This window comes from Trematomus bernacchii, unplaced genomic scaffold (genome assembly GCF_902827165.1).
Source record: "Trematomus bernacchii unplaced genomic scaffold, fTreBer1.1, whole genome shotgun sequence".
NCBI lineage: Eukaryota > Metazoa > Chordata > Actinopteri > Perciformes > Nototheniidae > Trematomus > Trematomus bernacchii.
The window spans coordinates 1,338,690-1,479,885 of NW_022987582.1; the positions used below are offsets into that span (position 1 = coordinate 1,338,690).

Sequence of the window (141,196 nt, forward strand, 5' to 3'; positions counted from 1 at the left end):
CTGTTCTGTTGACCTGTAAGGTAACCATACTGCCTCCAGTGGTTTACAGTTGGCAAGTTATTCTGATGTGTAATATAATTAAGCAATAGCTCACGACAGGCCGTGGTATATGCTCATTATATCACAGCTAAGGGGCGTGGTTCGGCCCGACGCGAAGCGGAGGGTCGACAACCCCCTTAGCTGCAGGCAGTTTGCTTTTCGGCCCAACTGTATACTGTTTATCTCAGACGCGGAGGGTTACTGAGTTGTTGTGAAAAGTAACTTACAATTCTACCCGTGGTATACGCTCAGTATACCACGGCTAAGAACCAATCAGATTGCTTGATTTTACTTGTCCGTTTTATAATTAAGCAATAGCTCACGACAGGCCGTGGTATATGCTCATTATATCACAGCTAAGGGGCGTGGTTCGGCCCGACGCGAAGCGGAGGGTCGACAACCCCCTTAGCTGTGATATAATGAGCATATATCACGGCCTGAAGTGAGCTATTGCTTTTATAAAACGGTTACCAAGTGTGGCAATATGAAAGAAAAATACACACTCTAATTTAAATAGTTTTTATTAGTAAATAATGATGTTCAAAATAAAATAGTCCCTCTGTTGCCTTCTGTTTTATAACATGTAATATAATATAAAACAAATTCCAATCTTTACCTGTGTTTACAGATTTAGACATTTCCATTGGCTATACACATTTAATTTTTGGCTTTTTGAATTACTCTTCTACCAAAACAATTCAATATTTAAGTTAATATTTTACATCATCAATTTAATGTAGTAACTTGCAAAATCTCATAAATCTAAATCTTCCAATCAAATACCTTACTATTACATTAAAAACAATGCATTACAACACACAGCACTTTTTGTGATCATTATTTAGGTTAATGGACAGTTTCTCAGTTGGCCTGTATGGTTGCTATGCATTAAATATAATATGACCTACCCAAAAGCACGTATTCCTTGCTGCTAAACTATGATTAAAATAAATGGCATATTTTAAGAAAGCAATGTACCTAATACAATCACAACCATTTGGCAGTTGTTTGTATTTTGTGCCACTGTGGACATGTGCAGTAACTGTAGAAGCCTCAGAGTGGCGCCCAAGAGCTATACAATAATATTTAGGAGAGAAGTGTCCACGGATAGTGCAAATAACCACCACAACGTTGTCCAGGTCAACATCACTTCTTTATTATATTTTCACTTAAACTCCATAGGTCCAGGTCAAGTTTCCAAAAAAAAGGTGAAATGCCAGTTGTATTGTGCTGTCGTCATGCTCTCTAAATATAAATTCTACAACTGTACCATGGTTAACATAACTTGAAATCTCAAATAAAATGTAATTAATCACTCAACACATTTTAAACAAAGAGAGCCTCCTGAATTGAAGTGTAAACAGTGAATAAACTCAGGACACTCAATGTGTCAGCCTCTTAGCACACATGTGCTCCTGTAATCCACAATCCAGCAGTCACGTGACATCAATTTGTATCAATGTATTCATGGTTATCCGTGAAGTCAGAGAAACATGGGCAAACCTGATTTTCCTTGATTTTCACCAACCTGGCAACCGAAAAGTCGATTATTAATGATGACCTGTGAATAATTAATAGGCCTACCTGGTATTCATGATGTATTAACTTCTGGCCACCTACTATAGAGTATACACGTCTTATGAATGGTGTCCTATAAGAAAGTGGTACTTTCCCCCTTAGTTTTAGAGCGTATGTGATAGGGCAGCCCAAAGAAAAAAAATGTAAGTCAGAGGTGAACGAACTGAAATACTTTGACAGAGAAAAATCGTCCGAGTGGCAATGTTTGAAAGAGAGAGAGAGAGAAGGAGAGAGATGTGGGTTTGAGGTTTGTCAATGTGAACCAGTTGCTCAGAGAGGACTCCGCTGGATAGAGGAGGACGGATGAAGGGAAGGGAGCTCTGGGGATAAATGCGCTCTTTCATTTCAAAGTAGGCTAAATTAAATCCGTTACTGGAGGCACATAATTACACCGAGAAAACTCCCGGAAAAACAACCGGTTTTTTCTTTATGATAGAAAATCAGCGGAGAGGGTCATGCATAGCAAATCCACAGAGGAACGTCACCTGAAACCTTTTGCTTGATGAGAAGAGTTTCTGTCCACAGGAGAGCTTGAGCTTCAAAGGCGCGCTCCGGAGCCAGGGGGGATACGCGCGGTGCTGAGAGACTGTTTGGGAAGGTGTTACACATTAGTAATGGTTTAATGATTCTGTATGCGGCCTCTTGTTGGATGGGACAGGTGCACGATTTTCACGCCCTAAACATGGGTCACGGAGGTGTCAATTAAGTATTTTCTCTTTATGCTAAAGAGCTTTTGGTGCACTTAAATATAACTTTCAGCCTAATTTAAGACAGGCAAACACGCCAAAATCACTGACAGGATTTCTCGTGAAATAGGTTTATTTTATTTTGTCATGTCTACTCAACAACTCAAGACTGTTTTTGAACACGCACAGCCGGCATGCCACTGCAGCCGCCCCATTTGACCGGATTTTACGCATCTCTTGGGGAAAGAGAGAGCTGAAAAAAGAGAGAGCTGAAAAAGTGGGCGTTTATGTGTGCGTGTGGTGGACGCCGATGCTTTACATTTTCAACAGCTCACTTTACCACTTTGTAAACAGAAGAAAGGAAGAAAAATAGTGAAGAGACTCTGCTTTCATTTAGTTTCATAAATGGAGCTGCGTAAATACCTGTTGTGCCTGGAGTTCATCCTTCTCCTTAAAGGTAAGATTTATATTCTAAACGTATATTTTGTTTCAAAAGTCAAATTTGTATCAATATGATGCTTTTTAAAGGTAAAACTGCTTAATGAGAGTCTGAACAGACTCCCCCCCCTGCTCTTAACTTTTGAACTTTGGAGAACTAAAGTCAACCTCTTGCCTTTGATTGATGCCTCTTTACTTCCCAGTTGCTCTCCTGCCCTCCAGCACTGTCTCTCTGGGTGACATGGTCATTAACTTCCACATCTTTTGCACTTAAACAGACAACATATGTGAATGATTGTGTCACACGTGCCTCCCTGAGTCTCAAGGAGCTTTATTCTGTGACAGTAAGCGCCTGACCATGAAGACATTCTTAACATGATAGTGTGCAGGAGAGCAGAGAATCAGTCATAATAACATATGGCCACACTCCATTGCCAACGGATCAAAGGTATAGGAAGTTGCGCATGAGTCCAACAAAGTAATGGTTTCTTGCTCAGAGCCAGATCCTTCAGTAAATCTATCAGTTTTGTCAGTACTCAGTAGTCTACCTAGGAAGTATTTCATTCTTTTTAGATGCCTCCTGCAACCAGAAGATGTTTGGAGCAATCAGATATATTGGCATGTTTCCTCTGCCAAAGGTTACTGGTTCATCTCCGCTTACTGCTGATACTGGCAGCTGTGAAACTCAACTCCACAGGTCATATTAGCCATATCCATCGCTTTGACTGGATGTCTAAAGTTCCCCTAATAAGGCAGCTATGCAGTGGCGTAACTATCGACGGTGCAGCCGGTGCAATATTTTTTTTTTGGGGCCCCAATGGCATTGACCGGTTCACGCAGTCTTCAAAGTAACCAAGCATCCTAAATTAATTTGTAATTTGTTTGTCCAATGACCTTGCTCCCTTTCATGTCATGTGATACCTTGCGTGACGAGCGAACCGTTTAATCAACCTGTACTGTACTGTAGCTAGCAGCAGCAAGTTCGGTAGCATTATAACAAATTGAATAGCTTGCATTTATAATGTACAGCAAACCAAAGCACAAGAGCAGCGCTCAAAAGAGAAAGGACAAGAGAAAACAAGGAGATGTAACAGCTAAACTGACAAAATTAGACAGTTTTTTTTTTGTCATACATCGTCCTCGAAATCGAGCGCTAACGTTAGCAATGTTGACGTGCAGCGGCAGCCGGAGCCGGAGGCTAACGATAGCTCACCTGCCTCACCACCATAATTGCCATCTAGCTCCACAAGTGAAGCTGTATCCGTGGCTGTGGCTGTGCAACCTTCTTCTCCATCCAGCCAGGAGGAGAGGCTTGATTTGGCTGTGCCCGGCGGGGGTCCAACAGTTCCCCCAAGGGCCCCAACCGATAGGGGACTCTATGGCGCTATTGAGACCCCCGACGCCAAGATCAAAAGCTATATTATAGCAACCGGCCCATTCCCCAGAGACAAACATCAAGGAAACAGATTCAATCCTCTTCTTAGTTCGCTGTGCCGTTGTCTGGCTGTGGTGGTCTGAGGCCAGGGCAGGCTGTTGTTGATAGCCTATATATGTGGCGCTTCTGAGTGGTTGTGTATGTCCGTGCGTGTGTGAGCGCGCACGGACATACACAATATCATCGCCCCAAACAATATTTGCACCGGGGCCAATCACAACCTTGTTACGCCACTGAAGCTATGCCATGTGCGTTTTCTCAAGCTTGAACATCAGCTCCCCTCCTGTACTCATGTCGGTGTGGCAGAGCAGCCTCACACACCTCATTGAGCCATTCCTGTTCACCGGCGAGAAACCTAAGAAAAAGACCATTGTTGTCTACCAAAGCTGTATGTAGGCAACTGATAAGCAGTAGTTTAACTGCTGCATTATAGCATGCAGCCGTGAAGCAAAATTAGATCAATAGGCAATGATATTATGTCGTGCAAGGCGTGTTAAGTTTACCAGCTGACACACACACACACACACACACACACACACACACACACACACAGTCTCACTGGAGTTAATGTATAGATTGAGGCATTAGCATTTGAGCCACATTTTTAAATGTAGACTAAGAAATGCTTATCCACACAGCCAGTTGTCATGGTATGCAACATGTTTCCCATCCAGAAGCTGAGGAATGAATGAGGACCACATACTTACACACCCAGATGCACACAGACACACACACACACACACACACACACACACACACACACACACACACACACACACACACACACACACACACACACACACACACACACACACACACACACACACACACACACACACACCACACACACACACACACACACACACACACACACACACAAAACTATTTACACATGCCAGCAGCCAAATGTTTCTGTGGTTGGTTTACGCGTTGCCCTCTATTATCAGTTTAAATCAAGCATGTACAAGGTATTTGTTCCCCTTTTTACTGTGCAACCTTTGATTTAATTTGTACTGTAGCTTATTTGATCTAAGTGTAAGTGTTCTTGCATCTGTTTGAGTTTGCTAGGTTGTGCATGTGTCATACAGGAGCATGTAGGTGAGTATCTAAGTGTGTAATGTTAATGGTTTCAGCAGAGCTCCCCTGATGTGGACAGCAGGCATCTCAGGCCTGTTACACTCTGTTATGCTTTACTGAGATGTTGAACACAGGTGTGTGTGTGTGTGTGTGTGTGTGTGTGTGTGTGTGTGTGTGTGTGTGTGTGTGTGTGTGTGTGTGTGTGTGTGTGTGTGTGTGTGTGTGTGTGTGTGTGTGTGTGTTTGACTCAAGTCATTCATACATTTGAGCTATTATTCTCCCAGCTATCTCCATTGTTGGCTGACTTTCATTCCTACTCCCCCTCTTCTTCCACCCCCATTCCCCACGAGAGGGTGACAGAGATGAGAACAGAACATGATTAAGATAATGGAGAGAAAATCTGTGAAAGGGGGTGAGAAGAGGTGAGGGCAGGGGATGTATTGGAAACAGGAGTTGGTCAAATAAAGATGATAGAAACAGACAGTCGAGCAGAAATCTCCACTGAAGGACATTTCACTATAGGTGCTATAAGTCAGGGATGTAATTTTAAGAGGCAGAGAAACAGATTACGAGAAAGGGAAACTTAAAGTTGACATTTTCAGTGCTTGTGATATTGATATGTGGATATCTGGAGTGCCTACTGAACTAGAAGCTGTGAAACAAGACAACCCAGGCAGATTTTATGATGGCTGCAACTTGGGACTCAACAAGCCATATAGATATAGCTCCCCTTTCTCTGTCACAATATAGGTTTTAGGAATATACTGCTCTCAAGCTGAGTATCTCCGAAAACAACTTGAGAACTACCTTTGCAAAGGTACGACATGTTTTTCTCGCAAGCCAATCAGAGCAGAAGGGGATTTTCTCCAGTAGTAAGCCTTGTCTTTTGCTGTTAGTAAACACACACCATTGAAGTTTGGCACCTTCTCCCCAGTTCAATAAGCAAGAGAGAGAGAAAGCAGCGGTAGAGGATCAGTACAAATGGGGATGGGTAACACGTATTACATTACATTACATTACATTACATTACATGTCATTTGTTAGACGCTTTTATCCAAAGCGACTTACATACATTCAGTACTGTGGACAATCCCCTCAGGAGCAATCTGGGGTGAAGTGTCTTGCTCAGGGACACAACGACATGCTGACTGCAGTGGGACTCAAACTTGCTATCCCCTGATTCAAAGTTCAGCGCACTAAGTTCGGCGCACTATTCCACTGAGCCACAGCCTCCCACACGTATCTTCCCTCAAAGTTAAAAGAATACATTTGGAACAGTCCGGCAGTATTTTGCTCTGTTATGTCCGTGGCTGCAATGGCCAGAGTGACCCATACCACGGCAGAGGAACATATAGTAACAACTGACATCATGTATCAAAAATAAAACTTGTTTTGGCCTAAAATTAGTGGGCAGTTTCAGGGTTTTCCCTTTTGCCAGTCTGTTGTTTCGGGGAAGTAGCTACCTTAAAAAGACATAGAAAGAGGTTGAATACAGATATAATCAGACAGACAGTGTGAGAAAGCAATTTGTTTTTGAACATTTTAGCATGTAAGAAGAAACGAAGAAATGTTCAAGAAGAAACCAAAAACTACTATAAACTATAAACTCACATTAGCCCAATTAAAACAACATACATCAATGTCTCTGCATACTCCTATAAGTGCTGGCATGTCTCCATAGTATCCAAAACGTTTCAGTGTCAAGTTCAGTTTCTGTGCACACACACATACATATACTGCACAATCACAGCATACGCATCCAGCAGGAGCAGCGCCCAGAGCCGAACGTGTGGTTGAGAGAATCTGGACCCAGTTCGCCTTGATAAATGTTTGCCGCCAGTTGTCATGGCGATAGGTGGTCAGACAGGCTTGTGGTAAAGTGTCATATATAAACCCCAATGAAAAAGGAACCAGAGAAGGGAGGACAGGACAGGGAAAACAGGGAATGATGGTACAGTCTCGGGTTGGGAGCTATAGTGTGTGTGTGTGTGTGTGTGTGTGTGTGTGTGTGTGTGTGTGTGTGTGTGTGTGTGTGTGTGTGTGTGTGTGTGTGTGTGTGTGTGTGTGTGTGTGTGTGTGTGTGTGTGTGTGTGTGTGTGTGTGTGTGTGTGTGTGTGTACTTGTTTGTGTACTTGTTTGTGTGTATGTGTGTGTGTTTTATAAGAGAGGGTAAAAGAAAGGAGCAATTTATGGTTTATGAGAGAGTGAGTGAAATAGGAGTATGACAGAAAGGCCCAGTTTGTTGTTGAAAGGAATTTGGAATCACAGATGGTGGGTGATCTTGCCACAAGAAAAAAAGCCAGAAACATTTTACAACACTGTATAAGAAGGGTGGTGGGATAGTAAAGGAGTACGCGAAATGTTGCTACAAGGCTGGATAGAAAGATTTGTATTCCTTCTGGTTATGAAAACGAAAGATTTAGTATTAAGGAATAACTCTCTCCTTGGCTAAGCATATTCCCATAGGTGAAGTGATTTAAACATCTGCGCAGAATCTCAACAAATTCACTGGAAGTTTGGACGTTGAAATATTACAGGCTCACAAAGATTTGCAGGATGAGCAGAAACAAGACTTATGTAACGGCTGTACATTAGCACCGAGGTTAAATGCTAATGTTGGGATTCTAACATTCTCACAACGGAGGCCAGTAATGTTGACCTTATTCACCACTTATATCTTCAAATTAGCATTCAGGTGAATCTGAGGAGGATTGTCGTTTACATTGCAGGTGTTTTGCCATAAGCTAAAGTATTTAACTAATTCAAGTTTTGACCTACTAATGACAAATTAAATGTTATCACTAAAGTTAACATGAATGTGTTTCCCACTTTTCATATAAATGATTCCCATATTTGTTGACATTGAACTCAAAACCCCAAATCCGAAACCTTATTGTGACAAAAGTGAAGGGAACCCCAAAGTCAACACAACTCATCCTTTGGGAAACATGGTAATGTGTACGCAGTTTTATGGCAATCTATCAAATATTGGTTGAGATATTTCAGACTGAACCAAAATGGTAGAGAGCGTTGGAGAACTGATGCTGATAGCATGAATATAAAAACTCCAATATTTGTAGCAGTAGACAGCAGTATGTGAGAAAGGCAGAAGCAGAGATTGAAGAGAAACATTGAACATATCTAGTTTCCCTCTCAAAACCAAGTGGAATCCCCCTTTGATTGGACTGGCCGAGGTAACTGTCTGTGTGGGTGTCAGTGTGTATTTGTGGGGAAGTATCTATACAAGTATGTGAGTAGCTTGTGTATAATCACTGTGCAGGGTTCTGGTCTTGCTCCCCATCTGGATTACTTTTCTACAGTGGAATCACCAGAGCTACGTACAGTAGGATGCTGCTAAATTACATGTCAACTCCAATTTATTTAGAAATCCCCATCACATCCAACACACCCTGCTTTCCCGGGCTTCAAATAACATACAGTAAATGCACAAGTGGGACAATACTATCTGTCACGAGTAGCTTAGTGTTTCTGATACTTAACTGGAAATACTACACAAAGATGCTCTTAATTTAGGTGAAATTGTGTATCTAAAGGAAATAGCAAGGTGGGTTTGTTTCCTGTCCCCTACTGACATCAGCAAACACTTCTCCTGAAACAGGAATGTTGTGTGGATCCATTTGTCATCAGTATGTACTCTGCAGTTTACACATTTTAATACAGAAAATTATCCAAGTGTAAAACAAACACGTCACGGCCTTGGTGTCAGCCTGAAGTTTACTCAGACCATACATTTTTCATTTGTGGTTTATATTTTTAGGATGAAATTAAGTAACTTTGGTTATAACTTAATTATAGTGGCATCAACAGATCACTTTTTCTATTTATAAAATCTTTATGTCTTTCTATTTCCTGTCCGCCTTAGCAGAACTAAATGTAAAACTATACTTCACATGTTGGCATGCTAACACGCTAAACTAAAATGGTATATCATAAACATCATAGTCGTAGTTTCACTCAGATAAGCATAGGCAACATTTAATCTATGTAGTTGTGAATGAAGCTACCAATATGTTGTTTTTTTCTGAACATTTAGATTTTCCCATTCCGACATGTTTCTAAGTTGTTTAATTTTACCAGTTGGAACATGTTTTCTTGCCTCACTTTACACCCAAACACAACTCTGTGAACTGTCTGACTACCATCTTGTTTCTCTGTCTTCTCTGTGTCTCCCTCACCTCTCTCTCGTTGAATGAAGGGCAGGCTTGTGTGTCACAACAGGGGGCTTACTATACTCCATAGTTTTTCTAACCCACACCCTTCCCTGCCTCTTCTCTCCCCTCTCCTCTCCCCCCTCAGACTGAATTCCCATTTTCCAGAGGTTGCCTTTGGTCACTCTGTTTATCCATCTTTTTCAGCCCCCCTTCTCCCAACCTGAATCCCCACTCCCAAGGCAAAAAGGAAAAATAATAATCTGACTCTGCAGTGTATGTACGCTTGTGTACACACAGTGCCCAGCTTCATGTTTTACTCATTTTAAAGGCTGATTCATATTGTTAGTTCAACCCGTACTCTTAGCGCCTTTAAGTAAAAATGCAACATATCAGGAAACACGTTTATTCACTTTCTTACCGAGAGATCGATGAAAAGATTGATTCTACTCTCATATTTGTACAACAAATTGTTACTAAAAGGTAGCCCGGCACAGAACCGCAAGTGATTTGTCATTTTTAAACAAGATATAACTTGTTATTATGTTAGCTTCACATGCTGTTAGGACCATTTTGTTACTTTTGGCCAGAGCAAGGCTAGCTGGTTTCCCCTATTTTCTGTCCTTATGCTAAGCTAAGTAAACTCTAGGCTGTAGCTTTATATTTTATTCTTCTTTTGGTAATCTGTGTAGTAATCGTTTCTGTTATGTCTTTCAGGGTTGTGCCAGTGTTTCAACATTGATGTAAAGAATCCTCGCATCTTTACCGGTCCAGAAGATGCTCTGTTTGGCTTCTCTGTTTTACAACATGAAGACGGCGGAGAGAAATCGTAAGTTTCTCTTAGAGTGAATGAAGAAAGAACAACAAATAAGTACTATATAACTATCATAATTGTTACACAAAGAGGATGATAATAAATGACTCACTGTGTCTTTGAAGGATGCTGGTCGGTGCTCCGTGGGACGGGCCGCCCAACAACAGGAAAGGAGATGTTTACAAATGCATCGTGGGAGAGGAGAGGAACTCAAACTGCAGCAAAATAAATCTAGGTGAGAAAAGCAAATATCCTTAACATGTACATTCTCACTGATAAGTTACCCAGATGCTACAATAAACTGTTTATCTATCTATCTCAGGTGAGATTGCTCTCCAGAACGTTTCTAAAAACCTGAGGAATTCTCACCTGGGAATGACGCTCACTCCAGACTCGCCTGATGGATTCCTGGTATGTGGTTTCAACACTGAAAAACAATACATTTTATTTTTATTTTGTAGGCATTCCATTCTTATGATTTAGCTTGTATGAAGGGCTGTGGTGAGACCAGGTTATTTTTGTATGTCTGAATTGTAATGAATCATCTCTGCTGGTGTGTTTTTATTTGACCTTAGTTATGAGCTCACATGTGCGTCACACCAATCCCTCACTTAATTTGCACATTTACAAAGTCAAAAACATATACCTAATTGGTTGACTGAACTGCTTGCTTTAACTGCTTTAAATGCATATAGCCTACTGTAGGCACAATACTGTAATGCCTTTATTTGTGTTGGCTGTGTAAAGCCTGCCCATCTCTGGAAAAATGTTGTTCCATTTTATGGACCAAAGTAAACAGTTTGTTCTCAATTTAAAGTTAAATCTCAGAGCAGGTCAAGTGCATGTCCTTAGTTTTGAAACTTTAGTTAACCCTCCTATTGTCTTTGTTTCCCCTCCCTTACTTTGGTGTTCGCGGTCAAATTTGACCGGTCCTGTTTTAACTGCTATTACATTAACACAAAAACCATTAATCATCACCAAATTTCATTTAACACCCTTTCAAACTGTAAATATTGTATCAGACTACTGGTATACATGAAAAACTGCAGTAAATATACAAAGAATAGACACTGAACATGTATTGCGTGTGCCAGGTTTGATCCATGTGGGGGGATGGTCACAAAAGAGCGGGAAAAGTATCAAATTGTTCTGTGTGTGTTTGTGTGTTTGTGTGTGATTCACATGGGGGGGGGGGGAACACATCTAGAGTATGTGTCTGGGTGTGTGTGTGTGTGTGTGTGTGTGTGTGTGTGTGTGTGTGTGTGTGTGTGTGTTTGTGTGTGTGTGTGTTTTATCTGATCCGGATGGTTACTAATTCCTTTTCTTTATGGCCGGGAACACCATGGGTGTTACAAAGTTGACTAAATCATCCAAAATTCAATGAAAGTGGTGATCAGCAATTGTATATGTTCAAATGTCTACTGTGAAGGATATCATAAAGCCTTAATGCAATCAAATGTAAAACAAAAAGGTTATGATTGATGAAAGTAGTAAATCGGTCAGATTTGACCCGAAGACAACAGGAGGGTTAACATGAGTCTGAGTCATGAGTGTGTGTGTGTGTGTAAAGCAATTGTGCTGATGTTTTGGTGTCTGATTTTACTGCTGCTCTGGGTGTGGAGTCGTGTACAGTTCACGAACGCCATCCAGTTTAGCCTACTTCAATGTGTGTGTGTGTGTGTGTGTGTGTGTGTGTGTGTGTGTGTGTGTGTGTGTGTGTGTGTGTGTGTGTGTGTGTGTGTGTGTGTGTGTGTGTGTGTGTGTGTGTGTTTATCTTAACCCTAGTGGTCAGGTCTATAACAGGATCGGAATGCGTCTCCGGACCTTTGTTAATGACAGACCTACCAAAAGCCATAGCACCTCTCTCGCTTTCCTCTGTGCTCTCCCTCCTTCTTTTCCCTCATCCCTCGCTCCATCCCTTCTTCCCTGCCTGTCTGTGTGCCTGAGGAGAAACCCGTCTATAATGACAGGGCGAGCAAAACCAGGATGTTTCTCTTTCTCTCATTCTTCCCTCATTTCACCCATTTTTGGTCTCTCCCTTTTGTCTCTCTGCCGTTTGCATGAGTTTCTCTTTTATCTTTTCATTCCGCACTTCCCCCCTTTTTGCTCCCTCTTGGTATGAAAGCCAAATAAACGGCGTGCTTTGAAGACAGAAATATTTTTTATACGACCCCCCCACCCACCCCACTTTCAGCCCCTTTTATTTAGCACATTCAGATTTAAATTGCTCTTCTGGTTTGGTGTTGGCGCTCTGTTTAACCACTCTCGACAAAAGTGACTGCCAGCGCGTCAACAATAGCCTCCAACTCTCTGCCTCTCCCTCGTTTCTCTGTCCCCCAAACCACACCATTGTAGTTTTCCATTACTCATGACTTGTTCGCTTTTTGTTCCCCATTTGCCCTCACTTGGTATTTTTTCTGTGTTTATTCAGTCACCTAACCACATTTGTCTACGTGTTAAAACCCTTTTATAACCAACAAAAAAAACACCTACACTTCTTGTGAGCATAACACAAACATTTGAAACTCAGAATGACTCCTGAAAATTGTTTCACCTGTCAGAAAGATGTTGATGTCTTTGCCTGTGTGTGTTTGTCAGGCATGTGCCCCTCTGTGGTCTCAGGAGTGTGGTACGTCTATGTTCAGCACTGGCATCTGTGCCTCTGTCAGCGATGACCTAAAGCCACGAGAGGCCATCGCTCCCACAGCGCAAAGTAACCACACATTTGCACACACACACATTGAGGCAGAGAATCAAGCTGCATGGGCCTGTTTTTGCCAACCAAATGTTTTTTTTTAACCCCCTCATGTGGCAGGGTGCTCCACATACATGGACATTGTGATTGTGCTGGATGGCTCTAACAGTATCTACCCCTGGTACGAAGTCCAGAACTTTCTCAGCAACATCCTCAGCAAGTTCCACATCAGCTTGGACCAGATGCAGGTAAAATTGCATGTCCATGTGTATTTGCACTGCCTATAAATATCATTTACATTAGTAATAGAAACTTGTGGGTTAGATTTTGAGTGAGTCCCCCACATAAATCTCTGGAACCCCATAGCTGTTGCCCAGAAGAGTAAGACAATATAGTCCCTTGAGTGAAAACATGCACACAGTGACACGTATAGAGAACTAGTATGGCAAAAATGACCAAAATGGATTGCTTTCGTAATGTAAAGAGACGTGAGCAGCACTAGCTTGAGGTTAGGGAGGAATGGAAGTCGGAGGGGGGAACTGGGGACGTTTTTTTAAGCTGAACAACAAGAGGAGCGAGAGGGTTTTGAAAAGGGAGGGTAAGGGGTAGCAGGCAATGTGAGGTGAAAAGGAAATACCTTTGGTTTTTGAATGAATTCAAAAATTCCCCAAGTGCACTGTTTGCTTTAACAACAGGATTTGTACTTAAAGAGATAGCTCACCAGAAACAAGAGTCTCAGATGATGCTTTCCACGATTACATGCCAGCACAACCATGAACATGTGGCATTGTTGAAATACTTATGTGTTTGTGTATGTGTGCGCACATTCAGGTTGGTATACTGCAGTATGGTGAGGTAGCAGTCCACGAGTGGTCTCTGAAGGACTACCAGACCACACAGGCGGTTGTGGAGGCCGCAAAGAACATCAGCAGACAGGAGGGAAGAGAGACGCGCACGGCATTCGCTATCCAGACTGCCTGGTAGGCCTGTCAATCACTATTACTGCAGTCTGACTGGCTGATGCTCCTTGTGCTATACATACTGTAGATTTGGCGGGCTCACTGGAAACTGTCTGGCTGTTTTGATTTTGCTATAACATTCTTGTTATTTTCTTCTAAATATGTCACTGTGTAATTTGTAGTTATAATGACAATGAGGTCTAATTTCTTATAGTCTGTAAAATGCTCCAGTAGGATCTCATCAGGCTGCTTTTGATTTACAGCTGACCAGGAAATTACACAAGGATTAGTTGTGTTACATTGGGTACTTAAAGGGGATGTATAAAGTAAAATCCCTGTTTCAATTGTTGTGTACATATACATATTGGTATCTAGAGTGCCTGCCCCAAACTATGAAAACAGAAAACCCAGTCAGCTTTTTGTAAGATGGTTGGTCACTGATTCAACAAGTCATTCAAGTTTTTGCTCCCCTTCCTATGTCACATGAACGCGCATTAGAATATACCACCCCCTATCCTTCTTGAAAAACAATGAGAACAGACCAGACTTGGCGACAGTATGATTACAATTAAGTACTTTGGTACATTAAAAAATGTAAACATGTTGTATTATACTCCCAAAATATGAATTTGAACTTGAAATGTGCTTATTATGTCTTCTCTAATGTTGCTCTAATCAATATATTGCTTTTACCAAATGACTTTTCGTAATTTAAAAGTAGTGAAAAACCCACACATATATAATAAATCCTCAACTCGATCTCTGACAACTCACTATACACTACTTTCCCAGCATCAGCAGGCAGAGAAGGTCAGGGACTAGCTAGTGAACGTAGTGGAGCGTTTAGGAGCTAAAGAGACATGTATAGCCCTCAGGAGTTGGTGGAGACCAAATTAAAGCTTAAAAGTCAAACATGTATGAATGCCACCTAGAATGCCACTGTATACCATCTTTAAAATACTCTTCTTTAACATGAATTGTTGCCTAGGTTTTCATCTTCGTAGAAGTCTGCTGAGGGTATTTGAGCTGGAAACCTGAGTCTAAAGAAACAGCTCCATAGGTTGAGGGTCAGTGGCTAAGTGAAAACGTCTATGTCTTAAAATATCTCTTTCTTTTCAAAATAAAATTCCTGCTTTATTAAAGTCATACCCACATGGAGCACCACACCCAGACCCGATGTGTGGCCACTGATTCCTTTTTAGGATGTGTGTGTCTTGGAGAGGTGTTACTTACACAAAGGCAGGCAGACACACAAACACACACACTCACACACACTCACACACTCACACACACAGGTAATTGCTGAGTTCCTGTTTTCTGGTTCATTTAAAAGGTAAAAGTTGGAGTGGTTAAGGGGAATTATTTATAGCTAGTTGAAAAGCAGTGACTGGAAATTGGAGCCAGTCAAATTGTGGCATTAAAACACCAGTGACAGGAAATCCAGACGCTCCTACTCGTAACTTCTCGTTGCTTTTTATCTTTCAATGTCAAATAGTAAGAACACATCAGTAGACTAATAAAAAAGAAAAAACTTCGAAATTGTTAGTCAGAAGTCAAATCTTTAGCAATGTTTCTCAAGTGTGTGTGGGTCAGGTTTAGGAAATCAAGCCCAGGTTTCCAGTGTTGAAATAATTTAAGATCACTTTGAGAGGAGGTCATAGCAGCACTCCTGCTCATACACGCACACATACAGATGGACAGATAGCAGCGCTGGCACCAGGCAGGAAGGTGACGGGGTAGAACAACACTGAGATTAGCTGAGCTAGACCCGGCGGCTGCCGATTCAGCACTGCTGCAGGTGTGGCACAGCCTGACCCCGCATGGCCAGCCAAGCCGGACTCCTACAGCTGTACAAATACACACACAGACACCCAGGTCTACTGTACAATACACACAGACACAGATTAACAACACAGACAATTTATAAAGACTCAAAACAGACACTCAAGTTCACATTGTATGACTATTCTTACGTTCTTAAGGGCTGACATTCACCATGGTCCCCTTTACCTCAACTGTAGCCCTCTTTACTGCATGTTTGACCTTTAACCTTTACCCTAACCTTGTCCTTATTATAAACTTAACCTTAAACCTAAGAACGTAGCTACCATACCTCCTAAATATATCTCCCTGGAAGCTCTTTATCATTTAATTGTTTGCGTGGACTATCAGTACACTGAAGAACTGTAGACTTAAACCTTGAGACTTGGCCTGAAGTCAGACTTTAAGTTACAAATTGGAGGATTTTATTTGACTAAGACTATACATACTTGCACTTCAACTTCCACAGCATCCATTAATGCTCTATCTCCTAACCCCTGTACCACATTGTTTTAACACTTTGTACAGATTACAAAAAACACATAACGTGTTATTTAGTGAGGAAGGTGGATTTTATTACTGTTGGAAAGCCATGCTATCTGTTTGCCCTGCTTATAGTCTAAAAAATGGCAAACAAATCTAATGTAGCCTTATATTTACTCATGCAGACTTGAGGGTGGTATTGATCTTCTCAGCTAAATAATGCCAACAAATTATAATTAGGTAACCCTTAAGCGAATGAGCTCGAAATACAAAAATGTCTGAAGGGAAAAAAGCATAGACTGTAAAAGTAGGTTTCTCACAGTGTGATGTTGACATGTAAATGTCATTAATCGAGTGCACAGAGGACAATTTGAATTCAAAGTAAATGACAGACCAATGCATGAACATCAAACAGCCGTCTACAATTGGATAAGCCACTAATTCTTATATTGCTCCACCCGTAATAAGACTCCGGCTCACTCACTCACACACACTCACTCACACACACTCACATACACACCAACGGTACACACACAGACCACTGTGCTGTGTCATTACCACACTGCTTTGACTTCATCAAATGGCTTGTAAATACAACCAGGCCTCCCAATTAGCTCCACTCACTTTCTCTCCCCTTTCATCTCCCCTTGCTTCTTCACATCTCTTATTACTCTCACCTTTTTTTTCGTGCTTCCTACTTTTCCTTCTTATTGTTTGTTTTCTCCTTACAGTTTTCTCCTCTACTTTTCTCCCATCTTTTGTATCCTTCTGATCTTTTTTATTTCACTGTACGTCAATCAATCTTACATTTCTTAACACCACACACCCTAATACCACATCAGAGCAGGACTTGCACTTTACAGATGTCATATTTAGTCTGAAATTACTGTCTTTTGTTTTCTTTTAATTTGGATGACCAATTTCTTTCTTTCCCTATAAATGACCTTCTTTAGTTTGTCCTCTCTAGTCTGATACTTTTTGTAGTCTTAAGGTTTATCTGCATTTCATCCAGCCTTTCTCATTAATTTGTTATACTCCAATATTTCTCTTTCACCTCTCTCTCCTATTTTCTTCTCCTTTCTCCTTCTCGGCACCCTATGTAATTTGGAGACTGCATAGGGGAAACGGTTGTTTTTAACTCTGAGTTTCTTGCGGCTGACCACAATGTTATATTTAGACAAGGGCTGGAGTTAGGACTGAAAATGACTGAGTTCACTTGCTGTGACTACTGTGTGTGTGTGTGTGTGTGTGTGTGTGTGTGTGTGTGTGTGTGTGTGTGTGTGTGTGTGTGTGTGTGTGTGTGTGTGTGTGTGTGTGTGTGTGTGTGTGTGTGTGTGTGTGTGTGTGTGTGTGTGTGTGTGTTGGTCTGAGGTCCCACTGAGAACAGGTTTCTCGCAGACAAACAGGGTGCGGCTTGGTCTGTCCGTGTGTTTGTCATTTAGATTTCCTCTCTGTATCATGGCACAACCGAATGGGTATGCACAGATGCGGTCGCTGTGTGCAATGACACACGCACGCTGCATGCGATGACCAAATCGAGTCAACCGGCAGCTAATGTATGTGTGCCAATTATGACTAATATCGTTGTGGGAAAGACCAGTTGTGATTTGGACCACTTGTTTATCTTACTTGATGGGAAGGAACTTAAATCCAACTTTCATTGTTTTGCTGGCTATTAATTTTCTCAGAGAAGAATTTGAAATTGTATATTATCTTATGTTTATTTGAGATTTTATGAATGTGTCTGACACTCCCTCGTATCCCCACTCTCCCTCTGGCTCTTTCACTCCTTGCTCTTTCATTTCTTCCCATTTTTCTTCTCACTCTTTCTTGTGTTCTCTGTTTTTGGTTCAAGATCATTTAGATGGATATTTTAGCAAAGTAGCATGATATTCTTTAACCTCAGTCTGTTGCTTTCTTTGTTTGTAGCACAGAGGCGTTCAGTGCTGAGCGTGGAGCGAGGGATGGGGCCGACAAGGTCATGATCGTAGTGACGGACGGAGAGTCACACGACGGGGAGGAGCTGGAAGGCGCTCTGAGTGAGTGCATCAGCAGAAACATCACCAGATATGCCATCGCTGTGAGTACATCTCATCAGCTCTATAGGGTCATTCTGCTTCCCTAGATAATCCTTATATCTGGAGTTTTAGGTCCTTTGTACAATGACATGAGTGAAGCTATGTGGAAAACACACAAACAACTAACTATCAGTGGGGTGTGTAGAGCATCCCTGACATTCCTCACACATTGTGTGAAAGTGGTATGGTGAGCGTATACTCCCTCAAGAAACCACAATACCACTCCCCCAAAGATAACACCCCTAAATGACTAAATGACCCCCTTTGGTCTACTAAAATAGCAGAGTGGGAACTAAAGCTCTTCCTTTCCAACCCCACCCGACCCCCTCAACACACAGAAGCACACTGAGTGGTGGCATGGTTTAGTGTCAGAGGGGCAGACAGACTCTGGTGGCCGGGCGGGATGCAGACCTCTCCCTTCCCCACAAGAGAAGCTGGGGACCCCAATGGGACCACAGAAAAGGAGAAATGAGCAGGGGGAGTGCCACTTTAGAAATATCTGTAGATGATGAAGATCAGATATACCTAGTAATTTATGGATGGAGAACAGTTACAAACCCTAGGAGGTCCCATTGTGTTTGGATAACACTGATGTTTGGGTTATATACAGCTTGGTTGGTTTGTTCTGTGCTAGTTATCCATGGTGCCTAATTTCATGGCAATTCATCCACCACACAGTGAAAGGGAAGGGTCAACTTACTAAAATGTACTTAAGGAAAAGTATTGTTCATTAATAATAATCTAGTGAAATAACTACTTGAATAGTAAAAATGTGTCTCTTGAAAAAATACTCACATACGGAATGAATGTATTTTGTTTCAAAAGGTAATTATTAATGTGAAATGCACCTTAATTTTCCTTAAAGTACCAAATCCAGAACCATGTTAAGGACAAAATACATACTGTTAGGTACAGTTTAATCTCTTAAAACAAAGTGACCAGAAAAAGCTTGTCAATAACTGAATCCTCAAAGGAGAGGCTTGTGTGTGTTCAGGCTATCTCTCGATGTTCTCCCGAGACCATCTATTGACTTTCAAGTGTTGTTGTTTGTGCATAGCTTAATGTAGTGGAGTAGAAGTGCACACTTTCTATTGCAAATGCTCTTGAGTAAGAGTTAAAAAAGTATACCGCAAAACAACTGCTCTTTCAGTTTCAGTTAAATTCACTTAAAATGACTCGAGTACATATAGGTAAATGTGATTTGCTACTAACTTTTGCATGTGAACAACCTAATGTTAGGGTTAATGTAACCTTAATTTGAGAGAAGGAAACAGACAGTCAGAGAAACAGTCAACGGGATAGGTATAGAACCTGTAATACAAAAGGAAACAAACAAAGCTGTATGAAGAAAACAAGATAAAATGAGGCGGGTTTTGTGGTCAATGTTTTCTCAAAAAGTCAAAGTGATGACAGGTAAGCATTTCTTGTAAGAGAGCCCATGTTTTGACGCTGCTCTCTGTGCAGTGCCTGTGTGTAGGTTGTGTGCGTGTGGAGTGAAAATGGCTCACATGGGAGGACAGATCTTCCAAAACAAGATCGCAGTCTGTGTTTTATACATCAGTGCCTGTCAGGGAAGTGTGTGTTTGTGGGAGAGCAGTTTAAGCAGGGCCATGTATGTACAATTGTATTCATATATTCAAATTACATTGCGTTTCCAAGTCCTATTAAATCTAGAAATGTGTTTTATATGCTAAGGCTTTCTCTTTCCTGTCTTTATTCTTCTATTTCTCTGTTTATGATTATGTGAAAGTCAGCAGCAGTTGGCAGCCTGAGAGGAATTGACCAGATCTGAATGTAAATCTTTATATGAAAGCTCTCTTCACGTTACACACTAAACCCCTCCACATCCCTTACCCTTTGAAAACAGAGGATTTCCTTAGTTAGCGTGGCAGCTGGAGTCACAGGGGGAGATTCCTGGTTTTGGTTTCTCTAATGGAATTTTCTCATTTGTACTTCAGGCGTTAAGCCATAAGCCACTGCTGCTACAATATGTCCTATGCATCAGTCATCTCTTCACCTCTCAGCTAGGGCTGCGCTCCTGATTTACAAATCTCTGGTGGATACCGTTTCCTTCGTTCTTATGTTTTCCAGTTGCCTTCAGGTATTGCTTAATTACTATTAGGTTACACAGGCAGTAATGCACCTATGGAGTTTGTTTATTTTCATTTACAGTACTTCATTGAATCCTTCAGTTCCAGGAAACTCTTATGTTACTGTAGAATACATCTCTTGTCCTCCTTCAGACTTATATGATACCTCTCTACATTATCCCACAGAAACATGGAGAAGTGATTTCTCTGATACATGCCAAAGTGTCTGTGCAAGTGCTCTGTTTCTGTTGCTTTCACCTCCTTACTCTGCTTCCAGCTTAATGTTGTCAATGTTGTAAAGTGCTTGTGTTATCTGCTTATTCATTTACCGTATTCTCTTCTCTAAAATCGTTTTCCTCTCACTTGTTCTCTCACGCTGGCCTCCAGGTTTTGGGTCATTACATCCGCCGACAGCAGGATCCTGAGACGTTTATTAAGGAGATCAAGTCTATCGCCAGCGACCCAGAGGAGAAATACTTTTTCAATGTGACCGATGAAGCCGCGCTCAATGACATTGTGGACGCCCTGGGAGATCGCATCTTCACTCTGGAAGGTTAGTGATACAGAGAAGGAGGCTGTGGATAAATGTAAAGAAAAACAAGAAAGACAGCGGCACAATGTAGCACCAGTGACCTCTGTAGTTTCAAACCCCATCATTTATCAGCCGGTTGAATTTTTTTTAAACCCATTCATTTGTATTTATAGTTGTGTCACAAGATAGCATACTAACTGTTGGTCAGTAGTTCTTATTTAAGTTTTATGAAAGCATTTAATCAACACAATTTTAATTCAAAATCACCTTCTTTTATTTTAAGTTATAAATACAGTATTTTATCTGCTGTCACTTTACAGGATCATCTGATGTCCTTTTTTAAAGTTTAAAATGTACTCGCTACTCACAAAGTAATTCAGATTATTATTTACAGTAACACTTTCAGATGAATTGACTAACTTTGATTTATAAATTATATTGATTTGTCAACACAAACATGAGAGTACAGACTGAAAGTAGAATCTGAGAAAGAAGAGGGGAAATGAAACACAAGAATATGAAATAATATTTTTAGATAATATTTTAAGAGTGTGGGAAAAAGTATCGAAGGATTAGATCCATGTGAGAAAATACACAGTAGCTCTGCAAAGAAAGCAATGGGTGGAAAAGACAGTATGAAGTGTTTAGCTATCACAATAACCCCGGGAACATGAGAGGAAGACTGACGAAAAGCGGTGCCACCCTTAAATGTTTAGGGAAATCAGAGAGTAATGGAGGAGAGGAAAAGGTGAGGCATGTCTGTCACCTGCAGTCCTCAGGGGGAGTGAGGGTGCCAATGATGCCATCTACATCAGATCCTGAGAGGGAGAGGAAGGAAGGGAGGAGATGTGTAGAGAAACGTGACTATAAGAATACTGAGCTGCTGTCTCTGTCCTCCTGCAGGCACTCTGGGCTATAACCAGAGCTCGTTCCACATGGAGATGTCTCAGATCGGCTTCTCCACACACACTTTGGATGTAAGTCCAGGAGCTGTTCATATCCATGTGTGAAGTGCAGGTTTTCCTTTTGTCTCATCCATGCCCTCCTCCATTCTTCAGGATGGCATCCTGTTTGGGATGGTGGGCGCCTACGACTGGGATGGTGGAGTGCTGAAAGAAGGAATCAATGGACGCATCATACCGTCCAGAGAGGCTTTTGAAAGCGAGTTTCCACTGGAGCTCAAAAATCATGCTGCTTATTTAGGTACCCATATATCACACCACTAAACATGATACCAAAAGAATTATGCTTGTGGTTCTTTTGCATGTTAGTCTATTACTTTACAGGTTATTGTGTTGTTTGAGCTTGGGCTGATCCTACCGTGGCGATGCATTCATGTGTTGGTGGAAAGCCTGGACATTAGTGCTGTCTGCAGGGCTGACTTTAACTGCAATTGGTACCCCCGAATCACCACCCCCCACCTACAAGTTTGTTTGGTTAGAACTGCAACAATGATACACACAATCAATTAATCTGCAGAATATGTTCTACATTAAAGGTGAAGTCAGTGAAGAAAATGTGATATTTGAACTCAAAACCCAAAAAACAGATATCCCCCTCCAGATTTTCCTTCCCTCTTCTACCACTGCTTTTCTTTGTACACACCCATGGCCTTCCCTCTGTCCTCTGCAAGAGCACAAACCCACTTGGCTGGGATAATGTTGTGTAGCATGATCCGAGCCACTGTGTTTGTTTCCAATTTACAGAGCCAGCACTATATATTTTTCCAGCACCAACACAAAACAGACAGCGTGTGTACTGTGAAGAAATACTCGCTGAATTTTCCAAAAAGTGTTTTGGTTATGAAATGCTGAATGCACCTTTAATAAAGTCAACAAAGTCAATAAAGTAAAGGAGTGGAGTCCATAAAATATCAGACCATAATGACAGCAGCTTGTTACAATTTCTCAAAATGTAAAAGGTAACATCTTCCATTTGCCTGTTTTTGCCTACTAACCAAACATATTCAATTAAAAATCACATTAAAAGACCGTTGCCAAACAGTGAACCTCAGGCCTGTTTGGATTTAGAGCGGCACTGGGACAGTTACCTTATTCACCCCGTTTAAAATCCAGCTACCTAACTTAAACCTTTCAATGGAATACCCTCCCAAATTCATATGATCCTTTCCAACACATCCTTGTTTGATTATTGTTTATCTTAACATAACTTGTGAATGAACTCCTGTTCTGGAGCAAGCTCTCAAATCACACGTCAGAGCTCTTTCCAGCAGCACACAAAAACACACACCGCCTCAGAGCAGGCTGAAGTCAGACCACACTTTCAACTGTATGAATGTGTTACAGTTACACGATTTAAACATTGACAGAAATATAAGGTGAACCACATGTGACGCATTACTTTACTTAAGCACATTTCTTTGTATATTTCATTGTCAACAACACCAGTTTGAGTCTTTAACTCTTTACTGAAGACCATTGATTATGTTGCAGTGTTAAATTATATGTTTTTATCTGTCCCCAGGTTACACAGTATCTTCAGTGATAGTTGGTGACTGGAAGAGGCTGTATGTGGCTGGTGCTCCTCGATTCAAACACAAAGGCAAAGTCATCTTGTTTGAACTCAGCGATGATGGCGATGTCAACATTGTACAGGCCCTGAATGGAGAACAGGTAAACCTCTCTGTTCCTCTCTTTTCCCTACAATACCTTTTTCTGTTTATTTGTTAAAGCATACAAAATTAGGAATCTCATTTGTCAAAGATTAGAGCAAGGGCTCCATCTAGTGGCAGTAAACTGGATAAGAATGTTTCTGTCTGCAGATTGGATCTTACTATGGCAGCGAGGTGTGTGGGCTGGATATCGACCAGGATGGCATCACTGATGTCCTTCTGGTAGCTGCGCCAATGTTCCTTGGCTCAGGAAACAAGGAAACTGGTAGAGTGTACATCTACACCCTCAGTGGGGTAAGACTGCAGTGATCCTACTTCTTCTTATTGATTATATGCAGTCCGTATGAGAATACACAACATTAGCAAACTCTTGATATACTTTTATTATTATTATTATTTTCTCAAAAGATTTATTTTTGTTTCTTCCCATCTTCTTTCTTTGCTCCCAGGAGGAAGTGTTTGTTTCCAATGGCACTCTGAAGTCAGAAGAAAAGTCCCAGGATGCCAGGTTTGGTTACGCCCTGGCGGCCGCTCCAGACCTCAACCACGACGGCTTCACTGACCTGCTGGTGGGGGCCCCGCTGGAGGATGATCACAGAGGAGCCATTTATCTCTACCACGGAGACGGTATTTACGTCGTGCACAATTACAAGCAGGTACCCGTCTTTTGCTTACATTTACATTTTCGTAGGTGTACATTTTCAAGATGCAATCAAACTGACTTTTGTTTTCTGCCTCTTGGCTTCCTTCAGCGTATTTCAGGGGCATCGATTTCGCCCTCCATTCAGTATTTTGGCCGCAGTGTGAGTGCTCGGTTGGATTTGGATGGAGATGAGTTGATAGACTTGGCAGTGGGAGCACAGGGCAGCGCTGTGATGCTCAGGTGGGTAGAGGCCCAAATAGGGAGGGAGAGAGTGACGGAGATTGAGAGAACAGATTTTCCTTTTCTAGCTGTAGATTTACGATGTAGTCAAATTACAGGTGTGGCACTGGTATAGAAGATTGCCAGTATGTATTAAGAAATATTCATATTTAGTTTATAAAACACATATCAATATAGTGTGTAAATTATCCAGCGTCTCTCAATCATTTCTGTTTATTTTTGTTCTTGTCTTTGTTCCCCACTCCCAACACACAAATTAGTGTAATTAATCTGCCAAAAAAGAGACAAAACACAATGAACAAAGATTCAGATGAATTTCAAATGTTCTATATATTGCAATCTGTGTAGGTAAATCGTGTAGCTAAATTCAGATTTTGTGATGGTCCTAATCCAAGTAATACACCCCCTTTATATCTGTTGGGTCACATGGCTAAAAATTCAATTTTGTTCTATTATCCCATGTTCCTCCTATCCCCAGCTCTCGAAGCATAGTGCAGATCAACGTGAGTCTGTCCTTCCAGCCGCACTCCATCAACGTCATTCAGAAGACCTGCCAGAGGGGGGGCAGAGAGTCGGCCTGTCTCAACGCCACCGCCTGCTTCACTACCGTCTCCCGCTCCCCCGGCCCACACACAAACAGCTTCAGTATGACACATTGTATTTCTTACCCTCTCTGATCCTAATAATGAGGACTGGAACAGTTGTGAACTGGCCAGACGTGCATAATAATTACAAAACACTTACCATCTGTCCTAATTACCTGCCCTCTCCTCAGATCTGTGGGTGTCGGCCATGTTGGATGACAGGAAGTTGTCTGCGAGGGCCCTGTTTGACGACAGCTCCCACCGTCAGACCCAGCTGGCGGTTCGAGTTCACACAGGACAAACGCTCTGCTACAGAATGCCTTTCCATGTCTATGTGAGCAATGCTACACACATCCACCACACGTTTCACATTGAAATGCCTAGGCTACTTTAATGCATCACTAAACATGTATGCCTGTCTTTGTTGTAGGACACAGCAGATTACATCCGTCCAATAAGCTTCTCGCTGCGGTTTAAGATCAACGATACAGAGAGTGGTCCGGTGCTGGATGAAGGCTGGCCAACAACCGTCAAGAAATCTGTGAGTGGTTATCGTTTCTAGCTTTCCAACAGCACCACATGACCTCCCACTGTTCTCAAACTAACCGGACACACATGCATTAACTGAAGCCTGGAATATGGATTCAACCTCCATGCAAGGTAATAATCAAACTTGTCTTCCTACACTTTGCAGATCCAGTTCTTTAAAGACTGTGGTGAGGACGATGTGTGTACAACAGACCTGGTGCTGCAGGCTCATATGGACATCTCCGGGACGAGGTACATATTTGAGATCTTCCTCTCATTCTCTTTTCTTTCTGCATCAGTTTGACAGGATCAGACATCTATTCTGTCGTTTCCGTTTTCATTGTGTTTCCTCCACAGACAGAAGCCTTATGTGATTCGCAGCCCTCGTAGGCGTCTGGCGGTGGAGGTGCAGCTTCAGAACAGACTGGAAAACGCCTACAACACCAGCCTGACGCTGAACTATTCCCGCAACCTGCACTTCTCCAGCCTCAGCATCAGGGTAAACCACACACCTATATACTGCAAACACACCATAGACATTTACACACATAAACACCAACAAACTTACATGGTTGTTTCTTTTCTTTTGATGTAGGAGGATGCCAACTTTAAGATTGAGTGTACAGCACTTGGAGCCAACAGCCACTCGTGTAATGTCAGCTATCCAGTATTTCGCTCGCAGTCAAAAGTATGTCCATGCCGAGAAAAATAGCTCCATCCCTCTCTCGAATCAGCCCACTCATACTTCACTTCCTCCAGGTGATATGTGTCACTTCAGCAGGCTGTTCTCTTTTGTTTGTTTGCAGGTTAACTTCATGTTGGAGTTTGAGTTCAGCTGCACCTCTCTGCACAACCGAGTGCAGATGAAGCTTCATGCTAAAAGGTATCTCACCAAAGCAAAACAGCAGTTCAAAACTACTGAAAACCTCAATAAAACATGGTTTTAAATATGGCTTCCAGAGCATATTCTTATGCAATAAGCTCCTTATGTAACCGTCTGCTTCTTTTACAGTGACAGTGTTGAGAGAGAGGACACTTTTGGGGACAACAGTGTTCAGCTGCAGAGTTTCGTTCAGTACGAACCAGAGTTGTTTGTTATCAGGTATGCGTGTACAACAATAAGATGTATTAGCTACTTCAAAGAGTATTGTATTGATGTGTTTTTTAACCCCGTTTTTTTGTACAGTGAATCTAATTTGAACCGATACGAGGTCCACCCCACTCGGACAGCGTCAGAGGCTATTGGACCAGAGTTTTATACACAACTCAAGGTATGGCTCACATGCATAAATAATATTGTTGATCTAAAAAAGACTAGATGAGGCAAAATTACAACTTTTTTTGTTTTTGTTTTTAGCTGCAGAACCTCGGATGTTACTCTGTGAGTAATGTGGAGCTGAGGCTGCTTCTGCCCTCAGTAGCTGCAGGAGACACAGTCTTCATGACCATCACTGATGTTTCATACAATGTGAGTAGTGCTGCAGAGTGAGGGTTTGCATCTCTCATTTAGATCATATCTGACTCATTTGAATGTACCCATAGGCCTCGTGGGTGAACTGCAGCGTGCTGAGTGATCTGCCCCAGCTGAAGGCCAGACAGAGAGACGTACGCTCCCTTCACCCAGAAGACATGATGCCCAACGACATACTGGTGAGGCCCCTGGTAGCAAGGAAGCTAATGAACACAGTGCAGCATCAGTATATGTGTTAACATTCATTTTTATATATTTGTGTTTAGAACTGCAGCAGGTCATGGTGCACTGAGGTTGTGTGTGAAGTAAAGCAGCTTTTACGAGGGCAGTTCGCTCTCATTCGTGTCAGCCGCAGAGTTCATGATGACTTTTTCAGAAAAGTGAGTTACACAACAGAATGCTGATGCTCATTTCAACATATATGTTTTTTGTCCTGTGACACATCATTGGTCAACACTTCTGTGTCTCCTTTTTTAGGCAAAATATAAGTCAGTGAAGATAATAGGGGCCTACAGCCTCGCAGCCCAGGAGACTAACCTCATTACTCTGGGCACAGGAACTGTCTGGAGGGAGGTAAGAAGACTGCAGTTGGATTTCTTTTGACAGAGAACGGGAATGGCATTTACTTTCTCTAATCTCTCCCTTCATCTGCTATTCTGTAGACGGTATTGGAGGTGCTTAAGGGCCGAGCTATTCCTATCTCGCTGTGGATTCTGATCGGTAGCATCATTGGAGGTTTGCTGCTACTGGCCCTAATCATTTTCATACTATGGAAGGTATTTCAATTTTATATTTACCTAAGAATTACTTCAATAAAATGAACGTGTTAAGATTGTATTCTAATCATCTATAATCTGATTTTTTCATCAGCTGGGATTCTTCACACGCAAACAGAGAGGAGAAGATGAGAACCATGAAGACTGAGCCCAAATATTGCTGCAATGACAACAATCGTTTGCCATGACGACCACCACATGCGCTGCCTCTCAGCAGCCACAGAGACAGTTTGGATTCGATCCACAGACCCAACAGGACCTCCAGGACCAAAGAGAGCATCACCAAGGGTCCAACACAAATGCACTACCCATTATTTCCAGGGTCGGGAGCACTTATGTAAATAATCTTTTTCTATTTTTAAGGAAACACCAAAGTGTATTAAATCACAATTCTTCTATTTAATATACAGACATCATCATGGTTTTACATTTCAAACAATCACTCTGTTTTATGTTTGTCTTATAGTTTTGTGTTTGTTCTTCGATGAAATTAAAACTGTTGAAAATAAGTATTCAGTTCATTTATTTGTTCAGGGATGAAACAAAAACAAGAAAGGTTATCTATTCAGATTTTACTGCACTTCAAACTGAAACAATCCGGTCATATTAACTATAAAACAGCCATACTTGACAACATTCATACACAAAAGGTAAAGAGGAAAATCTTCAAACGTACTATATGCGAGTTGAAATGCTCTCAACTTGTGGTTTTGGTGGAGTTGACGTAGGACTCTATAAGAAAGATGGTTTCATCTACCTGGTTCTCTGCTGAGTCTAACCTGGAGGGGAAAAGAACAATGATGAGACCAAATAAGAGACCGAAGAGGTGATTCAATAAGGATTCCCCTGTAGAAAAGAGAACTGATGTTTGGATTTGTTCTCCTACTTGTTGATATGAAGCCGTAAAGCATCCAGCTGTTGTTTTTCAGGAGCAGTGATCATCTCCTCCACCTCCGTCAGCTGCTCAGGCTCCGCCCCGCTGGCCTGCAGAGAGGCCAGGATGGCTTCGATTCGCTGGGATTTCTCCAGCAGACGCCTGCCGATCAAGAGAAAAAACAATCAAACACTGATCTGTGACACAGTGCGTGAGACAGACAACTCTTTAGGTAGATCATGAGAATGTATCTGGGTTGCGCAGGCAGTGGGACGCAGAAAACATTGCGACAAAATGGACTCACTTGCTCTCTTTGGACTCATACAGGCGTCGCTCTATGAGGTTGGCAACTGTCTGCACAGAGACAAATCATTACTGAAGGCAAATCCAATATGAAAGACATAAAAAGCATTGCATTAGTACGAGTAATGAAGGTTACAGTAGAACAATTTATTTACCTTGTAGCAGTTCTGAAGCAGCATTCTCGCAGTGGGGAGTTGGTTGACGGTGTAAAGATAGAAGGTACGAGAGGGAGCGTAGTCAGGAGTCTTTGGGACTTCCTGATGAAACAAAAGAGTCATGGCAGTTCAGCCAGAATGAGTAGGTACAATAACAAATAAGAAATATGGCTGCAGCACTTATGACTTAAATCATTCTAGTGTACTTATTCCAATATGTCAGAGAATTTGCCAAATTGTCACTTTGGTTAGATTATTATTGCGTCATTGTCCATAAACTCAGATAAAAGAAGTGCTTTCAAAGTATAGTTTTACCTAGCAGATGAATGCCTCCGCCACCCAGTCAAGGTCAAGTTAAATCCATGTCTGTCCTAAATGTCATCAATTAATCAATATTTACCAATCATCCTGTTTTGTTGTTTAAAATATTGTGTTCCCATGGGTCTGACAGAAGGATGGAAAACCAAAAAGTAACGTCTCCGTCCTCTGTTGGCATACACATATCTCAATCAGTGCATAAATGAGAGTGCATCATCAAAACGTGTGCCAAACCATTTCCAAAGTGGGTTTTTAGATCAGTTTCTTTTCTTTTTTTTTATTACTCCTACATTTCAGGCAGCCACTCTTGATAATACACTGATAAAGAAAATGAGCCTGAAACAGCTTGCTTTGTATATTTAAATATATCGAAGACTAATGTCGTCGTATTTCTTGTCAAAGTTAATCATATATGGCAGTTAAGAGCAAGGACTGTTTTGGAAGGTCGTTACTGCTGTGTTTATGGGTGTGACAACAAAAGTATTCATCAACTTAATATCTGTATCATGCCTTGGAATACAGCAAGTAAGAAGACATAAATACAAAGGGTAATCATTTAACTATTATTCCCCCTTAATGTGGTTTACCAGCTATAGCACACTTCTCATTTATCTCCTATGCAACATGTTCAATTTGTTTACACTGGCTATTTTTGTGTATTTTCAATAGTCATTTGTATTATATATTTGAGGACTAGGGACTTGATATGAACTTGAGGTAATACTTATAAGTGTTTTATTTGTGCAAATATTTCTTCCTAAAGATTTTTGGGAAAATATCACACACACAATCAATCTTTTTTGTTCTCCCGTGCATTTGTGTTCCTCTAAAACAAAAACAAACTATAAAAAAAGGTGGGGGGGGCATCATGAAAGCATGTTCACATGTGGAGTGTGTACCTGTAGTTGGACCAGGTTCTGTGAGAGCAGCGAGTAGAGCATGTCTTTAGCCTCTTTGGCTGGAATCATAGCAAAATCCTCCACCTGCTTCTGCTCCAGGTGACGTTTCCTTAGCAACAGGCGGAAGATGCGGGCTGATCGGGAGCCAAATCTGCACCAGAGTTAAAGTCATTAATAAGTATTACCTGATGATTGAACAACCAAATGTATACCAATTTAAAAAACACACACTTACCTCTCCTGAACGACAGACTCAAGCGTGGCTCGCGCCAGATTGGCCAGCGCTCTGTGCATATCTGAGAGGGGAGTTAGGGAAAGCACCTATACCTCGAGCTTCATTCATTAAAATCGAACAGTGTGGTCGTTCTTGACAGTTGGCTCAGGACCCTTTAAGTTTGAAAAAGGATACTGACAACATACATCCCTCCTCCACTTTCACCAGCCTTCCCAACAAACTCCATCTAGGAGGTAAAGGACAAGTGAATATAAAAAACATCTCCCCGATTAAAAATAAGATTATTAAATGTGGCAGGTGCCTTGCAGAGCTCATACCGGGTCATCAACCAGTAGAGTGAGGTACTGGTCTAAGATGGGCCTGGTGATGTTGTAGTTGCTTGGCAGCGACCTGAAGATCTCATTGGCTGAGAGGGGCTTTGTGCAGGTGGCTGAGGGCGAGGTCGTCACCTCACTCATCCTCAGCATAGTCCGCACTATCTCACTGCTAGTCTGAGAAATGAAGAGGAAATAATTATTACAAAGACATTTATTATCATCATTATCATAAACAACTGTAATATATAGGTGGACAGATCGGAACATTTAGATAAATCAGTGCTCACTGTAAAATGAGGATTACAGATGATCATAATACAGGGGTTATGACGTCATATATCACTATATATATTTAAGCAAAGAGAATTTGTTATTGTAGGAAACTATGAAGTTTATAAAGAATACATCAGAGAATAGTGGGATCTGCATATGCATTTATCAGTCTCTTTTACATCCAACATCAAAGTGCAACACAAAGTGAACCAATGTTCACCAGTCTTTGCATGTAAATACTGAGTTTTTGAGAACTGATACAGTATCACAAGTATTGTAATACAATACTATATCAATATTTTTCGTACACCCCTAGCTGGTAGGTAGTTATTTTTGCTGGCTACTGGCTGTAGCTTTGAAACACAGAGATGTTAAACTTAGTCAAATCCGTTTTATAATTGAAGTTTCTAAAAGAAAGCAAAGTTTCCTATAGTCTAACTATTCCTTGAACAAAACATTTTCGGCACTCATGTTCAAAACCCTGACCTGGTCCAGTTTGTTGGCTACAGCGCTGATGATGGCCTGGTCTCTGAAGTGGAGATGAAACCTCTCAAAATTCACCTGCCAGCAAATCCCCTCATCACCATGTGTCTAAGCATAAAAAGCACACATGGAGAGATCCAGAGTCAAACAAAAGATAAGTAATACATAACATGCAATCGACAGGGAAATTAAGACATCATTTAAGATTTAAAAGTGCAGAGAATGTTTTAGAAGTAACTAACATGTAGCAATCACCCACCTCTGAATCCATTTTAGCTTTCTTTGCATTTCTTTGGTCATCTACATCCTCACTGGAGAGTGGGCGTTTGCCTCTCCCTGTGAGTGTCACGTGAGGCACTTTGTAGCAGTCGGGGAAGCTCTCCGCTGTGGGCAGGGCGGTGCTGATGGGGGGAGTAGGAGTACCAGGGACTGGATGGGGGGCTGGAGTGACACTCTCTTTTGGCCCTGCTCTGGGCGGTGGAGGGCATCGCTGAAGAAAATGGGTCTCCACCAGATTGGAGAATGAATTAGAAACGTCATTGTAATCCATGCTGCGACCATCTGGAACCACAGGAAAAAGAAAAGCTGTTGTAAAACGGGACATTTATCTCTTGACAGATATTAGGATTTTCAACAAAGTTTTTATTTGTTGCACGTTGCTTGATTGAAATCATGTCCAGTTTTTTTATCAAAATAGAAGCTGAGATACTGACCCTCCATGTTCTGCGTTAGACGGTCAGCGACGGTCTTAACCGTGCTGCTCATGGTCATGTGACCTCTCTGTAGTAGCTCCTCTATGATTAGCTCTCCAGTGTCCCCATACAGGGTTTTCGCAGTGTAGATGTAGCGCGGGTATCGCAGAATTCTCAGAATCCGGTCACAGCTGGTCCGATACTCAGTAGGGCTCCCAGGCCCTTTACGGCCTGAGCTGAAAACACAGGCCCCGTGCTGCACCAGCACACACAGGGACTTCTTCAGCTACATGAGAACCAATAGGAAGGGAATAGGTGCTTTACCATCACGACTCCTTTCACAGTCACACAACACAAGATTACTTATAAAATAAAAGAAGAAATCAATGTTTATAAAACGTTTTTGCAAGCTTTTTGCTCCTTTATATTGAAAATAAGCCCAGCAAACAGACATTTTAACCATGTATAAAAACATGTAAAAGCTGTTCTCTTAGCTCTTATGTGTTTTTCACTTAAGTGGTAATATATTCAGTTTTTTGGAGCACAAATCCACCTGTCATGTAAAGGGATAGTAGGTTTTGCATTTAAACAGATGATGCAAAAGCTACTCCTGTACTACTACTTTAAGTGTGGAATAATCAGCTTATGTAAACAAAACTGAATATTATTTATTGAATGGCTTGACAGTATGCTTGACAGGACTGCTTAACTATATTTGAACAAGCTGAGAATGTAGTGCAGTGTGTATAACAGTAAATACAACATGTATACAAGTATTTCCATGGTGCAATGTAATTACAGTAACAGCCTAGAAACAATAACTTTAGGATTGTTACCAGGTCCAATGAGATGCCAGTCTCATGAAGGATCATTCTCAAATTCTGTGCTCCACTTTTAAGCAGATGTGTTCCCACTTTCTCCACCATTTCTCCAAAGTGCTCCTGCAGCAGGAGACCACACAGACGCACCTCCTGGGCAGTCATCTGCACAGAATAACACAAAAATTAGGCACCTGCGTCACCACAACAATATAACATACATTCATAATATATAACACTGTCTATGCGCTTAAAATATACATAATACATGACAGGCACGACTAGTAGACGTTCCTAGAACATATAATAAGCACTTATTAAAAGCATAAGGATAGTGAATGCCAAACATAAAACAAACAATTTAGCTAGTTGCAATGGAAATTAACAAGGTACACACATTACGTGTGGTGTGTATTTGTATAATACTGAAAGCAGTGGATGCCATGTACTGTGCGTATCAAAAGCCCAAAAAGGGACACACGTTGAAAAATAAGCAAAAGCAATAAACTCTCTGTGCAGCATATCAGTTGTATACGGTGTAACTGTTTGTTGCCTCAAATTGCATCATCCCCATCATATAAAATACCTTTAAATTCAACAAACAGAAGGGTAGGGCGTTTATACATTCAAAAACTTGACCACTTCGAGTCGACAATGAATAGTTTGAGAAGTTCAAAACAATGCAAAGCCTGTCAGCTATTTCCAACAGCCTCAGAGCTAAGGCTGCGCACTTTGCAGTCCAGCTAGTTGACAGCTAATGTTTACACTTGAACATTATGTCCTCCTAAAGGTCTGCTACTTCCGTTTTTTCCACAAACCTTTCCGACAGAAACGTTTCAGGACAGAGGTTACGTTTGTTTTAAAGCATCCCACAGATCTTCATCCAAACACATGCGGCTTCTCGTTGACAACACACAAACTTTTCCGGTTTTCTTCTTCTTCTTCTCTTTCGTTTTACGGTTTTTACGGCCGGTGGCAACCAGCGTTAAAGGTGCATTACCGCCACCTACTGTATTGGAGTATGGACCAGAATGATCTCTACACAGTACACCAAAATAAAAAAAATAAAAAACATAAATGAAATTATCTTTATTGCCTTTTTTTGTTCAGTTTATTTCATTTTGGGAAAATGTCATATTTAGATAAATGGACTGACTCCAAACTCAAACTTAAAAATGCTTTTTACCAAGAATGTAAAACAGAATTAAAAGGCAATCAACACTAAATGTGTATTTAACAAATATTTGTCAATATATTACTTTTTTTATTTTATGTAATTTAAAAAAAAAAGTATTATGTCTACCCATGATGTGAACTTGTTTGTATACAACATATATGATGTTCATACATCTTGTTGAATAAAGATAGGGGGGAAAAAAATATCTAATGAGTGCAATTTCCATTATTTACTCCTGTCTACTTCTGGTCTTCTTGTGTGCTCGAGGTTCGGATTTGCCCTGAAGAAAAACGGAAGAAAAACAGGGGAAAAAACTGAAAAGAATGAGGAAAAACTAAACAAAACACACAAGTGGTCAATCAGGAATTAAGGTGGGTAGCAATTGGAAAAATTGTTGGGCTTTTTTACTTGTGCAACTTTGAATGGATGTTTTCTATAGTTCCATGTCTTAGAAAACCATGAGAAATGTTGAGGAAGCGTTCATATAATGGATGTATTTGAAGAGGTTCACATGTTCCTGATTAAATGCCTTGTTCTTCCGGTCTTCTTCTGTGCTCGGATGTGCCCTGCTGCCGCGGTGCATGCCGGGCTGGAGGCGGACAGCTGTCTTCAGGCTGCTGGAGGACCGACGTCAGTGTTTGTGCGGCTCTGGGGAAGATGGCGGAGGCTGCGGCTGTTCCACCGCATCGGTTTTTCTGTCACTGTTGTAAGGGAGAAGTGAACCCCAAACTCCCGGTAAGGCAGATGTTTTCCTCTATTTATCTTTCATAATCTCCTGTATAAAATGTGCGCTTGACAAGTGAAGCTTTCTCCGAAATACCGTTTGTTTCGCTTGCTGGCTACAGCTAAACACTAGCTAGCATGTTAGCAGTTAGCGGCGTTTGTTGTTGTTAACTCTCTAAATAAACTCGTGACACTCGCAAATGTCTTGTTCTAAAAATCGGGCATTAAATAAAAAATCGACAGGTTTATTAAGGCATGTATGTTTTTGACACTTTTGTCAAAGTACTGTGCTTGACGCCTTTCTTTGACAGCTTGGGGGTTGTTGTGTTTTGCACAACACAGCTGAGGAAGATCTGTGCTATTACCTTGTTATTTAATGTTAAAGACCGTGTATATTGTTTGATATAAGGCTATTTTCATTTCCCCCTTCGTTTCCATTAAAACACACTCTTGGCTGGGCGAGTTGGGGACTTTTCTGGAACGTAAACATCTCGTTTTAGTTTCAGTTTTAAAGATAAGCGTAAGAGTAATTGGATGTTGAGAAGCTGACTTGGCCAACAGTTTGCCAGACCTTAACTCTCATATTAAAAAATGTGTTTTCTACATCCTAGATAATTGTGAGCGTCTACTATTTACACTCAGTCACCAGTTTATTGGGTTCACCTAGCTAAAACTAATCCAGTCTAGTACAGCATCAGGAAATCATAGGTTCAAAAAGGTTATAATGGTTTAATTAGTGTTTTAGAATAGGTGTTATTTTTAAATGTATTTTATCATTTTCAAAGCTGTGGTCTGTAGTTGACCTATAATGTGGTAAAAGATGATTAACCAAACTATATCAATTAAAAAAGATAAAATAAGTGTTTGTTCCTGCCCTAACACTAAGGTGTGCATCTTGATTGTTTCAAAGGAGGTGGACAACATGTAGCCAACTGAGTGTATATTGCATTGTTTATATCAGTAGATCAGTCCACCAGATCAGCTGCATCCTCAGTTTTATGTTATGGCTGAGGGTAATTCCAGCCTGTCACTGACTCTAAACTGGCCTGCTTGTCTCAGACACACTCAGTCCTGTGGCATCTCTTCACTGAGCCAAATGACACCTACTCACTACTACAGTGTATCCCAAAGGCTGTCTCTCAGTCATATCTAATTATGCAACACATGAGCAAATGACACACAACTAAAATAATCTATTTACTTCTTATTTCTGATTACCATAGTTTTACACCCCTAAATGTGTTGTGTTAACCAAGATAATAGAGCGTGTTAATTGTCCTGTGACAAAATAATCCATTGAGTATAAATATATTATATAATATTTTTTAGACCTAGCTTTTTCATCAATGTATTTAAGGATGAACAATATATTCCTTCACTTCTGTTCCCATGTTGAGTAATTCTGTTTTACACTGAGGGGATAATATCATCCACGCTGGCTGGTGTTTTCCTCATTCAATGCAGTGGTTTCTTTAACACACACTCAGTTAGGTGTGGTTGGCAGACCAGCTCTACCTCCTGGGCTACATTCATAAAACACACTGAAGATTGTCCTTGCAAAGACAAATGCAACACCATTTTGCTTTGTTGACCAAACCAGTCGGCAAATTGTCTGTTTTCAATTAGTTTATGTTTACCTTCAAAAGGTTGAGTGAATATTTTCAACATACTTTGACAATAGGGCAAATACAGTATATGGATTTTCTTAATTTCTTAAAAAAAAATCCAACTATGTTTATTTTTGATGCATCACGTTAGACAAAAAACACGTGCTGAACAAAAAATGCAATTATGAGTTGTGTTGTCTATTCAATTTATATTGTATTTTAGTATTATTTCAGATAACAATATCCAATATGATTAGATGATGTCATGACGTAGTCATTTAGCTAAAGTAGAGCTAAAAAACATTATGTAAAAAATGATAAACCTTTTTTGGTTCTTGCTTCCCCAGTGTGAGAATGTAAAAATGTTCTTGGTATTATATTGTTGCAGACTGAATATCTTTTAGACTGTTGTGCACTTTTGGTCGAACAAAACAACAAAACCAACATTTTAATAGTTATAGTAGTAATATTAGACTTTTAGCTTCACTGCAGAAACAAAAAAACTGAATCCAATAAAATTACAGTTAAATAAGAACAGAAAAGTAGGAATAAACTAAGAGAGACTATACAATAAGATAGTAAGATAATAAAACAATAACATTTACTATTAAACACACACCAGAAAGAATTAATTAAAGCTTATTAAAATAAAAAAACAGGAATGAAAGAGACTCTTAGATTTCCAGTAAATTAAATGCTGAATTGTTTTATTGCGGGTATGACTTCTGTGTGACCCAGTTCTGTCGTGATTCTCTCCAGGAGTATATCTGTCCGAGATGTGACTCAGGGTTCATAGAGGAAGTAACAGAAGACTCAAGGTGAGACATTCATTATTCTACGTATCTACCTCACTTCTCCAGACAACACTTAGTGTTCTCTTCTTATTCACATGAACCAACATATTTTCTGTAGAAGCTTGTAGGCTAGCCATACAGCTTTGTCCAAGACATCACTAAACCTGAACATGTGTTAGGGTTCAGTGGACATTTCTAATAATGTGTTTCTTTTGCGCATTTCCCCTCAGTCTCCTAGAGGGTGGCGCTAACGGGATAGATGACGCAGCCACACAATTTGCAGAGGTACAAGCTGACCTGAGGGATTTTGGGGGGGAATAGGGTGGGAGAAGATTGATTGCAATAATTGTTTACGTTTTAATTAACTTTGTCTTTCCCTACCCTCTCCTCCCTGTCCTTCTTTTTGCTACTGCATGTTTATGTCCTCTCTTTTCCTATTGTGCTGCCTGCTTTCCTATCCCTAACCCCCTTTCTGTCCTTCTCCGGACCCTTCCCTGTCCAATCCCACCCTCCCTGTAGCTATGGCACCTGTTGTTACTGGAGCGGCCATTTACAACAGACGCTGACACACCGGACTCGGAACCCCGGCTCCCTGGAGGGCGTTTGGGGGGTCTGAGTGACCTGGGGGGGTTGGGAGGGGGACCGATCGGGGGGTCAGTCCCAGCAGGCCTTGGGGGACCTATGGGGAGTCTACTAGGGGCCGGGGATCACTGGGGACCGGGACGCCCGCCTCGCCTACACAGCCAGAGGAGATACCGCTCCAGAGGCAGCAGCAGACCAGACCGCTCTCCTGCTGTGGAGGGGTGAGTAACCCACACCCCACCACGCATACTCCCACTTAGAATCATTCAATAATAACTGTGCTATTACAAACTTTTCTCCTCTGATTTTTGGTGATGTCATTTTTATATTTTCTGTCTGTTCATTAGGATTGTACAACAGTTTCTCGCCGGTCTCTTTGCCAACTCTGGAGTCCCCGGCTCACCTCCCCTCTCGTGGTAAGATGACATCACAGCAGCGTCACAGTGTCAGTGCTAGCATCACAGTGCTAGCATCACAGTGTTAGCATTACAGTGTTGGCACTATTTCTTATCAACTTGTCTGTCTCTCTCAGGACGGGGATGCTGCACTCCAACCCAGGGGATTACGCCTGGGGACAGGGAGGGTTAGACGCTGTGATAACACAGGTAAACCAAAATGAGCTCCAGCTTTATGTCCTGGCCACCTTGTGGATTTCTCTGATGTTTATACATGTGTGTTGTGTGCATAGTTACTAGGTCAGTTGGAGAACACGGGACCTCCTCCAGCAGAGAAAGAGAAGATCTCTTCTCTCCCAACAGTCAATATCTCTCAGGAACAAGCAGGTTAGTTAGTCTTTGTTTTCCGTTTTTCTCACTTGATCTCACCATGTTAGTTAAGTCCCTGAAGTGCAAATTGAAATATTGGACAAGGATATAGCTGGATGCTCTGTATGCAACAAATGTATTTAGACAATTATCCAAGTGCACATCTTTGGTTGGACTCACTTTTTGTGAATACATTATTAAGTATTGATTTAATGGCATCGCTGAATTCTTAAGTCACTACTGAATTGTACATGCATACAAAGGAATGTGTCCTCATATATAGTAAATAAAAAAACGAGAAATGCTAAGAGCACATCTGTCATTATGTTTATTCGTTTTTAGTTGTTTAGAAGTCTGTGCAGCACTTGGATACAGCTTGAAAAGTCACTTGTGTAGCCATCTGCCAAAAGAAGACAAAGAAAGCGTGTCTCTTTGGGACGAAATGCCCATTAACCTTGAGAGTATCAACAATGTTTTCCATATTTACTATTTTTGCTTGCTGGTCTTTCACATCCCATTTTATTCTTTCCAAGTCCTCCTCTCCATCTGAGCTATTTGACTTCTTATATGTGCGGTCCTATTTTACCAGTCACCTGTACCTGTGTGGTTTATTTAGGCAGCCATGCTTCAAGTCTGTTGATGGCTGTCTTGAGAAACCACGACATATCCTTCTTTTTTGTATTTATCTGCCAGGCTTTTAAAATCTTTTTGTATACATTTGTTCAGTAATTAGGATAGACCGTGCTTGGTAGTTTAAACGTTTTAGTGCTAATACACTTTTTGATACAGAACTAATGATCTGTTGTTTGTCCCCTAAACATATGTATCATTAAGCGATAATTAATGTATTTCACTCTTGCCTTCAACTCCTAACCCTTTAACCCCTCGCCCCTATTCCCCTTTTGTTGTTATTTTTCTTTACTTGCTTGCAAAGTGCTTTGAGCACCAGGAAAAGCGCTATATAAATTACATCTATTATTATTATTAGGAATCACAGGGGTATTTATAAATGCTTTTTCTCTCCTCTGCTGCAGACTGCTGTATGGAATGTCCGGTGTGCAAAGAGGACTTCGCAGTGGGAGAGCCAGTCAGACAGCTACCCTGTAACCACCTCTTTCATTCAGACTGTATAGTACCCTGGCTGGAAATGGTGAGTCATGACAAAGAGGGTGGAACTTTATATTATAAACTCATAAAATAGGTCCTTACAAGGATATAATATACAAGATAATATACAAGATAATATCAGCGCTCGTGCTGTAATTATCTCATTGATTGTTCTTAATCGTTTTTCAAAAACAGTGGAAGTTGGAATAAGGAACAAAGGAATAAGCTGTATCTGACCCTGGCTAAATAGGAGTAGGAGTTGTAGGAAAAAGTATTACGATAGTTATTCAGATCAATCCATTGTTTGTTTTTTTGTCTTTTCATGAGCTTTGTGGAAAAGGAAAATGTAGAATATTGCCATCCTTTTTACTTGTACTAACTAATATCAAAGTAAAGTATGCAGTACAATAAAAAAACAATGCTAAATGCAGGATTTGTTTTCCCAAGCTCACATTGCTAATATTAGCTGTGGGGAATTTTGCCAAGGGTTTTTTTGAGTGGGCAGAGCCACAACAAAAAAAGTTATTAGTCAACAGTCAGAAAAACATCGCCATTCAAGTAATTGTTCATACAAAAATCACAAAAGATTTCCTGCTTTTCTCTTTATATGACACTAAACTGACAATCTTGGGTTTTGTACCGGCAAAATCCTGCCATTTAAAGTCAAAGAACAGCCTGAGCATCTGTTAAAATAAAGAGTCCACTTGATAAACTGCCAAAAACTAATGCCATGTACTTTCTGTTCTGTGGCCACACAGCATGACACATGTCCAGTGTGTAGGAAGAGTTTGAACGGAGAAGACAGCAGCAGCCAGCCCCCATCAGAGTCCCCCACCCTGTCCATGGACCCCCGCACACAGGAGAGATGGTCCTTCTGATACCCTCCACCCGTCTGATCCCTTGGTTCCCCTCGCCCACATCCACCACACGAGAAGACACAGCGCTTCTCACTCGCCTCCTTTCATCTCCGTTGCGGTCATAATCATCTCAGTCGGATTTTTCTACTTTTATTTTCTATTTTAATGCCTTTTCTCCTCAACCATGTATACAGATTTCCATACAGACGTCTTAACGGTCGGTCGAGGTCAAGGAGACTCTTTTTTTTGCCGCATAAGAAACCAGCCTAGATTGATGATGATGATCAAGCCCATGTCTTCTCTACTTCCATCCCTCAAGCAACCTCCTTTGCCATCTTTCTTAAAATGCACTGCTGCGTTACACTATTGTGGGGAAATGCCATACTTTATATCATATACCACGCCCTCTTTACAGAAAATGAGCTAAGTCCTGCAACTGAGCCCTGGACGGCATAACTGTAGGGTTTACCTTCACTCTTTGTATTTACAGAGTCTGGACTTAATAACATGAACACCTGTAGCCCTGCAATAAACCCTATGTTTAAGATAAATGATGCATTCCTGTTGAGATTTTCTCAGGAAGAACTTGATTAACTCTGGTTATTTGTTCTAGTGTTTTGTTGGTTATTTGTTCTAGTGTTTTGTTGGATTGCATTCTAAAGAGGTTCATGTTATTGCGTCCATCCTCTGTAACGTACTTTAAGAACAGGACACAAAGTATTTTATAGACATCAGTTTGAGTCGCTGCTGTAAAATGGCCTCAAATAAAGCTGTGACTTTTAAATGAAAGTCACAGCTTTCTGGGAACACATCAAACACCATACCTGTAAGGGAATGAAAACCGCCCTTTATTGAATGATTTAAGATTTAAACATTCTCCTCCGAGTGTATATATTATAAACAAATGGCATCCCTCTGTTGTTTTATTCCTCTGTTTGTCTTTTGTTTCAATTTTTTTTATCACTTTTCTGATGTAAATAATTTTAGTCCAAGTTATGGTTTGCAAAAGGAAAAAAAAATGAGAATGGAGACACAAATGTGAAATACCTGGTTATCGAACTGTATATTATATATATGAAAAATGTCTATGATGTATTAATAAATTGACCAAAAAGATTCCTGGTTCAATTTTTCCTCCGCGCCCAAAGATACTTCAAACTTATATTTTAAGACAAATGCACTTTATTTAAAAATTAAATAGCAAAAGCATGAAGCATTTACAATTTCTGTACATCATTTATATTCTGTCTTTAGATATTGTAAGGACACTTAAACCATTTTAAAGCTGCCGATCAAGGCACCAGCTTCAACACAGGTCATCCTGGAGAACCAATACATACATTCAGTACTTTCTAAGATCATTCCTGATAGGAGTCAGTGCAGAAAAAAGCATTTTTGGCTTAGGAATAAAAGTCTAATTAGTTGAAAATACTCTTGTTTGCTGACGTTAAGAGAAATCGCCAAAACTGCACTGAAGTACAGCAGATAATAAATCAATCTTGCAACCAATTAATTAGAAAAGGTGTGTGAGAGAGAATCCAACGTTGTGGCATTTTGACATGAATAGAGATATTTGTGATTGAGTAGGAACAAATGTATGTCAACTTGTATTAATGATTATTGTGTATTCCAGGCAAGAGTGATCAATGAATGGTCCGGTACTGTGGAGGAGATGTAACCCACAGCGGGATCCCAGACTTCAAACTGGATCACGGTCGATGACCTACAAAACCCAAACACACAATTTCCTTTTTCATTCAATTTCCTTTCTTCCATATTTTACACTAACACACATTTGACTTACCTGTTGAGAATGATGAGCACCACTGAGCCATCTGGTCTGATGAAGGCAGTGTATTCCAGATCAGTGTGCTGATTGGCCAACACACCCACTCTCTGAGACCCCTCCAACAGGAACTTACTGTGTAATAATGTGATTTGGTTAGATTTCATTGGACCGTCTCCTTCAAATATTGGACGAGATGAAAATGCTGTTCCTGTAATATGAACAAAGATGACGTTGTTTACCTGAAGTGGGCGATGCTGTAGAAGTGTGGCTGCTTGTAGAACACATCCCGCTTTGCGTCCACTATAACAGGGCTGTCCACAAAGTTTTTAACCCAGTTTGGCCCACCAGTCTGATCCAACGCCAGGTTCCAGTCAGTCCAACCCACCACATAATGATTTAAGTCCTGCCGCAGAGAAAACACCCACAGTTTAGCATCTAGTCTGGGCTTTAACTTTGTATTAAGAGGCGGTGTTTTGTTTTAATTAATCACCTGGACTGGTGCCTGGTGTTTTGTTTGAATGTCACAAAGACAGCACATCTACATAAACAAATCCCTCCTGATTCTCAAGATGTCTAGATCTGAAAGCACTCATGCAAAATAGATAGAATGGAGGGAGTCCTATTTCATTAGAGGGAGAGTGAAGAAAGGAGAAACAAAACACCAGTCCCAGCTCGCAGGCGATTTCTGAAGAGTGTAAACCTGCACTGCAGCATCCAGGGAGGGGATTCACCTTTCAGGATCACCTCACATCTTTTTTTTTTAAATCCATCACACTGTCTCATGCAAAGATATAAGCAGACCTCACCTCTATAATGTCCCGTGCGTAGTGTTCAGCCCTGTCCCAGCCACCCAGCTTCACCCCTCTGTCTAGTGGGCTGAAACCAGAGCAGGCCTCGGTGCCAAACAGGTAATACTCTGGGAAGAGATGGTGTGTGACTCCCAGGCTGATCTCAGCTGGGACCAGGCTGTCCAGGTACCAGTGGACCGCAACGCCGTGAATGTACTTTCCTGCGTGAATGTCACTTAGGACCTGGAGGGACGAGGGGAGAAAAATAAGTGAGTTTCCACATAAAATGCAGAGGTAGTCATGAAGCATTACAAAGCTTGTTCAAAAGGGGAAGGGGTGAGATATATGGTATTCACTTACAATAGTGATATTTTCTCTTGCCTGCACATCTACGAACGAAAAGTAAGTCTGGTGCAAAATGATGGACAAAAGGCCCTTATTAGTGCTACAGTAGCTAAGAAGCTCATGGTCTCACAATAGGCAAGTGTCCATTTTACCAGAAACTTAAATGAACTTCAATTATGTTTTATTAAAATCGATGATCTTCAAATTGTTTTAAATTGGGTTAATTTATATTGCATCATATCTTAAGTTATCCAGTTAAAGTCGTAATGATTAAGACATTTTCTTGTCTTATACTGCTTTATGATACAATTCCTAATTTCCTTCCTGCAGCGCCAGAGTAGCCTCAGGTATAACAAAGTTTATTATAACTTTGCCAACTTCCTCTTCGTCCTTGGACTCACCACTTTAGCCCAGTGAGGCAGCAGCAGGCGGTTGTCATCCAGGATGAGGACGTGTGTGTGTGTGTGTGAGGACGTGTGCAGGGCAGGGCCGAGGTCCAGAGCCACCCAGTCCCTCTGCTCCTCAGGAGTGAAGCCAAGAGCCTGGAAACTGCAAGATAAGATACTTCTTAGTCCGTTGTGAAATCTAGGAGTGATGATAACAGTTAATTCTGTGTAATATAATGTGAGGAGAGACCTGTAGTTTGTTATGTGTCCTGCAGAGGGCTCATTCCCTGTGGTCAAAGCCCAGAAGGTCAAGTTATATTTAGCATATTCCTCCAGGAACCTGAGAGGAAAGAAAAAAGTGACCATCAGAATAAGTACCCCTTGGATGAAGCATTACAAACATGTGATGTTGCATTAAGGTAAAGCCCAACATGTCACCTGATATAGTACTGGGCCCAGGATTTGTGCTCCTTGCCCCCAGGCTGCCCCTTCAGAGAGCCTTTTCCTATGAGGGCCCCGTTAGTTTTCATCCAGGCGGGGGCGCTCCAGGCACTGGCCAGCAGAGACAGAGGGACAGGAGACAAGGCCTGAGCGCGCTGCAGGAGAGGGATCTGAGAGGAGGAAGGATTCCTACTCATTTTCAAATTCTAAATTCCAAACTTTTCCCGACTCACATTTCATGAATTCCTGACAGAACATATTTCACACATGAGAAAAAACTCGCTAGATGTTTAGCATGTTAATATCAATCTAATTGTCTATATGTACATTACATTATGACTATGTATGCTATTTCCAGGAGAAGGTAGTTAGGTACTGTAGCTCATACAAATCTATTAACAACAAACCCAGACATGTTTAAAGCATGGCATTTAATGGACATCAATTGATTTTTGCTTTATTGGTTTTTGGAGATGGAGTAAAACAGACTTAAACACTGTTAAACAAATACATTGGAGAAAGTTTCAATATAAATTAGAAATTCTATTTTAAAAGAGTGCCTTTCACACAAAATGTAGAAAGCAGGTCCAATAGCCATGAAAAACACTCTGCTTGTATGATCAATTTACTAATGTACATTTGATTTTTTTTTTTTTTTTAAACATAAATAATTAATAATATTAATAATAGTCTGAATGTATTTTTTCTCATTTTTTTTCCTATACTTATCAAGAGCTGGAAATCCCTCAATTATCATACTGTGTAGGCAGCATAGAGTTATGGATTGAAGGTTATATGTGAGTAGGAGATTATATTGACCTTCATTTTGATGTCCTCGGGGGCCAGCGTGAAGTTGTCTAGGTTGTAGTCTCCAGGTGTGTCGGCATACGTGTACAGACGGGTGGAGAAGTCACAGCTGGCCATGGGGACACGCACCACGCTGTAACCAATACCTGCCAGACACACAGCATCAAAAGGACTAAGGGCTGCATTATCATTCCACACCATCACTAGTGACCCTCAGATTGTTATGAGATTTATCTGGGGTTTTTTAACTACACTTATACTTTTCCTTTTTTGCTTTGTTGACATAATCAATAAAACCAGTTGATCATACAGAATACAATTGTATTGCTAACATGTGTTTGTTGTTTTTGGTTCTTTTACAATGTCTATTCACTGGATTATTTTTCTGGATAAGTACTAATCAATCAGTTCAAATTAAAAAATACTATAATAATAATATAATAAAAACAATTTGTCGTCTTATCGTTGTAGCTCTACTATTTTGCACTTATAAGCAGTATACTAATAATTGGTTTAGAATATCAATATCCCTACTTTTGCATAAAAAGTGGTCATTTCCAGGAGTCTTTTTACGCTGCTATGGACAATCTTGCACTAATGTACATTTCCCAAAGATATTGAAGTGACTGTTATTTTGTATATATTGATTGTTGTGCTTTTATTTATGTCTTAATGTGTGCATATGTATAAATGTGTCTGTTGATTGTGTATATATAGGATATACATATTTTTATATACATTTGTATTTTTGTATTCGGGATTGTGGGAAATTGTGGGTATTTCGATCTCTCTGTCTGTACACACAAACTGAAAGATTGACAATAAAGTGACTTTGACTTTGACTTGACTTTTACTGAGTGTACCTTCAGGGGAGAAGTACTGGCACAGCAGCTGGTCCTGTGCCCCGGCAGAGAGAGACAGGATGTTAATGGCTGCTGCGTCCGTCATGGCTCCTCCGAACCCCCTGATCTTCTGGTACTTCTGGTAGGGAACGATGGTCAACCTGAGACCTGAAAGAGAAGAAAGATGCTGTGGAATATTCTTTGAATTTTCTTCTAGATAAATCTTTAAATCCTGTTCGTCTATAAAATGTTACAAGTGGTCCAAGTGGTTGTTTGCTAAGTCAACTAATACTTCTTTAATCAATAAGTCATTTTTTAAGCTCTTTAGCTGCTGAATGACTTATGACAGAGACACTTTTGAGCAGCTATCAGGTAAACAACATTTTAATTTTGTGTGAGTCGAATACAAATCTGTTTTAGAGAGAACAGCCCTACCCAAGTGAATGTTTTGTTCACTAAACAACTATATTTAGTTTCCCGTCATAGTTTAGATAAGGAACCAGGAAGTCAAATATAATGTAAGAAGCTGGAATGGGAGAAATGTACAGATTAATCTATTCTCAAAATAGTTGGTGTTTGATTTAATAGATGACAACTAAACATTGAATTAATACATCTTTGCAGCTGTAGCTCCAACTCCACAGACTCCCCGTCTCTCACCTGCCCCGGTGCTGTTCCCCTGGACCGCCCCCCTGCCTGCCTCCAGTCTGCTGCCGGCCCTGCTGCTCAGGTAGGAGGAGAACTGTCCCAGAGGATGCAGGGTGACGGACCCCACACTGTCACAGTGGGTGGAATTACACTCACACACCACAGAGCCATGGCCAAAGTTTCTGGCAACACATTCATTGCTTCCTGGATGGGGAAATAAGTAATAGATACAGGATTGATTTGATGCACAAAAGACATATGTGTCCCTTAAAGCAACAAAAGAGGACACACACATTTGGGCAATTGCAACTTGTTCTATGTTACCTGTAGAGAGGGTCACTTCAGCTGTGAGGAAAACAAGAACCAAAAGTACTGATGAAGACAACGCCATTTTACCTGCAAATAAATAATGTTCCAGTGTTGCCAGGTAGAAATCATACAAAGTCAGCACCTGAATTGTTAAATACAGGTTAACAAAGACCCAACTGCTCTATTCATTTAGCTGACACACACATGTTATTGTCATGTCATTCAGAGAACATTATCTCACCTCAGAGGAAGCAGACAGAAACTCTGGCATGTCCCGCTGGTTAATTTAGAAAATATTCACCCTCGACTGTCACCTTAACTTTGTCCAATCTGCCATACCAGCGTTTCCTCAGACCCCTGTGTTTTGGCGTCAAATGGGACTTCTGGCCAGTCATGTGACTTTGTAAATATCACGTGACCAACCTCGCAGTAATGTGGATAGCCGCCAGGTGACGCTGTACCATAAACTAGGCTAAAGGAGTTCAGTTTGACTGCTGACTTTTTTTAAGTTAACAAAGACAGTACGAATGCTATTTCGTGTATATTTAAGTATATTATACAACCTATTTATTCGTATTGTAATAGCTTTGTCAAAGTAAAACATTGTACGTCTGAAAATATGGGTTTAAAAGTATTTCTGCACTAATTTCCCTCCTAGCTTCCCAACTCAATAACAAAAAGAAATTGTCTTAACTAGGTGGCAGATTAAACATTTTTCATTAATAAAAGGAGGCTTTTCAAATCCATAGTCCTAGACCTGATATTTTCCATGGCATCTATCTTATGTCTGAATACTAAAAACTGAGGTAATTGAAAATTAAGACCGCATTTTGAATTTACTGTTTTTTTTAAAACTGATGCCAAGTTATTATCCAACTTCCTTTAATTAAACAAGCAAAGTACTTTTTTATATTATTCAACATTTTATTATCAAAGAAACACACATGCATCATATTTTATAGATATTATGGACACGGACATTTGAGAGGGATTCAGGTCTTTATAGGGAGGCACAAACTCTGTCCATCAATGATGGATTTCTGTTGCACAAAAAGATGATTTCTTTCTTTCCTTCCTCTGTTCGACCTGAAGAGGGGGAAGAACATAATTTAGAGTTACTAAACATCATCACATAAACATATTTTCATATGAAGATAAACATCCACAGTCGGATCACTCACTCAGCGGATGCTGCAGCCACTGGCGGTCCAGCCAGTAGAGGTAACAGCTCTCAAACTCCTTCTCACTGTAGTTGGGCACCGACACCGGGAGGAACGGGTCCATGCTGTCAAACCCTCTCTGAAGAGCAAAACACACAGAGAGTCAACATCCAGAACATCAATCTCTAACATTATCAGAAAATATCACTCTTTAGATGCAATAAATCAACAACTTTGAACACATTTATCATTGTTCATAATGCACCACAGGCCCAGTTACTGTATTTAACATTCATCATTATATAATCAAAGACGAGTATTAGCAGATAATTGCATCTTGAAACTATTTTAATATCATTTTTGATCATTTGTCAAGAAATAAAGGCTAAATTAATTAATATTATGCAATTATAACATCACATTATGTTCTATTTGGGTGAAGTGGCAAGATTGTTATATGACCCTTCTATGATACACAGTTTAATTGGTGTCCAGTTGTCTGCTGTGTGCATCAATTTATTTAAATCCTAAATCTTAAACGACTTTAGCACACCAGTTCTGAGGAGTGAAGCAGTCAAAAGGCCAGGTTTGATATTTACCTGACAAATGACCAAAGTTAGAAAGAAAGTAAGACTTATCTGCTGTCAGAGCGTGAGGACAAGAGCTAAGCAAAGTACATTGAAATGTTCTCTGACCTCTCCCAGCAGCTCTTGAGGCAAGTAGTCAAATTTCGAAGTGTAGAGAGACCCCGTCTGAGACAGAGTGGTGATGATGGCGCCTCCAGTCTGAGACAAAGAGAGTGTATGTCAACTGGGAACAAAATACTAATACAAACACAATATTCTTATGCATCAGTAGTCATGGTCTTTAGTGCTTTCTGCTCACCCAGTCCTTTGTCAGCAGCTTCTTCAGGTTATAAACCAAAGTCAGCTCATCTGATTCCACCTGATGATGGTGAAAAGAGAACAGGCAACACCTCTAATCAGTCCAAACTGAAAGACAAGACAAATATGAGGTGTGACAGGATTGTTCTTGTGTTTCCTTACTGGACTCTTATCCTTCTTCTTGATGGTGGATCTTCCCCACAGGCCGTTGACACCGTCAACAGCCACGGCCATGCGGAAGTCTGACTCCGGCTGCCCGCTCTGCAGCCTCAGCTCCTTCAACACCGCCCCCACCACGTCGCTGCTGGTCTTCACACGAGATATGCCCTATAGCATAACAAATATATACCATCAGACCCCTGATGACATTTTCTTGAAAGCAACTAAAGGGCCCACTACACCAATGTGACAGATCAAAGCATGTTTACAGGTCTTGGATAGTACTACTGCATGGGTAAAAATAGTTGTATGATATACATAAAGCAGTTACTAACATAACACAACAGAACTTTTTGTTCTAATAATGTGCTGTCAGGAGGATGGCTATTAATATCAGATCTATTTACAGACTACAACAGAGACCAAAAATGTGTTTTTGTGACAAGACAGACAAATTAGGACAGCACTAATGTCTCATTGATTCCTTATTAGGGAGGAAAAGTACAGAGCAAGATGAGTGATTGGAAGAGGTGTTAAAATTCACAAGCTGAACATAAATCTACTGCTTTGTTCTGCCTTTGTCAGTGACTATGGTCCAAAAATATTGTGCTGATCCATCTCCATGCTCAGTTCATTGGCTATTGATCACCGCTAAGCACAGGCAACGTGAGAGATTCAATTTCAATGACCCCTTGTGGGGAAATCGGTAGGGCATAAGAAGGGAAGAATAGGTACCAGACAGAAAATACAACAAACTGATGAAAATGTCTCATAGATTAAGATAAATCACATTTCAAATGAACACAAATCAATATTTAGAGCCAAAGAAATGTGTGAGAAGACTCACCTGATCCACCAGCTGTCCTAGTAAACTCCCCTCCTCAGTAGACTCTCTCTTTGTCCACACATAGCGCTGCTTTGTCTTTATCTGGGACAAAAAAAACAGTTTCATTGAATATGCGTGCATGGGCTACCTCCTCACGTTACTTCATGAACCAGGTCTTTAATGTTTTTTTCACATAAAGCTACCAATCTTTTAGTTTGTTCCATGATGCCAAATACATTAATTTATATTACAACCCAACCATAATCAATGTAGGAAACTAGATAGAACTTCTTTATTTATATTCATTTTTACACGGTAAAGAACACTTAAGTACCTAACATCCTCCATCCCAATACATTCAAGTATAAAACGTTCTCCAACAATAATAAACCTCTAACATATCATGCTGTTATATTGCTCCTGCTCCACGCAAAGACACAGTGCTTTTACAGCAGTACATGTGGGTAAATGCAGGTGGTGTCATAAAGCTTAGGTTTAATGGCCTAATGTGTATCAGCATGTGACCTAAACTGCTGTGAGATGCAGTCACGGCTAATTTAAAGCTTATAAATGCCTACATGCTTGGTTTTGTGACACATTTTGTTATACTTACAAGCCTTCATTTTGACTATGTATACTCAGAGTCATCGAGTTCGTATTGTAAAATTGCAGCCTGTATAAATAGTGTCTAATGACTGATGTTCATTAAAGCACAGAAAATAATTACCTTTGAGAGGAAGGGCTCGTTTGTGATTCTGAAGTTGCGTAACCACTCAGAGGCCTGTAAAGGCTGATCAAAGCGAGTGTCGTTATAGGATGAAGGCATCAGCTCCTTACAGTTCTTCATCCAGATGTGAGCTGTATTAGAAAAAACACAGAAGACATAGAAGAGTCACTGTTGATACTTTCTGTACAGAGACAGCAGTTGATCCACTAGAATGTGTTTGTGTTAGTCTTACCATCAGGAACATGCAGCACCAGCCATCCCTGTGTGTAGCAGTAGTGGACTGTGTGACAGAGAGACATTGTCTTCCCAGTGCCATTCAACCCATCTGAACAACTTGATTAAGGTTAACAACAGGTCAATCAGAACATCAAGAGAAGAAGAGCATGATTATCTGAGTGAGTGGGAGTTTGTGTTGTAAAGGATACAGAATAAATATCGCAGCGAAGGTTTGCTGAAGTCTGTTTTCTTCAGGTAAGAGATGACCTCGAGAGAAGGCTTCCTCACCATCATACAGGCTTCATTGAACGTCTTTAGCTAAAAAAGAAAATGCATGGCAATTTCTCTTTAGAGTACATTCTAACAAAAAAAGTCACAAAAACACCGTAAGTTTAAAAATAATGTGCATGCATAGACACAAGCACATACCTGTTGTTGATAGCGCCCTGGGAGACCGTGAGGGAACAGGGTGCGGATGTGTGTGGAGGGCAGTGTGTAATACTGTCCCATATGCTGCTCTGAATGACATGCCTGGAAAGAGAAGGACAGTAAGCATGGCAACTGAAATCATTCAAATGTACAGACAACTGCTGCTACAAACAAATCTGATTCAACTAAGCAGGTTAGCTGCTATTCCACTGCAGGTAAGCATTTTGACGAGTAAAACCAGGTCTGCTTACCGGATCATTCTCTCGTGTTCTGAATACTGAGAGCGGCTCAGGTTTTGACTCTACAGCCTCAGCCGCCTGCTGCTGCCCACAGCCACTGGTGTGAAGGGACCGAACATGTGTTACCTGTAAACATTTAATATAGTCAATATTTGTATTCAAATGCTTTACATCGGGTGCCTTGCCCACATGGGCCATCAAGACACTGTTTAACTGAAAAATAATCCAAACAGAATACATGGTATTTAATAGATATGTGTCAAAACTCGTTATATCAGAAACCGCCCAATTAAAGTACAACACCTTAATAGAGCGACGGTGAACCTTTAGCAAAAGGTGAGCCAAGTCAAACGGCTTGTGTGTAAACATGTGCTATGATCTACATTCATGTAGATCAGATTTAGATATGTTGGGAGTATTTGCAGGAATATACAAGAATATCATGGAAAATAGAGCACACAGGTGATGCTTTCTTGACATAAAGTACTGCTCTGGATGGTACATGTGCCAAATGACAAAGTGTGTTCTAAATGTTGGTTAGCTAGATATTCGTTATCAATTTTTTAAGGACATGTTAACCTTACTATGTGAGCTATAATTCCCATTAATAGCTCTTTTAACAACATCGGTAAAACAATGGTTGTGCTAAGTTATATTCTTCTTGCTCTCATACATTTATGAGAGCAAGTAATGCACCCTACCAAAGACGAACACATCTATGTAATGGATCAGTTAATCGTCACAACCATCAATATATGAAACAGAGCAGCTGAACCAGGTCAAAACTATATATCAAAAAATGATTTTGAATCATATACTGTCCAGCTCCTGTCTGCATCTTCTCCTTTATCTTAAACCTCCTGCTAACAGTGAGCTTACCGTTTGCCGTAGTCTGAAGGACAGTCTTTGAAGAGCCATGATCTGAAACAAGAAAGACGATATGCATTTAAGTTAAGATAAAGGGGAGAGCCAAAGAAGAGAACAGTGTGCATAAGACAGCAGTGTCCTCTAACCTTGCGTAAACACTACGCTAACAGCTAACTTAGCTGTGGAACCTATCAGGAAACATTAGCAATGCTAGGAGTTATTTAAAGCGCAACTTTACCTGCTGTTGAGTTCAACAACATTCACTGACGAGGATTTCGGTTTAGCTCATCAACTGATAAATGTCGCTGGAGTGTTTTAAAGAGAGGGTAAACTGCACACCTCCAGTTAAAGTCAATGTGCCAGATCTGTCATGGGCACCGCCATCATGCAGCTCACAGCAGGAAGTGACGTCACGCCATCACAATTATTTTTAGCCAATAAGACGCTGCGAGCCAGGCGACAACAACTGAGGAAAATGGAGTTTGTCAGTTTGACACATTAAAATGTCATTATATATCTCTTGAATATGATACAAAATAACACATAAACGTATTATTTATATAAAGTAAAATTTACAAATATAAATCCAGAATACCATCAGTTATCCCCCCCCATTTTTACTGGATTGTTTTGTGAATTAAAATATTATAAAGACTCTTATTAGCACTAAATGATGCTGAGATTCTTTTCAAGTTTTTGTAAATTTAAAATTATGTTATTTTAAAATGTTATTTCAATTTACTTTTATTGTAGTTTTTCTGTACCATTATGTTTCGTACATGTATGTCTGCCATGTTGTACATGTCTATTTAAAATAAAAATGTCTTTTAGAGGGAGTAATACAAAACTTTAGTCTGAGGAGCAAGTATCTTTTGTGCACATTCTTACATAAGTGTGTTTTTCATTTCCATAACAATAACATATTGTGTTTACAGCAGCAAACCCTCAGAAAGGTTGTTTACTAGGTAGAGGCTTTATTCACGATTAAGCTAATCTGTAGTGTGCACTTAATATGTCTTTTAGAATTGTACACAGTAGTGTAAACGATGCATGTAAAACAGGAGAAAATGGGGCTAAGATCCTAAAAGTTCACATTGGTCACTGGGCCAAGCTGTTGTGTGTCTATCCTGAAAACAGTTTTCTACCATTATCACTAAATACATTTTTAAATAACACAAAAGCACAAGCTATACAAATAATGAAAGTGATATTATTATTAAAATCATCATGAATGATATAACTAGGTCGATTGTCATATAATAGTTGTAGGTCCACTTCATCAAATCAGGTTTTATTTATAGAGCACATTTAACAACGATTTTTGGTCGAGCCAAAGTGCTGTACATAATTATATATATATTATAATTATGTTTATGTCACATGATGTTGTGTCATTCCTGTGAATAAAACATTGTTTGTAGTTTTGAATTCATATTTCCTGTTTAACTGATGCATAATAAACAGCTCTCATGTATTAACTTTGGAATAAGTGCTTCCCTCCAGCCTGCCTTTCCTTCCTCCCCCACTAGAGCCATCCCATATTACGTACAGCGACACAACTTTTGAGCTGCTCCCCAAATTCCTACCAGCAGCCCACTTTAGACAAGTCGTCGCCATTTTATTAAGTCTAAATAGCCCTCCCCAATCGCCTGTTATGAACCGCAATGAGATCCTGTGCTGTATTTTATCTCCTCCTCTGGCCACACGAAAATGGCCACGCAATGCATTCCCGCACTTCTATATGTCACAGCCTGTAACCCCGCACACACGCTGCTGCAGCCCCGTCATCCGGACACGTTAACAGCTTGTGTGAGCACAATCTGAGCCATTATTACTGGAAGGGAGCGATGTAACTTTCCCGAAAGAAGTGGGCAAAAACAAGAGCCTCTAGTGTAACCATAGGAGTGTAACCAGTCCGCCACCTAGCTGCGGAGACGCGCCGATCGGTCGACTGTATGATTATGAAAACACCCGCGCCAATGTTGTTGCACAGTCGGCTCCGAGCTCCGATGAGCCTTAAACTCGGTTTTAGGAGGTGTTTTAACCTCTGCTTGTCTTAGTTATGTAATCAAAGCAACATCTAATGCGCCAAAAAGCTCCGGATTGCTGAAGGGGGGAGCAGGACAGCAACACCTTAACCTCATGCCAAAACGCAGTTGGCTCCGGGACGCGCTCTCGGGTGAGTAGCCTACGTAGCCTTATTACAGATTTCCATGGCAGTCTGTATTAATGTGTGCAGGCCTGTCATCAACAGCGAGCTCTTAGCATTGTAGGTTACTGGTAATTTTGTGCATCCGCGTTGCGCTAATTTTATCCCCTTGTTGCCGAGTATGTTTCTACCCCTGTTCTCCGTGTACGGTGATATTTCTTATTTCAATGTTGCTGACACCAGCAGAAGGGCTGGCAGAGGACAGATAGAAGAGAGAGGAAAAGGTGGCTCGAGGACTAATCCACATTAATAACACCACGAGCACACATTTTGACGCTACCCCACTTCCATGTTGACTTTCAATGTGTGCATATTTCAGGACGCTTAAACGTGTTTTATGTTTTATTTCTGGAGATAGGAGTGACGACAACAACAACACGTGCATGTGTGTATCATTTGTAAGTGCGACAGCATCAGGCGATAGTGATTTTCAGAGGTGCGCAAAGTCATTTTTGAGAAGGAAGCCCCTGTTGACGTCCTCAGTAAACCAGAGAGAGGTTGCTCAAGTGCGGTAACACCCCCACTGCCCATACTGTATCTACAGTAGCAACATCTGTCAACCTACGCAGCTGCGACCTGGGTACACAATGTACGATCAACACACTTAAAATACACTAACTAGTAAAAAGTGTGTGTGTGTGAGAAAGAGAGACTCACGTGAGAAACTTCCCTGTATCTGTGGAGTGGGGCTTTAGTATTTTAAGATGCCATCACAGCAGCCCTAATTTCCAGCAGGGCTTCTGTGCTCCTGCTGTTGTCAGGCAGAGGATAATGGTGTTGTAGTTATTGATGATAACACCGTCATGGGATGGTGATGATGGCTGGAAATATGGAGGGCCATTATCATGATTTAATCGTCGCCTTAGAGCCGCAGAGGAACTCACACTGACTGCAGTGTCAAGTCCACCCATCATCCTGTCACTGGAAATAGCTTCTAGTCTAATGTTGGAATAATTTTGAGTTATGTTTGAGAGGTATAACTCTGGAGAGTATAAAAAGCTATAAGTATGCACTTTGACTGTTATTGAATGGGATGGCCTTTTAAGTTTGAAAACCTGCCACTCTTATTCCTTACTTTGGCTCTTCTTCCCTTTGCACAACATGTGTATCACCCACAGGAGTGAAGCTTCTTCTCATGCCTGTATCCTCTTCTTCATGCAGGTCGGGCCTTGGGAGTAGAGGTCATGAAAAGAGGCTGCAGTTTTTTAAGAGGAACACTGTCCATCTCTGTGCTCATTTTATTTGATTGTGAGGAGGTTTGGCATCGGAAATGCTTTTCAAAACTGTTACATAAGAGTCACTGGAACAGATGTTTATTCGAGCTTCGAATGATTCAAGGAAAGGGTTTGGGTGTGGAGGGACCAAGAGGCAGGAGAGATAGCCCACTGAGCTCTTAAATGAAAACATTATCTGAGATGCTTTTGTAAGTTTTAGTAGGCAGTTTGGGGCGTTCAGAGACAGATGAGCTATTTCATAAGAGGCTCTCAGGAGAGGACTGAAAGAATGCTAGGCGGGTGTGTTTTATTAGAAAATGGATGGTGTTCTCCCTTAATGAGCGAGTGAATATAATGAAGGAAGCATGACAGAAGATGCTGCTTCCTTTCGATATGTTTAAAAACTGGGCTGAACAGAGGTCGAGGGAGAGTGAATGTTTTTTTTCTGCCGAGGAGAATGTTTTTTTAGGCTGTGTTTCTTGCTATAATGTATATTAAAAAGGCAATTTACAATGGGGTCAATGAAAAGCTTACTTGACTAAGAGGAAGCAATGGGAGGAGGAGGAATTTGCACTCCTTTCCAAAAATAAGTTTTACCCTTTCCTACGGATTTGTGTTACCACTACTGAAAGAGGAGGAGGGGAATGGTCTGACTGTGAATGGAGGGATTTAGGTTGAAGAGGAGGAAAAGAACGAAGCAGAGGAGGAAATATGGTTTTGATTAACATGGATACAGTGTGTGAGTTGACCATTTTACTGTGTGGTCTACAAAGAGAGAGAGAGAGAGAGAGAGAGAGAGAGCGAGTAGATGGGACTAATAGAGAATGCATGCAAAAGCTTTCTGCCCAACATGAAAAGGGGAGTTTCGGAGAGAAAAGAAAGTACAGCAGAGGGAAGGGTGGGTGGAGGAGTGCTTGTGGGAGTAGCTGAGAACAGAAGGCGCAAAGACAGTGGGGAGAGAAGGGGAGGGGACTGGATAAGTGACTGAATTAGTCAGGAGCTGATTGATTGATATATTGATTTGGGAAGAGGAGGCGGAGTGAGCATAAGTAAAAGGTTTGGGAAGCGTTTGCTGTCTTTCAGAGCTGCCGTTATTTACAGATTACTCGAGAAAACCAGCCGAGGCTGTTCTTGAAGAACGTGAGTAGGTCTTTCTTCCAGTTAGTGCCGACATTCTGGGAATCTGTGGCGCTGATTGCCCCCCTGGGTGAGGAGATCTGTAGGTTCTGTATGATGAGATCATCTCTGTGGACACAGACTTAAGCACCTCTCCACAGCTGCCTGCAGGAAGGGTACTTTCCCCTTTCGATTCCTGTACTGCTGCTACTCAGCATCTGAGCTCACTGAAATGACTAATCACTGGCCTCTCTATCTTTCTGTCTGTGTCTTACTGTCTTTTCTTTCTCTCCCTCAAACTCCATCTCAGTTCAAGCTTGAAGGACCAGAGAAAGACATTCCTTCGCTGGATAAAAAGCCCAACTGGACTTGGACTATATCAGGATATTATTTTGGGAACCTAAACCTACATTTGGCTCTTTGCTCTTGAGCCCAATAACCCCAGCGGGATAATTTAAAAGTGTTAAACTGGGGACCCCACAGCATCCTGCCTCCCCCCCCTGACTTCTCTGATGGACCAGAGAGTGAAGGGGGGAACCCCTCCAACCACAAACTCCACTGTGGACCCCACCTCTGCATCTGAAGACTCTGAAGTTTCAGAGAAAAAGCGATGGGGTGAGGGTGATGCAGATGTTGGGCAGAAGGAGGAGGAGAAGAGAGGATCAGGGAAAAAGAGAGAAGGGGACAAGGGGGCAGTGCTGGAGCTGCTGATCGAGGGCCGCTGTGGAAGCACAGGGCAACAACAGCTTCAGATCTCCGGCAGAGAGACCAGCTGCCCCGAGGGAAATGTACGACTCCGCATTGGGCTCCAGGCCAAACGCACCAAGAAACCGCCGAAGATCTTGGAAAGCTACGTCTGCAAGCCCACCATAAGGACCTATCAGAGGCAAGCCAGGGGGGGGCTGCTAAAGGGAGATGGAGAAGGGGGACAGCAAAACAAAAACAGCTCTACTCCAGTCGAGGCAACCAGAGATCAACGCTCAGCCTTGGATGCTGTCCAGACCACGTTCAAACAAAATGCATCTGCTGCTTCACCACCACTTGCATCATCATCATTATCATCGTCACCACAGTCAGCGTCTACCACAGCTTCCAAGGCGACCTCGGTCCCTGCCATAATCAGCCAAGGAACCAAGTCTGCCAAACAGGTAAGTAAAGTACACACCCACACACAGATAAACATATTGTTAGCTGTTAAAATTAAACCTACTCTCAATTTGATTTGATTTCAATGGTAAAAAGTGTTAGGGTTAGGGTTAGTGATTAACGTGGTGCACACATGTGCTGCAGCTCTGTTTTAGTTTTTGCAGTTCGTTACCAGACAAGCTTATGTGGTGCAAATTGGCCCAGCTTTGTGCTCAGTTGTAATAAGGTCAAATGAGCTATTGTCTCAATACTGAAACCTAAGTAGCCCATTTAAAGAAACAGACCTATAAATAGGAAAACAGCACGGCAACCACTTGGAGCTATTACAGACATTGGTCCATCAGTCCCTATGACAATCACCCAAGGGAAAGCTTATTGCTTTCGCTGCAGAAAACGCCACTCAAGCTGCAGCATACCAAAATGATGGGATAAGTACAAAATGTCAAGCCTTCTCATCTGTATTAGTGGCAATTTATAGCTACCAATAGCAGGGCTTTCTGTCTCTCCTTGGCTCTCTATATCAGTCCCTCTCTTCTATTTTTACATCCGCTCTTTTTCTCTACCTGCTCTCATTTATCTTTCACTCCCCCCTCTGTCCCTGTCCCACTCCCTTCCTCTCTTTTTCTCTGCCTTTGTATTTCTCCTTTCTGTGTCAACCCCATTCTTGTTTCCATCACCTCACTCTCCTTCTCTTCAGTATGCCCTCTTTTTCTCTGCCTGATTGAGTCATTTTGTCCTCACTCTGTCTTTTAATGGGCGGACAAAAACAAAAGCATTTCAGTGGTTGTCTCCTCCCCATTGTGCTTCAAAGTTGTCAACAGCAAAGTAGTGAAAGCCACAGCCATTGTTGTCTATGATGACAGAGATTTTGTGTTTGCCCTCTCTAGGTTCCTGTCAAACTGGCTGATAAGACAGAGGTGAAATCAAATGGTTCATCTGAGAGAGTGAAGAAAGACAAGCTTCCTAATACCAACGGGCAGACTGTCAATGCAGGACAGAAACCCTGCTCGCCTACAATAGACCAGACTGTTTCCTCCACTCCTTCCACCACAGGCATCCAAGTCCCATCTGCACCGGAGACCAGGAATGAAGGAAAGACCTCCAAGAAACATAATGGTTTGGTTCAGACAACAAAACAGAAGGGACTATCTAACGGGAAAAGCTCTGCTGGCATCCTTGGCACTTCCACCTCGTCGAAAAGCAAAGTTGGAAAACAGAGCAGTTCTTCCTCTGTTTCCTCCATGGACTCTTCGGCAAAACCTCCAGTCTCCATCAGCGCCAATAAAGAACTCAGCCTGTCCAACAAGAGTAGGCCAGACTCTCCTTCCTCTTCTTCAGCCACCCCTAAACCACAGTCTTCCCCCTCTGTGGATATCTCCTCTGCCCAATCCAAAGATCAGGACCCCCCTCTAGAGAAAAAGAGAGACAAAGAGAGGAAAGCAAAGAAAGAGAAACGGAAAGACAAGAAATCTAAACGAGATAAATTGGAGGCTGAAACAGCAAAGAGTGAGATCAGAAAGGATGAAGGCAAGAAGAAGAAAAAGGAGAAAGGGAAGGATAAAGGGAAAGACGGGAAATCAAGACACAGTAAGGAAAAGGATGAAAGACATAAGGCTGATGATATTTTGAGGGATGAGTTAAACATTGAAAAAGGAAAGGCTGAGAAAAAAAGGGATAGGCTTAGCCCAGACAGACAACAAACAGAAGATAATACATTTGGAGAATCAGTTGATAGTGGTATACTAGATACAACATGTAAAATAGTCAATCCAGGCAGACCAGATGAGAGAGAAAAGACGGATGAAGGTTGCAAGCCAGTTAAACAAGCAGAGCCAGCAACAGGTGACACCAGTAAATCAAAAGAACAAGATGTCTCAAAACATTCAAATGTGCCTCCAAGCCACCCCTCTTCTTCTGCTCCGCCCTCTTTACCCACTCCCTCTGCCCGTGCCCCTGTTTCTCCCCCTCGCTACCCCCAAGAGCAGGACAGCCGTCCGCTCAAAAAACGTAAAGCCAGGCGGCCCAGCTGGACCAAGCTTGTGCAACGGGCTCAGAGGGCAGAAAATCAGGAAGCCCCGTCAGATTCCCAACATAATCCTCTACATAGCTTTCCCCAAAACCCCAAGTCCCCCCTTCCTGCCAAGGCCACCGTTCAGCAGACTGATGAATCCCGACCATCTCCGTCTAGCTCTTTAACAAGCAGCTGCCCCCCACTCTCTTCTGCAACCAAACCCTCATCCCCAAAGCAGAGTCACCCCACATCAGACCTTAGCCACCATGCTTCCAGATGCCAAATAACCCCTGCCCGAAAAAGAGGCCGCCCTAAAACCCCGAGCTCTAGCTTAGATGAACCTCCCCCTAAACTTTCACCCAATGCTATCCCTACTGATGTGCCTCTTCTGGGGTGTGACGCAGTTCAGAAAGCCCCTGTGCTCGCGCCAAGTCCCAAACTGCAGTGTGCCGCTCAGTCTAAATCCAGCCCCAAGAAGCGTGGCCGTCCTCCCAAACAACCACTCCCAGTGGACCAGAGCGGAGACGCACTGAATCGCAGGAACAACCATTTTCATCCTTCTGAACAGGGGAACAGGCAGCTTAAGATCAGGAGGCTGATTAATGAGATGAAGAAAAGAAAGAAGAAGAGGCTTCACAAGGTAATGCTTTCTGGGTATGTGGGAAAGGAGGGACGGGCAGGCCAGGCAGCAAATGGCGAGACGTCTCTGGGAATTTGTAAATCGATAGAGGCTACAACAGTGAACACACTCTCAGCCCTGTCATCCTCCTTTGGGAGCAAGCTGGGCCCTCAGATCAATGTGAGCAAGAGAGGGACCATCTACATGGGCAAGAGGCGGGGACGCAAGCCTAAGGCCCAAACATCTTACCTTAATTCCAAGAACGCCACTCAATCATCCCTGTTCACCACTTCCTCTGAATCAAGTCTCTTCTCCTCTAACCAACCCCAGCCCCCTTCCTCTCATCCATTTCCCTCCCCCTCTCTCACACACTCCAGTGGGGCCCAAAGCCCTTATAGTGAAGGAAGCCTCACAGAACCAACATCCTCCCTACTTTTTCCTCACTCCTTCTCCCTTCCTTCCCCATCGTCCTCCTGTACCTCCCCACGCCCTCCCTCCTCCTCATCCCTCTCTCCCTTTGTGAAGAAGAGCTGTCCATGTCAGGGAAGGCATCACTTCCCCTTTCACCAGTCTTCATGTAAGCTCTCCTGTCCCACCCTCGCTCTGCACCACACACCTGGCTCTCCCAGCCACCTAAAAGAGGCCACCCCCTCCCCCAGGAGTGAGTCGCACAGTGAGGAGACGCTGCCCAGCGACAGTGGGATAGGAACAGATAACAACAGTGTTTCTGAGCGAGCAGAGCAGAGGGGAGTTCGAGGCATGTTCAGGTTGGGCCAGGGGTCAGGAGTTATTCTAGGGGGACAAAAGCACCTCTCCTCTCTTGTGGATCGCCCCTCTCCTGTCTCTTCCCCCCTCTCTCTCATGCCAAGACACACAAACCCCATCAGCAACTCCTCTACTCTGGAGCGGCACAGAGACAAACACAGGCACAGACGGAGGGATTACGACTGTTCCTCGGCCTATAGTTGCTTGTGCCCCTGCCCAGGACACAACAAGTGCACTCATTCTGACTTTTACCCTTGCCTTGGGCACAATGCACTGAAGAGACAGAAAAATAAACATAAGAAGAAGCACCAGCAGCTGCACATGCAGGATCCAGAGTTCATGGCCGAGTTAGAAGATCTGATCGGTCAGTTCAGCGAGGTCCATATCGGGCGGCGTAGTTGGGCGCGGACGGGCCTGGGACAGGGCTTTGATGGGAGTGGTAATGCTCCTGGAGGACGGCGTCATCACTCCCCCTCACATTCTCTCCGCTCCAACATCTTCAGGATCAATCTGAATGGCTTTTACTCGCCTCACCCTTCATCTTACGCTGGTAATCCTTCCTTTTCACCCCAGCCTTTCTACCCCTGCCAGCCTCTGCATTGCAACAGGAAGCAAGACCGCAGGCAATGTGGTTGCCCTTCAAAGTTCCAGGACACCATCGATAATATGGGCTTTTATAGCGGCTATCCCCCAGCCACAACACTCTACCACCACCTCCCCAGCTCTTATCAGCTTCCCTCTCCACACCAGTATTCCCCCCATCAGTCCCATCATGCCCACTTCCTCCTCAACCCTGCCAGGTTCCACAGGCGGAGGAGCAGGTTGCTGCGGGAAGGAGCTTTAGGAGGAGAGGCTGAGGGAGACATGGGGGGAGGCAGTGGAGGAGGCCCACACCTTAGCTCGGGGTTCACCTCCAGCCTCTCCTGTGGCTGTGGGAGGAGCGAACACAAACACAAACATAAACATCGGCACAGGCACTGCGAGAGAGACATGGATGACGAGGAGGAGTTGCCCGAGGATGACGAGGAAGATAGGAGGGAGAGGGAAGTGTTGCCCAATTCAAAGTCAAGGTCAGGGTTCATTTTAGGTCAAGAAGAAGGAGGAAGGAAAGGGGCGAGAGGAATGGGGTCCACTGCTGCTTCAACATCATCATCCTCAGCAGAAAGGTACAAACACACATCTCTCACCTCACTGGGGTTGGGCTCCTCTCACCTATCTTCATTTGGAGGAAGCTGGGGGGGCCTGGGCCAGAGTTGGAAGAAATTTGGGGGGCTGGGAGGGACAGGATTTGGAAATTCATCTCCCAGCTGGAAAGGCTTCTCTGCGGAGTTCAATACAAGCAGACTGATTGCATCGGATGGAGAAGACGAAGACGGTGAGGACGAGTCAAACCTGTACAGGACATCCCCGTCTCCAACACACACCAACCTGTTCACATCAGCTGCCGTGACAACAGGGGGGAGGGGTCTGAAGAGCGGATTGGCCGGTAGGAATCCAGGAAGTGGAGACAGGTCGTGGAGGAGGGATGAGCCAGCATGGACAGAGAGGAGAGGAACAGGTGAGGATGCATGAATGGGTTAATCAATACATGCGGGAATGAATGTGCGCTGACGTGATTGTCTGACGGCTGTCAGGTCATGGTAGCATTAGTGCTAACGTCTGTGTAAATACTGCAGTGCTGGAAACTGTCAATATTAATAAATGCTATGACGTTGTTAATATTGCTTTAAAGATGATCAAATGTATTGTGTTATCATTTCATTGGCAGAAAGATACATCCATAGATCATATGGAAAATCTAACATCAATTGTGATCATTGAACAGCACACACAACTTGACAGCAGGCTGAGTGAATAAGTTTTATGCAAAGAGGCTCTTTGCACAGTATGACAGATTTCTATACTCACAATGTGGAGATGAGATTGTGGCACCAATAGTTTTCCCAATATAGAGACAGTCTTTTTCTAAGGTGGTGTTGAGCTACCCATCAAAGCCTAGAGCGTGTTCAAGAGGAAATCAGACTCCATTCTTTTTATAGCCAATTTCAGTCTCCCTCTGCTGTGCAGTATATGTGTCTAATACACACACACACACACACACACACACACACACACACACACACACACACACACACACACACACACACACACACACCACACACACACACACACACACACACACACACACACACACACACACACACACACAACCACTCTGTTCTCTGTTGGAATTTTTAAAAAGTGTTATAGCAGGAGGGCTGCATCTTGATGGGAAACTTCCAGGAAATCTTTGAAATCTTCCCTGCCTGCAGCGAACCGCACGCTGTTGCAGCCCTGGGCTACTCAGTGAACACAGTCATTAGTGAACCACCAGATTGGCTATTTAAAGTCTGGCCTACCCCTGACTGCTGGCCGACAGGGCCTATTCGACTTGGAACAATTCAATAAGGAAACAGTGGTCAGTCTTGTCAGGGTCTGTGGAAAATAGAACAAAAAGATAGATGACCTCAGGAGGGATTGATGAAGGAATAGCACGGAGGTCAGAAAGGGGGCAAACAGAGCTTGTTGAGATGTTGTTTTGAAAAGATGTGTAAAACACTCAACATAAGTTCATCATCTAACTAAACACACATGTGTTTTGAGGTGCAGCTCCCTACCACGGGCACACTCATCCACATTTCTTGTCTCTTTCTTTGTCTGCTCAGCCTTTTGAGATTGTGTTACCCATTAACTGAATGTGCAAAAACAATTTCAGTGGAAGAGTGCATACGTGTGCATGCTTACATTAGCAAATATGCAACTTTCCATTCTTGTTATTTTTTGCTGTGAATGTGTGTACATAAATCACTTCTTAATGCATTTCCCAGAAGTGAACTGTTAGAGGAAATGTTGTGACTCATAATCTGTGTCCCATCCGCATGACTCAGCCCAGACTGGCCTCACCTCACACCTCCTGCTGGCTCAATCACTGATCCACATCTGTCTCATTTCCTTTACGCCACTTACACCCCTTCTGCCTTTCTCTGGCACAACCCCTCCCTCTTTCCATTTCAATGACTGCAGGTTTACAAGGTGACTCAAGAAGCCGCGGGCAGCAGAAAAATGTGCCAACGCTCGACAGTGTGGCAGGAGGAAAAAAGAGAAGGCCAGGACGGCCCAGAAAGAACCCACTGCCCTCTGCTGTATCCTCCCCCACACACTCATCTGCAGCTCCCTTCGTGTCATCAAACGATCACTCGCCAGGACATAACAGAGATGGTAGAGAAGCAATAGGGAGTAAAGAAGGGCCAGAGAGAGAAAGAGGAGGTGACACCATCCAGCAGGTGACTGAAGTGGAGCTGCAGGTCAGGAGGAAGAAGCGACAGAAGAGAAAACATGGTGACTCTCCCTGTCAACAGAGGTAAACACTCACAAATGTATTATCAAGTACCTGCGCTGGTTGACTTGGAAATTCAATACAACCACTCACTATTGCTATATTAACCCACTGTTTTCAGCACTGTGTGCTAAACCAGTGCCTTTCTCTCTTTCTCTTTTTCCTCTATCTTTCTATCTCTCTCTTCATGCTTTCCTTTTAGTGTCGCTGAGGATAAACCTAAGTGTGACACCCTCCCTGAATGTTTCAGCCATTCAGATCTCGACCAGGCTCCATCTCCACCGGAAACCATCCTAAGAGAGGAGAGCGAAGATGAGCCTCCCGGGAAGACGTTTCTGAGGGCGGGTCTTTACTCTGATGATTACAAAACTATAGAGTGAGTACACTGATTTCAAAAAACAAATTAATAACTTTTTTTATGTTATCAGTTTTTTTAGTTAATGTATTCAATGTGTCTCTTTCCTAGCCCGCCCTCCCAAGCCCAGCAGTCGTGCACAGAGAGCATGGAAGACACTTCAGGGGATGAGCGTGAATACAGCCTTTTACCTGCTCCCATAAATGTTGGTAAGTACAAGGACAAGGGATATAGTGATGTAGTTTGTTGTAGCCGTGATAGTTCATCCAAACTCTCTTTTTGTCCTCCAGGGAAGTACCTAAGGCTGAAGCGGATGAATTTCCAGTTACCCTATGATGTGATGTGGCTGTGGCAGAACAATCAGGTACTATAGAGCTCTATAACACAGAATCAGGAAGTTAGACAGTCAACTTGAAGCATCGTTGGAGATAAAATGTTATGATACAAGGAGATTTGTGGAGTGAGTGTGCATGTAATTCTCATCTTGTGTTGTCACAGCTTCACAGTCAGCCTGCTGTTCCCCTGAAGAGGAAGCGGCGTTACTGTGAGTTCAGTTGCTAGTTTTGGATGTGTTATCTTCAGGTTTAGTAAATGCATCAGATACATTTTCTCATACTGCAACTGACTGTGTTACTGTCTCTCTTTGTCACTCAGGCCGGCTGAAGATGAGGAGTTTATCCTCTCATCAGACAGCGGTGAGATCTTCTGCCTCCAGGCTGTTTCATTCTATTGAAGAATGCAGTTTTAAAGAGAAAATAAATAACTTTTCCACCCCTAGAGTTTAGTTGTGGTATTATTGTGGGTGCAAAAAGAAAACAGATTTGTTTCAGTTTTTCCTCAGAGCTACCAACACCCCAGCACACCCTGCATTTGTTTACAAACTAAAGGGGACATTCATAATATATATCTTTGGTCCATTGATTTTCACACGAAGTAAATCTACTTGTTATTTTATCCTTATAAAGATGGCTAAAGCTTGCAGCCTAGCTTACAACACAAGAAACAACCAAAAACCACCACATTTGACCTAGAAATGGATCTATGTGCTATAATAAATGCAGACCAAAATCCCTAGTAGTATTAATATTTGGCTGATTTAGTTAATTACACAGTTTACATTACTCCAGTTTTTTTCTTGTAACAGGGGACAGCAACAGTAATCTGTTTTTTTGTCTAATTTTGTTTGTATTTAAGGCTGGAATTGCGTTTTAAAACAAGCCTTATATATAACCAATCTCAGATGGTGTCATAATTTAACTAATTAGTGTTAAAACGTTCACCTCTTTCTTTACAGGAGAGCTCTAGTGAAACTGCTGGCTTGTATCCTCACCTCGACCTGGAGCCTTTGACCAGTGTTGAGAGGTATGGAAATGTCAAGAGAAACTACTTGACGCATTGTTGCTGAACCAATGACAGTGAGCTAATGGTTCTCCCTGTGTGCCGTCCAGGAGCTTTGTGGTGAAACATCACGTCTTCCTGGTGAGGAACTTGGAGATGGTGAGAAACAGACAGATCCGGCTGAGGATAGAGAGGGAGAGGAAAGGAGACATGGAGGAAGAGGGGAGGGACTCACGAGGTCTGTCCTGCGATGGAGCCGATGATGAGGAAGACAGCCACATCAAGTCAGGTCCATGAAGCAAGTGTGTGTGTTAGTTTTTGTTCCTGTAGGTGTTCGTGAATGCATCCGTGTATGTGTTGATCTCTTTACTTTTTAATTTCTACGTCTGTATAGATTTCTTCTGGTGTCCTGTGCTGTGTGTTTTTCTGTGTGCATGGATGTGCGTGTGTGTGCTGTGCTAACAGACAGTCATCCTCATGTTTGGCTTGTCTCTCCATATCATACTCAGCAGAAACTAAGTGGTTTTCCAACCACAGTATTTTACCCTGCAGAAATGTTTCCCCATTTCTATCATCCATCGCTGGTGTCGATGAACCAAGCCACAGACTTTCTCCTAAAGCAGTGAAACCACACCATTTCCATCAAAGACTCACTGACTGGTTGGAGATAGGAAAGACAATTCGGAACATCACATCATTACAGACATATGTGTAAAATAATGTGCTGTTTTCAATACTGTTTGACCTCTGACCCCTCAGATCAGCAAGCAGGGATTGAGGGGACGGTTATCAGCAGTGACCCCCACCATCAGAGTCAAGACACCTCCAGCTCGCTCACGGCCAGCCCCTGTGTGAGTGAAGCACTACCCACATACAAAACACATCAATAAAAAAATCTGCTTTTGCAATTAATTGTGTTTACTTGTACACTGCAGCCCACCAAAACCCAGAACAGACAACAGGAGGAGGGAGAGGAAGAAAAACCAGAAGAAGAGGTCTGCACCAGAGAACAGAGAAGAAAACGGCTGAATGATTTACTTTTGACCCTGCAGCATTCATAAGCTAACTGAGGGGTAAGCAGAGCATCGAATACAGAAACACTAGGGACTCAGAGATGTATATGCATTGTCTTTTTGATAGTATCTTGTTTTACGTAGGTGGGACCACTCTGAGAAAGGGACCAGGCCCACCACCGGACAGATGGACAGGAACTGATGTCACAGCACTGCTATCAACAGAAGTAGTGCCAGAGAGAACAAGCGAGAAAAAGGAGAGGAGGGATGGAGAATTATTGCGGCTGAAAAATGCAAAAAAGACATCTCACACACTGACAGATGAGTGTGGTGAACCGATCACTCTGAAGGGCATCACACCAAGGATGAAACCATGGCAACACTTCTTTTGTCCAAGAGGCGAGGGATGAGAGAAACGGAGATAGACTGTCCCGGATGAAAGAAAGAAACAGACCAGCTGATATGAATTTGCACTAGTGCTGGATGATCAAGCACACTAAAGACTGTATGTATGTATGCTGAGTGGACACACTATAAACACATACACTTTTACTTCGGCACCTTAAGCAAACTAGGAAAGACAGACATTGGTCACGGACTGAAAGTGGACATATATGGTACGCAAGGAGCTCAGGAGATGCCTGGGGGAACAAAAATGTATCCTGGGCCCAAAGTAGGTCAAAATGTAACCCTCATTTACCCGTTAAGCTTTCAAAGTCACATTGCCCCTTTGGGAAACGAGACAAGGAGAAGTGAAAGCTGTTGAGAGACAGTGGTAGGTTTTCCTTAACTTTTCCAAGACAGCGTCTGCTATGTACCAGTGAATAGGCAGGGGAGGGGGCGGGCTTAGTGATAGGAATTTTGGCATTGCTGCAAGAGAATTTCTAATGAGGTTTTAAGAAAGAAGCTATTTTTTGAAAAAAAGGACAGCTTGAGCACTGTCTGCTAAAGAGATGGGCAAATGTATATTCATGATAGGAATGTTTATTGTTGACTATTTTCAGTATTGCTTCCTGGGGAAGGGATGGATAAAAAGTGTTTCGTTTACTTCAGGCTGCCTTTGAGAATGTTTTTGCTCCCGAGCATTGACAATCAGAATGTCCTTGGGGGTGAAAGGAGAGAAAACTAGAATTGATTTGCCCCAAATGCTCTGTAGAAGTGCCATGTTGTCTTGTGTACGTACCTAAGTGAACTCTCATGCAGTCTTTAAAAGCAATATCTTCTCTGATAAGGACTATATAAGGACTTGTGTTTTTTTTAGTTGTGAATATTTGAGGATAGGAGGTCATTTTTCTGTACAGTTGCAAAGTAGATTGTTCACATTTTAGGAACATTGGGTTAATCCACTTAGTGGAAGAAACCATAAGCGTTTAGTTTCATGTGAATGTACATAGAGAGAGACCTGTTTTCCTCCTATCAGCAGTAGCGTGTACAATGAGTATTATACATGACAATACTATTGGGATAATACATACAACTTAATAATCATTTCATGATTTTACTAACATGTTTTTAACGGATTATACAGCTGACCAATATACATGTATCAGTCATTTGTCCCTAAAATTGACTATGATTGTATGATTTATTTTGTAGAATTAAATAACTTGTCTCTTTTTTTAGCTGAGCATATGCTTTTTTTGGTCAGACAATCAGTGACAGTGAAATAGTTTTGCCAGTTTTACATTTCTGCTCTCTTTCAGTAGTGTGGCTTCTAATAACAAGCCGAGAAAGTGCAATTTCTTTGACTGTTTACATACTGTATGTATATTTTTCCTCTTTCCTTTTTTAACTAAGAGCACTACATTATTGCCGGTGGATGGTTAACTTTATAGCAAAGGTACACATAAAGAGTTATTTATCTAGTTTGCATGACATGTAACCTTTGCCTGTTGCCTCTGATAATGTGCATCTCAAAAAACAAAACATAGAAAAACAGTTATAACTCAATGCCATAGAATGTCAGCTCAGATCTTTTGCCTCTATAACCATAATAATAAAGCATTTTATGTCTACTAGTACTCCCTGCAGACTCTGTGTATCCATTGCAAGGCCCTCTTGCTGTGTGTGTGTGTTATGGGAAGTTACTGCAGTGATTTTAATCAGCTTGAGCTAACAGTGCTATCTAGTGGTGTTAGGTTGTATATCTCACTCAGTGTTGTCCTCCATAATGACCCACAATGGAGGACGTTATCAAAAGGCCCACGGTTACAAGATGGGGGAGGGCTGCAGCTCACTCCCGAGATTTATTCTCCTCTTTACGCCCTTCACCACATCCGAGTGCATCCTGGGATTTTTTAATCTGAGCAAAGCAGTAATATAAATCACCTCTAGTGTGTAATCAGGTATTTAAAGTGTTTTACAGAGTCTCTACACACACACATGCAGGTCGTTTCTGTCACATTTCGGATAGCACCGATTACAGGACATGTTTTCCATGATGGTTGAACATAAAAACTCTGATTAAAAGGCTTGAAACATACATTTAAGTGCTAAATTATGACTCAAACAGCTGCCCATGTTTGGTTTATACTGATCTTTTTATTTGGTGTATTTACAAACAAGCACATGCAGGAGGTGGACAGTGACTGACACTAAGGGGCACTGAACTATATGCAATAGTAGGACACAGGGATGTCTACGGGCTACATGACACCAGAGAGAAAGAGGAGGAGAGGGAGGTACACATCTCATTGTTACACACACACACATTCAGGTGAAAGTGCAGGATGTGCAGACACACCAATGTGCTCACACTCATCTCTGCTATCACTGCTGTGTGCACGCTCACACACACACACAAGCTCATACACACACGTACACACATAAATAACCCAGATAGATAGAGAGACACTAGATGGGTCGGATAGAGCTTTTCCTTTCAGGAACCTCCAGATCAATAAATAGTACATCCAATAATTTTAACAGCTTTCAAACAAATGCATTTAGACCAGAATCTAAACAAATAAACAAAACCAAAAAGATGAACACAATTTAATGTGTCAGCTGATTCTTATTTCTTGTAAACACCTAGGTATTATCCGTTTGTTGGCATTTTATTGTGATCATAAGTTACACGTTATGAGCACTAGTTCGACTTAATGCAACGGGATGTCATGCTACATGGCATTGACACGATAACACTAGGAAACTTTGAAGAACTGAGCTTTCCCTGATTGATCTATAGCAAAGACACATTCCTAATGAATTAATTAGAGGTCCTTTAGTGTCAGCCAGACCGGTTAAATCTCTTTTATATATTTAAGCTTTTTTTCTTTTTTAGGCTTTAGGTGTCAGCATCCAATCGAAACCATGACTTTAAAAACAAACGTTGTACATTGAACCATATGCATAGTAATCTATACAGAATCTAGAGAATAACTAATAAATATAAGACACAAAGCAATGTGTTTCAACATTAGAATCAACACTTACACCACTACCACTATCATTAATATCAATGATTATGATGAGCAAACATGGCGGGGGGAGGGTGAAGACAAATCCCAAAGCTGAGGTATGAGGTGAAGACCAGCCACCAAACCTACAGACTTTACAGAAGCATTCATGAGTTACACACATCTGGGATGTTCTCACTGCATTAAGTCTAAGGTCAGATAGTGTTAAACAAGAGCTGAGCTAAGTGGTGTGAAGCGTTTACTCGGACATTACATTTTGGACGGGTTGAGTTTGGCTACAGATTGCTGAAGCCAAATATTATCTTCTAGAACTGTGTGATATTTTCTGGCATTCACTCAAAGCATTCATGGCACATTACAATGCATTTAGTGTTTAAGGTATGAGGATGAATCTAATAATGTATGAATATGATGTCACAATAACAGCAATAGATGAAGCACACATAAGGGAAGATACTGGATTTCATACTTGAAACAAACACATATACCGTTTTTTTGGCATGTATGACAACCACTTAATGCATGTGTGAAGTTGCAGGTGTAAAGATAAAGTCTTTTAATAATTTACTTCCTCAATGTGGCCACAGTATTAAGCTGCTGCTTGTGTTTTACTATCTGCCTTCTCTTGTTCATCGTTCTTTCTATCTATCTTGGTAATATCAATCTTATTTTATATACCCTTATATATATATATATTTTGTATGTATATTTATACAGTCATATATAGTAGCAGAAACATGTCAAACACACATGAACCAGGCGATAAAGGTGAGAGGTCAATAGGGGTGAAAGGTCAATTGAACACAGATCTACACAGCTACAATTCACTACATTACTACGCAGTATGCAACAGGAGCTACGGCCCTCTACTCTCACATGCTTTCTCCTCTCGACAACCTGCCAGCCGCCACTATCTTCGAGATGTTAAAGTGGCTACTACCAGGCTGTCGGATTGCCTTCTGACGACGGGCAGACGCTGATCTGAAAGCTCTTAAATCTGCGAATAGTTGATTGCCCTGTGATCATTTTCAGATCAGTGGCTGACACGGAAGGCAGGCATTGAGAAAAAGACATTTTAAAGGGATACTTCACTTCAAGATCAAAGGTCTTTTAGTATGAAATGGTCTAGATTTGACTTGAGTCATTTTTTCACACCATCTACTGCATTCCTGCTGCTATCATCCATTAGTTTAATGCTACCAAACTAGATGGATTGTGATGGGGGGGAAACTCCCATATGTTCATAAAGGGAGAGAGCTGCAGATTGCTCCTGATGCACGTAAAGCAGAGCAGATGGTGTTCTGCACTCAAACTCAAACCCAAACCGAGCAAGCGTGAAATATCCCTTTCAGAGTAGTGGAGCCTCACCATAACCTCTCAACACTCGCCTAAAATATTTTTTTTTCTTGGTTTTTCTTATTGATGGAGTGCAGCAGTAATGGCACTGAGGTCACATGATGAGGGAGGTGTAGCCGATAGGTACCATCCCCTCTTTGTCTCCCTGACGACAGCGGATCCAGTCCTGATCAACTCCTCCCAACACCACCAGTTCCTCCCCTTTGCAGAAGCTGAGCTCCGACCCTCTTCCAGCAGAGTGATCACACAGCGTTCGCACCGACCTGAGGACACACCGCAGAGAACCTCTCAGCCAAAATTGCTTACATATACACCGACCACAAACATTAACGTCATCCACAACATATGATTTATCTGAATCTTGGATGAGTCACAATGCAGGGTATCTGGTGAGTCACCAATCAAAATCTTTAAAAGGACAGAAAATATAGAAGCAGCTATTCTGGTGTCTCTTACACCCACTGGTGTTCTTGGATGGGGAAATAACTTGAGAAATGCCCTAAGAAATTCAGGTGGGTTTCATTTATTGAAGCTCATATTCAAGTTATTAGTTTAACCTTTTTTTAATGCCACACCCATGCAGATATGTTTCTTTCCATCTTTTAATTTTTACATTAAACTGATGCTTTAACATGAGGCCAATCAATACTTTTTTTTTTTAATCCGAGAACATTACGGCCAAAAATGTGATATTATTTTTGAATTAGAGTGTCACCCAGCTAGTTCACCTTGTAGAGCAGTAATGCCCTGTAATGAGGCTGGGTCCTTACTGCAGTGGCCTGGGTTTTGAATCAGGGTTTATGTCATCCCCAATTTCCCCCGTCCCCTCTCAAACTAATCTTGAAATATGTTGTGCTGACACAGAAATTGAGAATGTGATCCCCCAAATATATGAATGAATTGGTGAGTTCAACCCCAAATGCATGGAAATGTAAAATAGTTATTTTCAAAGCTTTTAAAAAGTGACTCAACAAAACACATAAGCCCACCCTAATAACAATCACTAAATGTATTTTGTACCTGAGTGGTCTGGGTCTGTCGTTCATCTCCAGTGTCTCAAGCTCTTTCTCGGACTCTGGTGCTCTCTCTACGTGGGGCTCCGGGGCCCTCGTTATTATCGGGGTGGAGTTGCTGCTCACCATTCGGGTCAGAGCAGTGACTCCAGGAGCCAGCCACTGAGAGGGACGCCTGCACAGACAGACACACAGAGGACGAGAGGAGTGTAGAAACAGTGAGAAAGAGAGAGAGAGAGAGAGTGGGACAGGAGGGCAGAGAGGAATCACATAGAGTTGTCATCCAAGTTCTTACTGTCTCTCCATTTTAGGATGAATTTAAAAAGGACAGTGCATGTTGCTAACCTGGTTGGTGGGGTTTGACCTGGTGGGCTGCTGAGGCTTTTAGAGGCTCCAAAGATCCGCCCCAGACGCCAGGGAACCGGAGCACCACTGCTGACCGGAGCGAAGTCACTCTCTGCATGAAGTTCTGGCAGATCCATCCTCATCTCCTCCTTTTTCAGGTTCAGCTCAGACAGGTTATGGCTCATTCTGCCTCCCCAGCGCATCACAGCCCCCCATCCCTGCTGGATCACCTATGATAAACAGAAATGTCAGCCCTGCAGGATCACACAAAACATATTTAACTTCAAACTCGGAACAGCATGAAGGGGAGTACCTGTCCAGCCTGCTGAGTGAGGCTGTCCTCCTCAGAATTAGGAGGGGGCAGGTCTCCAATATTTGTCTCCTGCACCCACAACAGCTGAGGACTTGTCTGCGCATAAGTGGCCGAAGTGTTTGTGGGTGCAGCGCTGCATTGTGTCGACTCCCCTGGTCCTCCATTCATTGGGCTACTCAATGGTGACGATTTTTGTTTTGCTGCTCGTTGTTCTGAGCTTCGAAAGTCTACATCTGAGAGGCTTTCCATATATCTGCAGCCTGCTGTTTTGGATTGGGACCCCTCTTTTGAAAGCTTAATTCCTGCATCCTGACAAGGTCGACTGGGGATGTCTGGACTGCGACTGTCTGCCTCTAAATGATGGTGCTGGAAGAGCAGGTCCAGGTTAAAGGTCAGCAGGCTGAGAGGCTGCAGCACAAGGAGCAGCTCCTCGAACAGAGGCTGGCAGGCGGTCAGCGACAGACGCATGATGGAGGTGGGCCGGTAATATGTCTCCAGCACATCTGAGAGGAAGAGAGATTGTTGAAATAATCTATATTATATGATCATGTGCTGTAAGCCATGCTCATGAGTTTCATCATTTAGTGTATCTAAAGAGACCTTTGTACCATGAATGTACACATGTCTGTTTGCAACGTGTTATTGAGCATAGGATCTTGTAACATGTAATTGTAGAAGGTCCAAAGGTATAGTGCTGTGTAAACAAAAAAGAAGTGTATAAAACCTGTGAGATTCTGTTATTCTTTAGACAGACACATATACTCTTGGCGAACTTGACGCAAGTATTCTGGCTCTTATACTGTTGTACAACAATATAATAATTCCTTCAATCAGCAGTGTGTCTGTGTTTCTATTTTGTTATATATTTGGTTATGTCTCGAGTGTTTAAGGTTTCGGATTCCATGACAAGATCACTGTTACACACATGCATGCTCACAAGAATGACAGGGAAGTGATGGAAACGTACCACTGCAAGACTGAAGGTGGGACAGCCAGACATCAAGAAGCTTTGTACTAGAAGAAAAAAATTGAGAGAAAAGGAAAACTGAGGATGGATTTGAAATACAGTATAAAAAATGAATTTAGAATATTTTACCACAGATTTGAGCACGTTGCATGCCAACAGAGGAGACAAGAGAGGATAAGAAGCCAGTACTTACTTGAGTAGGCCAAGGAGGAATGCGTTGAACCGGTGTTTGCTCTGTCTGAGCTGAGGCAGCTCTCCAATTCGAACTTGTAGGTTGAACAACGCTTGTGTTTTCGGACCTTGAAATGAGTCGAGAGGAAAAAAGAGAACATTTATATAAAAGAGAGCGAGAAAGATAGAGGGGTCAACAGACAAATCTATTGAGGCAAGCAAAAATTGCAGTGAAACTTGGCACTCATAGGCCAATCGATATCTGCATCCTGTTGTTCACTTCAGCATTTTAGACGCTAAAATCAACAAGTATTGAATGATGTGTGGGAAAATGAGAGCCAGACAAAACCCAGGGCTTATTATTATCAACCAGGGGAAAAAAGCAAGACACAATTCATACCAATTCCTCAATATCCAAGTCTATAAATGCTAATTTTCCTAGGATTCGTAGAGTGGTACCTGGCTTGGTTGATGCCTGGACCAAACCCCAGGCTGAATTTGGCCTCCTGCCTGCAATCAGGTCACTCTGATGAGGTTTCAAGCCATCGGTCAGCAAGCTGTGCAGTGCAGGGCAGAGGCACTGCAGCACCAGACGGCCCAGAGATGGATTTATAGTGCTGTCTCCTGATAAAGCCTGAGGACGGGAGAGGAGAGGGAGGGAGGGAGGAAGGGAGAGGAAGAAGATGACGTGCAGTGATAGGGAGAGACAAGGGAATGGAAGAGAAAGAATGACTCAAGAGAGAGGGAGGAGAGAAGAAATAGGACAAATGAATGGGGGTTGGAGAGAAACAGGGGTAATGTGGGTCAGTATGATGTGATGAGACATGATTTAGGGGATTGGAGTTAGTTTATAAAGAGAGTCTTAAGTCTACAAGATTGGGTTATCTAAAGATATTCTAGTACCTTGTTAACTGAGAGAGACTGAGGAGAGACAGAGCAAAATATTTAGAGTCAGAATAAGAAGGAAGGGAGGGAAAGTATTTTCAATGATAAACAAATCAATATGTTTCATCACCAAGAGTGAAGTACACATTGATTGATAGTTAAAACAAACAACAAACGACTTGTTTATGTTATTCAAAATATGTAAATTCAGCTGTGACTGACCTTCTGAACTACAGTCCGAGAAGAGCTGAACTGGGCCAAGATGGCTTCCACTGCCACACTGACGGCACTGACCAGAGCTGGAGGGAAGAACAATAGATTACAATTCACATGTAGGAGATATGGACAAATATCAAGGACAAAGACACACAGTTGGACAGGTGAACACAAACACACACACGGATGAAAGGCACACCTTTCTTTTCCTGCAGGCACAGAGAGGACAGGCCCAGACCTCTCATTGGATGCTTCACATCTTCGCCCATCCAGGATGCCTCTGTCCTCTGAACAGAGCCAGCGAATGAGACACTGCGAACAGCTGACAGCAACAGCAGAAGAGCAATTACTTACTGTAATTTGTATAAAAGAATACAAATTCAACAGATTAAAAAAGATGAGTCGCAACAGAGAGCAATACCAAAACTAGAATATTAGTGTTAGTAGAAGCCATTAAGCAATGAGAAGAATTTGAGTAGGCAAATAAAAGCAGATGGTACTACTGACGGAAAACAGTGTGTGAAGACATCCTATAAATATTGGTTTACTGGTATTAGCTTTAAACATCTGTATCTGTAAAAACAACTTTCTGTATGCCAAAGGGATAAACCGATTCCCATGCATTAATCTTGACTCACATTCAAACAATACACTCATACATACTTAATATAAGCAAACATAGGAGGAACCTCTGAGCGTGGCGGGAAACAGTTGTTGAAGCTCAGTCAGGTTGTATACAATTACACATAATGTATAAAGGGCAGGTGTTGTGTCCAGTGTAATGTTCATATGAATAGATTTATATAAACCAGTTATATAAATACAGACTATCATTTAATGAACAAGATGCAGTGAGTCTTAAAACATGTACTTTAAAATGCCTTCAATCTACACATACAAGGAAAACATGTTAACTCAATTTCACAACATCATGGACTAGTTACTTGGGTTGTGCCTGGCATGTAATGTATGTTTATATTTCCACACATCGTGCATAAAACAAAACCAACATGGAGACTGACCGGACGAGACAGACACAAAGACAGACAGACGGACAGACAGAGGAAGACAAAGAAAGAAAGTGATGATAGTGACTCCAGACAGGAAAAGCTGTCACTCCATTGAAGGCCCTTTGCAGATTTGAAAGGACAGTGAAGGTAAGACGTATCAGATGATCTGCAGGGAGCTACCTTCTGATGCATTTCTACCTTCAGCCACAGTTCTTTCAAATCTTCAAATCCCTCGGGTCGCAACAAAAGTGTTAGGGACACTATATCCAGGTCAGAAACAGACAGTAAGAAAGACAGACGGACGTGCTTGCAAGCAAGATGTCAGACAAATAGAAAGAGAGTTTAAGACGTGGGGAGAGAGAAGAGAGAGAGAAATCTTACTCGCCACGTGTGTCTGCGGAGGAGCCTGGTAGAGTTTTGGGGGAAGGGGGGGCGCCCTTGGCGGTATAGGAGGGTAAAGGTTTGGATAGTAGAGGGGAGCAGCGAGGGCAGGCAAGGTGTGAGAGCGGGGGAAAAGCGGGGAGCTGAGGCGGAAGCCTGCAGTGCCTGGGGGTGGGGCTCCAGGGCGATGGGGAGGGGAGAGGGCACCGATAGGGGAGAGGCGAGGAGGGGCTCCCCTGTGCAGAGGGCAGTTTTTAGGGTGGTACAGGTAATATGTAGGGAGAGGAGGAAGCTCTTTGGACGTCCTGGCCTTGTTTCTGTTGTCTGTGTGAGAGTGTGGGCGCTTTTCTGAATGCAGCGAATCAAATGCGTCGATACTGTTTGAATACGTCATCATAACATCTATGTTCTTATATGGGGTGGTGCAGCCTGGAGCCACTGTGGTGCCACTATCAGGTGTGTCTGACTTAACGTGTGTGCCTGAGTTACTGCAGTATAGGGAGTCAAAATGACAGGGAGAGTCAGACGCAAAGTCCCTCTGTGTGTGAAAGATAGTCCCATAATCACAAGGAGAGTCTACACTAACATCATCCAGGGATTCAAAGTTAAAGCCGAAGCTCATGTCAGTGCCAGAATCATCTCTGTGGATACAAGCTGAGCTGGCAGCAGGGGGGTTCGGTGTGTTGCAGTATTTGTCTTTGGACTCCCTGCCTGCATGGCTGTGGGGTCTGGGATCTGCAAAGGGCTGGGCGTTACAGTAGCCTGGGTGATAGGAAGGGAGGGCAGTGTGCAGGAAGTAGGGTTGGGAGGACTGGGCGAGGGACAGTGGTGGGGAGGAAACTACTTATTAAAAAAGCCAAAAATTGGAGCAGGAGTCAGGATGGAGAGGGCAGGCGCACAAGCAAAGCGATATGAAGGAGCAAAGCGGAGCAATGAACAAACAATGGAAACAACAGAATGGGATGGATAGGTGAGAAAAACAGGGTATCAAGATAAAAGTAAAAAAAGAAATGTGGCAGAGAAATGGGAAGGAGAGAGAGATGTCGAAAATGTTAGTGTCTGTCGAGAGAAAAATGCACATTCATGAGTGTATTCCAGCAGATATCGTCATCATGTAACATCATGCAGTAATGCAGAATTTAAACAGTTGATTGACAGTTACACATGAGAGTCAATGGAGTTGATTTATGAAGAGCAATAACCACAGTCTATCATTTAAAACGATTTAACACAACAGGAAATGATACCCTGGCCATAAAAGGATAACTGTTGAGCAGTTTTGCAGCTGCACGGTAGAAATACTCAGCATGTCAATCAGCCACTCATTCACCAATGACAGCATACTTAAAATGTCACCATCAATCACAAAGATCCATCATATTTCAATGTGAGGTTTACTTTACGGCATCTGCTTTCACTTTCTTTTCATACTTGAATTTGAGAGTTCACAGCACAGTGTTTTAAACGTTACTGCAGTGCGTGCCATCATCACCTCTGGATCACCTTCCTCTCTATGCCTGTCTGTCTTTCTCTTCTATGCCTTTCGTTTTTTACATCCTTTTGCTTCCCTACCACCCCTCCCCTCTCCAGCAGCAAAGCATACAGTGTAATGCTGAGTCAGTCAACAGATAGCAGAGTTCTGCCCGTTCCTGCTCAATCACCATCTGTCTCTCTATGGATATTCAGAGACTGTAGCAACAACCGTTTTCATTACCTTCACTTACCTGTAACAGACTCCTAAGTTATGAGTTACAAAATCAGCTAAAAAACAATCATACCTTTGTTAGACTTGAGCTGTCTTTGAACTGCAACAACACATGATACTTCCTATTTTTCTGGCACTGGCTCTCAGCCATTGGTCCATGTCCTATGATCCACCCCTTGGGCTCTTAAAGGTGTACACACCTATATCTGGCTTGTTGCAGTGGTTTTAGAGGGAAACTCCTGCAGCATAAAACTCATTAGTAATTCAGCGTTTTGTATAACAATTAAGCAAATATAAAGTCTGAAATAATGTTAGAGTGCTTGTAAAATCAGAGAGGTAATTTTACTTTAAAAATGTGAAGCCGATTGGGGAAGAATATGAGCAATTGAAATCCAACATACACCCTTTCAAACTATCTCATCCTTAGTTTGTATGTATTATACTGCAGCACTGCATGAGATAGGTAACTTGATCTTAGCTATCTGTGCCACTCTAGGGAGCAAGGGTGGGTGGGGGGGTTGGGAGCGGCGAGACAGGAGAGACAGCAAGAGGAAAGCATCCCAAGTTGATGGGATTGACAACCAGTAAAGAGGCAGAGGAAACAAATACAAAAATATTTAAGAAATAAACTAAAAGAATGCAAAAAGAAGATTAAGGTAAAAAAAAAAAGGGAGAAGAAAGTGGAGAGCTCAGTGGGCGCTCCATAATCTCCCTCATTGGTCTGAAGAGCAGATGAATAATTAAATAAGGCAGTGATGACATCACACTTTGATAACGAGTGCAGGAAAGACTGGCTGGAAAGTGTCCAACTTCCCCTTTCTCCTCATATTACGCTCACTCTCCTCACTGTCTGTATCCCTGCATCTCTCATTAGTGGTCATTTTCCCTCTGCAGCTTAACTTCCACTGTCTTGTTCACTTCACGTCTGCAATCACCTTCTGTTTATCCCTTGTCAACATGTATCCATCATATCACACATCATCCTTTCTGTGACTCATGCTTGTCCTTCATCTCGATGCTCTCGTTCCAAAAGCTACATATTTTCAATAAATGAGTCAACTCTTGCTTTTCTGATTTGTTCTATTGTCCAAGGTTGTAATTTGTGCATTACAGAAAAGCGATCAAGTCTTTTCTCCATCTTTTTCTTTTCATCATCTGTCCATTCCAGATTAGTTGTGTTAACATTTTTTATTTGATGTGTTTATTTTCTCCCACACCCACACACACACCCATGCATACCTTCTCCCCTATATCATTGAATTCAGCTGCCCTTTTATTAGCACTTGCATCATTTTGATTATAATACTCACCTGTGGTTCTTGTTTCAAGAGTCCTTCCTCCATCGGCTCGTCCTCGCACCTCAACTTCCAACACCACCTTTTCCTCCTCTTCTTCTTTCCCTTCCTTCTCCTCCCTCTTGACTCCTTCAACCTCCCACTCTCTGCCCGTGGTCCACAGGCTGCTGTCACTGACCGAGCAGCCAATCTTCTGTATTGGGCACAGCTCGGGTTGTCTACCCTCCTCGTCAGCCCTCTGGAGCATTTCCTTCAGAGCGGCCATTGAAGTGAGGGCTGGTGGCGGCTGCATGAAGAAGGCCTGAGCCTGAGAAGTGTATTCCCATTCGTTGCCGTCTCCGCCTGCCATCTGTCGTCTCCACCTCAGGTTGTACAGGATATCTGCATCTGGAGTGATAACGTTTGGGTCAGGGTCCGGATCAGTGATCACCTTTGTTTGCAGGAAGGTGCTCTTGTTGCCGTTACGAAGCTCTTTAAAAGTCGTGACGTGTGGAGCTGAACCTGGAGATGAGCTGGGCTTCTTTTGACTTTCCACGTGAGATTTTCTCATTGCAAGGGGTGGAAGCTTTGGTGGGCCTTCACATTCAGGTGTGAATGCTATTAGCCAATCAAATCGATCAGGCTGTGCAGAGTTAGCCACAAGAGTGCTCACTTTGTGGGATGGCACAGATGGGGGGATTGGGGGTAAAGGACGAGGAGGAGGTGGAGGGGGAGGTGAATCTAGCTCCTCTGCAGAATACCGGTAAGAGTCAAAGCTAATATTGTTTGCTTTAGTTTCATGTGCATTGCTAAAACCAGTGCTGTAATAGGGGTCGGAGGTCAGACCGCAGCTCCTCTTCCTCCTCCTCGCCATCTCAGTGAACGAGGTGGTTCTTTGTGAGCTCTCCTCTTCCTTGTTAGTTTCTTGAGCTATATATGCTATTCGATCTCCATCTAACTTGCCTCTGCTGCTCCATCCATCTCTGTAACAATCCTTCTCCACCTCCCTCTCATTTAATCTGAACTCATAAGAATCCCCACACCTGGACGAGATACCATGATCTCCTTCATCCTCTAACCCTCCAACGCAAACACTGAGCTCTGGGCTGAGTTTGAGAAGCTCCGCTTGGGTCACTCCAGCAAGCATCAAAAGCTTATGAATCTCTACATCTAGTACATGGAAGGATGGGGGAGAGGGCAGGACAGGTGGAGGTGGAGGTGGTATGGCAGGGGGAGATGAGGAGGAGATTGAGATAACTGGCGGGGGAGGCAGAGGTGGGGGACGTGTGGTAGGCGGAGGGAGGGAAAGGGGGGTGCTTTCCTGTAGGGCCTGAAGAGCAGCGAGCCGCTGTGCCTCCTTCCTGGCAAGGTGACGCTTCCTAGGGGGAGGAATGGGAGGAGTTGGGGTGGGGAGTGATGGAGGCGGAGAAGGGGTGGTGTAAAGAGTGAGGTAAGGGACAGGTTTAGAAGTTGGGAGGGGAGGAATGGAGGGTGGAGATGGAGGTAGGGGTTTCTCACATCTAAAAGTAGTGAAAGTGGGGGACGAGGAGTTAGGGGAGAAAGTAGACAGGGTGGGAGAGGTGGAGACAGCCATGGAGGTCGTCTCCCTGCTGATATTGATGTAGGTGTGGAGGTCAGAGCTCACGCTGGCATGACGCGCTGGGGGTTTGGGGGGTCTCGGTGGCGGCCCGACAGGAGAAGAAGTGAGGGAATCAGGAAGGAGAGGGTCCTCACAGTCTGAAGGAGCCGTAAGATCAACCCCTGCATCTGAAAACTCCTGAGAGTCTCCCATCGCTCCTCTGCCGCTTTTATACAACTTCCAGGTAATGTCGATGTTGCCCATTTCATCCATTACATCTGAGAGATCTTGCTCCTCAAGATCCCCAAGATCAAATCCCTTCTCGTGGAGTTTGGCGATGTAAGCCAGTTTTACTTCCCTGTTCACCTTCTCCAGGTGGTCCAGGTGGTCTAGTCGATCCCTCAGAACATCCCAGTGTTGCTCCCCCTCAAGGTCCCAACGAGCCACTTGGATCACCTGGCTGAAGCGCTCCATTTTCCCAAACTCCCCTACTGACTCTAGAAAGTCAAGCAAACCTAGTTTGTTGACCTCTGAATCACCTTTGACTCCTAAGTAGTCTGGAGAAGGGGAGTCCAGGGCAGAGGGGTAACCCTCATCTGGGGAGCACGGGGGAATTGGGGAGTGTGACGTCAGGATGAAGGGGTTGCAGTTAAGAGGAAGGGATGGGGGTGAACGCGCAGGAGGCTTGCATTCAGGGGCTTGTGGGAGAGAGTGGTCTTTGGGGGACAGAGCGAGGGACAGATTATCTTCGTCGTGGGAAGAGCAGATGGAGGCGGATTGATCTGCACAGTCAGACTCCAGATCAGAGCAGGAGCTGATGGAAGTGGAGGACGAGGAGGTGGAGGAGGAGAGCGAGAACTCCAGTAAGGAGGGGGGACAGTCACAGCACGAGGGGACCAGGGTGTCATCATCATCATCGTCGTCATCATCATTGTCAGCCTCATCTTCATCATCATCAATATCAATATCCCCACTGTCTTCATCGTCATCTTCTTCCTCTACTTTGACATTTGTCTTGTTGTCCAGATCAGCGCTAGCGTCTGCATTCTTGCCTTTGTTTTCCAGAGTGGCAGCAGGGCGGGCGGAGGCCTCCAGCTGGGCCTGCGCTTGTGACGGAGGCTGAGACGGCTCCTTGGCTCCTTTCCCATCCTGCCTCTGTGGCAAGGGGGCCGGAGGAGGCGGTAGCTTCAGTTGCTGTCGGATAGAGATGGTGTTGTTGTTGTTGTGGTTATGGTTAAACATGCTGTTGTTGTCCTGCGGGGAGCGGCCATCGCAGCACAGACACGGGAGGCTCGGCTCGTTGCAGTTCGTGTCAAGAGGGAGAACGGAGGGAAGTGGAGGTGGAGCGGCCGCTGGTGCAATTTTGGCTGCGGCAGATGCACGAGTCTTGGGTTTGGGCTTAGCTGTTTTGGAGATGGTGGGACCTTGTTGGCTCAACCTTTGCGAGACAAACCTGGACTGGGTGACCGGTGCCCGAGGCTGCACCCCCACCCTGGTCCTGGTGGCTGCAACAGGGGTTTTGGTAACTCGGCGTGGGGAGGCCGCGGCGATCGTGTTCATGTTCTTGTCCTCCCTCTGAAAACCGGGGCCGTGAGACTTCAGTCCAGCCACGGTATTGGTCCGCCTGCTGACGTCAAAGCGCCGCGGCTTTGGAGGCTGAGAGGAGCCGCTAGAGGACTGCATGGTTGGAAAGGGACTTTTAAGTATTCTCTGATATTTTTGTTGCTATAGAAACAAGTGTTGAAAAGGCAGGACGGATCCAAACAATGACGCGCGGTGACGGTCACATCTTGGCTTGACTCCCAAGATCCTGTAACATCAAAGGAGGGGAGACACACAGTGAATAACGACTAGCAGCAAAATTCTTCTCTGCAAACCAAGACCGTTTTCTTGCTCTTAACACGTTTTCACCAAAGTCTTTGAAGTTTAAACCCACCATCTGGACTATTCATTAAAACGATTGCTTTTGGGCTTTTTGTTTTATAATTATCTCAGCCCAATTCCTGGGAGGATACAACAAATGAACACAAACTGTCTTACACACAGCACTGTAGAAAAGAAAAAGGATCAACACAAAAGGATTATAACCAAACTAACACAAATAGTAAATAAAAAAACAGACAGAAAAGGAATCAGCAACTATATTGATTTTCAATTAATCTTTTAAGTCAAATATTCACTGGTTCCAACTTCTCAAATGTGAATACTCGTATGTTTTTGGACTCTTTTATGAAAGAAAACTGCACATAACAGAACATTTAGACCATCGGTCAGACTAAACAAGAGATTTTTATTTTTTGTAAATATTCAGATGCCTAGAGAATTGCTCAGTTACACCAATACTTGAAAATGTCCATATGTTTTTTAGGGTGCATGTTTGTCTCAATATGCTGTCTCCTTGGTATTCAAATTCAGAAAACAGCCACCCACAAATATTAAGAATCCCCATGATAATAATTGTCAGCTAATTCCTCGCTTAATAACTGTCACTCATAATCTTCATCAGTCATGTTCAGCTCCACTGAGCACTGATTATCATGACTTATATACTGTCTCCATCTGTGCCAGCCCTTCCTTACAAGTTGACAAGAGGCCTAGGATGTAGATCAAAAGAAATAACGTTTCAAAAAAAAACACAGTACCTGAAGCAATGACTTAAAATGTAACTGGAGCATGAAATAATCTAGCAGCAGCTCTGAACAACACTGAGTCTGCCTTTTTAAAACCCATCTACCAAAGCCATTACTCATATGTTCCTCCACAGTGCCCTTCACATCAGTGAGGAATATAAATTACTCTAGTAAGCTAACATTAGGCCTTCGTCGGAATGAACATTGAAACCAACAAAGCCATGAAATAAAACAAAAATAACAGCAAATGTACATATGTAATTTAACCCGTTCACAGTATTTACCCCATGCATTTATTGATCCAACAGAGCTGATGGAGACAGGGAGGAGGAGGGGGGGGGGAGGAGGGGTACCTCCATCCGCATCGCCCTCATATACTGTAGCCCACAGGCCCATTCGCCCCTACTATTTCTCAAATATTACACACAATATTAAGATTGCAGTTAAAACCGATGATAATAATAATCCATTTTGTCTAGAAAATATGCGTTAAATGTCACTGTTAATAGCGGAATGCATGTTCCTTGATACGCAGGCTCCGTGTGGTAATAGGAGCTTTCGCTTATCCGACCACACTATGCAGGTTTATTAGAAAACATATTATTTGTTTAAAGATATGTATATAGAATGATACAAAATACGGACTCGACTCACAGTCAGATTCAGGTAAAGATGGATGAAGGTCTCCATCTCGTCGCGCTCGCTCACATCCCAGTCCGTGTGAAAGTGACTCTCTCTCCGACGGCAGCCTCAGCATCTGTCTTCTCGCGAGCGTCCGACAAACCATCGCCCCCCAGCCCCCTCCCAACCCAACCAGACCCCACCCCTCACTTGCCTTATCATCACATTCAATTTATCTTATGTCATTTTCAGCTTCAAGTCCTTCAAATAATTAGTTTTGAGGTGAAGAGCCTCATTTGCCTGTGACATCATATCTGCAGCTCATCCATGCATTTATTAATCTGCTTTAAGGAAATTAACTAACATACAATCCTCCTCACATATCCCAACTACTGCTTCTAGTCGTGATTGTAATCATCTATTAATGTGTCAACTTGATAAATCTAATAATAATGTCAAAAATCCCCACTATATTCACCCCATTATTGAATTACTATCATACATGGAAAAATAAGCATTGTCATTTTTGTAAAATAAATGGCTGAAACAATAAATAGATAATCAAAACAATATATTTCATATAAGTATTGTATATATATATATTATTGAAAGAATTTACAGTTTTTTGCTTTACAAACATCAAAAACATGTAATAGAAAGAAATATAGTCTTCACATTATTATTTATTTAAAGATATAACATTCAGTTCAGTACAGATTTTACAGCAGCAATATGAAAATATATGGAATTAGAAAGATGCCCTTTGACAGAGTGCATCTGCTGTCATAAATGTACTGTTACTTGTAGTCCCTAACCAACTAATACATCTGTATTGAAACAATTACAACTATTTATACTCTCTGATATGTTTCTCTATCCTGCTCTGCACTCAACAGTGCACACTTCTATGAATGCTACAGCATATGTGAATCATTTCAGTCACATTCTTCAATCTACAGGTTTCTTCAATAGAGAAAACAACACACTGTTGATTATGCATTGCATTCAATAAATAGGTAGCATGGACCAGAAGAGGCAGGCTGTTTAATGACAGTCACAACCAGATATCTACAAACAGCCGCCACGATAAGAAACTGCCTGCAGGATTTTTAAGAGCTGTTCGGGTCATGCTGATCGGAGTCAGCCTTGTCCTTGACGAACCCTCTTTAATAATGGCGAGGACTTGATCTGTGCGTCATGGACAAACCCAAAATGGATCCAGGCTCATAAATCTGACACTGTTTGTCCTCTCACTTGTTCCTCTTGTATATTTTCTTAGCAAAGTTGAGGAAGACTGAGTGGGGAAGGTTTTGAGCGTGACACGCGATGAGTTTCTGTAGCCGCTGGTAGCTCTCTTCCTCATATTTGTGGTACAAAGCTGGCATTTGCAGGGTGTTGTACAGAGCTTTGACCTGCTCCACACAGGCATCATCATGTTGCGCGTAACATGCCTACAAGAGGAGAGGAAGACAGATTTAAGATTTGCTCATCATTTTCAAGAAAGCAACTCAGATAGAACTTTTGTAAACGTTTGGGTCGGGGGCCACATCCTACAGGGAAGAGTTCAGAGGTCAGAACCATAGAACACATAGTTTCTCTGTTCTAGCACTTTATTACAATAAATCATGTTTTTATGTACGTTTTAATAAATATTTGTATCTATTGCAGAGAAGCAATTCTGTTTGTTTGAATTGTTACATTTGGTATTATGACCTGTTTTTATTTTATTAGACATAGGATAAAGTATTAAAAGATTTGTAAGAAGGGACACTTATATAGTCACACAGTTCTGCTTTTCTATCTTTTAAAACACCATTTTACTACACTTACTTGAAGAATGACCAATTTTCTTATGGTGGTATATTTTGCGTTAATAACATTGAATCAAAAGGAAAATTTGAGAATCTGTCGACTAGTAATTGATTGAATTTAAATGTACAGTTCTGAGATGTAATTATATCATTGTATTTTATCTGTTGCATGTACTAACCAAAAGTATTTATGCATACTTCTTGTAATTTTGTGATGGAAATAGGGAGTAAACCCGCCGAGTGAATTCATAGTAGGCCTACATTATAGTGAAATACCACACTTTAAAAATTGAATTTATGTGCTGGCAACAAATTCCCTGCAATCATATCTAACCATAGTTTAAACTTTGAATACAAATTATTTGGATATATAAAAGTGTTAAAACAGAGGGTTGTTATCTGAAGTCCCACCTCGAGCTCTGCTCTCTGTTCGGCAGTCATTATTTCCAGGGCCGTCACCACCAGCCAGCTGCATTTATTATCCTGGATGTCAGTACCAATCTTTCCGGTCACAGCAGGGTCTCCGTAACAGTCCAAGTAGTCATCCTGCAAATGATACACATAGGGTGGTTATTAACACTGAATAGTCTGATGCAAATGATTCAATACGTGACGGGAAAGAGGGATGATGTGTTTAAGGAATTACCTGTATTTGAAAGAACTCTCCCATTTCAAGTAAGATGTGTTTGGCATTATTGTGTTCCTCCTCACTCTCAATTCCTGCCTGAAAAAGTAAGATGAAGTAGTTAAGAAAAATATTTGATTCATACTACTCCGTTTCATTTGTACACACGACAAAAGTAAAGAAACAAACTCACCATGTACATTGAAGCTGCTACTGGGAGATAAAATGAGTAAAAGGCCGTCTTGTATTTTACAATAGCTTTGTATCTGAAAGACAAGAACAGAATCAAATATTCACATTTACTTTTGGAAGCAACATCCTTCTCTGAACATTTATTTACTGATTTTTCTTCACTACCTTGCCATTGTAAATCTGCTGAGGTCAATCTGACCAGGGGGGGCCGTCATGAGGTCCAGAGCTTGACCGAGCTCGGTCTGGAAAGAGGTCTGAAACAGCGGTAACATGCAGTAAGAACAATGTGTCAATGTGTAGGCCTGTTTAATCAATCAGGACGTAAAGTACCTCAGTAAATAGCTCCAGTAAGTGGACGTAGTAGGGCTGCTCCCGGCAATGTCTGCGCAGAAGTCTGTAGATCGTCGCTTCCAAGAGAAACGAATCATTGATGGCTTCCAGACCAATCCCATCCTTCAAAACAAACACACATGATTCACCTGAGATACTGAGCACACCATTAATAGTGGAAAATGAATAATCACATATCAACAAACAAGGCATTTGAGTATCTTTTTGTGAAATATAAAGCCTCACCTTTTTGTACCAGCAGGGTTGTCCTCTCCGAGTTACAGATCCATCCATCATATCATCTGCCACCAGGAAAAATGCCTGAAGCTGCGAGCAAAAGAGACACAGTCGTAACACTTTCCTAATGACCGAGAGAACGTAACACCCTGGCATAGTGTCATCACAGCAGTCAGTCTGAGTATGTGCTTGTTGTGAGCTTTTTATGACACATTAGGAGCACATAACAGCTTTACCTTCCTACAACCCCCCCACAACTGTGTAACCTTGATCATGTGGAGCTCAGGTCTGAATAAAGTATTAAACAAATAACATGGTTAAAGATATTGTGAATTCATTGTTTTAAGGTGTAATGAACCACTGTGTTTTATTCCATATTTCTTATACCAGTTTTCTTTTGCCAGACCTCTTTTACTTACACTTGACAAGATAAAGGCTACAGTACACAGGCTCAACTTTAAAGCATAAGGATGACTGTTTTTGTATATTTCTTATTTTATGTTAATTACTTACTTGCAATTGTAAGTGTTGTAAAGTCCTATTTTTCATTGCATCTTAGTTTATTTAGTGCACATCCTAAATGTACTTTTTACGTTTTTAAATGTAAGGTTTATTGTAAGAAAAACACAAAACATCTATTTACCAACTCAATGCACCATCCCACAACCAGGGCCCTCTGCACGGTCTCCTGTGTGAGCTCAGTGGGCGGGAGTAGCTCCCTCAGTGAGCCAATCACGGACAGGCCTCGGTTCCTCTTGCCTCCAGGGGAGTTGTACACCAAAACCTAAGAGGAAAACAGGCGCAGGTAGGATCAAAATGAAGTAGCAGTCCACTCCTGCACCTGTCAGAGGAAACAAAGCATGACACCATACATACCTCTCTTAACCTGCTGAGTGCGTCAGCCAGCGCCGGGTCGGATAAGTCCCTCTCTGAAAGCTCCGTCACCAGCTCGTCAAACTGGGCTTCAAACAATTGAGGGTCCGACAGCAACGCCTTTTTGCTGCTGTGCGTCCCATTGCAAATGCTGTCTCCCTGGATAGACGAGGTGCACAGCAAAGCAGATGTGGTTTTTAATTTGAACGGAGAGACCTCGCGCCACATTGTGCGGAATATTTGAGGGGCATTAATGACCAAGCTACGCAGACGTCTCATTCCCAACCGGCTAAATGTCCTCTAACTGTGAACAAGCGGTTCCGGTTTTTATTATAACAACATAACGTTAAACTTGTTCCGGTTGAAGATAACTATCAAGCCGGTTAGCTCCATGGTCTCTTAGCCCACTAAGCTCATAAACAAGAGCCAGGATTACTATTATTAGCTAAAGTTGGTTTCCCTATCATGAGAAGAAGCGTTAGCTGACATTGTTTTCATGCATCCAGCCTGTGAACAAAGCTAGCTATAAATTGCCAAATTAAATATTTTTGGAGTCAAACATATGCCTTTTCATACCATAATGATTACTGTCCTGTTGTCCCGTATTGTGAAGTACTCGAACGCTTATTAGTTTATCTTCTGTTTCTTCGTCTTGCTTTCAAACTGAAGACAGTGAACGTCTCCTCAGACCAGGATGTGCAGGTTGTAGTTCGCTGTCACGTTGCAGTCCGTTTTAATATAAAGCGCCAGAACTAAATTCCCCAGCATCCATTGCGAGAACTCGAATGGTGCATGTGGGCGTGAACTTTGGAAGGCTCCATTTGACATTGAGCGTTTTGATTGGCCAGTGCAATCGAACCAGGATGGGTTTTTCCACTGGTTTACCAATAGGATTACAGAAGAGGTGGAGTCAAGGTGGAGTGGGGAGATTTGTGAAGCTCGAGGTGAGCCTATTTTAATAATAGATTTACAGATAGAATAGAAAAGGGGAAAAAAAACGCTAATAAAAACCCATAAAAAAGTAACCCTACAATGTTGTATAAGATTTACAAAACATCAACATAAGCTTTTAACTTTTTTTAATTTAATGTCTATAATTTATTTCATATTTTGAAATACATACCTTGCATTGAAAGTTTTGCCATTGACACTGCATTTTAAATCTGGAATAGGTGTCATATTAAGAACATTTATTATTCAGGTTTCAAGGCTCTATCCTGTTAAGCCTGCCATACATATATACATTTATTCAAATAAATAACGTTTTTTTGCAAGACAGGAGGTAGAAATACAACTTAGTGTCTTAATAAGGGTGTGTATGTTGTGCCTGTTTCTGTGTGCAGGCTAAGTGTAAGTGTGTACATTTTTTAAATGAGATACATACATATGAATGTTTTTAAACTGTGCCTTTACTGATATGGAGCCATTATCATCACTTAGTGAGCACACCAAAAATACTTTCCAAAAAAGAAATAACTCCATCTGACACAAATATTAATATACTTCAAAATGTAGAGCTGCCAAAACCAACAAATGTTCACTCTCAGCAGCCCAAGTTTTTTTCATTTACCACCTATCCACAACCCCACTCAATTTCAAAGAGAAACCGTACCAACACATAGTGCAAAGCCCGACCCTAAAACAAATTAGTCTGTACATTTATTGCAAGAGACTCGTCATGTCATCAGAGTGACAGTGCAATGTACTCCTTTTATCTTCCAGGATCCACCTACTTTAGCCAGTGTCACAGAGACGCCTGTGCTCTTCAATCATTTTCAAACCTTATCAAAATCAAATTAGGTTGCAGAGACATTTTTTTAGCCATCTGACAGAAAACTTTGGGAGCACTGCGCATCTTTGACTCTGACCTTCCCCTTCAGCTATCTATAACACAAACACATCTCAAATTAATACTATCATAGTCTTGGGTGCAAGAGGAAAAAAAAGATATAAGCATCGTCAAACATGCAGTTAAAGACATTCTGAGGACGTGTTACATAGTTACACAGACGGTCAGGGTTCAATGCACAAGGTTCCTGCTGTATTTCGGGGACTGTAGCAAAACATGCACATATGCAAATCATACCACCATGTCCAAGGGCCACCAACAGAGAATACATTTCAAACGCTTAGCATGTGTCTGTGGCGTGCATTAATGTCAATGTTACAAATGCTGGCTGCCTTTTTGAAGGCCAGTGTGAAAGTGGAAAAATGTGGAGAGTGTGAATTGCAAAAATAAAAAGACAAAATCAGCAACTCAGTTAAGATGTTTCCATGTGAGCTCTTGCAACATTGTCTGTTTATCTTACATTATACTCAGCTAAGTATATGTCTATTGAGATCCTTTTTTTGATCAATGGAAGACAACAAATATGTGTTTCCATGATCACTTCACCTGGTGGATGATTAGCAATGTACAAAAGGGCCAGAAGGATATAGCAACCCATAATAATGTTCACCGAATGTACATGTGAGTGAGTGGTTGTTGTAGCATGAATGCTAGTCGAGTTCTGTATCCAGTCTTGAGGAAAAATATGTCTGCAGATCAGTATTCAGAGAGGGGAAGTGGAGAATACAGCAGAAAAGATGCTTGTTGTCTCTGTGTGATTTATTCTGATCGAATAGGGACCCACTGCCCAGCATCTATAGTGACTCTTTCACTGATGTTGAAAAGTGAAATAGTGTGAGCTTTGGGCTGATGTTCAGAGTGATAAAGAGCACCACTGAATAAGGCCATTTTGACAGTTGGCTTCAGCAAACTGAGTTGACAAAGAGGAAAAGAAGTAAACACTCATTTCCAGAGCTAGATATCTCCACGTAACTGCCTCAGACTTTTCATCAGCCTGCCTCCCAACTTCCTAACAACCCCATCAACTCATATCTGTCCTATTTTCCTCCTCTATCCCTCCTTCCCCCTGCTCACAGTGCAGACTCTGAGTAGAGGGCTCCCGATGACCCATGCGGTGGATGAGGTGTCACGAGTCGACATAGTGACGCAGTGGACGAGGAGCTTAAATCTCCACAGCTGCGCAGGTGGATTCCCTCTGGCGCCCGACTGCCGTGATGCCGGTTGTGTCGACTGTCACTATGGGAATGGTGGTGTCCACGGCGATGAGGGTGATGTGAGTGATGATTGGGGTGTCCTCCTCTGGTGCTCCAAGGGGTCAGCAACACCTGGAGATGAATCATATTTAATGCAAAGTGCAGAGGGCTTAACTCGCCGACACAATGAACTTTCTGATGTAATGAGCTGGAGACGGGAACATAAATATGCCAAATCAGAGATGGTGTCATACTTGTTCCAGTTGCAGGTGGTTGTTGGCAGCGCCCTCAACTCCACTCCGTCTCTTAGGCCCCTGCCCTGTGCTCCCAGCATGCTCGGAGGAGGGCGATATGTTGCGTTTGGAGCGCTGCAGGAAGCGAGCCACCAGACCCCGAGTCACCTGAAGGATAAGTAAAAAAAAAAGGGAAGGATATAAATAAGACAACAACAACAACAGCTCAGACTTCCATGTGATGAACAACTATTGCCCTTTTTTTTGCTTCTAAATCATCTTTTTTCTAACTAACCTTGAGGTCTCCTAGGGAACGGTGGCAGTCTTTGGGTAAACGCAGTGGTGAGGTGGGGGAAGGTTTGGCGGGGATCGGCCCCCCTGTGGCTGCAGATTTCATGCTGCCTTTCATTGGCAGAGCTTCAGCAGGAGTCAAAGAGGTGCGGGGAAGAAGGCATGCCTCAGAGGATGGACCTATCAGAGTCAGAGACAAAAGAGAGAGATTTGGACCCTCATCAGGAGTCAGTTTGCACATTTACTATTTCTATTGCCAGGTAAAAACGGCTACATTTAACTTTAGGGAGGGATAAAGCCAGAAGGACTAACCAAACAAGCCTGAAATAAATAACAAATACTAAATAAACTGCAAAATAGGACTACCTTTCTGACATAAAGTTGTCAACATCGTACACAAGAACACATGTTCCCTGATCTATTCATATGTTAGGCTATTCATACAAAAAGAAGCATAACATTCATAAATCAGAATGCTTCAATTGATAAAAACATGTACATGAGGAACTGGTGAGGCTCATTATTGTTTCCGCAGCAGAATCTAATTCATCAATCTGAAATTAAATCACTGCTTATTTAGATCTTGTGAGATATATTAATAAATCACATGCGGCCAGTGACAGATCAGTGTAGAATCTGCACTAGTTTCTAAGAGGGTTTGATAAATGAAAGCCATTAGGTGCATATTTGTCATTTAAATAATTTAGAAGTGTTTCCTTTTCGGCTTTTCTGCCAGCTAAATGTGAAACGAGAGATTGAAAGAGAGACACAGTGATGACATTCAACAAACAGATCTTACCGCAGGATGTTATTGCTCAGCTCTTACCTGTGTCTATAGATACTTTGCTGCCTCCAGAGCCAAAGTCAACTAGAAAAGAGAAGATACAAGGGCAGGTTTTAGACAACAAAATGGTATTTAGGAGATATACTCTTGTTCGTGTCTGACTTACCTGTGTCAGTGGAGGAGCTGAGGCCCGGTTCACTGTGTGACCTCACCAGACGAAGGAGCCCTTCACTATCGCTTCTTACCCACTCTCCATTCTTCACATTCTTCCCGGCCTTTCGTCGAAGGTACAATTGACCTGTGAGCGGTGGCCCATCACCAGCACTCTGCTCACATGTGGCTGAGGATGAAATGGGGGGAGCAGAGGAGGTTGGGGTAGCTCCTTGGCTTAAGGGAGTGGAGGGCCGACCTCGAAACTCTGGGATGGAGGATCGCTGTGGAGAGCTGGCTTTCCCGATGGCCTCAAGCTGGGAACAGCTACTAGCTAGCACTGCCTGGCGACGCAATAATGGAGACCTGCAGGACAGAGGAGGGCATTACAAATGAACGGTAGAGCTCTTACAATATTAGTGCTTATTCTATATGTGCAAGCTGCAATTATGGGTAATGATTTAAATATTTTTTAACTCAAGTTTTATTTTCCATCTTTTGTTATTCATTCTATGTATTCAATTTATTCATTTATTTCAGTATTTTTATAGTGCGTTATATTTTCAATCTAATATTTTAGATGTTTGTTTTGTTATTATAGGACAAATATAGCAGTTTTATGTTCATTCTGTCTAATTTCCCTTTTTGTAGAGCCTTTGTGCGGCATTTCTTTTATGAAAGGTGCTATACAAAATACATTTGACAGTTTTTTTTTTCATATTAATACATACATTTGTGTTGGTGCTCACCTGTATGTGGGGGTTGCTGTGCTGGGGGAAGAGCAGGAGTTGGACCTCTCTCCTCTGATGAAAAGTCTGGCTCTCTGTCCTCCTGCCAAAGGACTCTCTGGCGTCTGAGACGGGGGACCGCGGAAGCTGATGTACTCCCCGCTGTCTCCTACGTCTCCCCCCTCACTCACGTTCCTGTGGCCCCTCTCCCCGCGGGTCCGCAGCCCAACCTCCATCAGACAGGAGTCCTCAGAGGGCGAGGAGTCATCAGGGATGTCCACAATCTCTGACATCAACAGAGATCCACTGTCCATGGACACTAATAAACAAAGGTACTTATTTTATTTGATTATATTAAGCATCCCTTTTTTTTGTTTACCGATTTAAAAAACGGTATGTGATAACTGAATTACATTATTGGCTTGTTTTATTATCATACATTTTAATTTTGCTACTCTGTTTCAGGATTTTCAGTATCACACTTTGAATAACAGATATATTTGAATATCTCCAAATGTCCCTTCAGCACATTTACAACCTTTAGGACTGAACATCTTCTCACCTTCTCCACTGAAGGCAGTAGAAGTTCCTCTCTCTCCAGACAGCTCAGTGCCCTGGGGGTCAAACACTGTTGCCTTGATAATTAAAATAAACAAGGATCAGCATTGAATTAAACACACATGCACAAACATGCACATACGCACACACACAAACTCACCTGGCTTGCAGCTCTTTGTCCCATCACAAGTTCATAAGGAGGGGGGCAGTCCGTGGGGTAGAGAGGAGCGGGGCTCTCCCTGGAGCCATTATACGTGATGCTGGGCGTTAATTAAAAAATATCAAACAATCATTATTTTGCACATTCAATGTGGTCAATGTAAACAAAGGATCATAGTTTGCGTGACTATTAAATTGTTCTTACATTTTTTAAGTTTTCAATTCAAGTATTTTTTCAGCACGTTTAAACTGAAATATTTCCAAAAAAGACTAAAGAATGAATTTATACCCACAGCAATCAATGTATATAATTACTTTGTTTATTTTATCAGCTGTTTATATTATAATTGATTATATGTTTAATTTATTTAATGCTTAGCTAGCTCCCATTGCTCGATGTCTGGTTTAAGATGCCAGGAGACAACGAACAAATATGAATACGCAATTATTTTATTTTAAACATCTATAGATTTGTGGTCATATTAAACACCAAGCATTCTTTAGGGACTATAATTAAATTCAGGCAATTTCCTAACCTTGAAACCATAACAACATTTTAAGATTCAATTCTTTGAATACTTTGTACGACTGTTTGACACACTGTGCATTAGTAATGTTGAAGTATTATAACAATTTTGAAGGTGGTACCTCTGAGCGTCTGTTTCAGAGCTGCAGGTGTACTCCGGAGGATAGTAGGGGGGCGGAGGGATGGGTGGGACAAACTCCTCAAAGTCCATGATGTTGGTCAGGAAGGCGTCCTGAGGAGTGGTGCATTCTGGGTTGACTGAACGGGAGCGATGTGGGGCCAGCTAGGCAGGGAAAGAAGGAAAACACATAGCAGATAAATGTGATGAGCTTCAATTATGCTACAGTACAAGTCTGTCCTTCAATGTGCAGCTGTGTAGTTTATTGCTGAGTGCTTGTCATTTGTGGGGGGAAAAGCCAGCCTGGTAAATGTCAAATGTGCTGTGTCTGTACTCACCAGGTGCACGAGATCCAGAGAGAATATGTGGATACTGCAGGTCACAGTGGACAGAGTGCAGATGATGGTGGAGAGAATGCTGAGACCGCATGCACTGAACAAAAGGTCCTTTGGAGAAAAATGCATTCAGAAGATTACAATCTCACAATGTAATGGCATTTTATAGTGGGAATATGTCATATTAATGAGTCTGTTTAAAACAATAGTCAGTTTCCCATGCCCTATATAAACATTGAAACATGCTTTGTTTTTCCCTGAGCTGCAGTGGAAAGATAGTCACAAAAAGATGTAATTGGTACTAAAACACTGAAACTCAGGGAGATGTTCACTTGATGTTATGACCTTTTTAAGCAGTGGCTAACAAGGGAAAAGGGTCTCAAATAAGCCTTTGTAAAAAATCCAATATACAACATATCTTTATAATGTTATTATAACCTGCTACAATGTTTTTTGCATTGTCCCTGACAATCTAAGAAACAAGTAAACGTGTTTAACCCTAATGGCTTTACTTAGTTTCAGATAGACTTTTGAATACATCTGTGCACAAAACAAGATCTTTGTCCTTCAACACAGGATATATTTTAATGGGCAGTTTGCATGAGGAATCATTACAACAAGAAAACCTGTTGAGAACTATTTTAAGACAGACTTGAACAATAATCTTTTAATAGTTTGGTGACTCTTGCATAGAAAGAAATGACTTACCTTTAGCTGATGTCTGACTGAGTGACAGTCAGCGTTCAGGTAGAGGACCAGGGTCTCCTCCTCAGTGATGGAGCAGGACTGAGTGGGCGCGCAACACACACACAGACCATTCTCCACCTACACAAACACAGGATTGGTGTGAAACACTGAACACTAAATACATATTCAAAATTATTCCTGACACGTTCCCCGTGCATCTGGCTTTCAAGGGCATTTCAGCAGGAGGCAGAAAACAACACTTGAATAATGTTCTGTACCTGGCAGGTGAGCATGGACTTGACCATCTGTGCGTTCTGACAGGAGAGCATGGAGCCGGCCAAACTGAGGATCACACACACTGCAGACAGCAGCATGAACAGTGACACCTGTGGGGGAACAGAGACACGTTCTGATGAGGAGGAGGATCACACAACTCATGTGATGGAGGGAAGAGAGTGTGCAAGGTTTTATTCTTCTGTATGTATGACAGGTGATTTCCCTAATAAACATACATTCAGCCTTGGAGGAGGTAGTGAAGTTACCTGGATTTTAATTTGGATGGAAACGTTATGCCCTTCATGTCATGGCAAGATCAACCACCCCCAAATGTGCTGTAGGTTTCTTAGTTTGTATTGTTTTACTGAATGTATGAATATGCAATCAAATAAGCCGACAATCAAATAGGATTGTAAAGATATACAAACATGTTACAACAATACTTGTAAAATGCAGGAACCACCTTACGTTTTTTTCGACTGTCATTACAGCTTTTAAGCTAACATGGAAGAGAGGTACTTCACATGTTAATAATATTTGAAAACTTGAGGATGTACAATTCCATGACAACCTCATCTGCTGAAGAAGATCTGATATGATTGATCGCACACAGCTTCTGGTGGAGAGATGTTTTTATCAAGCCTTCACTTGAGTTGATATTATAGTGGTGCATATTTGTAGTCAAATGTGTAATCAGTGCCATCACCTATAGTTGACAAATCCGTGGTTTTCTGAGCCCCTTTTTATCTTCTTCAACCTGTAAATCCAGCATTCCTCCATGGCATTTGTTTTTTCACCTAAAGCTAACAGACTTGGATGCTCCTTTAATCAGAACTATACATACCACCAGCGTCAGAGGTCTCCTCCATGAGATTATTCCAACTATTCCTGATGCCACCACCTGCAGACAATTAGAAAACACAGCCTTCAGTGTCTCTGCTGTTATACTCTCAATACTGTATGTTTCCACTGAGTTTCACACTTACAAAGAAGCCAGCCCAAAATGGACAAGACTGCCTCACACGGGCCGAGGAGGTGAAGGCCATGCTGGTGAAGGAGAAGGCCAGGACCATGGCCCCGAGGCCCAGGTGGCACAGCCCCAGGTAGAGGAGCAGCCGGGCCCCCCCAGGCCCCCGGCCCGACATGCCCCTGCGGCTGTCTGACCAACCTCGAGACCCCGAGGCCGAAGCCACGCTGCTGGAGTCCGACGGTGAAGGCATGTCAGGCTCTTTGATGTGTGTGTGTGTGTGTGTGTGTGTGTGTGTGTGTGGAGGAGGCTGGGAGAGGTTTACTCTGAGTTTAGAAATCCAAATTCAGCTGTGTGGGAAGAAGTGCAGGCGAGTAGAAGAGGGAGAGACATAAATCCTGGCTTCAGAGCTCCACTTCGTCACAATTATGCACCAAGCTCTCTACTGGCAGGTACCATAGGTTCTGCGCAATGCCCCATGGTGCACGCTATAGTCCAGTGAGTGAGTCCAAGAACTTTGTCAGCAGAAAGTTGAGAATTGAGCAGCCACTACACACTCACAGCCACCACACTAACCTCATTTTCAGCCATGATAAGCCTCAGCCAATACAATGTCTCTTTTAGCCCATACAGATCAAAGGCCACTATAGCCTAAAGAGTCCACTCTATATCATTCTATGATCAAAACCCAATCACATGAATGAAGCTAGTTTTTTGGCAACCTAAACATAATTGTTTTATGATTGTTGCTGCTCCCTATTATCCATCTTCTGCCTTCCACCTCTTCCACCTCTCGTCAGTGGCATTGCGGTAACTGGATACCCGAGCAGCAGGCCGCAGATTTTAAAGTGTCCCAAAGAGAGCAGCTGATCACTCGTTTCTCCCCCAGCATTCAGAGATGACAGGAGCCGGTGAGTCCGTGTGTCCGATCACCGGGAGGAGCAACATCCGAACATGTGCGACCCTGTGTTTGGTCCTCATCCTGTCACGGCAAAAATAAGAAGACGGCGTGGAGATCAAAGCCCCAAGATCACATCGGTTCGTTCGGGGAAAGCGAGACTAATTACCTCGACGTGAACAGGAAATAAATATCCTCCATCGATTTTCAAACTGCACCAAAAATAGCAGCCAAGGCAGGAATTGTTCTTTCCTCACAGCTTTCTATCTTTGACAACTCCACCTCGGGGTTTTTGCGGTGGTCCACACAAGCACCTAGACCCCCCCTCTCCTCCTCCACCGCCTCTTCCCTCCCTGCAGTCACGCGGGCATCCCGTTCAGCCCGTGTGTTTGTGTGTGTGTGTCTCCCGGACGTTTACCTCACTGCCTCCCACCACCAGACGTCACATAACAACATAGCCTAACTATGTCCGGGATAACATCTTTAAATCCACCCGAGTGTTTTCTAATTCTTCTTCTTGTATCACGCCCCTCCCTCTGCAGCCCTGTCCTCCTGTGCTCCTCGCCACAGCTCTGGGAACGAGATGTATCGTGTTTGCAAACCGAAACCTGGCCAGCGTGATGACAAGGCACGCAGAGGACGTGCAGGAGCCTGAAGATGCGGCAGGCAGCGTCGTGGTGCTGATGCTGGGAAGGAGGGGCAGTTGCCTAGCGACAGCCTCCTGCTGCTGCAATAAGGGTAGTGGGGACTCAATGACAGATGCTATTGGCAGGACAGTGGTTAAAAAGAATAAAAAGGGTGGGTCCTACAAATGAGTATTTATTAGTGCCTGGTCTAGTTGTGGTATATATCCACCAGCAGGTCCACAGACAGGACTTCCCTTAAGTGTCCTTGAAACACAAAGCCACTTTCTGCCCTGTTACTGGAATCCGCAATCAAACACACACTTAAATGATCTAAAAATCTAAATCTAAACAAAAGTTCTGTACAATGTGGGCCCCTTTCTTTTGTTGTTGTAGGAAACCACATTTGGCTGCTGATATTTATAGGCCTATATGTTGACACATTCGTTACGTAAGAGTCCTGGTATGTGTATACTCGGCATCTGGATTTGCATTCTGAAATAGTAGACCTTCGAACCTTCAAAAAAGCCTATATTTGGTTTCTTCCTCTATTATTACCCTGTTTCGTTGTGACGTTGTTGTTTAGGATTTCCTCTTCTACTACAACTAAATAACTAGAAGTGCAGTTATTTCAAACAACGTTTTAAAAAGAAAAACATGCATAATATACAAATGAACTCTGAATACATTAATTTATTATCTTTGCTTGGTTTTTCTTGCCTACCTAATGTTAGCTTTCTGATTCTCTTTGCATGTTTACTTTTGTTGATTACATTATAAAGAGATAGCATACCAATTAAAATAACCTGAGTGCTAAGCAGCCTTAATATAACATTTAACAAGTACATTTCTAAAACACATCATAGCAATGACCTTCAAATAATACATCAAACAATGCCACTTTCTTGGATATCTATCCTTCCAGGAATCCTCTGCACTTACCGACAGACAAACTACAACACACTCATTCTGTTAATGTTAAGCATTTTTTATTTATCAAGTAGCAGGTCTGGAAACGCACATACAAAGTTGTGTGGCAGGTCTTAAAAGACACTGAATGTGAAAGAAATGTATAAAAGGCAGATACAGGAAATCCAGTATGTCTGTCCGGATCAGATGAGCAGCATTAATCAGAGTCATTTTGTATTATCTGAAATAGCTTGAACAGGGAGACTGTCTTGTCAGATGTGGCTAATGTGTGGTAGTTTTAGAGATGAACCAGTCACTTCAGATAAAAGGCAAGACCCACTAAATCAATTAGAAGTGAGGGGCATGTGAACGCTGTTGCTTCCCTCACATCCTGTCCACTTGCTTTATCCATCATTGTTTCATCTCTCCACTCATCTTCTCATATTGCACTTATCTCTGTTCCTATCATCCACATTCTCAATCCATTCATTTGTTAAAACAAAGCTTGTTTACCACCCGTATTTGTTTCCGATTAAACCTCATGCATTCATCAACTTCTCTTAGGATGTCACCCAAAAAGCTCCACATTATAGACCCTGGGAGGATTGTTATATCTACTGTAGATTCTCATGATGAAATTAAATATTGAAACATTTAATCAATTTGTTTGGCACAACATCAACAAAATAACAAATATAAAGGCTTTGTGACATTTATTCATGTTCAGTATATAACTCAATATATTTTTGGTCCACTATTTCCCCATATGGTACTGCAAGAATGGGATGCCAACTTGTCTGTGTTCCTGATATAATTCTATACAAATCCTTGAAATACAAAAGGGATCTGACAAAAGAAATATGTTTTTCTGTTAAGTATTTAAATAATCCAACAGAATGTATGAGTCTCAGATCAGAAGCCTACAGTGACATTTCTGCAAATAAAACCACTTTCCAAACCTTTTCCACTAAGCCCCTAAAATATAGTATCCTTTTTTTCTTTTACAGATCTAGCCCGTTTTACACAGCTAAAGTTCTTAAAAGACAGTAAGCGGTGCTGTTGTAGTGATAATAATGTCATGAGAAGCCAGAGAAATACAAGGTGGAAATAAAAATGTATAGCTCAGTTAAACATAGTGAAAATTGCTTGGTGAAATGCTGTGTCAGATCTCTCTTTAAAGTCATCTAAGACCCCCTCTTTGCAACATTTTGATGATACTATAATACAATACATGATACAATAACACTACCGCAGTATCAGTGGAAGAAGATATGTTCAATGGGAAATACAAACAAAACCACGTTTTTAAAATTGCCACTCAGGAAAGAAATCCACAATTTCTTGGTTTTGGGTGTTTTAACATTTAGCAGCTGATTGTGTTTCCTATGTGAGCCCACTAGATGGAGACTTAAACCTGCTGAATTTCTCCCCAGTAATACTGATGTGCTCTTACATTTGTATGGCGTAATCTTACATGTGCTGGGCAGCGTTATATCTAGAGAATAACACATTTGGAGGCTTTTTTCTCTGTATTGCTCGTGATTTTCACCTCTCGACCTGTGGGGCTCTGTCAGAGAAGGAAATACAGACAAAGAGAGGAAATTACAGTCCTACAGTATATTGAGGGAGGAGCCAATGCTTCAGCTTGGTATTCTTTCTAGTACAACTTACTTGTTTCTTGCTGGATTTCTGTAGTATGTCGAGTGCCAATGCGAGAAAAGACTAAAGCAAACATCGAAAGAAAGTGTTCAGCAGTTGTAGAATGTAAACACATGATACATAACAGCTCATGCATGGAGGCAGTGTTTTGTTAGTCATTGGGTACATTGGGCTCACCTCATCCACATTGATGCTGGACTTTGCACTTGTCTCGAAGAACCTGATGCCATGATCTTTTGCCAACTGCCAACAATAGACAAGATAACAGTAGGTCAGGATATGGCCAATAATCACTTATTGCTTCTTATCTAAAGTAAATGAGAAGTCTGATACACTCAATCCCTTTCTCAAACAATAACTGCCTCATATGTTTAAAAGATAGAAAGAGGCAATAAATCGCTCTGATACAATTATTAAAGTTTAGTGTAACAGATACGACAACAGATACAGTACAGAGGGAATAGTCAAGTTTATGTTGGGTCATCTCACCTTTTCTCCCGTCTCCCTGGAAACTTTCCGCTTTGCTTCAATGTCGCACTTATTGCCTAGTAACATTCGATTGACCCCGGCTGATGCATTCTGGGAAAGAGGGAATGCAGTTAATTGATTATGTTCAGTTCTTGTCTACAATAAGATTTGCAGAGCGGAGTGTCGGGAGCAGACATCTTTGCATTAAGTCTGCAATAAACGACCAGACAGCAGTTTCTCTGAAGCCATTCCAGAAAAAAGGGTTAGTTTGCCTGGTGCTCTCTGGCCTTGTAAAGTGTCCACATTTTATCCACATTCTAAAATATTGCCCCTAAATGGCACATTGTACAAAGATTTGTGCACACAGTTAGGTCTTTTGAATAAAATCAAAAGCCATGAGTCACACACACTGATAAACATAACATATTTGGGTTTTGTCTGCTTTAAAAAAAAATCTGACATTTTATAACAAATTCATAAATAGGTCAAGACAAATAATGAGATAAAAATATGAATTGGTGAAAAAAGTATTTAATTGCAGCTCTCATTCTTAGAGGAAAGTAAGTGACAACCCGGTAGGATTTAGGTGAACTGACCCTTTAAAATCCCCTGTTGTGTACATTGCTCATACTAATGACTTATACAAACAACTGACTAAGCAACGTTTTTTTAAACTATTTCCTAATAACTTTGACCAACTGTTTGGAAAGATCCTCACTTCTGTGATGCTTTTCATCCAGTTCTGGATGTTTTCGAAGGACTTCTCGTCTGTGATGTCGTACACCAGAACGATGCCCTGAGAGAGAGGATTTAAGGAGTCAGTTAAAGGTACAGAGTGGGCACAAAGCCACGGTGATGTCAGCCATGATTATCCAGTCTGCTTGTTCCGCTGGCATCCTGTGCTCACCATGGCTCCTCTGTAGTAGGCTGTGGTAATGGTCTTGAACCTCTCCTGCCCTGCTGTGTCCCTGCAAAGAGCACACACAGGCAGAGTAAGAACAATGTGCACTGACGCATGCACATTGTGCTAAAAACGTTATATAAAAAGACAGTTGCAGAACAATGCATTCAAAACGTTTTTTTACACTGCTATGGCGATAGTCATATTTATTGGTTAAGGCTCAAATAATCAACCTCAATAACTTGCAAGGGAAAATTAAGGGAACATTCATTTTCTAAACTGCTCACCCAAAGACAGATTGAGCAATATACTATTCAGCTGAAACAACAGGATTGTATCTGACGCTTATCATGTGATTAACTCTCAGTATGTGCTAATCATTCCTTGATGGAGGCACAGGGTCCATTTGTGGAAGCACAATTTCTCAGTAACATTATTCAATGGGTAACTCCTGGAGGACAGACAGAAGGTTAAGGAGTCAATTAGCCAAATAAGGATTTGATTTTTTTAATAATATGAGTTGGAGATGTATGCCTTTGATAATTTCTCTACCTTTTATCGTAGTGATTAGCTTGTTATGATTTGATGATTGTGTTTATCGCTGCCTGATGATTTCACATGTGTTTATTTATATAATGTGTTTTATTGTGATGCGTGCTCGTAATTCAGCAATTTCCATTTGGCCAAGACAATTTCCTCCCAATAAAGTAACCTCAACCACATTGTTTCTGTAGAAAAACACACTTGTATGACATAAAGGGAATCTCTGAGTTGGGCAATTGATGGACATGTGGACAGTTAACCCTGCCATAAAGCCCAGATCAGGAAGTAGATCTGGACAGTAGGGAGGTTTCTCTTTCCTCTCAGGAAAGCAAGCCAGAGAGAGAAAAAACTAAGAATTGTTAGACACGCAACCAACTGTCATCTCTTACCAGACTTGTAGTTTCACTTTTTTTCCTTCCACTTCAATGGTTTTGACTTTAAAGTCAATACCTAGAAAGAGAAGAGAGGAGAATGGATGGATAGATAATGATTTAAACAACACACACACACACACACACACACACACACACACACACACACACACACACACACACACACACACACACACACACACACACACACACACACACACACACACACCACACACACACACACACACACACACACACACACACACACACACACACACACACACACACACACACACACACACACACACACACACACACACACACACACACACACACACCACACCAGAATATATAGGTCACTTATGCATGGGTGGATACTAATTTATGGTATTCACATTTTGATTTTGACCTCCATCCACAAAACAGTCTTATAGAAAAGGCAGCCCTGCATCACACACTGCGTTTGAGTTATGGATTATTTTCTGCTGCATGGACAAGCTGTCAATCAGACAGACAGACAGACAGACAGACAGACAGACAGACAGACAGACAGACAGACAGACAGTGAGGGGCAGAGGAGGGGGTTGTCTTGTAAGAAAAAAAAGTTCATGCCAGAAAGCCAACCATTCTTCTGGGAATGTCGAGATGGTATAAAAGATAGGAATGAGGGTGGGTCGACCCTCTGAGAGCCAAGAGAGAGGAATGAGATCTGAGGGAGAGATGGGGGAGAGGGTCAGGGAAGAGTCAGCACACACACTCAGCGAGAGCAAAACATTCAACAAGAGACAAAAGACAGAAAAAGATAAGAGACAGAATGGAAAAAGAATAAGTCATGAGAGAGCATGGACTTGTTGAGACATGAAAGCAGTCTGGGAAACCAGTCTGTACAGCATGACATAGAGGAATAATTAAATGCCAGCACACAGCAAATATTTGTTTTCCTCATGTCCTAAGTTTCAGACAGGCCAATCATAAGCTGGTAGAGATATGTCGTTGATTAATTGGTAAAAATTAAACCGAGACAACGTACCGATGGTGGAAATGTAAGTGGAGTTGAAATTGTCCTCAGCAAAACGGATGATCAGACATGTTTTCCCCACTCCGCTGTCCCCGATGAGTAACAATTTGTAAAGCAAATCATACTTTTTCGCCATGTTTGGAGTTGTTTCCTCAAAGTTGAAGCTAGAAGGGGAAAAGTTGTAGTTGTCCCTTTGTTAAAGCACTTTTCATCGACTCAAGGCTTCAGAACTATGGTTGCAAATGTGATTCAAATTAAGTAGGCTTTTTAAAACTCCATGTAACGTGTAGATCCTTTTTCTTTTTTTCTCCTCCCAGACTTGTCACCGGTAAATTCCGATCCCCCTCAGTGCCTCTGTGTTGTGTTTGGACTGCATCAACAACATAAACTCCATCAAAAGTTGTACTCTCTACTGCCGATCAGTCTTCAACAGCAGATCTGTTCATTATTCATTTAGCTGTCATCCAAAAAGTAAATATTACTCCGTTTACACGCGTATCGGGATGGCTACGTGTTTTTTTTCTGCCTCACAAAAAACCCAGATCCGCTGAAAGGCTACGTAGTGTGGGAGTGTTTCATGGGAGTGACGGCTCAGACATGCGGGTACCCGGCATGACCACAAGATGGTGCTATTTAACCAGAAACAAAGTCACCCGCAGAGGTCCCTATCTCCTACCATACAGCGCCATATAGAAAATATGGCTCTATCTCTCTATATGGCGCTGCTACCATATAGGTTATATTAAATCATTATTATTGAAAATACATGTACATTTCTCGATCAAACTGGTGGACAAACTACTCATATTTTACCATTGTAAAACTATAATTGCCACAGTGTAGAAATACCTCTGTTACAAGGAAAATTCATAAATATTACTGTAGTAAAAGTATTAGCCTTTATACATACAGTCTGATATTACCATTAGAAAGTATTAGCATCAAAATGTAATGTAAGGGAAAAAAGGGAAAAGTACTCATTCCGCAAAATATCTCAATTTAGAATATTATATAATATTATAGGTACTGAGGCATTAATGTGGTCATAACTTCTAGGTTTTTAAATATCTACAAAGCAACTGAAAAAGAAGATGAACAAAAAGATTTAACTAAAATAAGTAGGGCTGTCAGTCGATTAAAATATTTAATCGCGATTAAAATATTTAATCGCGATTAATCGCATGATTGTCCATAGTTAATCGCGATTAATCGCAAATTAATCGCACATTTTTTATCTGTTCTAAATGTACCTTAGAGGGATATTTTTCAAGTTTTTAATACTCTTATCAACATATGAGTGGACAACTATGCTTTATATGTTTGTTTATTATCATTTGAACAATGACAAATATTCTCATGAATATTAAACACAACAACCTCTGAACAATACAAATATTCGCCTCAATTCAACCTGGAACCTCTCTCATACAATAATACAAGTGTGTGTGTGTGTGTGTGTGTGTGTGTGTGTGTGTGTGTGTGTGTGTGTGTGTGTGTGTGTGTGTGTGAGAATGTGGAGACACTGTGATGGATCGTTGGAGCTATGTGCAGCTCAAGGCATATATGCCTGTGTGTATGAGCTGTGTTGCGCGCACTATCCGTGCTGAGTGTGCTGTCTGGCTACCTGCATAAAGTCAAGTGCTCGGCGCAGTTGTCGGCGAAATGTCGCTCCTCTGTTTTCATTGAAACAGCTCCTTATATCCGTTAGCTCAGCTAGCTAGCACCAGATGCTAACAACAACACGTAAGGTGTGCTTCGCTCGCGCCACACATACACACACACCCTCCCGGTCCTCCCGATGGCCAGTCCGGGCCTGCCGGTGAGCGTGGAAGTGTGGTCTGCCACAAGCGGGCAGCAGGAGCGGGGCTGTCAGCATCAGCTTGTAGATGGTATTTTAAACTCGATGCGCTCTGAAACTACGGCGGCCGAGGACAAAAAATACACATGCGTTAATCGCGTTAAAATAATTAGTGGCGTTAATTTTTTTTTGCGTTAACGCGTTATTAACGCGTTAACTTGACAGCCCTAAAAATAAGACAATAACAACTACCAAGAGAATACAGAGAAAACATGACTACGAAAACACAAAATTGACACAACAATGTAATGTGTCTTGCTCACAGGAAAGGTGGTTGGGCCTTTTTTCTGTCAGATAGACAATCTCCCAGTGGCCCACTGTCTCATAATCCAGCCATGGAGATATGCACGTTATAACCATAATATGAAAACAAGTTACAAGTAAAAACATCAATAAACGGCATACCTTAAGGCTTAATGCCACAAGCTGTGGTCTCTGGTGTGGTTATCTGACACATGCTTTGTTCTCCTCATGCTGTTTAACTGTAATGGGGAAAATAAGTAGTCAGGCAGACATAAGGCGACCCATTAAAGTTACCTTAGGGCAAATATACAGCATTATCAGTCAATGCCTAGGGTCAAGTGTGGAGCTCATGGGTCAAAATGTAGACACATGAAATACAACTCATATCTGATTTTTTTTAAACATGTAGCTAAATTCAATTTGTTTGTCTGGACACCAGATGTGTAAAGTAACTAAGAAGATTTACTCAAGTAGATTTAAGTACCGTACTTAAGTACAATTTTGAGAAACTTTACTTGAGTATTTCAATTGTTGCTACTTTGTACTTCTACTCCACTACAATTCAGAGGTTAATTGTGTACTTTTACTCCGAAACAAATATTTAATAACTTTAGTTACTTTGCAGATTTGGATTAAGGATGTGAAATATAATCAACACTTAAATCACACTTTAGTAACACCTGGAGTAAATTCACAAGCTTCCCTGCAGCATAACAAGTCATTAAAAATAGCTGCACCTTTACCAGCTGTGACAAACACATTAATGCATCAATACATTATTATCAAAACATATCATATCATATTATTCTGAAATGGGCCAATCTGCAGAATGAGTCATTTTACTTTTGGTACTTTAAGTATATTTTGATGCTAATACTTTTGTACTTTTACTTGAGTAACATTTTGATTGAAGTACTTATACTTGTAAAAGAGTATTCATACACTCTGGTGCTTCTACTTTTATTTAAGTAGAAGATCTGAGTACTTCTCCCACCACTGCTGGACACATTTCAGACAGAAGTCATTGGAATGCCACGTTTAAAAAAAAAAGGTAAACCGTTGTATAAATATTCTAATTAAAAGCGTGTTGCTGTTTCTTGGTAGATATTTTTGCAAGTTTGCGTAGGTCAACGCTGACACGTAGTTTGAATAAATTGATGTTTAAAAAATATATTTAAAAATAAATAATATATATTCTTCTTCTTCTCTCTTCCGCCGGGTCTTTGCCTATTCACTTCCGGTTTGTCGTCAGTGTGCTTTTTTGGTGACAGGAGCTCTACAACGCAGACATGCCAGTAAGTAGTTCTTCGACTTATATAGTTGCCATCAACTGTTTAAAATGGTTTATTCATAGTGGTAATTTAATACACTGCAATTAAGTGTTTCGTTTGAGTGAGAAATCAACGTGTTTAGTGCTGTAATATAAATGTACAACGGACTCAATATGGCGAAACACGTGTTCAACAAAGCAGCCACGCGGTCTGTAATGCTGATTAATTTTTCAGGGTTAAACTCAACTTTCGACGATCCTAGTTTATATGCTGAATCAGAATGGGTGTACACGCTTGAAATATCCTTGATTTACTCCGTTTCACTTTAACTATTCTATTAATCGCATTTACTGATTTCGAAAGCTGTAAAACGACCTTTGCTTCCGGTTATCTTATCGTAACGTTTGTAGACCACTTAACTGTATCCTTATATAACCGTAATTTCCAGAGTACGTATGATTAACTGTTTTCCTTTTTTATTTTATTTCCAGCTTGCAAAGGATCTGTTACACCCGAGCTCTGAGGAGGAGAAGAGGTGTCACAAGAAAAAACGCCTCGTTCAGAGTCCCAACTCCTACTTTATGGATGTCAAATGTCCAGGTCAGTGTGTTTACTAAGCAACCATAGGATGTATTAAATAAGTAATAACCTAGTCAGACTTTTATAGATAATTTAGATGAGAGATGCATGTGCAAAGTACAAAAGTTGAGCCAGAAAGTATTTTCCTATACAATAAATGTGTTATATTGGAATGGTGCATGGAAAAAACATAGTAAAATAAACAAGAAACGTGTAGAGTAGAACAAATTACAATACATTTATGAGAAGATTCTATCAAAAAATATTTACAAATACAAAATTAAAAGCTGTGTTTACTCCCACAAAACTTAAATATTGAAAAACTTAAAGCCTAACTGCAGGACTTTAACTTTATGACTTGTAATTCAGTTGTCATTTTTCACCTTTTATATATTCCAGATTGAAATACTTTCTTACATTAGACGTGTATTAAGAATATTTGCCTTTATGTGTTGCCCTTTCATTGTTCTCATAGTGATCAGGGTGTCAAATAAGGCATACATCAACACTTGTGACTGTCTGTTAAATGAGTTTCAAGTAATTCCTTTACATGGACAGCTGCAAGGACATATCAGTACCCAAAAGTATATATGTCTAACTGGTTATAATGGCGTTTTCATCTAATGATTTTATGTTTGTGCCGCCTGCAGGTTGCTACAAGATCACCACGGTGTTCAGTCACGCTCAGACTGTAGTGCTGTGTGTCGGCTGCTCCACAGTGCTCTGCCAGCCTACAGGAGGGAAAGCTCGCCTTACAGAAGGTAACCAGCATGCAACGGAAATAAATGGTCTACCCGATCACGCCAAATACAGGTTTAGCACTACACATCCATGTATAAAACGTATATACTGATGTCACTTAGAGCATAGAATTTTTTCTATAAATGTGCTATGCTTGTTCTTATATCATGCATTCATTATAAACCAATGTCTATTGGAAACCGTCTGGCTGACCCTGACTGGAATTGAAAATTGATTTCATCCATCACTGACAATTAGCCTCACAGACAGGTTGTCGTATCTATTTGAAACATATGACATTCATTGGAAGGGATGGATTACCAACAACAACTTTCCCTAAATCGATAGCCATATATATTTGCCTTTTGTGTTGCCTTTTCAATGTTTCCGTCATGAAAGGGGTGTCTACTAAGGCATACAGTGACTCTTGTGGTTGTGACAGAAATTCATCATCATTGATCCATTTCTACACACTCTGCAAGCACACATGTTTGTATATTACGTTTGTTTAGACTTCCTACATTGAGTACAATGGGATATACTTTTAGAATGACAGCATATCGTTTTCTTTCTGATATAGTATGTATCAGAATTGCTTCCCAAGTCGGAGTACATAAAGAATGCTGTTACTGTATAAAAGATGTTGGTGAAGTGGTTAAGCTTAAGGTCAAGGTTTGTTTTTTTACTGAAGCTCTCACGGTCCCACCCACTCTATCTGGTGCTCTGCTGCCGTGGTAACCACATGCTCAGTGCGCTCTGCTGCTTTGAGTTACTATGAGTGCAACCTTTGGCACTTAAACCATGTGTTTGGAGGTGATTCAGTCTATGAAAAAGGCAGATAGCTACATTTTAGTGTTCTCTTATCTGTTATATCCTTGACTCTGAGTCGGTTTATACACATCGCAGCTGTTTTACTGGCTTTGTACCTCTAATCCTTAAGATTGTTAAAGCACTATTTAGTTCAGTTTACTTGATAAACCTAGCTAAACGCCTTGCTACAAAGCATACTTTTCTGAAAGTTATAGTCCTTTTATTAAAGGGCCCAAAAGTTCTTAACCTCAAATGTACAGAAACACCAGAACAACTTGAGGTCTTTCTGGTGCTTTCAGTTGCACATCCCTTACATTTGGAAATGTCTCGTTAGGCTTTGGGAAATTGTACAGCTTTTTTATTTTTGTGATACTTTTACATTTTCAGGTCAAACAATGAATTGATTAATCGAGAACTAATCTATATTGCAAATAATTGGTAGTAGTTTTTTTTTTTTTTTTTATCTTGAAGGGCTTTTAGTCACAATCAACCCAAATTCAACATAACAGCCTAAAACTTTCTCCATCTTTCCACAGGATGCTCATTCAGGAAAAAACAGCACTAGTTGGCCCGGACGTGGTTGGACTCAGTTTAGGAGGAGAATGATCAGCGCTTGATGGACATCAAGCAACACTGCCATGGAGCTGATGCAGCAATGAGGAAATGGAGAGCGGGCAAACAAATCATGTAATTTAAGAAGTCTCTCTACTTGATATGCACAAAGGCATTGTTGAAACCCGACCAACATCACATCCAATAATTCCTCTACTCTTAATAAACTTAGGTTGTTTTTTGGTAAAAATAATCTTGCATGTGTGTCATCTAGTTTGTTCTTTTTACCTGCTGAAGGTTCTTAGATGTCATTTATCAGATGACCCCTTAAAGATGTGAAGCTAATGGTCAGGGCATTTGAAGACCGTTTCATCAATTTAAACAGATGAGTGGCCTCAACAGTTTTCTGTGGCGAGCAATTTGCATTTGTTGCATTACACCCTCAATGATTTAAGGGTACACCTTTTACAAGGAGGTGAGGTTGTACAATTAACTACAGATAATGTTCACATTACGCCAAGCAAGTCAACATTTTATTTAAAGCGTGATTGGGGTTATCAGTGCCTGTTGTGAAGCCAGAGGTGGTTGAGAGCCCACTGACTTTGAATGAGGGTTTATTCAGGGATAGATATAGCTGGCTCTGCTTCTGTTTCCTGATGCTTGTAAACCACAAACCCAGTGATGTGAATGATTATGGTTGTGAATTTACATGTGCTTGCAAGCTTCCTGTGAACATGATCATGTGGGAAGGATTCTTGTGAAGTTGCAAAACAATCACACTAGCTCTGTTTGAGATGAATCAGCTAAATTAATTTGTGTCCCTATGCTTTAGTTGAGGCTTATGGGTCCTTTGCACAGTCTGTATACTAAATAAAGAAATTGCTTATTGAACAAAAGCAGGGAATTATAGCTTTCTTTTTACTATGGTGACATTTTTGTCCTGTGCTTGTATATCAGACACGACTTACAAATAAAATGATAAATTAATTATTCTGACGTGCCTTCTGGTTATTGAGTGACTTAAACACGATAAATAATGTCATTTATTTTTCATCCACTGCCTTTTTAGACAACTCTTAAGTTATATCAGAAGTTTAAGGTAACAATTACATTGACATCTAATGTCAATCATGTTTTACACGGCAGTGTGCTGTAAACATTAGTGTTCGCCCAAATAAAAAGGTCTTCTAAGATATTAAGTTCATCAAAGGTCTAAACAATTTTTTTTTTCTTGCTGCAGACATTAATTATAGTCATACATAGTTCGTTTTAAAAATGTTGAAAGCTGAATGCAGACCCTTGTAGATTAAATAAACTAAAACTGATGTCAAAGACGTGAAGGAAACACTCACTACTGCTAGCTTTATGAGCTAGGGAACTACTTGTGTTATGGGTAAATGAAGATTGTTTCAAAAGCTAGAATGCATATATTTAACACGGGTTTTAAAAGGCTGTTTCACAACGTGTGTGTGTACAGCACACCTTGAGGGATGGGAGTATTCCCTGGGATCCATCACAGTGAGCACAGCCTGTCAGAGAGCAGCAGGTTGATCAGTGTCTCCGGGACACCTGGAGCATCTGGGACAGAGGACTGACCCCACAAAGAGCCTCAAAAAGATAAATGAGACGCTCAGTGCAGAGCAGCGGCAAAACAGCTCACCTGACACCAGACAGAAGCTCAACATCTGTACACACCTGGCGGGAATGACAGAAGAGTGTAACTGTACATAGAAATTAAATTATGAAGGACTAAGTGCATTTGGTGTTGATATACTTTCAGCCCTGAGGGGCTGTAAACTGTTCAGTTGCAGGTAGGGGGTGCCACAGTGCAATGTCCCACTCCCAGCATGAACACACATTAAGACTACATTTGCATAAGGGTGAAAATACTTGAGATCGGGTACTCAATAATAATAATAGTTTATACATATACACAACTGTATAGCTTTTCCTAAAACAATGTTTACAAAGTGTTTATCATACAACAACGTTCCTACAATAAAACCCAGGGGCAACAATTAATAAATAATAAAATAATATATCTAAATATATGCGTTAAAAACAACTAATGAACAAAGATCCGCTAAACGTAGAAGTGTGCAATCAAATACAGGAGTTTGGGTATTACAGGAAAAAACAAAGGATCCTCAATGTTTCTAACGGCAGTGTTAAGAATTGATTGCGATAACAGCCTGTTTATTGAAGTGATTTTGTAAGGGATTTAAAAGATTAAATTGATTTTGACTCATTTTCCAAGGCAGTTATTTTCATAGCATCCTGATAGATAAACGCAGTGAACTTCAGTCATACTTCATTAAACATGTCAGAAGTGTGATGTGTGTGTTTTCACAGTCAGTGTCAGTCACTGCCTGTGTGTTTTTCAGGTGTTTCAGATTGGTGTTAAATGTCTGGGAAATGGTGTACTGCAAGGTGAAGGACTCATTCTTCTAAGGGGCGCCTCTTTCAACCCGAAGATACAAGACACAGTTCAATAGACACACAATCTACCCAAGCCACACACTACGCATTTGTGCATTCATCCATACATCTTTAAATATCCCACTTCTGTGGGCACTTGCTGTTTTTCCTCTAACCTGTGTTGAACCATTACTGACCCAAGATGCTCACGAGCTGCCCTGAGACACCGGAGTAAACACTTGTCTGCTCTGAGTTTTTGTTTGAATTATGCGCTCCTGTTTGTGTGGTACTGAAGCAAAGTGCATTTCCCGGAAAGACTGGCTAAAGAGAGGCAGCGATAACAGAAAGGCAGTGTGGTCAGTGGGGTCCTGCACTGCTAAAGCTCTTTGTCCGTCAGACAAAGAAATGGGACCAAAAGATAGATGTCCAAATCTGAAATCATCCGTGCCATATCTCTGGGTGGAGTGGGAGGAAGAGAGCAGAATGGGACAGGAAGATCGATAAAGAAGGCAGAGAAATCTTTCTGAGACATGGAGGGATTAATTTTAACAGTATTGATCTCAGCAGTTTGCATTCTTATCTCAGTATTGAATGTTGCAAAGCCAAAAATTGTAGAATAAAAAGTAATATGACAGAGGATTTGGTGAAAAAGACTGAAAGAAAAAATAATCTGTGTGTAGAGACTACAAGTGTGTACAAGAGAGAGTGTGAGGGTGAGGAAGTGTTACATTTTTGTACAAGGCTGTCACAGAAGAGCTCAAAGTGACAAAGGAAAAGCCAAGATGACAAGATGACAAGATCACACACACACACACACACACACACACACACACACACACACACACACACACACACACACACACACACACACACACACACACACACACACACACACACACACACACACACACACACACAGTTTCTCCTTTGCCAAGGACAGACTCATTACACATCATTAGCATCCAGAGCACAATCAACTGACCTGAACACTGATGAGCAGGGTCTGGCTGACCCCACTAACTCCATGGCAACCAACAACTTCCAGCGGAGCAGAGCTGGTGTCTAGGCCAAAGGTGTGGGAGCCCCCCGGGGGTCCGCAGAGACGAGCTATGTCCTGTCACACACTGACACGGAGCACAGGGCAGATGGCATCTCTGGCACTCTAGAAATAACACAAAGGCGTTATGACAGATTTCTCTTAATTTATAGTCCCTCCACAGGTAAATGTAGAGAGTGTCAAAGACTCTTCAGCACATGCCTACAGATTTACTTGTTTAAACTCAGTACTCAGATTTAAAGAGGGTCCTACATCTCACCGTGCACAAAGTGGTGAGTAAACAAAAATGGTAAAGCATGGTTACATTATAATTATATAGAGTCAAGTAGAGGTAAAACTACATAACAACTTGAATAAGATTAAACAAGGATATCACAACTCTCAACAGGTTACTGTGTACGTTTATTTTCATTTAAATGCCATATCCAGAACCAGACAAATGACAAAATGGGTGCTGCAAACAAAACAAGAAAAACAAATGGTCCATAATGCTGTTTGCATGTCAGTTGTCCTAACTGTTGCTGTCGTGCAATAATTGAAAAAATGTTTTAGAGCTTAATGTATCAGTAATAGCAGCAAGAAGTTTGTAACCTAATGTAACAGAGTAAGTTGTAGTACATACATTTGATAGAAAATATACTCATTTAAGAGTAAAAAGTGTTTAGTACATTTTTTTAATAATCATTACTCAAGTATATGTAACAGAGTCAATATAACATGTTACTACCCACCATATACCCAAAGTGACCAAAACTCAAAATCTATTGGTAGTCAATTTGAAGAATAAAAACAAACAACATTTTAAATAAAACAATTAGTGATGCCAACATGCTAGTGGTAAGTGGAACGTAAACACAAAACTTGCGTCACACTCGTTTAAATGCTTATTTTATTGCTATTGACTGTGATGCCAAGTTGATCTGTAGCATAATCAGCAGGCAAATTGCGTTATCACCCTTATTGCCACACTCCCAATTATCCTGAACGGCCTTTGGTCAATGATAGGTTCCTGTTTATCGAAACTGTGAAAGGAAAGACACACAGCAAAATATTTTGGTTGGACAGGTTTGACGCCTTTCCTAATGTAGGTAAAAGGATACAAATATGATGAAGTGTAAGTGTAAGTGTGTCTCTGGTGGGTTACATCATGGTTGGTTGTTATAGTTTAGGTTGGGTCTGCTTTGCTGCAAATCTTTCACCATCTAGATACATTTGTAAAACTATGCTTAAATATACACACACACTGAATGCACATAAACAGACAGGAACACACACACACAGTTCACACACCTCTGCAGGAGTTAGGGTCACTGTGATGGATGCTATCCCTGAATGGCCGCGAGTATTAAAAGCCTGGCGATCAGTCATGTCAGCTTGTCACCGCTCGAAATTAATCATTCCTGTGGCTGTGATCATTTCCTGCATGAATTATTCTGACCATGTAGCTTAAATAGTCTGCACGCTGTGAGTGTGTCTGCCAGCACCAAGTGTGAAAGAACATTTAGGGAGATGAAGAGGAGTCACTGGGAAGGAGGGGAGGACGTCAAGCTGCACCCCCTTCTGGTCAAACCCTCTTACCTGCAGCTCTATATGGAGGAAACAGAGAGGAGAAAGGTACAAGAGGCGGTGGATGGACATCGGAATAAATCTATCAAAAATATGTATTCAGATCATTAGCAAAGCAGTGAATAGCGTGATAGAGGGGAATAAGTTGGAAGGAGAAAAACAGGGTGGCAGAGAGATGTCAACACAGGCTGTTCCTACCTACTGAGAGTGTTTGAGCACACTTGGTGTTGGCTAATTGCAGTCGAGCTCCTAATGGATGAGACTGATAATGTGTTAAGGCTTTTGTCGATTGTTTGCATGGAAGAGAGGCTCAGAAAATGTAAATATACATATAATCACCAGCCAGATGCCTCTCAGTTGTTTTGGTTAGCCAATTGCTAGTGTGTTTACACAGGCGGCCAATGGATTATTACCAATGTCAGAAAAGTTCTGCAGTCAGAATAAATGTATTTCATGAGTAATCTCATACATATTTCAAATGGTAGATTACACAAAAAAGAAAGTCAACACATTTTGTTTTTGAGCAATTATTTGATTGTGATGTCTGCAAAAAAAAAGAAAATTATGCTTTGTCACACAGAGATCCATTTAGTTTCCTCATTTATTCGTCCAGTCTATTTATTTTTGTATTATTTTATACCCATTTATTCCTATTCCAGGTCTCGACAGCCTGTAGCTTTGAATGCATTTGGTGGAAGACAGAGGACACACAAACACACTCACAAAAATAGCCAATTTACAGTCTCCGTCCACATGACCTACATTCCTCTGGAAAGTGAGAAACAAACAGCAACCAGAAATGCTGGAAAATAAAGCACAACTTGTATCTATCTACACAAATGTTCATTTTCAAATTGTGAAATAGGACACCATGTAATGACCATAATATACTGTATTCATTCATCCTTAAAAACAATGTAAACCCTGTACAAACCTTGTTGATCAATATATTGCAGCTGGGCAATATAAGTCACTTTCTTCACATTACATCATGTGTCACAACAACATCCATTTGACTTAAATGCCCTATTTGTAAAAACGCTGAAGCCTCTTCCTGTTAGAATCACCAAATCAACAGCTTTCACCAAGCTCATTAAAAATGAAGCCAGTGTGAAAGACATACTGATTGCTAATCAACAGTTTCCCCAATTCATGCATGTGTGTTTCTGTGACTCCCTGTGCTCGCCATCCTTTCTGGTGCGTGTTAGGAAACTCCCTTCTGATACAGACACATACAGTCACTATGGAAACCGACATCCCTTTCAGTAACTGGGCAGGGATGGAAGAAGGTAGAGAGAGAGGGGGGAGGGGGGAGCAGTTCGAATGAATAAGAAATTCAAATGTAATCCTCTGTTTGTGTGTGTGTGTGTGTGTGTGTGTGTGTGTGTGTGTGTGTGTGTGTGTGTGTGTGTGTGTGTGTGTGTGTGTGTGTGTGCGTGCGTGCGTGCGTGCGTGCGTGCGTGCGTGGAGCAGGGAGAAAAGAATGAGGAAACTTGCTGTGCTTTTGGGATACTGGGACTGAGGGCAGGGTTTGGTACAGATGGAGAAAGAAAAAGAAGAAGATGGGAGGGGGAGAAACAGGGGATCTACAGCCCACTTCTCTTCCTTTAAAGCTGGTAGATAGAGGCCTGAATATTCAATAATGACAAACACCAGGTGGCTGCTGGACAGACACACAGTTCATATAATAATGCACCCAGAGTGATGATGTTAAGAGATAACTGTAGAGTACGGCTGTGATGCTAAAAATATATTTTGACTTGAACCACATACCAGAGTCCCAACAGGAGAGAGAGACAGGTAGCACTTCTGGCATGCTGCTGCCCATTGGACTCTAAATTGGCTGACTGTCTCCACCTTCAGCCTGTGCACATCCTGCTCCTCGGGGCCAGAGGTCAAAACATGGGACCTGCTACATATACAATGAGGCGTTACACTCTGACAAAGGTCAATGCCTCAGACACAGAAACCTAGAAAAGAAGAAAGCACAGACAGAGAAAAATAAAGAGTCGATTGGTAATTGAACGTATGACTGACACCGGGCCGGGCTGTGAGGATAGAAATCAGAGGAGTTACAGGTAGCTGAGTTATGTCCGACCAAGAGGCAACAGAAAAAGTCCTGTCAGGGGAGGAAGCAGAGCACAACGCCCCCGTGGTTTCATTAAAAAAAACGTGTCTCTGTCCTTCATCCTGATTCAACTGAACAGCCTGAAAAATAGATCAATTAACAGCCTCTGCTCTCTTACTCCACCTCTCTCTCTCTCTCTCTCACACTCTCACACTCTCTCTCTCACACGCTCTCTCTCACACACACACACACACACACACACACACACACACACACACACACACACACACACACACACACACACACACACACACACACACACACACACCACACACACACCACACACACACACACACACACACACACACAGAGGCATGTCCCCTGAACGCAGCCTGCGGGGAGTGTGGGCGTGCAGTGTTGCCATGGAGCTTATATTGTACCAGTACTCTTCTATAGTGATGGTGACAGGGGTATGCCCTGGACTCACTGCCTTTACCTGCACAGAAACCTGAACCATGATCGACAAGGTTAAGAACAGTAACACACAAGCGGGTGATATCAAGAAACAAAAGCAAAAACGAGTTCTCATTGCATTATGGGAAAAACTGACAGGGTATTTACTCTCGACAGCAGCCAGCTCCCTGGAGACGATATGTGTAGCACTCCACCAACTGTATCAGTTCGTTCTATAATCAACTCCTTTTATTAGACTGCCTGGCACGTAAATATTCAGCTTAATTGTTTATCCCTGTTTGGGTGCTGGCCAAACTTCTCAGAGCCTGGCGTAAAAACTACACAAAACATTTATCGATTTTCCAAAAGCATTACAGGACTGCAACACAGTGAGAGTGTGTTAGATTTGAATGCCCAGGAAGCTGACTGCACAATAAACTAAAGCTTGAATGAATCAGGGGAGACATTTAAGAGCAGTCGTCTGACCTGTTATACCAACAAACACACACCTTAATATTTGTTATCCTATACAGCTAATGGAATATCAACATTACTTTATGATTGTGTGTGTGTTAGATAGCCCACTAATCAAGTCAAGTCTCTAATGGACTGAACAGAAAAGGCAGAAGCATATTGCTATATAAAGTACTTAATCCATTTATTGTGTGCAGCCGGTGTAAGTGTACATTGAATGAGAATGTCTATGTAAGTGTCTATGAGAACAAGGGATGGCGATAAAGCGAGTGAGGGAAAACTGGAGATGTCTCCCTTCTTGCAGTACCCTCTCATCGGTAGAAACACAACATGAGCTGGACTCAACACTTACATCTTTACATAAGACGGGCAAAAAAGAGAGATGTAAGAGGAAGTAGTCAAGTGGGAAAATGGGAAAAGCGTCACTATTCACATTTGGGACAACGAAAAGAGGAGAGCAGGTTGGCGGTTTAATCAAAACTATTTTAGACAAAGAAAGTGAAATGTAACTTAGTACATATATTCAAGTACAGCATTTAAGTACACATAATTATGCAATACCCATACCACTTTCTACTTCTACTTCACTACAAATCTGAGGGAGAATTATGTTTTCTCCGCTATATTCATTAGGGAGCTAAAGTACGGTGGCCCTGAAGTGCAAGACAGCACAGCATTTCAGAAAACACTACAGCATTTCAGAAAACACAACAGCATTTCACAAAACACCACAGCATTTCACAAAACACCACAGCATTTCACAAAACACCACAGCATTTCACATTGGACGGAAAGGGTATTCCTTTAGGGAGAACACTTCTTGTTTGTGATTGGACAGAGCCAGCCAGAGAAGCACTGCTGTGATTGGTTGTTTTTGCTGCCAGTCAAGAAATTACGCTTCGTGATTGGTCAGCACCCGACCGTGTAACATGTCCCAACACATCAGCCATTAGCTGTTGTTAGCACACACTCAGAACTCACAGCTCCTCATATCTGTTCAGAAACTGGACAAAAGTTAAACATGTACAAACCACAGACTGTCTATGTCATGGCGAATACAGTCGCTGCTTTATTTATGTCTGTATGACGTTGTTGTGAGTGTGGACGGAGCAGCTACAGGTTAGTTTAGCCTGATCGATCCGATTCCATTCAGAAAACACGCATTTTTGTGAAACGCATTTTTGTGAAATGCTGTAGCGTTTTCTGAAATGCTGTGGTGTTTTCTGAAATGCTGTAGTGTTTTCTGAAATGCTGTGGTGTTTTCTGAAATGCTGTAGTGTTTTGTGAAATGCTGTGGTGTCTTGCACTTCAGGGCCACCGTCCGTACTAAAGTGACTTGTTTCCTCACAAATGAAGCTTTAGCATAGAATTCAATAAACTTACAAAATGTGTTTCAATGTTTGTGATTTTAAGTACATGCTGATGCTGATAGTACTTACAAACTGACACTTAAGTAGCATTTTTATAGCAGGACTTTTACTTGCAACAGAGTATGTGTTAACAGTGTTACAGTATTTACTTATACTTGAGTTAAAGATCTTAGTCCTTACTCCACATATAAAAAGGCTTATAGTATCACAACATGAAGGCAGTCCAAAGAGGTAAACAAAATCAAATACAGATCACAGACATCAAACACTAACAGGTTTAGAGAATCCACTCTGGGACTAAATGAGAGACAGGTGTGCAGGGAGGGGCAGGGTCATGTGACTATCTCAGAGCGGGGTATGTTAGCGGGCATCTGGTTGACAGATGAGGACCGTGACTCCAACTGTGTTTGTGTGTGTTTACTAACCCTCAGTATCCTGTGGTGGAGTGTTGAGGGTTAAATCCACCTGCTTAGTGAATCGCATCTGGCCCAGCGTTTCTCCGCTATTATTTTTCCTTTTATCATCACCACGGCAACATCACTGTCACTTTCTAACCATCTTGTAATGCTGCTTCCCCGTTTCTATCTCCTCATAATAATTACATAATGCACACCAAATACAATCTTCCTGAATGCAATTCCATTTCTAAACCCTGTCGTCATACACACATAAATACACACATGTGTGCACGCTCATACCGACCTGTAAGTGTTGTAAATCTGTCCCTCTGGTTGCCAGGGAAACAGCATAGGGCATTAGTATGGTGGGGTCATAGATCTCCACTTCCTGGTGAACTGTGACTGGTGGGGTCATCAGAGGGTCTCACTGGTATGAAAAGGGAGGGAGAGTTAACAATAATGTGTATGTGTGTGTGTGTGTGTGTGTGTGTGTGTGTGTGTGTGTGTGTGTGTGTGTGTGTGTGTGTGTGTGTGTGTGTGTGTGTGTGTGTGTGTGTGTGTGTGTGTGTGTGTGTGTTGGCTGTTCCCTGACATCATGTTTTGTTGGTAGAAGCATTAAGTACACCACTCAATCGGCAAAAGAGGATAAAAGATCCTGTTGCGATGGAAACAGTTTTCCCCTGACAGAGCCCGGGTGACATTTGCGCCGGTCCGTTGTTATGATGACAACAGTCGAAAGGTGTAACACATGATCGTGGACAGTGTAGTCATAATAACAATGGTGGCTGACTTCCAGCTTCCACCTGCCAGCCTCCTTTTCCACTGAAAAAGCTATATGCCCAGATGCATTCAGAAAAAAACAAATGTTCACAAATACAGGTATGGGGTTCATTTATTTGCCAAAAACGCAGCATCACTCGACTGAGCAGACAAAGCAGCAAGCATTTTAGCAGATTCAACCAGGTCTGGAGAAAATGATGAGGAAAATACACCTCTGTGTGGTTGAAGGCTTTGTGCATGCAAGCGATGTATTTCCTCCAAAAAAGACATGGTCAAACTGTCGTCACCTCCTTAGCTTAGAGGTTTATGATTCAAATGATTAAGTCATTTTAATAAAGTTGGGTTAAGGGTCAACCCAGAGGCAAGGACAATTTATTCAATACAAATTCCCTAAGGATTGTCTTTACAAAAGGTCACAAGAACCGTTAGAAAATAATTGAAGAACATTAAGCATTTGGATGTATACTATGATGGGAAAAAATCTGTGTAGACTTCTCTGTCTCTGTAGAGATATGGGCAGAGATATGGGAAGGAGACTATACAACTTCAAATAAGAAATAGCTGGTTTCGTTTCATTTCATTTCCATTGCACAACATCTCATATTGGAAGTATTTTGTGATTTTCTAAACGGTTTGCATTTACATTACAATATCTTTCAGCCATTTGCAGAACCACATGGCAACACTATACAATGCCATTCATAAGCCAGGGCCTAATTATAGGGAGAATTAGGGTTTGACTCAACATGAGGCATTAACCTGACCTGCATGCATTTTTTGATAAAAAAACCAAAAAGCTTTTTTAAGTTGTTTTGCAATTTTGTCTTATATTGTGTTTACTTTTAATGTGCAAGTCTTGTAAGCTCTACAAATTGGCCCTTGGGGACAAATAGTGTTCTTTGAATTTGCACATTCTGATTAGTGGACAAACCACCTCTTACTCATTTCCAAAAAACTAGGTCCTTTGAAAAATGGTCGCCTTTAATGTTACGGATCATTCAGTATGATAAAGGACTTAAAGAACCTGCAAATATATTGTCTTTGTTTATTCTAATAATGCATCTAATTTACATTTATTAAAATGTCTTGTTTTGATTTTACTTGTTGTCCATTTCTTGCTTTTGCTTGTTGTTGTGTAACAAAATGTTCTTGCAGTCATATTCTTTTGGTTAAATTGGACTGGATTATGAATAAAAAGCTATCCGAAATTTCTATTTTCTTTGGGTCATGTGCTAACCTTTGATCAAACAGCAATCCTGAAATACTAAATGGGATTCCTGAAAAAATAAGAGTGGACTGAGAGACATGTGGAGATATAAAGAGAGAAGCAGAGCAAAGTAGTAAAAAGGTACTACCTCGGGCCTTGAAATTACAGAGCACAATCATGAAAATGCACGGGAGAGGTGATGAACGCCCCGGGAGCACTTCGCACCAGCCAGTAAATAAGACAGATAACAAGCTCATCATATCTGCTGTGCCCTGGGCAGAACACTGCCTCAGGCTGCCTGGCTTTCACACCTCTGTAACTCTGCTTTATTTTCACCCGGGGCTACACAAACAATGAGCTGGGTTCATGATCCCTGTTTTATGAAGAAATAATAATCAATTTCTCCTGTTCAAGCAGTGATGCTATCAATACTGTGACTGCCTTCATGCTTATGTGAACGGATTTACTGTTGTGTCTCGCCAGATTTGTTAGTATTATTTCTCTGTTTAGTTCATATTGTCAAGTCCGCGTCTGCCAACCCTTTTTTGTTGTCTGTCATTTCCTGTTTTACTTTGTGAGATCCTTCTCTAATTTCAGGTAGTTTGACTCCTACCTGGTCAGGTGTGCCAATTGACCTGATTACCTGCCCCGCCCTTATTGTTTGCACCTGTGGAGTCCCTTGTATGTGTATTTATTCCCTGTTTTCTCTGTGCCAAGTGCCAGATCGTTTTGATTCTTGTGATGCCTGTCAGCCAGTTGTGTTCTGTGCTACAGTGAATTTAGGTTAGCTTTTGAGAAGTCTTTTGAGCGTTTTTGTATTATATTGTAATATCACCACAAGTAAATCCTTTTTTGAATCATCTTTTGTCTGGAGTCGTGCATTTGGGTCCTATCATTTTTGTGTGTGCCCCAGTCGTAACATTTACACATGATAAGTTCTAAGATGATTACATGATCACCTTTGGGACAAACGCTAGTGTGAAGACTAATGAGAAGGTGATTAAAAACAAATAGCATGAGTCAGCATGTTACCACTTCTGGTTTTCTCGTCTCGAAGTTGTGTTTTTGGTTCGAAGCCTGAAATAAAGTCTGAGGTTAACACAAGTTTACAAGATTTCCTTATTTTGTTCTACAACATAAAATACGTTAGTAAAGGCCGACCAACAGGCATTCCTCTAGTAATGCTAACATGGAGAGGGATGCCATTTTTTATTTTATTTCTATTTCAGAAATATTTTGGACTGTTTATTTCTTGTGTCTTAATTTCTCTTACGCTGCTGCAACGCAAACATTTCCCAAATTGGGATCAATAAAGTACTATCTATCTATCTATCTACCGATCTATATACCGATCTATCTATCTATCTATCTATCTACCTACCTACCTACCTACCTACCTACCTACCTATCTATCTATCTATCTACCTACATACCTACCTACCTACCTACCTACCTACCTACCTACCTACCTACCTACCTACCTACCTACCTACCTACCTATCTATCTATCTATCTATCTATCTAATCCTTTTTTTTAGAGACACCTTACTATTACTGTATAGAACTACTGGTTATTATACATTTCCTTTTAAAGCTTGGATAAGTACAATTGGGTAAGCTAACAAGAGTAAGTCACATTTTTTTAATTATCAAACCAGAAAACCCAGGCCGATGATGCTAACCGATTGATGTAGCTAGCAGTGTTAGCTTCAAAACTTGCTAAGAAAAGTACTTGGGGAAAGTCACCAAGTTGGCAACACTGGTCTGTTCCTTGGGGCATCCCTCAAAAATCACTCCTTAAAAAGTATATTTATGAACATAAACAATGACCATGGCTACTGCTAATACTCTAGCTAGTATCTTCTGCGAGACTCATTGTGAAGCACACTTTGTGCACACGTTTGTTCAGGTAGGCATGTTGACTTAAAGGTTTATTTGAATGTTTTGGTAACACTTTATATTAAGGTACACTTATTCACCATCAACTAGTTGTTAATTAACATATTAGAGTCAAACTACTAGCTTATTTGTTATGAATAAGACTTCACTTTAAAATAGGGAATTCTGAGTTAGAAATACCACATTTTTTGTTATTTTGACACAATTAACACTTATAGTTTCATGTCTTGTTACATAAGAATAGATCATATTAGTGTTATTATGGGAGAATTACTATTCTTGTGGTACTACTGCCTTATTAGGCCCATATTGAGCAGAGCATATTAAGACCAAAACTCTTCCTTACAATAAATAAGCACTAATTAGAACTCTTAACTAATGACTTATTACTTGTAGAATATAGTCATATAGAATAAAGCATTAATAAGTGTATAATACTGACTAATAAAGAGCCAATATACTGCTAATATGCATGTTAATTAACAACTAGTTGATGGTGAATTTGTGTACCTTAATATAAAGTGTTAGCGAATTTCTTTACATTTCTTTTGAGAGAACTTGATCTTACACAACAGATATACTTTATTGTCCCAGAAAGGAAACTCCTCCAAATTGGAAAGAGTCCTAGATCTGACTTTCAAACCTCTCAGCTCTTGTTGCTGCCCTCGACTTTCCCCTATCCCCTATTTACATTTTGCCGATGCTTCTTCTGAAAACACGTCTGACAGCGAGTGAGGAAGTAGGGGTCAAGTGTTTTACACAAGGGCATTTTGACTTGACACAAACCCTGACCTTCAAGAGTCTCTTTTCACAATGTGCAGTCATGCCGGTGTCAGATCTCTCTATATTTAGATATTGTTTTTCATTTTCCTCCAGGTTTTGACTGTCTTTTCCTTGCCTGACAAGAATGAGGCAGACAGCGAGAGGAACATGATTGACAGGTGTCTGCTGAGATTTACTCTCACGTGAGTATTTGGCAAACAATCAGATCATGTGTGGCTGAAAATATGGAGTTCTTATGTCAGCATGCATCACATTTAAGAGGTGTTAAAAGCAAATTAAACCTAATTTAAACACTTCATACGTGTCACATGACATTGCTTCTGTGTCACGTTAAGATTGTATTATTACTGTGCATGTACATTTAATTATTTGGATGAATTTTATATTAAAAAAAACCCTATCTTGCGATAATTTTTTGCAGATCATAAGATGAACTACTTTCTGTTTTCTCGATAGACAACAGTTACATATTTTATTTCCCTCAGCTGTATTTGCTCAGTCAATCCCTTATATTCTCCAGTTGCATCCATCCTTTTAACTTCTTCCTCATGCAGCCCCCCTGCTTGTGTAGAGAGTAAATAAATCAACAAAGGAAAGATATATGTTTTAATATATCTGGGACTATTTATACAAATAAAAATACCAATCAGCATTTGAAGTCCTTAGCTCTTCCCCTCTTCTTCAATTTAAAGACTTGTTAAGCAGCCTGTTGTGGCTTTATATGTTCATACGTGAGCATATCTATATATATTGTGTGTGTGTGTGTGTGTGTGTGTGTGTGTGTGTGTGTGTGTGTGTGTGTATTCTGGGGAAAGAGTGTGTACACACACACACACACACACACACACACACACACACACACTCTCTTTCCCCAGAATGTTTCATAATTAAAATGGCCGCTCCCTCAGGGCTCCAACATCTGCGCTGAATCTGCCACTGCTGATGAGCTTTACACTTTACAACTCAAGCGTTCTCAGTGTTTTTTTCTTGCTGTTTGCTTTTTTTCTGTTACCATCCCTGACACTCTTACTTAGGGTGACCAGGTGCTGAAGTAAGAAGATATGATTCTACACTATATTGAAGTAAACATGTATTATTTTGAACTGTTTTAGATAATCACTTAGAAAAAGAATGTTATTCTCACTTTTAAATTCACTGGCTCAGAGATTCTGTGTTTCAACACACCAACATCCTTATCATCCCTAAAAGCCAGATGCGGTCATTAAGTCGTTAAAGACACATCATTAAATAGGTGAGGAAGAGTTTAAATGTCGGAAGGAGGGAAGGTTAGGTGAAAATATCCCCTGGGAAAGGAATGTAGAGTAAGATAAGGTAAAGATAAACATTGACTTTTGACCTTATGGAACTTTATGGTCCGAACTCTGATTGAACCAGACCAGAAGGGAATCCAGCCAGTCAGGACACTTGGGGGAGGTGGTCAGCTTAAACAGCTCCTCCCCAGGGGTTCTCTAATTCGCTTGGGAGAAAAGTGGGAAGGAAGAATCGACAAATCTCCGCCCCAAAGACAGATAGAAATACTGACGTTTGTGTGTGTAAAATTGCTTTTGGGTTTGGTGAGTGGTTTGATCCCGATATCTGTATCCGCTTCGCATCACAGACCTGAAGTCCAATTTCTTTTTGGTTTGATGAGTTGGTTTGATCCCGACACATTTATCCGCTTCGCATCACAGACCTAAAAGCCCGGGGTACCCGGAGTACTCTGTATAACTTGTATATGTGTTTGGTTTCCTACTAGAAGTAAACTCAGATAATTTGTTATAACTTTGATTCCGGTGTTTTCAATTCCTTTCTTAATTTAATAGAGATCCAGCCTCATCCAACGAACGGCGCGTAGCAGAGGTATTCTACTCCAACAGTGCCAACAGGCCACAGGTGGTAGGGTTGTGTGGGACAATGTAGGACATGATGATGAGAGGCACTTTAGATTTTGATATGATCTCCATATGACCTTTCTATTGAAACCATTAGCGTATAAATACAGTCTTGCATGTGACACAAAAAACATGCTAGGAATTGCCCTCCACCAGCTTAACACATGAGTAAATACTTTGCCAGATTTGTAGCTGCATCTCTTTTTCTTTGTCATGGTTTCCATCATATCCTCCCAAAAAGAGCATCCTGGTAGCTTGTTTTGTTTTGTGTCAGTAGTGCGTAATGTAGGGGCCAGTTGGCTGCCCAAATGTTAAGTATGATTAAACGTGAACTGGGTAGAAGCTAATCAAAATGTACACACCTGAGTGAGAGTAAATGGATGTACAAAGTATAAATATTTCATTCATAAACATCACATACGTAAGGGATAATGTGCAGCGAGGCGGTGCACGGCCACATACTAAATAAACCAAAGACTTGACTCCTATTATTAATCGAAATTATTTTATTGAGCTACCGCTAAGGAAACAATCCACCGCTCCGCTGCGTACCAAGGCTGGAACTGTGACATCAACGTAACTTAAAATGAACGGCAGCACTGATCGATGTTTTCTGTAACTGTCCAAGTCTGTCCACAGTTTCTCTTCCACTAACAAGTCCTAAATAATGCCAGAGCCCATACCGTGTTCCTGTTGGTGTTTACTTCCTGTCTGCCTTCTTCTGGAGATTTCTCTGACGTCCAGAGCTCTGTCTCTGTACCTCTTTCCTTCTCTCTCTTGATCCTCCTTAGCAATGAGCACTATTCTGCTTAACAGCCGTGTGCTCTGAAATGTCCGTATTGACCAATAGATATATATATAGAGAGAGTACACCTGCACAGACAGCTGACCCTAAAACACTTCTAATGTGTCAATACTGCAGGTTGTTTGTGTGTTCATGCACATTTTCATAGATTACATTTCCCAGAGTCTGCATGCTTATGAGGGTTACATGTGTTTGTGTCCATGTCACACTTACAGGTTGCAGTCTCACTACATTGCATTGTGATGGCTGTGTGCAGTGGCGTCGCCTGGCCTGGGCATCCGGGGCTTTAGCCCCGAATGTTTTTTCTGTAGCCCCGGACAATTCTCCCTCAATAATATAATACATTAACCGTGCTTTACGTGAACCTCATCATGACACAAGAGAGGACGGCAGCACTGTAATTTCCCGTGTTCAGTGAATGCAACAGAGGCATGACACCAGACCAATCAGAGAGTTGCATGGAAATAAACGTGTGTCATTCAAGCTCGGCTCTGTGTGTGTGTGTGTGGCAATAGCGCATGTGAGAGAGAGAGAGAGAGGGGGAGAGAGGGGGAGGGAGAGACCGGTGTCAGCATGGACCGTGTTGTTAGCATCTGGTTAGCTAGCTGCACTAACGGACATAAGGAGCTGTTTGTTCCACAAGAAGCTGGAGGAGAGTCCTCTCCTCTCAGACTGAGAGACTCAGGTGAGCTAAAGGACTCTCTGAGTGTTTAGATAGTTAACTTTAGTCTAAGTTATCTCAGTGGGTCTCAAACGGTTTGGTCACAAATTATTCAAAAGATTATTTCCGCGGCACACCTTCATATGATCATTATAGTTATTAAAAAAAAGAGAATAAAGGAAAAACAGTTATGAAATACTATATGGCAGTAAAACAAGAATAGAGTTTAAAAGGGGAGTGATTAGTAAAATATCCATAAAGAAAAAGTACATCTGTTTACAGTTCTGCTTCATATGGGTGTTGAGAGAGGTATCCATAGATCTCTTCATTTTGCTCTCAAAGTGCACCAGATTGATGCATTTAACTTCAATATTTAAAAAAAAAAATCTTCCCGGGGGAGCATCCCCCCAGACCCCCCACGAGGAGGTGAGCCCCCCACTCATAAAAAATACCACTTTACCCCTGCCTATATGCCGTGAGCTGATTATCGAGCCTTCATTGTAACAGTCGCGGGTGTACTGTGTGTGTGCGTGTGGGGAGTGTTGCAGTGAAAAATGCCACTGTAGTGTAGTGCTAAGCCCCGAATGTTTTCAGGTCCAGGCGACGCCCCTGACTGTGTGTGTGTGTGTATATGTGCTTTATGAACACTGTGCGTGTGTGTGTCATAAAAAATGGAGAAGGCTAAAGTAGGCCAGCAGTTCATGAGCTTGAAGGAGCCGCTCAAGACGTCTCCCTCCTCCCACGCTGCCTTCCTCTTTGTCCTCCTCCTCCTCCTCAGAGCTGTTGTCTTTCATTGTCCTTTGTCTCACTCCATCCGAGGTACAGTGAGCGACAAGGACCAACAATTATGTCTAAAAGCATTAGAAAGACAATTACTAAATTATCTTAAATACACTTACAACAATAATGCACCTAAAATCTTATTTTTTTCCGGCTCAGAGATTAATTAATAACTTATCAAAAATAATATTATTTGTGTTTCAGCACGAATGTGGTAGATATTTAAAGGTCCCATGTCATGGCCATTTCTACTGATCATAATTCCATTGTTGAGGTCTACTAAAATCGCATTGGTTTCTCATACAGCATCTCTGTATAGTGTATTCACTCTCTGTCCTAAACGGCTTGTTGGAGCTCCTGCCCCCGGTCAATTTGGACCAATCCACGGACTTAAAGTAACGGCTCCGCGGACTTAACGTAACGGCTCCACGGATTGGTCCATTTGGGTATGGGCACGTCACTGTACCCAGGAAGAAAAAGAGAAATCTCCAACGAGGCGTTCTGGGGCAGCATAGACAGGTCTTTTCTGTGTTAGAGATTTACTCGCTACAGGGTGTACTTTGAGGGTTTGTGACTCTGCAGACCGTTTACATAAAAACCTTCATAACACACAAGGGGACGGAAAAGCATGACATGGGACCTTTAAGAATAGATTTGTACAATCACAGGCTCATCTCTGTCTTATTGTATACAAATCTAAGGTTTTTAAACTAGTGTTAAATATTTTGTACGTCTTATTATGCATGTATATTTATTTTACAGTTCCTTCATTTACAATCCCTGTACGGTGGCTGACAGAGGCAAACACGTAACAACGGACCAAAACATTTCCATTAGAAGAAACGCGCTGCACTTTAAAAAACAATACAAATATAAAAACACAATGTGCCAATGCTGGGATCGAACCCACAACCTTCTGGTGGAAACAAACGCACTCCCTCACAGCCACAGTCGCACAGTTATTAATTACAAATAGTTATTAATTGTCATTTTATTGTTTGTTAGCAGCGATATAAACATTCCAAAACCTTTAGCCACCATTGTTCTAATTTAGAATTATTCGATGCTATGACAACCGGAACATTCCAAACTAAGATTCCATTTGGAATGTGACGTAACAAAGCCGTGGAATGTTCAGGAGAAGGAAGCTTCCGGCTGGACCTGGACTCTGTCTTCAGTCGGGTTAACACAACCAGGAGAAACTTCAACTTTGTTCATCTCAACAAAACTTTCAAACACGATTAGTAACACGAGTGACAACATGGTGAGTTGATCAAATCTGGTAGTAAATACATAAAAATAATAGTTTTCTTACAAAGAAATTCGATTTTATGTTAAAATATATTCTTATAATCCCATTGTATCACACTTTTTTTCACTAACAAGAAGATTTAACAACTTCTACTTCATCTTGCACCTTATTTTAGGTTTTTTAATTCATCAAATTCAGTTTAGTCTTATCAAAAAAAACAGTTAAATGTAATTTGAATGTTGTTTTTGTTAACAAAGACGTGAAAAACAAACAAAAAAATAGCAGGAGCAAGAAAAGAAACATCCGAATTGTCAATGAGTCCCACTTTTTTCGCATTGACTGTACATTAAAGCACTTGTTTTTTTGTAATATGTTAATATATTTCACTAACAAGATGAGTTAACAACTTCCAATCCATCTTGAATACTAGTTAAGGCTTGTAAATGAACAAATAATGTGTTTATTCTTATTAAAAAAGCAGTAAAATGTCATTTAATGTCATTTTGAGATGTTTTTGAAAAATAGTTCAAGCACGAATTGAATTGTCCAAATTGTGAAATCAGCCGACATTTGTATTGACTTTTTGCTATATTTTAGTTTTGTATAGTTCAGAAAGACTTTGATGAGACAAAATGTGACTTCATGTGTTAATCACTCTTTCTTCTTCCTCCTGTAGTCTTACAGAGACCCCAACTCAACTCCGTCACCTGATGCAGAGACGAACACCTCCTCCACCACCTCCTCCTCCTCCTCATGCTACTTTCCTTCAGGGGGAGTGTGCAAACCCATGGGTGTCCTCTCCTCCCCCTCCTCCCAATACCTGATCCAGTCCTTTTTGGGGGAGGGCACCTTTGGGAAAGTCGTTAAGTGCTTAAAGATGGCCACCAACAGGACGGTGGCTGTGAAGATCGCGAAGGGAAAGAACTTAACACCAGAGGCAAAGAATGAGGTAGGGAACAACTCTGATCACATCTATATTAATATATTTATTATATTATAAGTTATAACCAATGTATAACATGCACGCTTAAGATGTCTGACTCATGGCTTTGTACAAACAACTAAATTGGTTTGGTTGTGATAATCCAAATGAACCATCAAGTTCGTTTTCTGCATTATACCATCAACCGACTGGGAAGTAAAGAGCAGAAACATTCAAAATACATCTTACTCTTGGGAATAATATATGTGGAAGATTATTATTTAATACTTTAACACAACTAAAAGTCAAATAAATACAAATTAAACTTCAAAATCCTGGAGATAATGTGCTTTTTTGGGGTATTTCTGTAGATAAAACCCCACATTTCCTGCCAAAAAACACAATTAGACGACAATAAATAAAGATTTTCACTTATTCCTAGTCATTAGAGTTGCAATAATTAACTATAAATGGGAGGATCTTTTAAAAGCAATATATAAAATGGGCATGACAATTGGAAATCAAGTTCATATACTTAAAGAAGAATGGATAAAATGGGTGAGGTATAAATACAGAACCTTACTAATGACCCTCTAGGTAGACGTAACGATGTATCTACTTCTTATGTTATTAATACTTCAAATGGACGTCCATCATAATTTTAACTGTATTTCATCTTGCCCTGTAAAGATGTATTTTCTCAACATGCAATCGTTTGTTCCCCAGATGGAGATAATGGAAGTGCTCAAAGCGTTTGACTCCGACAGGTTTAACTTTGTGACGTTCAACGATGTGTTTGTCTCCGGGACACACGTCTGTCTGGAGTTTGAGATCCTGGACACGAGTCTGTTTGACTTCCTCTATCAGAAACCTCACCGCTCGCTGGCGCTGGACGAAATCCGCCCCATCCTGTACCAGGTACGCTAGATGCTCCACACACACATTTATAAAGAAAAACAAGAGAACATCTGAACATTTCCACAGAACTGATAAGAAATATCCTGCCTGCAAGAATTAAGCAACATCTTTGCAACTGATTATACGAAATGGTGGGTGTAGCAATACTGCAAAGCTTTAATTTATTATGTAGAAGGGATAAAAATATACACACGCACACAATTATGCGAACACTTTATATTAGTCGTGGTAGCTTAAACAATATCTTTAAGAAACATTTAATCTCACTTTCTTTCCAGGAGTTAGATCAATACCACGCTCAAATGTGTGTTTATTATCCAGTAGCTTAGCTTAGCTTAGCATAAAGACTTATTCGTGATCTTATATTTCAGGTTTCCGTAACGCTGCAGCTGCTCCAGAGTCTGGGAGTCGTGCACACGGACCTGAAGCCGCAGAACATCATGCTGCTGGACCACAGGAAGCAGCCGTGGAGAATCAAGGTGATCGACTTCGGCATGGCGCGTCACGTCGCTCAGTCGGAGCTGGGCGACTACATGCAGACACGACATTACAGGTGAGAAACCAGCAGCGGGGGAAGAAGATTTAAAGGTCACCTATTGTGCAAAAAAAATCCACTTGTTCATGTCTTCTATACATCAACATGTGTCCCCTCTGTGTAAAGAGACTCTGAAAGTTTCAGGAACAAAGATTCTCTCTCTTTTTGTCCTGATCCATTTCTATAAAAACCTGTCTGAAAATGAGCTGATCAGATTTTGGCCACCTTATGATGTCATAACGATGTTTTGGCTTGTGTAACTATTAGCCAATCACCAACCAAGGTAACCCCCTCCCCACCTTATCACCTGAATCTCCTCCTAGAGCACCATTGTGTTCTTTTTAACCAAATATCTCTCAGAGGGGCGTGGGGAGGGGCTCCTTATTTTCATCTAAACTAACAGACAGAGAATCAGCACTTTTGAAACAGGGCTGAAACAGAGGGGATTGTGGGATGCTGCAATGATCTGTTTGGTGTTTCAGCCAATCAGAGACATGTTCTGTATATATCTGAGACCTATACTATATTGATGAAAAACAGTATAATAGGGGACCTTTAATGCTTAAGAAGTTAAATAGCAAAAAAATTGTAAAATGACTCAAAACTAAAACGATATATGTTTATTTGTCTTTTCTAAGGTCTCCGGAGATTATCCTAGGACTCCCCACAACGTCAGCCATCGACATGTGGTCTCTGGGCTGCATCGCCGCGGAGCTGTTTGCGGGCGCTGTGCTCTACCCTGGAGACACCGAGCACGAAATGGTGGGTGTAGCAATACTGCAAAACTTTAATTTATTATGTAGAAGGGATAATAAGCAGGATACACACGCACACAATTATGCGAACACTTTATATTAGTCGTGGTAGCTTAAACAATATCTTTAAGAAACATTTCATTTCACTTTCTTTCCAGGAGTTGGATCAATACCACGCTCAAATGTATTATCCAGTAGCTTAGCTTAGCATAAAGACTGACCGCAGCTACAAACCGCTAGCCTTGCTCTCTCACTTAGAAACACTTTTTACTTAAAATGTTTCCTAAATTAGATTAAGCTAATGACTTCCTGGTTATAGAAATATACATTATGCCCAGACATCAGAGACGTATCGATCTGTACCTCTGTGCAAGAGAGCAAATGTGTGTATTTCACCATAAAATGCAACAGAAAAAACGGTGGGAAACCCCTAGAAAGCATAGTAGGGCCTCTTTGAAAAGGGAGATACTGTAACTGCGTAAAACGTTGGCTTTTTGTAAACTTTTCTGAAGCACTTCTATGTTATTTGAAAATCCTAATATTGATGTAAGTGTAACTGACTTTGTTTGTGTTTTGTCAACAGCTGCGACATATAGTGCAGACTCAGGGTCATCCTCCGTCTCGTCTCATGGTCAAAGGCGTCAACACGCATTGGTTTTTCCATTATAGAAGGAAGAGCGGGAGACATTGTTGGATATTGAAGGTACCAGCACTGAGTTGCTTTTAAACTAAAATATCTTACTGTTTTTAATTTCCTTTTGAGACAGGTTACCTAATCCTATATAATTTATCTTTAAAACGTTCAGCAGTCTGGAGAAACCAACCCAAGTGCCAGACAATTCAAATCGCTGAATGGTATAATAAAGGTAGGAAATACTATTTGAAAATGAGCTGTTAAACATGAGAACATCTGCCGTAAATCTGTTTCCATGATCCACCGAGATGAATAGAGGTTTAACTATAATGTTCCTGGTTTGTTCTGATTCAGTTAAAACCCCCCCGCCACCTGTTGGACGAAGACAACGTGGCAGAAACTGAAGACCGGAAGGTGTTCCTGGATCTGCTGAAGAAGATGCTTCACCTGGACATCGATCGGAGGATTTCCCCCAGCGATCTTCTTCAGCATCCCTTCATCACCTTGAACCGCCTCGCTCAAAACCACCAGAACAGCTTCTAGTGAGTCCTCATTACAACTGTTGTAGAATATCTGCAACAAGAAAGAGAAGCCGCATCACGCTGATTGGGTCCAATGCATTATCTTATTTACTTTTGATTCTGATACGATTCAAAAGACTTGATTGTCGTCTGCACAATAGTAAAAGTGTAGCTCTGAGAATTAAAATCCTAAATCCAAGGCTTCTTTAACACTGCAACAAAACTGAAGACGTAAAGATAACATAAAAATAGTGCAAGAGAGATGTGCAAGTGACGCAATAGTTCAGAAATAACTGCATGCAAAAACGACTAACTATCAGTACTGTAAAGTGGAGTAACATCCTGACTCGGAACGTTGGTTTTAACAATGTTTTTTCTTCTTCTTTTCAGCGTGAAATCCAGCTGTGAAAAGATGGAGGTCTGCCTGGATCAGAGTGAGGGCTTTGACGGGGGTCAGATGAACCTGTCGCCCTCCACCAGCGGAGCAGAGGGCCCCCCCGCCTGGTTCAGGACCCAAGAACACCCCCTCATCCTGGGCATCTCGTCCCAGGTATCGGACAGCCTCTCCATAAACGATGAAGAGAGTCAACAACAACAACAACAACAACAACAACAACCCCCTCCTCAATCGCCTGTTGCTATAAAGCCTGTGTCCCCGCCGCTGCAAGTTAGCACTGCGCCTCCACCCTGCCAACAAGAGAGAACCGGGAGGAAGGCGCTGAGGAAATCATCGAGGAGAAAACCCCGCGGTGACGACAGGTAAGTGTTGTAGGACCGGAGATCTTTATGTACACACACAGGTCCATTTTAGGACATTTCTTCTATTACATGTCTTCTATCAGTGTAGTAGAGAGAAAACGTGCAAATTACACACAGAGGTGTTTCATTTACTTCATATTACTATTACTTTACACATCTTTAAAAGCCATTTTCTAGAAAGTTTTTACAGAGGTTTGTGTAGTTTATTGATCAAAAATGTGATTTATTGTATGGCTTTAGACAGTGTGTTCTGATTTATGTAGTGATACTAATGGATATTAACAAATTCCTTTAGTTAAACCTTTGAATTTAATATGTCAATGTTTTGTTTTTGCTTAATAATGAAAGATTTTTGTTCAAGAAAATGTAAACTAGCTAATTTGAAAGGATATAATGCCTTGTTTGCATATCTTAACACAACATTTCTAAATATTGTTTAAAGAAAATAATTAAAGCAATAATTCATTTTTTATATGATATGATATTTACAGTTATAATTGGAGATATTAAAACCCGTTTTTTTGTCAATGCAGCAGCCCGGAGAGAGACAGACCATCGAGCAAGAGCAGGAACACAGAAATCATCCAGACATCAAAAAGTAGGCAAAACACAACTGTTCATAAATAATAATTTTAGTAGTAGTTTATAGTTTATACTTACACACAGCTGGTGCAGATCTTAAATCTGAAACTAAGAGGGGATGTTTCACAGGCGGATGAATCTAAGAATCTGGTGATTCATTTAATCAGTTTTTGATTGACCTTTGCTTTGTTTCTTTGTCCTTTTATCCAGAGACTACGATCCGTGTGGCCGAAATAAAACCCGGGAGAAAGCGGACGTGGGACACTTTTGTAGCCTCAGGATTAAGGTAGGTGTTCTTCTCTTTGTCTGTACTGTTTGAATATAATAGAATATAAACCTTTATCGTCATTATACACTTACAAAAACAAAAAAAAACCTTCTTAAAATGCAGAAAGCAAATCAATTCCTCACCGGAGAGGAAGAAAAGGAAGCGTGATGATTCTGAAGAAGCGGAGAGAAAACCCGGGAGAAAGTGGACGTGGGACACTTTTGTAGCCTCAGGATTAAGGTAGGTGTTCTTCTCTTTGTCTGTACTGTTTGAATATAATAGAATATAAACCTTTATCGTCATTATACACTTACAAAAACAAAAAAAAAACCTTCTTAAAATGCAGAAAGCAAATCAATTCCTCACTGGAGAGGAAGAAAAGGAAGCGTGATGATTCTGAAGAAGCGGAGAGAAAACCCGGGGGAAAGTGGACGTGGGACACTTTTGTAGCCTCAGGATTAAGGTAGGTGTTCTTCTCTTTGTCTGTACTGTTTGAATATAATAGAATATAAACCTTTATCGTCATTATACACTTACAAAAACAAAAAAAAAACCTTCTTAAAATGCAGAAAGCAAATCAATTCCTCACCGGAGAGGAAGAAAAGGAAGCGTGATGATTCTGAAGAAGCGGAGAGAAAACTCGGGAGAAAGCGAACGTGGGACACTTTTGTAGCCTCAGGATTAAGGTAGGTGTTCTTCTCTTTGTCTGTACTGTTTGAATATAATAGAATATAAACCTTTATCGTCATTATACACTTACAAAAACAAAAAAAAACCTTCTTAAAATGCAGAAAGCAAATCAATTCCTCACCGGAGAGGAAGAAAAGGAAGCGTGATGATTCTGAAGAAGCGGAGAGAAAACCCGGGAGAAAGTGGACGTGGGACACTTTTGTAGCCTCAGGATTAAGGTAGGTGTTCTTCTCTTTGTCTGTACTGTTTGAATATAATAGAATATAAACCTTTATCGTCATTATACACTTACAAAAACAAAAAAAAACCTTCTTAAAATGCAGAAAGCAAATCAATTCCTCACTGGAGAGGAAGAAAAGGAAGCGTGATGATTCTGAAGAAGCGGAGAGAAAACCCGGGGGAAAGTGGACGTGGGACACTTTTGTAGCCTCAGGATTAAGGTAGGTGTTCTTCTCTTTGTCTGTACTGTTTGAATATAATAGAATATAAACCTTTATCGTCATTATACACTTACAAAAACAAAAAAAAACCTTCTTAAAATGCAGAAAGCAAATCAATTCCTCACCGGAGAGGAAGAAAAGGAAGCGTGATGATTCTGAAGAAGCGGAGAGAAAACTCGGGAGAAAGCGAACGTGGGACACTTTTGTAGCCTCAGGATTAAGGTAGGTGTTCTTCTCTTTGTCTGTACTGTTTGAATATAATAGAATATAAACCTTTATCGTCATTATACACTTACAAAAACAAAAAAAAAACCTTCTTAAAATGCAGAAAGCAAATCAATTCCTCACCGGAGAGGAAGAAAAGGAAGCGTGATGATTCTGAAGAAGCGGAGAGAAAACCCGGGAGAAAGTGGACGTGGGACACTTTTGTAGCCTCAGGATTAAGGTAGGTGTTCTTCTCTTTGTCTGTACTGTTTGAATATAATAGAATATAAACCTTTATCGTCATTATACACTTACAAAAACAAAAAAAAACCTTCTTAAAATGCAGAAAGCAAATCAATTCCTCACTGGAGAGGAAGAAAAGGAAGCGTGATGATTCTGAAGAAGCGGAGAGAAAACCCGGGGGAAAGTGGACGTGGGACACTTTTGTAGCCTCAGGATTAAGGTAGGTGTTCTTCTCTTTGTCTGTACTGTTTGAATATAATAGAATATAAACCTTTATCGTCATTATACACTTACAAAAACAAAAAAAAAACCTTCTTAAAATGCAGAAAGCAAATCAATTCCTCACCGGAGAGGAAGAAAAGGAAGCGTGATGATTCTGAAGAAGCGGAGAGAAAACTCGGGAGAAAGCGAACGTGGGACACTTTTGTAGCCTCAGGATTAAGGTAGGTGTTCTTCTCTTTGTCTGTACTGTTTGAATATAATAGAATATAAACCTTTATCGTCATTATACACTTACAAAAACAAAAAAAAAACCTTCTTAAAATGCAGAAAGCAAATCAATTCCTCACCGGAGAGGAAGAAAAGGAAGCGTGATGATTCTGAAGAAGCGGAGAGAAAACCCGGGAGAAAGTGGACGTGGGACACTTTTGTAGCCTCAGGATTAAGGTAGGTGTTCTTCTCTTTGTCTGTACTGTTTGAATATAATAGAATATAAACCTTTATCGTCATTATACACTTACAAAAACAAAAAAAAACCTTCTTAAAATGCAGAAAGCAAATCAATTCCTCACTGGAGAGGAAGAAAAGGAAGCGTGATGATTCTGAAGAAGCGGAGAGAAAACCCGGGGGAAAGTGGACGTGGGACACTTTTGTAGCCTCACACATCGAGTTAAAGTAGGTGTTAAGTTATCAGTTTGTAACGATTTACTAAAATCACTGTTAAAAGTCAAGAGATCCAAACAAGTTTCTTCTGTGCAGAAATGAACGCAGTGGCTCTCCGGAGAGGAAGATGAGGAAGACGAGCCTGGAAGAGGAGGAGGCAAACACACGTAAGCTCATCTTTGAGATTTATTCAATTGATTAACCTTGTCCTGTTTCAGAGGTGGGAAAAGTATTCAGATTCTTTACTTGAGTAAAAGTACTAATACTACACTGTAGATGTAATACATTTCAAGTAAAAGTACCACATAGAGAATCGTCCTCAAGTAGAATTTAAGTACGATTAGGAAAATGTACTTAAAGTGTTAGGAGTAAATGAACTCATTGCAGAAAATAATTACATTACATTACATGTTACTTGTTAGACGCTTTTATCCAAAGCGATTAACATACTCAATACTGTGGGCAATCCCCACAGGAGCAATTTGTTGTGAAGTGTCTTGCCCAGGGACACAACTACATGCTGACTGCAGTGGGGTTTGAACCTGTGACCCCCTGATCCGAACACCAACACACTAGTCCACTGCGGCACAGCCTCCCTATAATGTTAAATATTTGTTTAATATTTTAAAGCAAAAGCAGCAAACTTTCCCATTTAAGAAGCTGGGACTGTGAAGTTAAATTGCTGCCAATAAATGTTCAGTTCACCAGCCTTGAGTTACTTAAATATAATGTTGGCTGGTTCAATCGATACCAAATAATCATATTTAAAAAAATGTTCCTAAGTATTGCAAAATTGTAATTTTTAAAAGTATCTAGTAAGTAAATCTGTCACATAAAATAAATGTAGAGGAGTAAAAAGTATAATATTTGCTTCCAAAATATAGTAGAGTAGAAGTATAAAGTAGTACCTTAATGTGTACTTAAGTACAGTACTTGAGTAAATGTACTTAGTTACTCTC

The 141,196-nt window shown here is 41.4% G+C and overlaps 11 protein-coding genes, 1 long non-coding RNA gene and 1 other non-coding gene across 25 annotated transcripts; 6 read left to right on the top strand and 7 right to left on the bottom strand.

Moving 5' to 3' along the window:
- The first annotated feature begins 2,160 nt into the window (after positions 1–2,160).
- Positions 2,161–28,277, top strand: itga10 (integrin, alpha 10). The gene is made up of 30 exons (XM_034127569.1): positions 2,161–2,760; positions 10,140–10,251; positions 10,362–10,471; positions 10,559–10,647; positions 12,835–12,949; positions 13,052–13,179; positions 13,763–13,911; positions 18,124–18,274; positions 20,750–20,915; positions 21,798–21,871; positions 21,953–22,097; positions 23,379–23,527; positions 23,677–23,820; positions 23,976–24,182; positions 24,279–24,409; positions 24,888–25,054; positions 25,185–25,327; positions 25,424–25,534; positions 25,688–25,773; positions 25,879–26,020; positions 26,117–26,209; positions 26,328–26,404; positions 26,534–26,623; positions 26,708–26,792; positions 26,879–26,989; positions 27,064–27,171; positions 27,259–27,372; positions 27,470–27,565; positions 27,655–27,768; positions 27,863–28,277. Exons 1-30 carry the CDS (start codon positions 2,709–2,711, stop codon positions 27,914–27,916), a joined length of 3,513 nt encoding a protein of 1,170 aa, XP_033983460.1. The 5' UTR covers positions 2,161–2,708; the 3' UTR covers positions 27,917–28,277.
- Positions 28,275–34,087, bottom strand: polr3c (polymerase (RNA) III (DNA directed) polypeptide C). The gene is made up of 13 exons (XM_034127570.1): positions 33,954–34,087; positions 33,154–33,300; positions 32,339–32,603; positions 31,885–32,186; positions 31,629–31,733; positions 30,870–31,043; positions 30,727–30,778; positions 30,553–30,613; positions 30,318–30,468; positions 29,101–29,202; positions 28,947–28,996; positions 28,655–28,804; positions 28,275–28,547 (listed from the first exon to the last, which is right to left on the bottom strand). The coding sequence occupies exons 2-13, from the start codon at positions 33,298–33,300 to the stop codon at positions 28,466–28,468; spliced, it is 1,641 nt and encodes a 546-aa protein (XP_033983461.1). The 5' UTR covers positions 33,954–34,087; the 3' UTR covers positions 28,275–28,465.
- An 806-nt stretch (positions 34,088–34,893) lies between these two features.
- On the top strand, positions 34,894–41,862 carry rnf115 (ring finger protein 115). Its single transcript, XM_034127571.1, is given in 10 exon segments — positions 34,894–34,929; positions 34,931–35,047; positions 37,402–37,460; positions 37,667–37,721; positions 37,956–38,239; positions 38,366–38,434; positions 38,551–38,623; positions 38,707–38,800; positions 39,817–39,932; positions 40,648–41,862. Coding segments are annotated over 10 exon segments (1,023 nt in total). The 3' UTR covers positions 40,768–41,862.
- Positions 41,863–41,905: 43 nt separating this feature from the next.
- gba (glucosidase, beta, acid) lies at positions 41,906–47,515 on the bottom strand. Its single transcript, XM_034127517.1, has 12 exons — positions 47,343–47,515; positions 47,117–47,188; positions 46,805–46,996; positions 46,166–46,312; positions 45,315–45,448; positions 44,493–44,665; positions 44,305–44,394; positions 44,070–44,217; positions 43,342–43,566; positions 42,775–42,938; positions 42,551–42,667; positions 41,906–42,469 (listed from the first exon to the last, which is right to left on the bottom strand). The coding sequence occupies exons 2-12, from the start codon at positions 47,181–47,183 to the stop codon at positions 42,364–42,366; spliced, it is 1,563 nt and encodes a 520-aa protein (XP_033983408.1). The 5' UTR covers positions 47,184–47,188; positions 47,343–47,515; the 3' UTR covers positions 41,906–42,363.
- Positions 47,516–48,001: 486 nt separating this feature from the next.
- Positions 48,002–53,023, bottom strand: dap3 (death associated protein 3). Its single transcript, XM_034127518.1, has 13 exons — positions 52,847–53,023; positions 52,621–52,662; positions 51,754–51,867; positions 51,503–51,604; positions 51,283–51,391; positions 51,090–51,182; positions 50,858–50,988; positions 50,152–50,232; positions 49,308–49,472; positions 49,147–49,206; positions 48,957–49,046; positions 48,283–48,400; positions 48,002–48,187 (listed from the first exon to the last, which is right to left on the bottom strand). Exons 2-13 carry the CDS (start codon positions 52,657–52,659, stop codon positions 48,102–48,104), a joined length of 1,188 nt encoding a protein of 395 aa, XP_033983409.1. The 5' UTR covers positions 52,660–52,662; positions 52,847–53,023; the 3' UTR covers positions 48,002–48,101.
- A 1,240-nt stretch (positions 53,024–54,263) lies between these two features.
- On the top strand, positions 54,264–69,791 carry LOC117480263 (histone-lysine N-methyltransferase ASH1L-like). Of its 11 annotated transcripts, none has more exons than XR_004555648.1 (14): positions 54,264–54,787; positions 57,458–58,295; positions 59,181–63,246; positions 64,752–65,088; positions 65,267–65,440; positions 65,531–65,628; positions 65,710–65,783; positions 65,918–65,963; positions 66,074–66,114; positions 66,714–66,781; positions 66,868–67,061; positions 67,517–67,608; positions 67,693–67,830; positions 67,915–69,791. XR_004555648.1 is itself a non-coding variant. In XM_034127524.1 (14 exons), exons 2-13 carry the CDS (start codon positions 57,660–57,662, stop codon positions 67,816–67,818), a joined length of 5,937 nt encoding a protein of 1,978 aa, XP_033983415.1. In that variant the 5' UTR covers positions 54,266–54,787; positions 57,458–57,659; the 3' UTR covers positions 67,819–67,830; positions 67,898–69,791. The 11 variants fall into 11 exon arrangements, 8 of the variants coding, with proteins under 8 accessions (XP_033983417.1, XP_033983418.1, XP_033983415.1 ...); XM_034127524.1 differs by having other exon boundaries at positions 54,266–54,787; positions 66,868–67,046; positions 67,898–69,791; XM_034127525.1 differs by having other exon boundaries at positions 54,266–54,787; positions 65,315–65,440; positions 66,868–67,046.
- A 2,848-nt stretch (positions 69,792–72,639) lies between these two features.
- Positions 72,640–85,771, bottom strand: rusc1 (RUN and SH3 domain containing 1). 2 transcript variants are annotated; one of them, XM_034127528.1, is made up of 12 exons: positions 85,689–85,771; positions 80,862–84,214; positions 77,847–78,686; positions 76,655–76,777; positions 76,462–76,538; positions 75,814–75,988; positions 75,377–75,482; positions 75,184–75,230; positions 74,217–74,719; positions 73,904–74,133; positions 73,566–73,733; positions 72,640–72,808 (listed from the first exon to the last, which is right to left on the bottom strand). In XM_034127528.1, exons 2-12 carry the CDS (start codon positions 84,085–84,087, stop codon positions 72,640–72,642), a joined length of 5,664 nt encoding a protein of 1,887 aa, XP_033983419.1. In that variant the 5' UTR covers positions 84,088–84,214; positions 85,689–85,771. The 2 variants fall into 2 exon arrangements, with proteins under 2 accessions (XP_033983419.1, XP_033983420.1); XM_034127529.1 differs by lacking the exon at positions 77,847–78,686.
- A 547-nt stretch (positions 85,772–86,318) lies between these two features.
- fdps (farnesyl diphosphate synthase (farnesyl pyrophosphate synthetase, dimethylallyltranstransferase, geranyltranstransferase)) lies at positions 86,319–90,421 on the bottom strand. 2 transcript variants are annotated; one of them, XM_034127296.1, is made up of 10 exons: positions 90,300–90,421; positions 89,727–89,882; positions 89,494–89,634; positions 88,860–88,940; positions 88,614–88,736; positions 88,449–88,537; positions 88,285–88,357; positions 88,113–88,190; positions 87,878–88,012; positions 86,319–87,106 (listed from the first exon to the last, which is right to left on the bottom strand). In XM_034127296.1, the coding sequence occupies exons 1-10, from the start codon at positions 90,300–90,302 to the stop codon at positions 86,906–86,908; spliced, it is 1,080 nt and encodes a 359-aa protein (XP_033983187.1). In that variant the 5' UTR covers positions 90,303–90,421; the 3' UTR covers positions 86,319–86,905. The 2 variants fall into 2 exon arrangements, with proteins under 2 accessions (XP_033983187.1, XP_033983186.1); XM_034127295.1 differs by lacking the exon at positions 90,300–90,421 and having other exon boundaries at positions 89,727–90,256.
- A 693-nt stretch (positions 90,422–91,114) lies between these two features.
- Positions 91,115–100,016, bottom strand: fam189b (family with sequence similarity 189 member B). Its single transcript, XM_034127294.1, has 14 exons — positions 98,597–100,016; positions 98,455–98,511; positions 97,613–97,720; positions 97,356–97,472; positions 96,651–96,758; positions 96,317–96,477; positions 95,670–95,769; positions 95,514–95,586; positions 94,973–95,270; positions 94,240–94,589; positions 94,116–94,157; positions 93,294–93,469; positions 93,020–93,166; positions 91,115–92,897 (listed from the first exon to the last, which is right to left on the bottom strand). The coding sequence occupies exons 1-14, from the start codon at positions 98,828–98,830 to the stop codon at positions 92,643–92,645; spliced, it is 2,226 nt and encodes a 741-aa protein (XP_033983185.1). The 5' UTR covers positions 98,831–100,016; the 3' UTR covers positions 91,115–92,642.
- A 1,054-nt stretch (positions 100,017–101,070) lies between these two features.
- rab13 (RAB13, member RAS oncogene family) lies at positions 101,071–106,520 on the bottom strand. Its single transcript, XM_034127297.1, has 8 exons — positions 105,980–106,520; positions 104,968–105,028; positions 104,042–104,102; positions 103,853–103,930; positions 103,156–103,245; positions 102,844–102,909; positions 102,679–102,729; positions 101,071–102,574 (listed from the first exon to the last, which is right to left on the bottom strand). The coding sequence occupies exons 1-8, from the start codon at positions 106,101–106,103 to the stop codon at positions 102,503–102,505; spliced, it is 603 nt and encodes a 200-aa protein (XP_033983188.1). The 5' UTR covers positions 106,104–106,520; the 3' UTR covers positions 101,071–102,502.
- A 2,742-nt stretch (positions 106,521–109,262) lies between these two features.
- On the top strand, positions 109,263–112,275 carry rps27.2 (ribosomal protein S27). The gene is made up of 4 exons (XM_034127299.1): positions 109,263–109,363; positions 109,831–109,939; positions 110,569–110,679; positions 112,006–112,275. Exons 1-4 carry the CDS (start codon positions 109,358–109,360, stop codon positions 112,032–112,034), a joined length of 255 nt encoding a protein of 84 aa, XP_033983190.1. The 5' UTR covers positions 109,263–109,357; the 3' UTR covers positions 112,035–112,275.
- LOC117480756 lies at positions 110,359–110,490 on the top strand. The gene has a single exon (XR_004555676.1). It is a non-coding gene; the product is annotated as a small nucleolar RNA SNORA13 (small nucleolar RNA).
- Positions 112,276–136,831: 24,556 nt separating the features above from the next.
- On the top strand, positions 136,832–137,754 carry LOC117480730. Its single transcript, XR_004555672.1, has 3 exons — positions 136,832–136,928; positions 137,462–137,526; positions 137,721–137,754. It is a non-coding gene; the product is annotated as an uncharacterized LOC117480730 (long non-coding RNA).
- Positions 137,755–141,196: the final 3,442 nt, after the last annotated feature.

Bases quoted from the DNA above. Each gene is read 5' to 3' on its own strand.
- fam189b (XM_034127294.1), bottom strand. From the start codon at position 98,830: ATGCCTTCACCGTCGGACTCCAGCAGCGTGGCTTCGGCCTCGGGGTCT. The intron at 98,512-98,596 runs GTAAGTGTGAAA...AATTGTCTGCAG, and splicing joins CATTTTGGGCTGGCTTCTTT to GTGGTGGCATCAGGAATAGT. The intron at 92,898-93,019 runs GTATGACACCAT...ATTCATCTCCAG, and splicing joins ACCACCTGCAACTGGAACAA to GTGTTGCTGACCCCTTGGAG.
- itga10 (XM_034127569.1), top strand. From the start codon at position 2,709: ATGGAGCTGCGTAAATACCTGTTGTGCCTGGAGTTCATCCTTCTCCTT. The intron at 10,252-10,361 runs GTAAGTTTCTCT...GTGTCTTTGAAG, and splicing joins GAAGACGGCGGAGAGAAATC to GATGCTGGTCGGTGCTCCGT. The intron at 23,821-23,975 runs GTAAGACTGCAG...CTTTGCTCCCAG, and splicing joins ACATCTACACCCTCAGTGGG to GAGGAAGTGTTTGTTTCCAA.
- polr3c (XM_034127570.1), bottom strand. From the start codon at position 33,300: ATGACTGCCCAGGAGGTGCGTCTGTGTGGTCTCCTGCTGCAGGAGCAC. The intron at 32,187-32,338 runs GTCAGTATCTCA...CTGTGGTTCCAG, and splicing joins TCTAACGCAGAACATGGAGG to ATGGTCGCAGCATGGATTAC. The intron at 31,044-31,628 runs GTCAGGGTTTTG...TTCATTTCTCAG, and splicing joins TAGCCAACAAACTGGACCAG to ACTAGCAGTGAGATAGTGCG.
- gba (XM_034127517.1), bottom strand. From the start codon at position 47,183: ATGGCGTTGTCTTCATCAGTACTTTTGGTTCTTGTTTTCCTCACAGCT. The intron at 45,449-46,165 runs GTACACTCAGTA...TGTGTCTGGCAG, and splicing joins CCAGTACTTCTCCCCTGAAG to GTATTGGTTACAGCGTGGTG. The intron at 44,218-44,304 runs GTCTCTCCTCAC...CTTATCTTGCAG, and splicing joins GGACACATAACAAACTACAG to TTTCCAGGCTCTTGGCTTCA.
- fdps (XM_034127295.1), bottom strand. From the start codon at position 90,002: ATGAGACGTCTGCGTAGCTTGGTCATTAATGCCCCTCAAATATTCCGC. The intron at 89,635-89,726 runs GTATGTATGGTG...TTTTCCTCTTAG, and splicing joins CACTCAGCAGGTTAAGAGAG to GTTTTGGTGTACAACTCCCC. The intron at 87,107-87,877 runs GTGGGACTTCAG...CTCCTCTTGTAG, and splicing joins AACAGAGAGCAGAGCTCGAG to GCATGTTACGCGCAACATGA.
- rps27.2 (XM_034127299.1), top strand. The intron at 109,940-110,568 runs GTCAGTGTGTTT...TGCCGCCTGCAG, and splicing joins TATGGATGTCAAATGTCCAG to GTTGCTACAAGATCACCACG. The intron at 110,680-112,005 runs GTAACCAGCATG...ATCTTTCCACAG, and splicing joins GAAAGCTCGCCTTACAGAAG to GATGCTCATTCAGGAAAAAA.
- dap3 (XM_034127518.1), bottom strand. From the start codon at position 52,659: ATGGCTCTTCAAAGACTGTCCTTCAGACTACGGCAAACG. The intron at 51,183-51,282 runs GTATCCTTTACA...CAAGTTGTTCAG, and splicing joins TTCGCTGCGATATTTATTCT to ATGGGTTGAATGGCACTGGG. The intron at 50,989-51,089 runs GTAAGACTAACA...TTTCTAATACAG, and splicing joins GGTGCTGCATGTTCCTGATG to CTCACATCTGGATGAAGAAC.
- rab13 (XM_034127297.1), bottom strand. From the start codon at position 106,103: ATGGCGAAAAAGTATGATTTGCTTTACAAATTGTTACTCATCGGGGAC. The intron at 103,246-103,852 runs GTGAGGATCTTT...CCTCTTTCCCAG, and splicing joins GGATGAAAAGCATCACAGAA to AATGCATCAGCCGGGGTCAA. The intron at 102,730-102,843 runs GTGAGCCCAATG...TGTTTGCTTTAG, and splicing joins CCAGCATCAATGTGGATGAG to TCTTTTCTCGCATTGGCACT.
- LOC117480263 (XM_034127524.1), top strand. From the start codon at position 57,660: ATGGACCAGAGAGTGAAGGGGGGAACCCCTCCAACCACAAACTCCACT. The intron at 63,247-64,751 runs GTGAGGATGCAT...CAATGACTGCAG, and splicing joins GACAGAGAGGAGAGGAACAG to GTTTACAAGGTGACTCAAGA. The intron at 65,089-65,266 runs GTAAACACTCAC...CTTTCCTTTTAG, and splicing joins GACTCTCCCTGTCAACAGAG to TGTCGCTGAGGATAAACCTA.
- rusc1 (XM_034127528.1), bottom strand. From the start codon at position 84,087: ATGCAGTCCTCTAGCGGCTCCTCTCAGCCTCCAAAGCCGCGGCGCTTT. The intron at 78,687-80,861 runs GTGAGTATTATA...TTTAATAAGTAG, and splicing joins TCTTGAAACAAGAACCACAG to TTTCCTCCCCACCACTGTCC. The intron at 75,989-76,461 runs GTCAGTCACAGC...TCCCGTCCTCAG, and splicing joins CTCGGACTGTAGTTCAGAAG to GCTTTATCAGGAGACAGCAC.